We start from the raw sequence: 141,219 nt of genomic DNA, 5'->3' as shown, positions 1-141,219 counted from the left end.
GTCCTCTAGAGGGAGAGGCCTTGAAACGAGCCGGCCCTGTTTTAGTTAGTTTCGGCCACACCTGAGGCATGCGCAGGTTCTCGGGCCAGGGATCAAACCCGCACCACAGATGCAACCTGAGCCACGGCAGTGACACCACCAAATCCTTAACTCGCTGTGCCACCGGGGGACCTCCCTAGCCCTGGGTTTATTATCAGATATTTCCTTTAGGGCCACAGTCCTTGGAATTGTCCTGACCTGCCTTTTTTTTTTTTCTTTCTTGGTCTTTTTGCCATTTCTTGAGCCGCTCCTGCGGCATATGGAGGTTCCCAGGCTAGGGGTTGAATCGGAGCTATAGCCCCCGGCCTATGCCAGAGCCACAGCAACGCGGGATCCGAGCCGCGTCTGCAACCTACACCACAGCTCATGGCAACGCCGGATCCTTAACCCACTGAGCAAGGCCAGGTGCCGGGGTCCCGCCCCGGCAGTCAGTGGGGTGTCCCGAAGAGGAGGGGCGGCAGGTGCAGGAAGAAGAATGGAGACGCAGAGGCTCTCGAGTAGTGCTCAAGCAGTCTCGAATTTATTGGTGGACAACAGCGAATTATACAGGGGAAAAGGCTAAAACGGACATAAACAATGGAAGATCAATATCTCAAAAATTTCCAAAAAACAGAGATAAACTTTTAAGATTAAAAAGCACATGATTTGGGTAAAGTACAGTCTAAAAGCATCAAATAGAATTGAACACCATAAAAGAGCAATCAAGCAGGAACTAGGAATCACGTAAGCCACACGTGACCTTTGTAAAAGTTACAAACATATTGTTTTCCTAGAACAATCATCTGATTATAAACCTAACAACTATTTTAACTATATTATCAGTAGATTTGTATACTTACAATACTTAATTCAACAAATCAATAATTATCAATAACTACCTATAACTCCTAAAACTTACTTATTTACTTACTAAAAACTTAAAACAGTTTTAGCTAAATAATGCATACCAATATTATCTCAGATCTTGTGAAAAACAGAAGCCAAATCAGAGACCCATTTGAATGTAGACAGTGAGGAGCTATTGTCCCGGAGGTACGTTGGAGGTTTGGCAGGCAAAGATAATAAAAGTTAATAAATTCCTTTCTTGAGGTAAAAGACAGGGAGTTAGGTCCAGTAAACAAAAGAGCAGAAACTTAAAGGTATGTTTCCTCAGGCATAACGTCCTCTAGTTTCAGGGGTCTGGCAAGCCTGTTTTGCAGCTCTTTCTTCAGAGTCCCCTGGACTTTGCCATCAGGTGGATTCCCTTCTTGAAACGCGGGCTCCCAGCAGCCAGGGATCCAACCCTCAACCTCGTGGTTCCTAGTCAGATTCGTCAATCACTGAGCCGCGATGGGAACTCCTGGCCTGCTCTTAAGAGCTAGGTGTATGTGACTTTAGAGGTGCGAGTCTCCAGTTTCCCCCGTTCTTAGGCTTTGCTGGAGGGCTCTGTATCAGGAAATCTTAGAGTTGTCCTCCAATGCAATTGATACCCACTAAATCTCTGTTGCTACCTGGGCGTGACCCTGCATCAGTGTCAAAGACCAGGATAGCAAGTGACTTTAGGAATTGTCGTGGGGGTGTTCCCGTCGCAGCTCAGCGGTTAGCAAATCCTACCATGAACCTCGCTCAGTGAGTGAAGGATCTGGCGTTGCCGTGAGCTGTGGTGTAGGTCACAGATGTGGCTCGGATCCGGCGTTGCTGTGGCTGTGGTGTAGGCCGGCAGCTACAGCTCTAATTCAACTCCTAGCCCGGGAACCTCCATATGCTGTGGGTGCGGCCCTAAAAAGACAAAAAATAAAATAAAATAAAAGCTGTCATGACTAGTCTTGGAACAAATTTTATCATGAATCAAGTTACCTAGGAGTTCCCGTTGTGGTGCAGTGGAGACAAATCCAACTAGCATCCATGAAGATGCCGGTTCGATCCTTGGCCTCACTCAGTGGGTCAAGGATCCGGCATTGCCGTGAGCTGTAGTGTAGGTCACAGACACGGCTCAAGACCCTGCAGGAAGATTCTTAACCCACTGCCACAGCAGGAACTCCTTCAGGTTTTTAAAATAGACTACATTTTGGAGCAATTTGGGGTTCATAGCAAAATTGAGAGGAAGGTACAGAGATTTCCCATGTACCTCCCATCCCCCACCAAAGCGATGGATTGGTTGTACTTACTGATCCTGGATCCACACATCATTGTTACCCAAGGTCCCTAGTTCACGTTAGGATTTACGCCTGTGTTGTACATTCTTTGACGTTATAACGGTAAGAGTCGACCCCTGTTTAATGATTGGAATGCACAATTTTTTTAATATCAAATAAAAATTTTAAAACATAAAAAAAAAAAAGAATCGACCCCTGTAGTGTCAGTAGTTTCACGGCCCTAGAATTCCTGTGTTCCTCCTATTCGTTCCTTCCTCCCTGCTGGCCCCTGGTGAGCACTGGTCTTTTCACTTGTCTCCATAGTTGTGCCTTTTCCAGAATGTCTTACTGTTGGAATCCGTCTATAGCCTTTTCAGATTGCCTTCTTTTTTTTTTTTTTTTTTCCTTTTAAGGGCCATACTCACAGCAGGTGGAAGTTCCCAGGCTGGGGGTCGAATCAGAGCTGTAGCTGTGGCCTCCACCACAGCCACAGCAACGCGGGATCCTTTAACCCACGGAGCGTGGCCAGGGTTTGAACCTGCATCCCCGTAGACACTAGTTGGATTTGTTTCCACGGCGCCGCAGCAGGAACTCCCAGACTGGCTTCTGTCGCGCTGTGATACGCATTAAGCTTCCTTCATGTCTTTGCATGGCCTGATAGCTCGTTTCCAATCTTAGCACAGTGTACTATTCCATTGTCTGGATTGTTAAAAACAAGACGTCACACCCTAAGTGGGGTTGCTTTTGCTAAGTTCGGTCACAACATTGAGGCTCATTTTCAGCTTTGGCTCTCCCAGAAATGGAATCTGAGACCAGTCAATTAGGAATCTCCTGATCAGCTCTGGTCCGTAATCTGCCTGATCCCACGCCCCTGCCCACCCCCTAAAGGAAAGTAACCTTGCAGTAACCAAGCGCTTTTTTTGCCCAGTAGAACTTCCTGCTTCCCGCTTCCTGCATCTTTAAGTCTTTCATTTGGTACCGCTCCTCAGACCTCCTTTCCACCTGCTAGATTAAATGCTGCCTGATCTGAATCGATTTTTGCTCAAAGCCTTACATTTTTAATATGCCTTCATTTTCCTTTTAACAGGATGCATGCAATTTACCCGTTCACCTGTTGAAGGGCATCTCCGTCGCTTCCAGGTTTAGAGATTTACGAATAAAGCTGCTATAAACATCCACCGGCAGGGCTTTGTGGAGTCAGAAGTTTCACCTCCCTTGGGTACATAACCAGCGAGCACAATGGCTACGTTGTGTGGTAGGGGTATGCTTCCTCTCGCAAGAAGCCACCAGACTGTCTTCCGAAGTGGCCAAACCGTTTGCCTTCCCCGGAGCGGTGAGCGGGGGGGCTGGTGCTCGTTGTCCCCACCACCGCTGGTTGGCAGGGCCCCAGATGCTGGTCATGTTAATACGTGTGTCATGCTGTCTCACTGTTTCCAGTTGTGTTGACAAAAAATTATGCAGTCGATCTGAGAAAAAAAAATGGACCATTTTATCGAAGGCAAAGTTGAGGCGTATGACTTGGGAGGAAATCTCTGAGAACAGTTGCGCCCTTTAGAGATCGAGGCACAGCTATATGCGAGTTCTTTGAGGCTGAGGGCTGTACACGAAGTGATGTATTATTGGCCGCTTACAGACTCCAGAGCTGAGCATCACGGCGGTGGATGCTCGTGTGACCGGTTACAAGACCAAGAAGGAACCTTGTCTCTTCCGGAGTTGCCTTGTTGATGCCAGCGTTGCTCTTCTTGGTTGAGCAGGTGTTTCTGCTGATGGGGGAGGTTTGGTGGCTGCGTAATGCAGGTGCACAATGCACCGTGGTGTGGAACAGGAGGGCCGGGCGGGGTCCAACCCTGAAGAGAATGACATAGCCCTTGGGGATGTGACAAAAACTGGTTAGAACCAACCAGGTCCAGGAGGGTGGATGGCTTGACTTCCAGTGGGCCTTGAACTTCATTGTAGGCTCATGGTGATGCATTACTCTGCTAAATACGGGCCCACAGGCTCCATGACGGTTCCGAGGCTACCACGAAAGGCCGATAAGTGGGCAATGGTCCGGTTCCTGGAAACCAGAGTTCCCATTGTGGCTCAGCGGTGATGAACCCAACTAGTATCCATCAGGATGTGGGTTCGATCCCTGGCCTCGGTCAGCAGGTTAAGGATCCAGAGCAGCAGTGTAGGTTTCAGACGCAGCTCCCACTTGGCATTGCTGTGGCTGTGGTGTAGGCTGGCAGCTGCAGCTCTGATCAGACCCCTAGCCCGGGAACCTCCATATACGCCGCAGGTGTGGCTCTAAAAAGACAAAAAGCAAACAAACTATTCCTGGAAACCCCTGCCCCTTCCCAGGAATAGTTGGAATGATCCTCCTACTCATAAGCCTATGAAATTGCCCAGCTCCTAAAAACTCACCACCTCATATTTGGGGGCCTCTCACTTTCTGAGATGGCACACATTCTATCTCTCTCAATAAATCTACTTCTGGAGTTCCCATCATGGCTCAGTGGTCACGAGCCCAACTGGCATCCATGAGGGTGTGGGTTCGATCCCTGGCCTCTCTCAGTGGGTTAAGGATCGTGCGTTGCCATGAGCTGTGGTCACCGATGAGGCTCGGATCCTGAGTTCCTGTGTCTGTGGTGTAGGCCGGCAGCTGTAGCTCCAATTTGACCCCTAGTCTGGGAACTTCTATATGTCCTGGGTGCAGTCCTAAAAAGCAAAACAAAAGAAACAAAAAACAAAACAAAACAAAAAACCAAACTACTTCTTACCTATCACTTTGCCTCTCGCTGAATTCCTTCTGCGCTGAGACATAAAGAACCTGAACTTCAGTGAGTCTGGGACCGGGTGTGCGATTTCAATTTAGAAAAACAGGGAGTTCCCGTGGCGGTGCAGCGGAAATGAATCCGACTAGTATCCATGAGGATGCAGGTTTGATCCCTGACCTTGCACTTGGCCAGAGATCCAGTGTTGCCACGAGCTGTGGTGTAGGTCGAAGATGCAGCTCAGATCCTGCGTGGCTGTGGCCGTGGCTGTGGCCGGCAACTGTAGCTCTGATTCAACGCGTAGCCCCGGAACTTCCATATGCCTCGGGTGTACCCCCTAAAAAGCAAAAACCAAAACAAAAAAACAGCGGGTTTGAGCCCCAATCTGAGTCTCGGCTGGGTTAGAGTCCCAGCACATGGGTTCGAGTCCCAGTCTGAGGGATACAGTTTTAGAAGGAGGGAGGGTGCCAAAGGACAGAGAACATTTTTTTGTGTTTAAATTTTTCTTGCCTTGGAGTCCCCTTTGGGGCGCAGCGGAAACGAATCTGACTAGCATCCACGAGGATGCAGGTTCGATCCCTGGCCTCGCTTAGGGGGTTAAGGATCCGGTGTTGCCATGAGCCGTGGTGTAGGTCGCAGATGTGCCTCGGATCTGGTGTGGCTATGGTTGTGGCATAGGGTGGCAGCTGTAGCTCTGATTGGACCCCTAGCCTGGGAACCTCCATATGCTGAGGGTGTGGCCCTAAAAAACCAAAAAGACGAAAATAAATAAATACATTTTTCTTGTCTTGCCATAAAGTATGCATTTTATGTCACCGTCGCTTTTCCCGGATGACACAAGATGTGGAGTGCCCTTTCCTGTGCTCATTTGCCATCATGTCTTCACTGGTAAGACGTCTGCTGCATTCTTTGTTCTTTGCATATTTTCGATAACAGTCTTTTAGCAGGTGTATCTTTTGCAAATATTTCCTCCCAGCCCATGGCTTATGGTCTCACTCTCTCCGGTGTGGTTTCTTTTTGTTGGTCCATAATATACTAAATTTTAATTCCCAGGAAGTACTTTTTTATTAAGCTGGTGAACCCAGAAGCTGTGTTTCCTAGTGGCTTTCAAATTTGAGCCTAGTTTCACCTTGGTGTGCAAGAGGTCTGAATATGCCATCAGCACTTACCTGGTGCCTCTGGTTGTGACTGTTGGTTTTCGGAATGGCTGTTACATGTGGAAGATTTGATGGTTTTTTTTTTTATCATGAGTCGTTCTGCCCTAATTCTGTGTGAACTGAGATGGATAATTTAAAGGAGAAGCTGCCTGCCGTTTTAAAGCCATCAAATCCAAGAGAGGCTCTTTTGGGCATTTTTTTTCTGACTTCATTTCCATTCATGGCTCTTCCTTTTTCCTTTTCTTCCTTAAAATGTTATCAACTATTTTCAATTCTTCCATCTTCTTTGTTTATATTCTAAGCCTGTGTGACTTTTATTTTATTTTTTAAATTGGCTGGTTTCTATTTGACATTTTAAAAGGGATCTTTGGGGATAATTGTCGTGTGAACTGAAAAGCAATCTTTTTGATGACTCATCTCCTAGACACCATGTGGGGAAAAGCAGGGCTTTTTTTTTTTTTCTTTACTTATTTTATGTGGTTATAACCATTCAAAAAAAAAGAGAGGAGCACAGCAAATGTTTTCAGGTGGCGTGCTGGGTAAGTAGACTGTCAGCTAGATGCTGCAGTCAGAGTCAGAGGCCACCGTGCTGGGGCATCTGGGGTGACTCTCCTCCTGCAGGTGGCCACACCCAAACCTACCCTGTGTAGGAAATGAGTTGTTTTGCACCCAGAACTTACTTTTTTTTTTCTTCTTGGCTGCGCCTTCGGCGAGTGGAAGTTCCTGGGCCAGGGATCGAACCCGAGCATGCCACAGCAGCCACCCAGACCGCTGCAGTGACAGTGCCGGATGCCTAACCTGCTGTGCCACGAGGGAACTGAACTGTTATTAAATCTGCAGTTGGCTCCGCGCCCACCAATCTCCCCTTGGTAGACGTGGAGCCAAAAGACACAACCAAGCCAAGCAGTGGGAGAAGGAAGGATTTATTACTCAGTAAGGAGAACACAGGGGCTCTTTCCCAAAGCAGTGTCTCCCCAACAACAAAACTGGGGCAGCTGTAAGCTAAGTGTGCATATGCATATTCATGAAAGGGCTTCAGCGGTGCAGAATTCAGTACAGAATTGGGGCAAAGGTTGACAGAGTCCAAGGGTCAGGAAAAGGTCAACATTGGAGTTCTTGTGGCTCAGCAGAAATGAACCTGACTAGTATCCATGAGGACGCGGGTTCAATCCCTGGTCTCCCTCAGGGGGTGAAGGATCCGGCGTTGCCGTGAGCTGTGGTGTAGGTTGCACACTTGGCTCGGATCTGGCGTGGCTGGTGTAGGCCGGCAGCTACAGTTCTGATTCGACTCCTAGCTTGGGAACTCCCATATGCCGCAGGTGTGGCCCTAAAAAGCCAAAAAGAAAGAAAAGGCCCGCGTCATCATTCCTGAGGTTCTGACCCGTCTGGGTTTCAGCATGTGGTTACCGTCCTCACCTGGATGGGGCCTGAATTCCTGCACAAGTGAAAAACGTGGAGTTCCCGCTGTGGCGCAGCAGCTTAAGGACCTGGCGGGCTGGGAAACTTCCATAGGCCGAGGGTTTGGGGGAGGGCAAAAAAAAAGGCATGTATCAGATTAAGTATATCCTTGATTCTCTCGGTTCCGTAAAGATCACTGGTTACTGAGACCTGTTCAAGGACAAGCCCTGTGGCCAGGCTCAGGTCACAGAATGGCTTCGGCCAAAAAGGACTTCTCGGGAGTTCCCCTCGTGGCTCAGTGGTTAATGAACCCAACTAGCAAGGCTGTGGGTTCGATCCCTGGCCTCGCTCAGTGGGTGAAGGATCTGGCATTGCCATGAGCTGTGGTGTAGGTCTCAGACACGGCTCTGCCGTAGGTCAGTGGCTGTGGTTCCAATTCGACCCCGAGCCCGGGAAACTCCATATGCTGTGGGTACGGCCCTAAAAAGACCAACAAACAAACAAACAAAAAGGACTTCTCTTTTGTCCAGAAAGCCATGCCTGGTTCTCTTTCTTCAGGGACCCCCCTGCCCCATCTGCTTACCCTTTGCAAGTATTATAAGCCAGATATCATTATTACAGCGACTTATACATGAGAAGACACACGTATAAGAAGCCGTGGGAAGAGGCACACAGGTCAGGTGAAATAGATGGCCGAGCCAGGAGGTGAAGGAGCCGACTTACACTCCAGAGTCTCCTTGAGAACCTGGACAATTGACAGCTGCGTTCCAGCTGTGCCACCCCGCGGCTGTCACAGCAGGATGCCAGGATTGTCACAGCTGAGACAATAGGGAGGCAGCTTGTTTTTGAGTTATTGGGGGAGTGTGGGAAACAGAATCAGGAATCCGCCCCCCCAGGTGTCTGTGTCCTGAACACCTGCGAACTTGTTCCATGGGAAGGGGAATGCGGGTCGCTGGTCAGCTGACCTGGTGATGGGGAGATTACCCTGGATTTTCTAGGTGGGCCCAGTAGAACCACAAAGGTCCTTATAAAGTGGGGAGGTCCTTACAGAGGCCCTTATAAAGAGCGTCAGAGGCAGAAATACCATGTGAGAAGGACTCAATGCAGCTGAAGGCTTTGGAGGTGGAGGCAGAGGCCATGAGCTGAGGAATGTGGGCAGCTTCTAGAAACTGGAACAGGAGAGTCAAGGAAATGGATTGTCCCTGAGGGTGCCCAGAAGCAAGGCAGCCCTTGATTTTAGCCCAGCGAGACCCGCTGTGGACTGTGGCCTCTTGACATATAAGGTAATAGATTTATGTTGTTCTAAGCCATGCCACGTTTGTGGCAGTTTGCTACAGCAGCAATAGAAAATTAATACAGGGAGAGATGAATTTTTGAAAATCCTATCTGATGAACTACTCAGCTGCTTCTTTCATAATGGTTGACAACTGATCAAAGATGAGGGGTGTCGTTTTCACTAAATATCTTAGTTTGGAAAATGTGCTGGTTTCCGGAGTTCCCGTCGTGGCGCAGTGGAAACGAATCCGACTGGGAACCATGAGGTTTCGGGTTTGATCCCTGGCCTTGCTCAGTGGGTTAAGGATCCAGCATTGCCGTGAACTGTGGTGTAGGTCGCAGACGCTGCTCGGATCCTGCGTTGCCGCGGCTCTGGCGTAGGCTGGTAGCTGTAGCTCTGATTAGACCCCTAGCCTGGGAATCTCCATATGCTGCAAGTGCGGCCCTAAAAAGCAAAAAAAAAAAAAAAAGAAAGAAAAAGAAAATGTGCTGATTCCTGATTTCCTATCAGATGAAGGCTAAAGTTTCAGCCTGGCATCCTGCTACTTGTGTGTCCTGATCCCACTGAGCCTGAGGCTGCAAAGCCTCCTCGGCTCCTCTAGTCCCAAAACAGAACCCTCGTCTCCACACGCGAATGTTATTTTTGCCCCGTGAGTACATTTTCCTTACTCTGGCACCTTGGTCTTTGTTCATAATGTATTTTTGGAATGTCCTGTCTTTGCCTTCTTTCTACTCAAATCCTATTTATTGGATTCCTATTGTGTCTCAGTGGGTTAAAAACCTGACATAGTGTCTGTAAGGTTTCGGGTTCGATCCCTGGCCTCGCTCAGTGGGTTAAGGATCCTGCATTGACGTGAGCTGTGGTGTAGGTCACAGACCTGGCTCGGATCTGGCGTGGCTGTGGCTGTGGGGTAGGTGGGCAGCTGTAGCTCCAATTCAACCCCTAACCCGGGAACTTCCATATGCCACAGGTTCCGCCCTAAAAAGAAAAAAAGACGAGTCCTATTTCTCTTTCAGGGCCTGGCACAAGCCCTGCCTTCTTTTTTCTTTTTCTTTCTTTTTTTTTTTTTGTCTTTCGTCTTTTTAGGGCCGCACCTGCGGCATATTGGACTTAATCGGAGCTGTTGCTATCGGCCTGAGCCACAGCCACAGCCATGCTAGATCCGAGCCGCGTCTGCGACCTACACCACAGCTCAAGGTGATGCCAGATCCTTAATCCACTGAGCAGGGCCAGGGATTGAACCCGCAACCTCATGGTTCCTAATTGGATTCGTTTCTGCTGCCGAAACTCCCAAGCCCTAGCTTCTTATGAAGCCCTTTTATGTCCCTGACCACAAACAAGACCCTGGTTTTATTGACGCTCCTACTACGGGCATCACGTCTTGTCTTGTGTTGATTCCTTTTTCCCTGTGCACATCTCCTGTTCCCACAATGAGATTAACTCCGAGGGGAAAGGACCATTGTTTTATGTGTCTGCTCTGCGTTAACGAGCCTGTCATCGTGTTACCCTCAGCAGTTCCATAGCAAATGTATGGTATTTTCCCAGCCAATTCTCTGACACCAGCTGCATGTCACACAGTCCCACCTGTCCTGACACCGACCCTCCAGGGTCAGCATCAGACTCACAGGCCTTGGGGCTCTGCCCCCAGACGCCCCCATGCCAGACCCAGGGGCAAGTCCAGGCCACCCGTCCTTCTGATGCGCCCAGTTGTGAAGTCGGGGGTGGGTGATCCCCACAACCCCACCCTCAGGTTTAATCGCTTGCTGGAATGACTCACAGGAAAACAGTTTTGGGGTCCCCATTGTGGCTCAGTGGGTTGAGAACCTAACTAGTATCCATGAAGATGTGGGTTTGATCCCTGGCCTCAGTCAGTGGGTTAAGGTTCCAGTGTTGCCGTGAGCTGTGTTGTAGGTTGCAGGTGTGGCTCAGATCCCAGGTTGCCATGGCTGTGATGTAGGCCGGCAGCTCCAGCTCCGATTTGACCCCTAGCCAACACATTCCCCATATGCTGCAGGTGCAGCCCTGAAAAAAAGAAAGAAAAACAGGACGTTCCCATTGTGGCGCAGAGGAAAAGAATCTCACTAGTGTCCATGGGGATACGGGTTTGATCCCTGGCCTTGCTCAGTGGGTCAGGGATCTGGCGTTGCTGTGAGTTGAGGTGTAGGTCACAGACAAGGCTCAGATCTGGCGTTGTGGCTGTGGCTGTGGCCAGCAGTTGTAGCTCTGATTGGACCCCTAGCCTGAGAACCTCCATATGCCGTGGGAGCAGCCCTAGAAAAGGCAAAAAAAAAAAAGGATCTGGTGTTGTCACTCCTACATGACTCTGGTCATGTCTGTGGCATGGGTTCCATCCCCGGCCCCAGGAACTCATGCCTACCACGGGTGCAGCCAAAATAAAATTTTTTTAAATTAAGTAAGTAAGTAAATTCCATATTAGTGAAATTTAACCTCAAAAGGAAGAGAATTAGACCATTCAGGTAAAAAGGACAGGTTCCTAGGAGATTCCTAGGAGGACACTGAAACGCACTTAAGAGGAAATAGGAAGAAGGACCTACTGTAGGAGTTCCCTGGTGGCTCAGCAGGTTAAGGATCTGGCATTGTCACTGCTGCAGCACAGGTTCATTCCCTGGCCCGGGAATTTCCACATGCCATGGGTACGGCCAAAAACAAACAAACAAAAACAAAAAAGAAAGAGAAAGGAACTGCTTATAGCACAGGGAACTATACTCAGTATCTTCTAACTATAGTGGAAAAAAAAATCTGAAAAAATAATATACACACACATATATATATATATAAAATCACTTTGCTGTACACCTGAAACAAACAGCATTATAAATCCAACTACGCTTCGTTTTTTTAAAATCAAAAGATAAGTTTAAAATAAAATTAAAAAATAAGAAATAGGAAATCCGAAAAGACCTATAACAAATAAAGAAACTTAATTAGCCTTTAAAAATCTTCTCACAAAAAACCCTCAGGACCAAATGGCTTCATTGGTGAATTTCATCAAATATTTAAAGAACTGGAGTTCCCATCACGGTGCAGCGGAAATGAATCTGACTAGGAACCATGAGGTTTCGGGTTTGATCCCTGGCCTCGCTCAGTGGGTTAAGGATCCGTCATTGCCTTGAGCCGTGGTGTAGGCTGGCAACTGTAGCTCTGATTCAACCCCTAGTCTGGGAACCTCCATATGCCATGGGTGCAGCCCCCTAAAAAAATAAAATAAAAAAACTAAGATTTATCTTTCACACATTCTTTCAGACAATAGAGAAGGAGGGAAGTTCCTGTCGTGGCGCAGTGGTTAACGAATCCGACTAGGAACCAAGAGGTTGCGGGTTCGATCCCTGGCCTTGCTCAGTGGGTCAGGGATCTGGTGTTGCCATGAGCTGTGGTGTAGGTCGCAGACGAGGCTCAGATCCCGTGTTGTTGTGGCTCTGGTGTAGGCCAGTGGCTACAGCTCCGATTCGACCACTAGCCTGGGAACCCCCATATGCCTCGGGAGCGGCTCAGGGCTCAAGAAAAGGCAAAAAGACAAAAAAAAAAAAGAAAGAAAGAAAGAAAGAAAGAAAGAAAGAAAGAAAGAAAGAAAGAAAGAAAGAAAGAAAGAAAATAGAGAAGGAGGGACATGCTTTCCAATTCAATCAGCCAGTGTGACTCTGATACCAAAGTCAAAGATATCACAGAAAACCAGTTAAATATCCCTTGTGAACATAAAGCCAAAATACCAGCAGACTGAGTCCAGCTGAAACAAACATAAAAAAGGTTATACACCATGACCCAGAGGGATTTATCCCAGGAATGCAGGATTCGTTTCGTCAATCAAAATAGAATGCAGGGGAGTTGTGCTGTGGCACAAGGGGATTGGACGTCTCTGGAGCCCTAGGACACGAGTTCAATCCTGGGCTCGGCACGGTGGGTTCATGATCCTGTGTTGCCACAGGTGCGGTGTAGGTCACAACGGTGGCCTGATCCCTGATCTGACCCCTGGCCCGGGAACTCCACAGCCCTCAGGGCGGCCAAAAAAGAAATAATCACCAAAAATAATTCAGGAGGCTGCAAATAAGAAAAGAGTTTACTTGGGGGGTCCTAAGAATTGCAGTTCAGGAGACACAGGTTGGGGAAACCCACGTGCTCCAGGGAAGGGAATCAGGGGCTTATGAAGACAGAAAGCCACCCGGTTGTTCAAAGGTGGCTGGCGAGGGTTGTGACCGACTCTGACGCAAGTCAGAAATATTTGCCCTTAAGGCATCACGAGCTGTTTGAGGGTAGGGGTCCGATAAGAACCTGGAGTTTCTGGCAGGGGTTCTGGATGACTCCATCAGGTCAGAGGTCAGTTTCCAACCAGGCCAAGATGTGCAGAAGACACACTGCATCTTGGCCTCCGGCCGGCTGGCTCCACCCCAGAAAGCTCTCTCGGCACGCGCCCCCCTCACCGCCGGCTCTGATTTTCCTCTCCCAGCTCGACATCCCCAGATCAGTTCCTATAATTGTGTCCTTTTCCGGCACCAGTAATTCTCCCACTGCTCTGGTTGTCCTCCAGGTCGAGTCGGTTCTGACACTGACTACCCAGAGTTAGCGCAGACCCTGTCCGTGGACGGCTCAGGATTTCGTTCCTGAGGGCATCGGAGACGCTTGTGGATGTGCGTTGCTTTATCAGGACGCAGGGAGCACGTCCCATTGTGAGGGCTGGTTTACTGAAGCTCCGGTGGAATTTGGGATATTTATTACCAGGTAGGAGAGTGGTTTAGGAAGATCTCAGAAGCCTTTAGGAAGGAGTAAATTGTTTAAATATCCCACGTGCGGGAGTTCCCACCATGACACAGTGGTTAACAAACCCAGTTGGTATCCATGAGGATGCAGGTTCGATCCCTGGCCTTGCTCAGGGGGTTAAGGATCCGGCATTGCCGTGAGCTGTGGTGGAGGTCGCAGACTCGGCTCAGATCTGGCATTGCTGTGGCTGTGGTGCAGGCTACTAGCAGCTACAACTCCGATTCAACCCCTAGTCTGGGAACCACCATATGCTGTGGGTGCGGCTCTAAAAAGCAAAATAAATAAATAAATAAATTTCCCAGGTGCCTCTGAAATTAAAGCACAGGGCTGAAGTTAGTTCCCTCGTGGCCTAGCAGGTCAGGGATCCCACATTATCACTGCAGTGGCTTGGGGGTCGCTGCTGTGGTGTGGGTTCCATCTCTGGGCGGGGAACACCTGCATACAGGGCATAGCCCCCCAGAAAGTGTTATGCAATATGATCGATCAAATCATTGGCATTAGAGTGGATTCAGTCTCCCCTCTGGAGGTGGAGCCGAAGTTCTGTCTAATAATCACATGCTTGGTTCCTCTGGCAACCAGCCCCCATCCCGAGCTCATTAGCATCATCTCATTAGCATAGACTCATCTCATTAGCATAGACTCAGTCTAGTGCAAAGGGGTGAATTATGAATAGCGACAGACACTCCTCCACTTGGGAAATAACAAGGATTTTAGGAGCTCTGTGCCAGGAATCTGGGACAAAGACTAGATCTGCATGTATTTTTTATTATCCTGCGGGAATGCATCATATTAATAGAAAAAAAGGACAAAACTACATGAGCACTCACGTCTCCAGAAAAGCAAAATCCAACGGTATTCATGATTTAAGACAAACAAAAAATAAACACCTTTCAGTATAGTAGGAATAGAGAAGTTTTTCAATGTAACCGGAGCATCACATGCTTAGTGGTGATGAAAATGAATGCTCTTTCCTTTAGATCAGGAACAAGACAAAGGCAAAAAAAAAAGGTCATCCAGATTTATAAAAAATAAAACTGTCAATCAAGATGACAGTCTCGTCTTGCATGTCAGTAATCCCAGGAGTTATTCTAAACACACACACACGTATAAGAACAAATGCATTCAGCAGGGTCTCAACACACAAGATCAATATACAGAAATCAATTTCACTCCTATATGAGTACTGACCATCTGCAAATAAATACGATTCCGTTCCTCAGAGCATCAAAAGGAATAAAGTATTTAGTCATAACTTTCACCAAAAAATACAATTCTTGTTTGCTGAAAACTACAAAGCATTGCTGAGAGAAATTAAAGCTCTAAATAAATGAAGTCCCACGGTCCTGGGTTGGAAGACTCAGTATTGTCAAGACGGCAGTTCTCACCCCATGGATTACAAACTCGGTGCACTCTGTGTCAAAATCCCAGCAGGAGGAGTTCCCCTCGTGCGCAGTGGAAACGAATGCGACCAGGAACCATGAGGTTGCAGGTTCAATCCCTGGCCTTGCTCAGTGGGTTAAGGATCCGGCAATGCTGTGAGCTGTGGTGTAGGTCACAGACGCAGCTCGGATCTGGTGTGGCTGTGGCTATGGTGCAGACCGGCAGTTGTAGCTCCGATTTGCTCCCTAGCCTGGGAACCTCCATGTGCCGCAAGTGAGGCCCCAAAGAGCAAAAAAAGAAAAGCGCTTATTATATACTTTGGATACCTTCTTGCCTTCCATACATTGCTCTACACAAGCGCTCATCTGTCCTTTTGGTTAAATCTTTTTAAATTTTTTAATTTTTAAAAATTTTTGGCTGCAGCGCGCAGTGGCTTGATATGGGATCTCGGTTCCCAGACCAGAGATCGCACCTGGGCTGCTGCAGTGGAAGCACTGAATCCTCACCACTAGGCCACCAGGGAACTCCCTGTCCTTTTAGTTAGAGTATTTATGGGTAATAGCATTCAGGGCGCCGAGAGATCCGTTCTCAGAAGGGCTGAATGAACCCTGCGCCCTCAGTTACGCTGGGCCAGCAGGTATTTCCCTAAGAATGCAGATGGGACTTGTTTTCAAGATCTTGGGTCTCTCCTGCCTTTGTTGATATCTCCAGGTTTATTTTCCTTTCTTTGGCCAGGCCTGTAGGCACGCATCAATTCCTGATCTAAACCGAGAGTGACCTGGGGAAAACTTGGGCATCGTCTCTGGCTCAGGTCACTAGTAATAAAGGGCACCTGCTCAGGTTTCTAGAACGAGCATGACGCCCGCAGGATGGGGGCAGCAGAAGCTGATTCTGACTAGGCCAGATCTGAGCGCCGTACACTGACGTCGTGTTTCATCCTCGCCGAATCACACACGCCTTACCCCATCGGCAAGGGGCAAGTCCTGGCCCTTTTGTCACATGAAGACACAAACACTCACCCAAGTGTAGAGCCCGTCGGCAAAACTGCAATCAAGACTCAGGTCAGCTCCGTCAAGTTTGGGTGTGGGCTCTGTCCTCTCCCTCGAATTCTGTGTGGCTCAGGCTCTGATGCCTTCTGTTGGTCTGTGCTTTTGAGCGGAAATAATTTTCCTGCAGCCTCACCTGCAGCAGAAGGCTTGACGTTCATGTAACCTGACTGGCAAAGCCCTTTCCAGTAGTTCTGACGAGCCTCCCACGGACTCAGTACAGAAGTTGGGAGACAGGTGTCAGTGTCCACTTTATTGTGGCTCAGATCTAAACTCAGAGGGACGGGGGCTTGCCCAGGAGGGCAGGGTGGCGGCACAGTCAGCTCAGAACAGGCTTCTTCTTCTTTTTTTAATTAAAATATTGTTTTTAACTGAACATTGATTTACAGTGTTGTGTTAATTTCTGCTGTACATGTGATTCAGCTCTTCACGTACACACACTCTTTTTATGAGACGGACGCGCTACCTACTGTGCTAACAAGGCACCTGTACACTCTTTTTAAAAATGTTCTTTTCCATTCTGGACGATCCCAGGACACTGCACCAGTTCTCTGTGCTACATAGTAGGACCTTGTTCATTGTCACCTCCTCACGTCCGCTAACCCCAACCTCCCGCTCCATCCCTCCCTCCCTCTCCCCTCCGGCCCCTGGCAACCACGAGCTTGTTCTCTAGGTCTGTGAGTCTGTAGAGAGGTTCATTAGTGTCATATTTTAGAGTCTGCCTATAATTGACCTCACATTTGTCCTCTTTCTTACTTCACTTAGTATAATAATCTCTAGTTGCATCCATGTTGCTGAAAATGACATTATCTTGTTCTTTTTTATGGCTGAGTAGTAGTCCATTGTCTATATGTACCACATCTTTTTTTTCCTTTTTTTTTTTTAATCTTTTCACCTTTTTCTAGGGCCGCTTCTGCAGCATATGGAGGTTCCCAGGCTAGGGGTCCAATTGGAGCTGTAGCTGCTGGCCTACGCTAGAGCCACAGCAACGTGGGATCCGAGCCGCATCTGCAACCTACACCACAGCTCACGGCAATGCCAGATCCTTAACCCACTAAGCAAGGGCAGGGACCGAACCCGCAACCTCATGGTTCCTCGTCGGATTCGTTAACCACTGCGCCACGACGGGAACTCCTGTAGCACATCTTCTTTCTCCATTTCATCTGTCTATGAACATTTCGGTTGTTTGCATGTCTTGGCTGTGAATAGTGCTGCTATGAACATAAGGATGCCTGTATCTTTTTAAATTATAGTTTTGTCTAAATATATGCCCAGGAGTGGGATTGCTGGATCATGTACTAACGCTGTCCTTAGTTTTCTTTCTTTTCCTCTTCTGCTTTTTTCAGGGGCATATGGAATTTCCTGGGCCAGGAATTGAATCCAAGCCTCAGCTGTGACCTGCACCACAGCTGCAGCACCACCAAATCCTTCACCCTCTGCACCACAGTGGGAACTCCTTCCCTTCGTTTTCCGAGGAACCTCCACACTGTCTCCCGCAGCGGCTGAACCACTGACATTCCCACCAGAGGTGCAGGAGGGCGCCCTTCTCCCCACTTTCTGGCCAGTGTTGATTTGTGGACTTTTTACTAATGGCCGGTTGGACCAGCGTGAGGTGGTATCTCACTGTAGTTTTTGTTTTCTCTCTTTTTTTTCTTTTTAGGGCCACACCTGGAGCATATGGAAGTTCCCAGGCTAGAGGTCGAATCGGAGCTGTAGCCAACAGCCTACACCACAGCCACAGCCACGCCAGATCCGACTCATATCTGCGACCTGCTCCAAAGCTTGTGGCAACACGGGATCCTTAATCCACTGAGCAAGGCCCAGTGGATTGAACCCCCATCCTCCTGGGTAATAGTTGGGTTCCTAACCTGCCGAGCCACAACGGGAGCTCCCCCTCATTGTAGATTGGATTTGCCTTCAGAATAGGCTTCTCTCCCGGTCCTTGCCCTGCTGCCTCTGGCCTGAGCCTTTGCCCAGGTGCTCAGCGAATCCTAGTCGGATGAACTAGGACTCTCCCAGGGGAATATAGAGCCCATGGCCCTTCTTCCCTCGACCCTGTCTAAGGGAATTTCGTTCCCGAGCGCATCAGAGAAGCTCGAGGACGCGTGGCCTAATCAGGGTGCGGGGAGCACGTCCCGTTGTGAGGGCTGGTTTACTGAAGGTCTGGTGGAATTTGGGATATTTATCACCAGGTAGGGGAGTGGTTTAGGGAGATCTCAGAAGCCTTTAGGAGGGAGTAAATTGTTTGCATATCCCAAGTGCCTCTGAAATTAAAGCACAGGGCCAAGCTGCCAGGTGGGTCCCAGCACGAGCTGACTCCGGCTCATTTGCCTTTGTCTCCGAATCATGCTCCTCCGTGCCGTTTTCTTTCCGCTTGTCTCTCCGCGTTACCGGAAACGGCAAGGTGGCCACAGCAAAGTCGATTTAAACCCACTTGAGCCTGGGACTATTAACACTTACACTTAGAAATGGGGAAATGGCAGAGCCTGCTGCAGGGTCTCTTTGCACTTTTTTTTTTTTTTTGGTCTTTTTGGAGGTGCACCTGTTGCATATGGAGGTTCCCAGGCTAGGGGTCCAATCGGAGCTGTAAGCCGCCGGCCTACACCACAGCCACAGCAATGTGGGATCCAAGCCATGTCTGCGACCTACACCATAGCTCATGGCAATGCCAGATCCTTAACCCACTGAGCGAGGCCAGGGATCAAACCCAAAACCTCATGGATACTAGTCGGGTTCTGAACCCATCATTGCACTCTTTTCACTCATCCCCAGAGGTGAAGAGATGAAACATGGCCTGGGGGGTGGGCTGCAGAGTGAATTTCATTCTATGCAAAGAAAAATGAGATTAAAAATATTTCGGAGTTCCCGTTGTGGCTTAGCTGTAACCAACCCGACAAGTAACCATGAGGATTCCGGTTCGGTTCCTGACCTCACTCACTGGGTCAAGGATCCGGTGTTGCCATGAGCTGACGCAGATGTAGGTTGGATCCTGAGTTGCTGTGGCTGTGGTGTAGGCCGGCAGCTGCAGCTCTAATTCAGCCCCTAGCCTGGAGACTTTTCCACATCCTGCAGGTGTGGCCCTAAAAAGCAAAAATAAAAAAATTTAAAAATCTTCAGGCAGGAGTTCACCCAGGTGGTGCAAAGGGTTAGGGGTCTGGTGTTGTCGCTGCAGCGGCTTGGGTCCCTCCCTGGCCCGGGAGCTTCCACATTCTCTCCGTGGCACCTCAGCCAGGCACGTCCATCAGGCAGGGTCCCCCTTGGAGCCCCTCGGACTTTTCTGCTTGAGAGTTGGCGCCCTGGGGTGTCCGTGAAATGCAGGTTGAAGGATGCAATTTTGAGGGTTGGGTTGTGCAAAAACGTACTGATTGCATAAATTCATTAAGTTTCACTCTAAAAACTTTGTGATTTCCTGAAAATAGATCACTTTTCAAGAACTTCTCAGCTCTCCATGATTGCTGGGTGACCTACTCCCCAGACATGTGAAGCATCTGTCCCCAGGTGGGTGAAAGGCAGGACCTTGCCGTCCTGACTCTTCTTATCGAAGATGCTAAGACGAACTCTGCCCTTGGACATGGCCTCTGCCTGGCTTTTCACTCCGTAGGGTTGGGGTGGGGCTATTGAAGTAGAGGGTGGGTGCTCGACGTGCAGAGGCGGCGCTGGGTGGCGGGAGGATGTCGGTGCAGAGCACGCTCAGATCCAGCAGCACCGGCTCCACGGCTGCTTCTCCTGCAGGAGACATTCTGCCCTTAACCCCCTGTGCCCTGGCAGGGAGGCTGCCTTTCCGGGGGCCTCTGCTGCTGGGAGCAGGGGTGGCCGGGAGCCCAGGAGCCAGCAGGAGGCTCTGCTCCTGTTCTGGCTCTGGGACTCTTCGCTGCTGCTGGGGACCGCCGACCTCCCGTTCAGCATCATTTCACAGTGACGCACAGCCCTCCGTGATCGCCAGGGCTCTTCACAGCCTACGGCCAAATGACCTCATGTCCGACTACACAGGATCTTTGACGTCATCCGATTCGGCCTCTCCTTTTCTGCAGCTGAAAACACAGCGGTGCCCATGGTTAGATCAGCACAGGGGCTGCCCAGCTGGGTCCTGGGTCACCGAAGGGGGCAAGCGTGCAGGAGGAGAGCAGGGGCTAAGGAAACTGCACCCATGGGTCTAGGTAGGTCAAAGGCAGAGGAGGGGGTTCCTGCTGTGGTGCAGCCTGCCTGGTGGCATTGAGGGTCATCCCTGGCCCAGCACAGAGGGTTAAGGATCTGGTGTTGCCGAAGCTGTGGCTTGAGTCTCGACTGTGGCTCTCTGGACAGAAACTCCATGTTCTGCAGGGTGGCCAAAAATGAAAAAAACAAAATAAAAAAACCCAAAAGGCAGAGGAAGCCGGTGTTGGAGGGTGCAAGGAGGCTTCAGAAAACTGGTGATTGGGGTCCCCCGATGGCCCAGAAATTAAGGATTCAGCATTGTCACTGCTGTGGCGCAGGTTCCATCCCTGGCCCAGGAACTTCTGAATGCCGTGGGCGCAGCAAAAAAAAAAAAAAAAGAAGAAGAAAGAAAACCTGGAATTTCAACCTCGGTGCCTTAAGGGCTTTTGAGGACTTATTTTTTATTTATTTATTTTTCTATATGGAAGTATAGTTGGTGTACAATATTATACGTTATAAATATAAATGTATAGTATTGTGATTCACACATTTTAAATGTTGTGCTCCTTTTATAGTCACCATAAAAATATTGGATATATTCCCTGTGTCATAGGCTACATCCTTGTAGCTTATTTATTTCATACGTAGTAGTTTTCACCTTTTAACCCCCTGCCCCTATTTTGCCCTCCCCCTTCCCTCTCCCCACTGGTTAGTTTGTTCTCAATATCTGTGAGTCTCTTTCTTTTTTGTTATGTTCACTAGTTTGTCATATTTTTTGGATTCCACATGAAAGTGATATCATACAGTATTTATTTTTCTCTCTCTGATTTTTTTTTTCTGTCTTTTTGCCTTTTCTAGGGCCACTTCCCGCGGCATATAGAGGTTCCCAGGCAAGGGGTCTAATTGGAGCTGTAGCCACCAGCCTACGCCAGAGCCACAGCAACGCGGGATCCGAGCCGCGTCTGCGACCTACACCACAGCTCACAGCAACGCCAGATCCTTAACCCACTGATCAAGGCCAGGGATCGAACCTGCAACCTTATGGTTCTTAGTTGGATTCGTTAACCATTGTGCCACGACGGCAACTCCTCTCTCTCTCTGAATTTCAATTAGCCCAGTACCATCCAAGTGTACCTATGTTGTTGCAAATGGCAAAATTTCGTTCCTTTTTTTTTTTCTTTTCTTTTTAGGGCTGCACCCTCGGCATATGGAGGTTCCCAGGCTAGGGGTCTAATCAGAGCTGTGGCTGCTGGCCAACACCACGGCCACAGCAACACAGGATCTGAGCCATGTCTGGGACCTACGCCACAGCTCATGGCAACGCTGGATCCTTCACCCACTGAGTGAGGCCAGGGATCGAACCCGCAACCTCATGGTTCCTAGTCAGATTCGTTTCTGCTGCGCCACCAAGGGAACTCCTTTTTTTTTGTTTGTTTTTTTGGCTGCACCTACAGCATATGGAAGTTCCCAGGCCAGGGATCAAATCTGAGCCACAGCTGCGACTTACACCGCAGCTGCAGCAACACCAGGTCTTTAACCCACTGCACCAGGCCGGAATCCATCTGACACCTCCGCAGAGGCAAGCTGGATCATGAACCCACTTCTTATCCTTTTTTTTGTAAATGGCTAAGTAGTATTCCAGTGTGTGTGTGTGTGTGTGTGTGTGTGTGTGTGTGTATCACATCTTCTAATCTGTTCATCTGTTGGTGGACACTTAGGTTGCTTCTCGGCAATTGTAAATAACACCGCTATGAACACTGGGGTGAGTGTATCTTCTTGAATTTGGGTTTTTATTTTTTCAGATGGATACTCAGGGGTGGAATTGCTGGGTCATATGGCAGTTCCATTTTTTGGTTTTTCTGAAGTCGCCACAGTGGCTGCACCAATTTATATCCCCACCAACAGTGTACAAGGCTCCCTTTTCTCCGCGTTGCATCCTTGGCAACATTTGTGATTGGTGTTCTTTTTGACGGTAGCCATTCTGACAGGTGTGAAGCGATGTCTCACTGTGGTTTTGATGTGCGTTTTCCTCATGATTCGCAGTGTTGAGCATCTTTGCATGTGCCTGTTGGCCTTCTGAAAGGACATTCTATTTTAAATGAGTTCATTTGACGAAGCCTTCCACCACCTTTCATTCAGTAGCATTCAGGGAATGGGACAAGGGAAAGTGTGTTTTTTCCAGGAAAGTGTTTTTTTTTTTTCCAGGAGAGGAAGTAGGCAGGATCTAGGGGGTGGTTTTGCCTAGACTTGGTTGGGGGGCTTCTGGTGGGGGGAACATCCAGGGAATACTGTTCTGAATTGATTTCAGGATCAGATACTATGCCCTTGGTACCGCTTGAATATATTGTGTGTGTATATATATTATATATATAATTTTTAGGACCGCAGGTCTGGCATATGCAGCATCCTCATGGATACTAGTCAGGTTCATTTTCGATGAGCCTCAACAGAAACTCCAAATCTACTTATTTTCTTGAAATTTTTTTTTTTTTTTTGTCTTTTTTAGGGCCACACCCAAGGTATATGGAGGTTCCCAGGCTAGGGACTGAATCAGAGCTGTACTTGCCGGCCTATACTACAGCCACAGCAACGTCAGATCCGAGCCACGTCTGTGACCTACACCACAGCTCAGGGCAACGCCAGATCCTTTACCCACTGAGTGAGGCTAGGGATTGAACCTGCACCCTCATGGATACTAGTCAGATTCGTTTCCGCTGAGCCATGATGGGAACTCCCACATTTTTATTTAAGAAAGTCAAATTTTTGCACAACATTACAAATGTACTAAATGCCACCGAACGGTACACTTTAAAATTGTCAGCGCTGGGATCCCATTCCTGCTGTGGCGCAGTGGAAACAAATCCGACTAGTATCCATGAGGATGCGGGTTCGATCCCTGGCCTCGCTCAGTGGGTCAAGGATCTGGCGTTGCCCTGAGCAGTGGTATAGGTCATAGACAAGGCTTGGCTCCCATGTTGATATTGCTGTGGTGTAGCCCAGCAGCTGTAGCTCCGATCTGACCCCGAGCCTGGGAACTTCCATATGCCTCCACGAGGCCCTAAAAAGCAAAAATAAATATATAAATAAATAAAATTAAAATAAATAAATAAAAGACATCATCATATTAAAAAATAAAATTGTCAATGCTATGTGAATTTCATCTCAACAATTTTTTAAAAAAAAATAGAGGAATATTTTTCTAGACAAAGGAAGATTAAAGAGTAGTCAAGTGAAATTTATAAACTTAGAAGAGGCACTAGTTTGAAGATAAGTAGATTTGGAGTTCCCATTGTGGCTCAGCAGAAACAAACCAGACTAGGATCCATAAGGCCGCGAGTTCGATCCGTAAGGCTGCGGGTTCGATCCCTGGCCTTGCTCAGTAGATTAAGGATCCAGTGTTGCCATGAGCTGTGGTGTAGTTTGCATAAATGGCTAGGATCTGGCGTGGCTGTGGCGTAGGCCAGCAGCTGCAGCTCCGATTCGACCCCTAGCCTAGGAATGTCCGTATGCCCCGGGTGCAGCCTTAAAAAGACCAAAAAATAATAATAGTAAAAAGAAAAGAAGTAGGAGTTCCCATCATGGCATAGCGGAAACAAACTCTAGTAGGAATCATGAGCTTGCGGGTTTGATCCTTGGCCTTGCTCACTGGGTTAAGGATCCAGCATTGCTGTGGCTGTGGTGTAGACTGGCAGCTGTAGCTCCAATTCAACCCCTAGCCTGGGAGCTTCCATGTGCCACAAGTATGGCCCTATAAAGCAAAAAAAAAAAAAAAAGACATTCTTGGGAAAATTTAAACATTTGGATCTGGATTAAATATTAGATGATGAGGCAGATTATTAGATGATATTATAGACTTGTTAATTTTAAGATTTATGATTTGATTATATATGAAATTGTCCTTATAAATTGGTTACATATGAAATGTTTATATGTAAAATTACCTCTAAAGTTTGAGGCTTTATGCTGATATATCTGTATTTTTTTGGCCACACCGTGGCAGGTGGATGTTCCTGGGTTGGAGATCAAACCCACTGAGCCGGGGCCTGCCCCCCAAGGGGCTCCCTGGCCGTGGCCATGGCTGCTGGACGGAGCCTCTGGGGTCCTCTGTCTCTACCATTTCCCAGGTTATGACTTTCCGCTCCTCTTGCCCTGTAGCAGCTCCCCACTGGGACCACGTGGGCCAACTAGAAGGGCCCTGCCCTCAAGCGCTGGGTGACAAGACTCCTCGGCGGCTGCTTCCTGGCTGGAGAGAGTGTGCAGGTGTGTGGGCGAAATCCTACGTGGATTAATTACAATGGGGGAGAGCATTTCTCCTGGATGAATTACCAGCTTCCAGAGAGGAAACCACCTTGGCAGGACCCGAACCTCTTTTTTTTTTGGTGGGGAGGGGAACACTCTCTAAGCCTGGAGGTTTGTTGGGGAAAAGCCATCCTGTCGTGATTGGCTTCATCTCAGGAAGCCTCAGGGGTACTCCCTGCCTCACTCGAGGTGTGGAGTTCATTCTTAAGGCCAGGAGGGAAGTGCCTTCATGGGGGGGCGTCTGCAGGGGAACACCCTAGAATGGTGTCCCCCCATGCAGAATGGGGAACCTCATATGGCTTTCTTTCTTTTTTTCTTTTTTTTCTTTTTGTATATCTAGGGCCTCACTGGTGGCATATGGAGGTTCCCAGGCTAGGGGTCGAATCGGAGCTGTAGCTGCCAGTCTACACCACAGCCACAGCAATTCAGGATCCGAGTCGCATCTGCGACCTATACCACAGCTCTCGGCACCACTGGATCTCCAACCCTACTGATCAAGGCCAGGGATCGAACCTGCGTCCTCATGGATGCTAGTCAGGTTCATTAACCACTGAGCCACGGCGGGAACTCCCACAGCTTTCTTTCTTTTTTTTTTGCAAAGTCCATAGCCCTCCTTCTGCAGGATACCTTCCCCCAGAAGGAGCAGGAAAGGGGCAGGCAAGACAGAAGCCACAGAACTGTGTAACCTCACCTTGGAGGTGACATCCTATTACTTGTGGGTGTCCTCTTTGTTAGAAACAGACCCTTCGGTGCAGCTCACTCTCCAGCGGAGTAGATTACAGACAGACACGGAGGTGAGGGGGCCTCCCAGGGCTATCGTGGAGGCCGCCGGCCAGCTCAGCAGTGGGGACCCGTGCGTGTCGGGGGAGTGTGACTTGGGTTCTGCGGGAGCTGATAACACCTGTTAACGGGTTTCTAGGTCGGGAGCGTCCTCTTTCGGGCTGTCTGCAAGAGACAAGCCCCCTCGGTGGCCCATTAGTATCGTTGACTTTATCGTACTGGACGCTTTGCAAGCAACTTGCTTCTGTCTGTGATAGAGCGTCAAGGTAAAATCCAGAAATTCCAGATCTGTGTAACAGCAGGTCGCAGCACGTATAAGGAACCGCCAGCTCCGCAAAGTCAGCGTGAAAAGTTGTTTGCCAGCGGCTGTAGGTTTGCGGGGGGGTGGCCTCCACCCCAAAGATGGGCGGGGCTCTGCCCGAAGGATGGACGGGGTGACATGTTATCCTCCAGCACAGCTAGGCCAGGCCCGGGTTAATGCAGCTGCGGGATCCTCCTTAGCCTGGAGGGATCAGGGACCACCACTGCTGGGAACGATGGCCTGGCCAGGCTCATCTCTGGCTGGAGGGGCCAACCCACTGAGGGGGCCAGGCCACTGCGCAGAGAGCTGGGCAGAGAGCTGGCCACTGAGCAGGAATCAGGCCACTCTCTTCTCTTTTTATTTTTCATTAGCGAATTTTATTTATAGTGGTACAACCCTCTTTCCCCTCCCCCTTTTCTTTTTGCCTTTTCTAGGGCCACTCCCGCAGCATATGGAGGTTCCCAGGCTAGGGGTCCAATCGGAGCTGTAGCCACCAGCCTACGCCAGAGCCACAGCAACGCGGGATCCGAGCGGTGTCTGCAACCCACACCACAGCTCATGGCAACACCGGATTGTTAACCCATTGAGCAAGGGCAGGGATTGAACCTGTAACCTCATGGTTCCTAGTCAGATTTGTTAACCTTTGAGCCACGACGGAAACTCCCCCCTTCCCTTTTTTGAACAGGACATATTTTAAAGCAGCTTAGAGGTTCCCTAGTGGCTCAGCAGGTTAAGGATCTGGTGTTTTCACTGCTGAGGCTCTGGCTACTGCTGTGGCGTGAGTTCAGTCCCTGGCCTGGGAACCTGGGAACTTCTGCATGCTGCAGGTGTGGCAAAAAAGAAAGGAGAGAAAGAAAAGAAGTAAGGAAGGAAGGGAAAGAAAAGAAATGAAAGAAAGACAACTATAAATGTAATAAAATTCTGATGAGTTCCCATCGTGGCGCAGTGGTTAACAAATCTGACTAGGAACCATGAGGTTGCGGGTTCAATCCCTGGCCTTGCTCAGTGGGTTAAGGATCCAGCATTGCCATGAGCTGTGGTGTAGGTTGCAGATGCGGCTCGGATCTCGAGTTGCTGTGGCTCTGGTGTAGGTCGGAGGCTACAGCTCCGATTGGACCCCTAGCCTGGGAGCGGCCCCAGAAAAAGGCAAAAAGACAATAAATAAATAAATAAAACTCATTGAGTAATTTAAAAAAAGAAATGAAAGAAAGAAATTGGCAGATTACAGACCTCGCAGCCACGTGAAGTTCTCAGACTCCTCCTCCCCCCTCATCCCACCCCTCAGAAAAACAAAAAAACTAAACTTTTCTTATCTTGAATGCTGACTGTTCATGTGGGCTTGCTGTGGAGGGGCATTCTCTGTGTGTGTGTGTGTGTGTGTGTGTGTGTGTGTGTGTGTGTGTGTGTGTGGATGAGGCTGGGAGGGTGCCTTGACGGAGCTGGAAAGGACAGATTCACATTTCATTCCAGGAGGGTCTCCCTGTAAGAGATGCTGCTGCGGATACAGGGCACTGACCGAGCCCCGTCCAGTTTTACAGCCAGGCAGCCTCCTTGGTCCCTTGTGGGGGGACAGTGGAGAGGGAGCCTTACAGAGAGGACCAGCTCTTCCTGTCCCCACACCCCCAGTGTGACGAATGGGAGGTAGGACCTTCGGGAGGTAATTATGGTTAGATGAGGCTCTGCGATGGAGTCCCCATGAGGGGACTAGAGCTTTCCTAAGAAGACACATCAGGGGGCTTGCTGGCTCTCTCCTCGTGAAGGTGTGTTACTATACACAAGCTCGTGTGCCCAGCGTAACCGAAATATTGGAGTTTGGAGCAGAGAAAGGCTTGTTTCAGGGCCTTGCAAGAATGGCTAGCCCATGCTCTAAAAACCCCTAGCTCCCCCTGATGCTTTGTGTCGAGAGGTTTCTATGGCAAAATTTGGGATGAGGGCTGCAGTCTGTGACTTTCTTCTGATTGGTTGGTGATGAGGTAACAGGGCGGGGCTCCAGGAATCCTGTGCTCAGCCTGAAGCTGCCGTCTTCCACCAGGCGGGGACTTTAGTTCCTGCAGAAGAACTCAAGCTCCAGGACCCAGGACCCTGCCCCATGGCTGCACTGTTGCTTCCTTCCCCCCTCCCTCCCTTCGCTGCATGCAGAACTTCCCGGGGCCTGGGATGGCACCTGCACCGCAGCAGCAGCCTCAGCCACAGCAGTGACAGCACCAGCTCCTTAACCTCTGAGCCACCAGGGAACTCAACTGTTGTTTCTTGACTCCTCCTCCTAATTTCCGCCTTCCCTCCCTTCCATGATTAGTGAGTGTTTGCATCTGTCCTCAGGGAAGTTCAAGGAGGCTGAGTAAAGCCTATTTCTTACAAATAAGAAGGGATGGGGGCACGGGAAAGACGTGTACCCCGGGGGCCCTGCAGGGTCCTGCTCCTTCCAGACAAAGCAAGAAGGCAGCTAGGAAGGGAGCTCTCACCAGACCCCAGCCATGCTGGTGCCTTCATCTCAGACTTCCAGCCTCCAGGTCTGTGTAAAATAAATTCGTTGCTTAAGTCCCCCAGTCTATGGCATTTTGTTATGGTGGCTGAACAGAGAGCCTTTCAGACAACCCCTCAGAAAACTTCTGCCATGCCTGGTGGCAGCTGAGTTTCAGTCAGGAGCCATAGCTGCTGGCCTACACCACAGCCACAGCAACACTGGGTCCTCAACCCACTGAGCTAACCTGCATCCTCAAGGATACTAGTCAGGTTCTTTTCCACTGAGCCACAACGGGAACTCCCAGAGAGGACCCTCTTGCATGGATGAAAAATGCACCCTTCTTGGAGTTCCCATCTTGGCTCAGTGGTTAACGAATCCGATTAGGAACCATGAGGTTGCGGGTTCGATCGCTGGCCTTGCTCAGTGGGTTAAGGATCCGGCGTTGCCGTGAGCTGTGGTGTAGGTCGCAGACCGTGGCTCGGATCCCTAGTTGCTATGGCTCTGGCGTAGGCCGGTGGCTACAGCTCTGATTAGACCCATAGCCTGGGAACTTCCATATGCTGCAGGTGCGGCCCTAGAAGAGACAAAAGAAATAAAAGATAAGAAAATGCACCCTTCTTAGAGGTTGCTTGTTGTATTTTTCTTCTATTTTTTCTTTTCAGGGCCGCACCCATGGCACATGGAAGTTCTCCGGCTGGGAGTCAAATCGGAGCTCCAGCTGCTGGCCACAGCCACAGCCACGCCAAATCCGAGCCATGTCTGCGGCACAGCTCACGGCAACGCCGGCTCCTTAACCCACTGAGTGAGGCCAGGAATTGAACCCACGTCCTCATGGATACTGGTTGGGTTCTTAAGCTGCTGAGCCGCAATGGCAACTCCAGAGGTTGCTTTTTGTTCAGCAGAGGTTGGGGTGAAGGGTCAGTAACTGACTGGGTCATAGTCCCTGACCCTTGGTGGCCGCCCGTGATGGAGAGGAAGGGGCAGAGGTCGCTTCTGGGCGAGGCCGAATAGGCAGCCTTGGGGAGTGGCTGGTTGTGTTCTTCCAGTGGCTCACTGCAAGTTCTGTCCCTCCTGAGCCCTTGAGGGCCTCTTGCAGCCTCAGCTGGGGTGAAGAGCCACCCATCTCGGACTGAAGGGGTCTTCCCCAGCCTGGGGGCTGCCCTTGGCCCTGATTCCTGTGGCTTCAGCAAGGGTCCCCAGAGAGTGGTCTGTATCCATGCCCCCTGGGGACCCCGGCTCAGGATGGAACCAGGCTCCCTTGCCCCACCGGTCACCCCAGGGCCTCAGAGGCCAGGCAGCCCCCCCAGCCTGCTCCGCCCTGGGGGATGTCCAGCCACACCAGAGCCGCACATCCCCCAGAGAGGTTCCCTCTGTTGCTCCCCTCTTCTTGCCTTGCCCACCCCCAATTCTGCTTATTTTCCTCCACTGCTTGCCTCTGCGCAGGGGCGGAGGAGGGAACAAAAAAAGGAAACGGATTCGCTCTCATTGTGTCCACAAAATGCACACTTTCTTTGTGCGACTGAAACGTCTGGGAGTCTGAGCTTTGAAAGCTTGTCTTAAATAGTCTAATTGCCCCATCTCAATCCTGGCTTGGCGTCTTGTGTTTGGCTTTTCGTGGATTGGAATCTGGAGAGGCAGTGGCAGGGGTGGGGTGGCGTGGGGGCGGGGGTTGCTTAACCGACGGATATTTTTAGTCAAAGTTTGCTTTTCTGGGTCGAGTCTATTCTCTCTCGTCACCGCCTCCCAACCTGTGGCATCAGATCCTGTCTCTTCCCATTGCCTCTAGGACATGGTACGAGGCCACCCTGTGCTAAATTAGCTACAGGAGCAACAGCACAAACTGGACAGTGTCCCTGGAGAACAGGCTACGGGACCACCCATCCCTGTTCCCACGGAAGAGGATGCGTGTTTATTGAGCTCCCATTTGTGCCAGAGACAAGGGGCCAGAGGCTTTGTGTGTCAGCTGCTCTCAAAACGGCATTATTTCATTCTTTTTCTTTTTGGCCTCGCCAACGGCCTGTGGAAGTTCCCTGGTTAGGGACTGAACCCACACCACAGCAGCAATCCAAGTTGCTGCAGTGCCAGTGCCAGATCCTTTACCCTCTGAGCTACATGGGAGCTCTTATTCATTGTTATGGCTGAGTTATATTCCATTGTGTATAATGTATTTTACATACCATGTCATCTTAAGCCAATTATCTATTTTTTCCATGTCTCCTAAATGGTGTTAAGCTGCCTTCTTTTTTTTTTTCTTTTTTTTTTTTAGGGGAGCACCCGTGGCATATGGAGGTTCCCAGGCTAGGGATCCAATCGGAGCTGCAGCCACCGGCCTACGCCAGAGCCACAGCAACATGGGATCCGAGCTGAATCTGCAGCCTACACCACAGCTCACGGTAACGCCAGATCCTTAATCCACTGAGTGAGGCCAGGGATCGAACCTGCATCCACATGGATGCTCGCTGGGTTTGCTCACTGCTGACCCTTGACGGGAACTCCTCGAGCTGCCTTCTTGACACAGCTCTGCTGAGTTCCTGGTTAACATTCATCCCCAGGCTTCCCCTTCGCAGAGAAGGGCACTGCACCCACCCCGTTGCTCAGCCCGCAAGCCTGCGAGTCACATTTGACTCTTTCTCTCCTGCCCTTAAGATCTCAACCCTGAGCAGGTCCCATGGGCTCTTCCCGCTCGACAGACCCCCAACCCAATTCCTCCTCTACCTCCTCTACCTCCTCGGGCCTCCCTGCCTCCTCTCCTCCACCAGCAGCCTGAGAGATCCACCTAAAAGGAATCCTAGCAGCTTGCTTGCTGCAACTCCAGCTGCCCCTGAAAAACCCCACCTGTGATCCGGCCCCCTGGCTCCCCATGGCCCTCACATCCAGGCTCCTGCATTTGCTGTTCTGACTGCTTGGAACCAGCTGCCCCTTTTTGCACGGTGTCTCCTCACCCCCGTCTCCCCAGAGAGGTCTTGCTCTCCCCCCGCCCCGCCCCTGCTGCCCATCGCCCCCTGTCCCTAGCACAGACCCTGGTCTCCGGCTCCCCCACGGCGGCCTCATGGGGTAGGAACTGGCGGTCAGCTCGCCTCTTTGGGAGGGCAGAGGGGAGATGTGGGCTGAGCTTGGACCAGGGCGCATCCTGGGGCTTCAGGAAGGTCTCACCTTGACCCAGGTCTGTCCCAAGCCAAATGTGAGGACTTTGGCTGGGACCCACCTATGTCCTCTGCCCCCTCTGCTCACTACAGAGCAGCAGCCACAAACCCAAACCCCAGCGAGCCTGGAGGCTCCACAATCCCACCCTAATTATAAGGCGGGAGTGTGCATCAGCCCTGCCTTTAATATCTCTAATTACAGCTGAGGCTCCGCGCGCTCCCCCCTTCATCTGCTTCGTGCAGACACACAGTCCCGCGCCCCCCTGCTTCTAACTTTAACCCTTTTGCTTCTTGGCCAAGGTGGGGGGCAGTTTTTTGAGTGGGTGCCTGAATTGTGCCCCCCTTCCTGGATTTACACGTGGAAGCCCTTCCTCCGGCATCTCAGGATGTGCCTATTTGAAGACAGATTTTTTTTTTTTTGGTTGTGCCTACAGCATGCACAAGTTCCTGGGCCAGGGATGGAACCTGAGATATAGCGGCAACCTGAGCCCTTGTGGTGACAACACCAGATCCATAACCACCCAAGTTAAGGAAAGCCTCACCTTTCTTTTAAGGTTCTGTGTGTGAGGGCTACTGTGCAATATTTGTTGTTTTCTGACTTTGAATCTGAGGCCCACCTGCGAGCTGTGGCAACGTGGGATCCTTTAACCCACTGCATCAGGCCCACACCCCCAAACCCACACCTCTGCAGTGACCTGAGCTGCTGCAGAGATTCTGAACCCACTGCGCCACGGTGGGAACCCCCCAGAGGCCATTTGTACGAGGATGCCAGGGTGTCAGTTGGTGGCCATCAGGGCAGGAGCAGCCAAGCTTGGCCTGTGTCTCCCTGAGTGTGGACGTCCTGGAGAACCTGGGATGAGAGCAGAAGAGCAGAGCATGTGTGGAGCTGATGGGTGGCGTCAGGGCCAAGGTGCTCTGGGCTCCGAGTCTCGCTCTTGCCCCCCCCGCCGCCCCCCCCCCCCGCCGGCTCCGTGTCACAGTTACACCTGCCGGCCACCCCCATGGTTGGGGACCTTCTGGAGGTCACGGCCAGGTTGTGAGGCCCTCAATGCACTGTGGGCCAGAGGAGAAGCAAGGTGAGTCTTCCCAATAGACGGTGCCAACGGGGCCACCCTCTGGAGGAACGGTGGGTGCCGGAGTCTTTCCCTGGGGGAGGAGGGGTGGGATGGCTGTGAAGACAAGTCACCAGGAAGATGACCCTCAGGACAGATTGGAATCTACAGCCCTGGGAAAGGGTGTGACCTGAGCCCGGAGGGGTTGGGTGTGAGCAGGTCCCCAGGGCCTGGAGCTGTCCAGGATTTCTGCCCTGCGGCGCCCCGTCAAAGCTGAGCTGGGTGGCCCATTACCAGCACGTTGGCCTTTCTCTGAGGGCTTGACTCCCTCACGTGCTGCTCCGGGATCCCATTCGGCCACTGCACCCCTAACTCAGGCCAGCCCCCTTCCGGTCTCCTTGACTGTCCTGCTGAAGGGTCTCCGTTTCCAGACCATTTGTAACCAAGGTAACCCGCAGACAGAGCCCAAGCGGCCTCCTGTCTTGGACGGAGACCGTTTACACTGGATTTCCACCTGGTCCCCATCTTTCTCTTTGGTTCCCGTGTCGGGGCTCCTGAGACTGGCCCCCACCCTTGGTGATTCACGGGAGCTCGCAGGACTCTGCATAGACTTGTGTCCATGACTGAGGTTGATGACAGCAAAAGGACCCACAACAGGCTCAGTGAGGAGATAAGATACAGGCGGGTCTGGGGGATCTGGGCACTGGGTTTGAGGCTCCCCGGCTCCCGTGAGGGGCGGAGAGCGTGCTCCTTCCCCAGTGGAAATGCAGTGACATGTGTGCCATGTGTCTGCCCAGGACGCCCAGGGTCGACTTAGCCCGCCGGGCTTCACTGGGGGCTGGTCACGTGGGCACCTGTGCTGAGCAACAGCTGGAGTTCCAGAGCCTCCAGTGCAGGGACGCTCGTTGTAAACCACACCGTTTGCCTAGCGGGGGAGGCTCAGAACCGGTCTTGTCAGCCAGAAAGGGAGGGTTCAAGTCTCCAGATGCTGGCTCAGAACCAACTTTTATTTCAGAGTAAAATAAATGAGGTTTTCATTTATTTTATTTTATTTTTTCTTTTTAGGTCCTCATCCATGGCGTATGGTGGTTCCCAGGCTAGGGGTCCAATAGGAGCTGTGGCTGCCGGCTTACAGCACAGCCACGGCAATGTGGGGTCCAGGCTGTGTCTGTGACATACGCCACGGCTCATGCCAGATCCTTAACCCACTGAGCAAGGCCAGGGATCAAACCCGAGTCCTCACAGATATTAGTCAGGTTCGTTACCGCTGAGCCACAGCAGGAACTCTGGGGTTTTTATTTACTCAAATACTTTGGTTTTTTTTAAATTTGTTTGTTTGTTTTTGATTTCCCGCTGTGGCGCATCAGAAAAGAATCTGACTAGCATCCATGAAGATGAGGGTTCCATCCCTGCCCTACTCTCAGTGGGTCAGGGCTCCAGCGTTGCTGTGAGCTGTGGTGTAGGTTACAGACGCGGCTTGGACCCCACATTGTTGTGGCTGTGGTGTAGGCTGGCGGCTACAGCTCCAATTCAACCCTAGCCTGGGAACTTCCATATGATGAGGGCTCGGCCATAAAAAGCAAATAAACAAATAAATAGTATAAAAATCGAAGGACAGTTGATTTACAGTGCCGTGTCACTTTCAGGGCACAGCAAAATGATTCTTACACACACACACACACATATATATATTATATGCATAGTGTCCCCTCACTGGGCTGGTGTTTTCCTGGATGTTCCAAACAAGACCCAATTCGTTATCATCTCAAAAACTGATTAAAAAAGAGAGCCCTCACCTTGGAGAACCGTTGGGATGTGGGATGATGGGATGGCTTTATTAGTATGCTTCAAATTTATCCAAGTAAACCAGCAGTCTAGGGGCACTTAAGATTCTTTTTCATCAGCTGGAGAAGAGAAGATGGGGAGAGACAGAGCTTGTGATCCATATTCTAGGAGGAAATTTTAAGTACCTACAGTAACAGGTTAGAGGCCCTCATGGGGGCTTGGCGGGTCACAGCCAGGCACAGGGGCCGTCTGACCCCGGGAATCCTGGGCCGGTCCCTGTCCTTCGCTATGTAAGCATTTGCCAGTCAGAGTGGCAGCATTTGCTCAGTGTCTGGTCCACAGCACCCTCCGTGCTGTGTCTGCAAATGCACAGGAGCGCAGAGCAACCAGAGGTCCAGCTTGGACACGGAATCTGGGCTCAGATCTGGAGTCTTCCCCTTACTGACTGGGTCCTCGGGGGTAAGTTATGTCATTAAAAAAAAAATCAAGGAGTTCCCGTTGTAGCGCAGTGGTTAACGAATCCAACTAGGAACCATGAGGTTGCGGGTTCGATCCCTGGTACCGCTCAGTGGGATAAGGATCCGACGTTGCCATGAGCTGTGTTGCAGGTCGGAGACGCAGTTTGGATCCTGCATTGCTGTGGCTCTGGTGTAGGCCGGCAGCTATAGCTCCAACTAGACCCCTAGCCTGGGACCCTCCACATGCCGTGGGTGTGGTCCTAGAAAAAGGCAAAACAAAAACAAAAACAAAACTCAAGACCTAATTCACATAAAATTCGCCCCTTTGGGTGAACAATTCAGTAGTTTTTAGTATTTCATGAGATTGTGCAAATATCACTGCTATCCAGCTTGGATATTTTCACCCCCAGACCCCCTCTCCTGCAGTCCCCCCCCACACCTCCTCCCCCAAGCCTGTGGGAATTAATCACTAACCTACTTTCCGTCTCTGTGGATTTGCCTGTTCTGGACTCTTTTTGTAGATGGGATAAGATGATACGTGACTGGCTTGTCTTACTTAGTACAGGGTCCTCCAGGTCCGTCCATGTTGTAGCAGGTGTCAGGCTTCCTTTTTTTCTTTTCTTTCTTTTTCTTTCTCTCTCTCTCTCTCTCTCTTTTTTTTTTTTTTTTTTGCATTTTAGGGCCACACCCGAGGCATGTGGAGGTTCCCAGGCTAGGGGTCGAATCAGAGCTGTAGCTGCCGGCGTACGCCACGGCCACGGCCACGCAGGATCTGAGCCGCATCTGTGACCTAAACCACAGCTCATGGAAACACTGGATCCTTAACCCACTGAGCAAGGCCAGGGATTGAACCTGCGTCCTCGTGGATGCTAGTCAGATTCGTTTCCTCTGAGACATGACGGAAACTCCAGTCTTCATTTTAGAAATGAGGAAACTGAAGCTCCGAGAGTAATTTGCCCAAAGTCATAGTCAGGACGGGAGGCAGGATCGGAGCACAGGCCCCTCTTGCTCCAGACTCACACAGTGAATATGGCAGCCGTGTCTGCAAATACACAAGAGCACAGAGCACCCAGCGAGCCCAGGCTTGGACATGGAAGCTGGGTCCAGATCTGGAGTCTCCCCTCTGATCTAGGGTTCAACGCCCGCCCCCATCCTGCAGACACTACTGCCCTCAGGCACAGGCGGGCATCCTGGCGACCTCCCTGTGCTGCCTGTTTCCACACAGGTGGGGAGGGGGCCAGGCCCCACCCCGCCCTGGGGGTCGTGTGCAGAAGCACCCAGGGAAAGCCAGGAATAGCTCAGGGAGGCTGACCTTGGGGGGGCGATACCCAGAGGATTCGCACAAAGGAACCAGGTTTGGGGCAGGAACTCTTTAGATGGTGTGGGAGTGACTATTTCATGGGCGCAGGAGGCCTGCAAAGTAAAAGTGGGGTGCAGAAGGCAGAGTGAGAATGGCCATGTGCCAGGCTGGGCTTAGAAATTGGGGTCCCTAGAGCCAGCCCCCCTGCTTTTCCCTGCCCTGATCCTGTATATATCCATCCATTCAAAACTTTGTGGAGTTCCCTGGCGGCCTGGCAGTGGGGGACTTGGCATTGTCACTGCTGTGGCTCAGGTTACTGCTGCAGCTTGGGTTGGATCCCTAGCCTAGGGGATTTCTGCACCCCTTAGCCATGAGTCCCCCGCAGAAAATTCTCTACTGGAGGTAGCTTGTGTCAGATACTGTTCAGGACATTTGGGGGAACACAGGTGAATGAAAGAGATGAAAACCCTTGTCCAAGTTGGGGGGAAGTGTATCTTCGCCTTCCTCCACTGCCTCTTCCTCAAACCTCTCCAGGGACCTAGAAGGGGGCACGGCTGTCCCACCCCATGCTGGGGCGCGGGAGGCCAGGCAGAGAGGGACGGATGTCCCGAAGAGGGAGCCACAGACGGGGCGGGGCGTTGGGAGGTCATTGCCTCTCGGGAGGGGAAGATCCCACATGGGACTGGATGTCAGGAGATCTTGCTAAAAAGAGACAGGTTCCCAGGTGGTCTGAGACGGAAGCCCTCCTGCCCGACCCCGAGACTTGAAATCCTGCCTCAGTCTTGCCTGAATGGAAACCGCGGAGGGGAGTCTTTGGGCAGCTGCTTTTTCGAGATGCATCAGGGATGCTGGGAGCAGAAGGAGGAAACCGAGCCCCTGGGTGGCTTCCCAGGTCGATGGACACCTCAGCTCTCACCGGGAGGCAGCTTTCCTCCCGGGGTTGGAGGCTGAAGTCTCTGGAGAAGGCTCGCTCCTGCCTGCCCCCAGGACCAGGTTTGGAACACAGTGAGGGACGTGGGCTCCGAGAGCTGCCCGCCTGGAGTTTGGAGGCTGGATCTGCCATGAGCCCTTGAGCCAGATGTTTCCCCTCTCTGCACCTCTGTTTCCCCATCTGTGCAGTGGGGCTATGAGCGTACGAGGAGGGGGAGCACTCAGCTTTGCAGCGCCTGGCAATGGTGGCTCTCAAAGAAGGTATGTTAGTGTTCCTCCCTCCCTCCCTCCCTTCGTTCCTTTCTTTTTAGGGCTGCACCCGTGCCATGTGGAGGCTCCCAGGCTAGGGGTCGAGTCGGAGCTGCAGCTGCCAGCCTACACCACAGCCACAGCAACACCAGATCCGAGCTGCATCTGTGACCTATACCGCAGCTCACAGCAACACCGGATCCTTAACCCACAGGGTATCAGCAGGGCTGTCCTCTCTCGGGTGGCTCTGGGGAGAGCCCATCTCCCTGCCCTCTTCAGCTTCCAGGGGCCCCCTGCCTTCCTTGGCTTATGGCCTCTTCTTCCATCTTCAGAGCCAGCAATGGCTGGATGAGTCTTTTTCATGCTGCCTCCCTCTTCCATATTTAAGGACTTTTTTGTTTGTTTGTTCGTCTTTTTCTTTTTTTAGGGCTGCCCCCGCGGCATATGGAGTTTCCCAGGCTAGGGGTCGAACTGGAGCTGCAGCCGCCGGCCTACGCCAGAGCCACAGCAACGCAGGATCCAAGCCGCGTCTGCAACCTACACCACAGCTCACAGCAATACCGGATCCTCAACCCACTGAGCAAGGCCAGGGATTGAACCTGCAACCTCATGGTTCCTAGTCAGATTCGTTAAGCACTGCGCCATGACGGGAACTCCTTAAGGACCCTTATAATTACATTAAGCCAACCCAGATAATCCAGGATGCTCTCCTATGTTAAGGTCAGCCAGGAGTTCCCGCTGTGTTGCAGTGGGTTAAGGATCTGGCATTGCTGCAGCTGTGGCATTGGTCAAAGCTGTGGCTCAGATTTGATCCCTGGCTGGAGAATTTCTGCGTGCCGTGGGTGCAGCCAAAAACGGAGGAAAAAAAAAAAAAAAGATCAGTGGATTTACACCTTAATTCCACTTGCACCCTGAATCCCCTTTTGCCACGTAACGTGACATAGTCCCAGATCTGGGGAATCAGGACGTGGTGATCTTTGGGAGACCATGATTCTCTCACCCCCCCGGTGGCTGCTCTCATACCCCTGTGGTGACCAGGGATGCAACTGGAGAAACTGTCCAGAAACAAAGCAGGTCATTTTTTTTTTTTAAGTTGCCCTGCCAGAGCAAACTGAAATCAAATAGTCATGTAAACGCAGTGACTTTGTATTTAGAATCCCGGGGACATTTCTGGGCATGTGGTGTATGCTCAATAAATGGAATCTTAGGATCATGTTAAACCAAGAGCTCGCCTTCGTGTCCAGCGCTGGGGTGGGGCCCTTGGGAGGATCCTGGGTCTGGTCTGTCCCCAGCTCCCCTGCCCGTCCATACAGGCGCACGCACAGGCACAGGCACAGACCCGGCTGCTAACTTCGTCGCGGAACAGGCGAGTCCAATAGCCGTGCTCCTGGCTCCCACAAGCTGTGCGACAGAATGGCCTCCTGGCGTAAATAAAAATAAACCCCAGATGTTGCTTTTCAATCAGAGGATTAGCCGAAGTGTTGGGAAACAGAAAGCATGAAAGACGCATTGAAGCAGCGGCTCTTCCCACTTGTCGGCCGCCCTGCACGGCTCGCGGCTGCGTGTGGCTGCTGTTCCCGCCCGGCGGCGAGGCTGCGGGTGATTTGCCCACAGTCGGTAAATGCTGTCATGACATTCTTAGTGCTCCACGCTCCGGCAAAAGACAATGGCCTATTGCCTCTTAATGTGCCGTCTGCTGCGGCCGTGGGGGCACATCAAGCGGGGACTTCAGTCGCTTAACTGTACGTTGCTTTCTCTCTTCCCACCCCAGACCCCCCACCCCAGAAGCGTCCTTGAAGCCTCGAGCAGGTGGGGGTGTGGTCAAAGCTGTGATGCCCTGGGAGACTCCAGGAGAGCCAGCGAGGGGGCAGGGAGGCCCCCAGGGAGCCCCGGGGACCACCGTTGTGTTGCCCTTCCTGGGGGCAGCGTTGTGTCTTTGCTGGGGGTGGGAGGGGCTGGCCTCAGGCAGGCTGGACTTGCAGGTCGGATGGGGCTGGGGGGTTCCCTGCTCTGCCCTTGGGTGACATGCGCAGGGGGACCCAGATGGCAGCCCTCCAGCGGGTTCTACTGATCTTGCACAACGTTCTAAAAATATCGTCGACATTTTATTTTATTTTATTTTTTTGTCTTTTGTTGTTGTTGTTGTTGTTGCTATTTCTTGGGCCGCACCCGCGGCATATGGAGGTTCCCAGGCTAGGGGTCGAATCGGAGCTGTAGCCACCGGCCTACGCCAGAGCCACAGCAACGCGGGATCCGAGCCGTGTCTGCAACCTACACCACAGCTCACGGCAACGCCGGATCGTTAACCCACTGAGCAAGGGCAGGGACCGACCCCGCAACCTCATGGTTCCTAGTCGGATTCGTTAACCACTGCGCCACAATGGGAACTCCACGTCGACATTTTAAAATGTTGTGACCGCATATGAGAAGCCCGGGTTTTGGACTCCCTTGAAATAAGCGGGCCCACAACCTCACCAAACCCAACCCAACCAAATGTGCCCAGGGCCCACCTGGGGGACTCAGAATAAGGATGCTGCTTTGTTATATTCTGCAGGTGATTTCGCTGGGAATCAGGGCTGAGAGCCACTGGCCTCCAGGGCAGGGTCTTGGTCTCAGAAGTAGATTCTGAGACAAGGATTCAAGTGCCAGTAGTTTGTTTTGGTCCACACCCATAGCATGCGGAAGTTCCTGGGCCTGGGAGTGAACCTGAGCCACAGCAGCGACAACGCCAAATCCTTAACCATTAGGCCACCAGGAAACTCCACTAGTAGTTTATTTGGGAAGCGGCCCCAGGAAGGTGGATGGAGGAGGGCCGGAGGGATGGACGACAAGAGCCGGGGGCCACTGCGGGCAGTTGGAGCTCAGGGAACTCTGGGAAAAGATATGGAACATGCCAGAGGGTCCCCCCGGGGGAGGGGAGGGGTGTCTCTTTATTCCTCGAGGGCTGTTTTGGGGGCGTGAGTTCCCTGACACTGTTGTCTTGCCCCTGGATGTTCAGCTGTATCCCCACAGCCAGGAAAAAAGCCTCAAAAAAGCCTCGGGCAGCGCTGCATGTATTCTCAGTGATCTGCCCCTGGGCGTCGCGAGGTGAGCTCCTGGTGGGGGGGACAGGGCGAGACACCAGCACCTCTGCCACAGGCGGGTGGTAACTAGGACAGCCACAACCACCTGCTGTGAGGTGCTGGGCAGTCGGCTCTCACTGACATGCACGCGTAGGCTCAGTGCCGTAAGCCCCCTGTGAGGCAGGCTGTAAACCGATTTACAGCCCGGGACACCGAGGCATGGGGAGGTGGTACCCGATGTTGCATGACTGGGAATTCACAAGTTTCCTCTGAAAATCTGCAGCAGGGTGAGCAAGCAGGCTGGTGTACACTGAGCCTTGCTGCACACAAAGGGCCAACAGAGGGTGAACGGGCTCTGAAAGGAAGGGGCAGCTGTGGTCCAGCTCGGTGTCTTCCACTGTCTGCCCCAAACCCCTCGGCTTGGCTTGAGCCTGCACCAGCCAGGGGCGCGTCCCCCTGCCGGTCTCAGAGCCCACGCGCAAGGGGGCAGTGCCCGGAGGGGTGGGGACTACTACTCTTTCCCACCTTCGGAATTCTGGCTTCCAGCCGAGAGAAGGCCACCTCCCCAGATAAGCCACGCCACACATGGCTGAGCTTTTTGGGGAGACCCCCATCTTCTCCCCTCCCCTTTGGCCCAAAATGTCAACCAGCTGCCAATGTGACCCCCCACCCCCCACCCCCCGCAACTCACTTGAAAGATGCACATAAAGAGAGGGGCCACTTCAGGCCTGGGCGTAGATGCGGCTTTCGCCCTGACAGCCAAGCCTTCAGTTACTGCCTGAGTGTGTGACAGACGCAGGGGCCCGGCAGAGGCCCCCTCCCTCCCATATCTCCTGGGCCAGCCTGCCGTGGTGCCCAAATTTCCCGTCACCATTTGTCACTCTTCAGCATGGGGACCTGGCCAGCACGTCCTTGTTCAATGCAAATTCGCTCCCTCGCTGGAGTAACACATTAATCCGCCAACACCAATTCATCATCGTTTTTCCCATTAGCGGAGAGCAAGGCGATGAGGTAATGAAACATGGGACAGGTGAATTTTGATCGAGAAGGAGCAGGAAAAGCAGAACGTGAGTCACTGCTGGGGAGAAATGGACAGGAGAGGGGGGAGGTGAGCCGGGTGAGCAGCAGAGGGACTGGGTGGGGGGGGCCTCGGTGGACGGGACAAGGGCTGGGCGGCCCAGAATAAAGGTTTTCTCCTGGAGTTCCCGCTGTGGCTCAGTGGGTTGAGAACCTCACCTCATATCCATGAGGATGTGAGTTCGATCCCTGGGCTTACTTGAGGGGTCAAGGACCTGGCGTTGCCGAGAGCTGCAGAGTAGGGTGGAGATGTGGCTCGGATCTGGTGTTGCTGTGGCAGTGGTGTAGGCTGGCAGCTGTAGCTCTGATGTGACCTCTAGCCTGGGAACTTCCATATGCTGCAGGTGCAGCCCTAAAAAGACAAAAAAGAGGTTTTCTCCTCTGGAACGTTCTTGTGTCATCCATATCACTTCACACATGGCCAGAGGCCTGGAGCTCTTCCCAGCTGGGCCTCCCATGTCTGTGCCTGGCCAGGCGTGTCCAGTAAGGGCTCTTCCTGCCTGAGCTGCCCGCTCACATCCAGGCCTGGCTCTGGGAGCTGCTCACAGGGACCTCCGCACCCTCCCCTGCAATAGTAGACACCTCTCCAGAGTCAAGAAGCGGATGGGGGCTGGGGTTGGGGAGGAGGGGGGGTGCATTCTTTACAGAGTTGGAAGGGGCCCAAGTGAACCTGGGGCCACTCTCATTTCATAGCAGAGAAACCAGGGCCAGGGAGTCCCCCTGACTTGTACGTGTTCCTGGCTGGTTCATAGAGGGTCTGAGATGAGACCCCTCAGAGCGCGCTCCTGCTTCTCGGCTGCTTCTCGGTGGACAAGCCTGTGTCTGTCACAGGCCAACTTTGAACTCAGTAAGCGAAGGGGAGCAGCTGCAGTTTCTGTCCAGAGAGAGCCAGCGGATGGGCGAGGGCTGCAAAGCGACATCACTGTGGGTGCGAAAGGGGCCGGTACAGAAGCCCACTGCGGCAGCAGAGGCAGCGGTAGTGGCCAGAGGGAGGGCCCTGGCCCCGGGCAGAAGCGGGAGTCTCCTCCCAGCGCCGACCTCCTTTGTGCTCGGCAGGAGCCCGAGCCGCCCGAGGCCCACAGAGCTGGTGGCACCCGGATGCTTCGGAAAGCGGCGCCCGAGAAGTTGGAAGGTTGGAGGGAGACGCAGGGCCCCCGCCCCTCGGTCCCCGGAGCCCCGCCCCGGGCCGGGAGAGCGCACTGCTGGGACGTGGCCACGAGGTGGCGCCAGCGCGCCGAGGAAGCGCCGCGGCCGCTCCTCGGCCGCCCCAGCCGCTGCTCCGCCGCCTCCTCCGAGGAAACAATGCGGCGCCTCCGGGCGTAACGCGGTGCGGGCCGGACGCCGGACACCTGGGCGCGGGCAGCCGAGCGAGCGGGCGGCAGGGCGGGCGCCGGGCTCTCTCGCCCGGAGTCATGGGCGCGGCGTGGCGCGGGGTGGAGGATCGGCGTGGCCCGGAGGCGCGGGGGGCCGGGGCGCGGGCCCGGGGCCGCCTCTAGCCGGCACCGAGGGCGCGGGCCCGGGGATGAGGGCGCCCGCGGCGGGGAGCCCGTCTGCGCGCCGCGGCGCCGTCCCGCCCAGCGAGCGAGCCCGAGCAGGCAGACGCGCGGCCGGCGGTCTGGGGGCGCGCCGTCTCCCGGCCCCCAAGATGTGAAGCGGGGAGGGCGGAGACGCAGAGACGGCCCGGCAGGGCGCCCTCGCTGCCCTCCGGCAGCCGCGCCGCTCCCCTTCCCCTGCCCGCCGAGGCCGCGCCGACCCCGACCTCGCTCCGATCCGGCTCCGGCCCGCAGCGGGTTCGCGGCCCGGACGCGGCGGGAGCAGGGCCCGGGACGGTGCGTCTGGCCTCGCCCGCGGCTCCTCGCCCAGACAAGTTTGAACAATGATCACAGTCAACCCCGATGGGAAGATAATGGTCAGAAGATGCCTGGTCACCCTGAGACCTTTTCGGTAAAGTTCTCTCCCGGTTGGCGCCGGGAGGTCTTTTTCTCCGAAGGGGCGCGGGTAGGGGCGAGTGCGGTCAGTCCCGGCCGGGGTGCCTGTCCCGGGAGCAGAGGGGGCGGTTCGTGCCTGAGCCCTTGGCGGCGGCCAGCGGGGCAGGGGAAGGGATGGAGCTGGGGCTCCGGGTCGCCTGGGGAGGGTGTGTGATCCCGGGACGTGGACCGAGTTTGGTCTAGGTTGGAGAAGACTCGGGGTGCGAAGGTGGGAATGGGGGCAGACAGCAGCCGCGTTGTGGTCCTGGGACCGGGAAGTCGCAGCAGCAGCCAGGGCGCCCCTTCCCTGCCCCTCGGGGTCCTTCGCCCCTCACCCCACCCGCCGATGGCCCCACTCCCGCGGCAAAGTTAGCCTCAGCGCGGGGCGGCACCCCACCCGGCGGGCGCGTGGAGCCCCGAGTCGGCCCGCCCACCCCCTGCCTGTGCCTTGACCTCTACCCCAGCCTCCTGCCGGCACCCTTCTCTCTTGGCGGGGTGCGGGCCTATCGCCAAAGGGAGGGCCCCCGAAATTGGGGCAGGGGCCCTCTCTGCTGGGAATTCGATCTGCTCTCGCGGGCCTCGGAGAGGCTGGGGCAGGGGCGGCGCTGTGGGTGCAAGGGCGGAGAGAGCAGCGGAGGCAGGAGGGGCGCGAAGACAGACCCTCACCCCCACCCCCACCCCAACCCCAACCCCAGCTGTCAAGGCCGGCAGGGCTGTGGCCTCTTGGGGATGGCTGGGCTCTGCTGGTCCCACCCCCGGGCAGCTCTCACTCCTCCCCAACACTGTCATAGCCCGGCCTGTAGCTGGGGTTGGGGAGGGGGCGCTAAGGGAGGGGTGCCCAGCAGGGTGGGATTGCCTCCTCGCCCAGGGGCTGGTCAGCCGAGAGGGAGTAGCCAGCCAGAGAAGGTGGGGGGGGGGGACTCACTCTGGACCTGGCCACAGGTGGGGTCCCAGCGCTATAGTTGAAGAGACAGCCTCTAGGATGGCAGGGGTTGTGCTCGACCACCACTGTCTGGAGGATGGGGGGGGACAGAAGGGCTAGGGTTCCCCCAGGGTAGAGCCTTGGGCAGGTGACTGGGTGTCAGGACAACCTCCCCCCCCCCCACAACATTCCCCTGGAAAGCAGGTTGGAAGCTATTGTCTCTGGAAAGGGCCTTGTTCCTCCTGGGAAATCCTGAAATTCCTGGCCCACCCAGACGGGCGAGAGGGTCCTCGGCCAGTGTCTCTTACCCAGTGTTGACCCCTCCCTTAAGGCCATGGGAAGCTCAGACGCTGACCCCAGCTCGGCTGGGCATTTCGCTGCACGATTGGAGGTGGTGGCTGAGAGCCAGGACCATGGACAGCGCCAGGTCCATAGCAGGTCCTCCCTCTGGATCCTGCGGGGGAGGGGTGGGGGGGCTCTTTAAGGCTCTTGCCTGAAGGCAGAATTCAGAGGTGGGGTTGCATAGGCTCCCCTCCCTGACAGGTTATGTAATTTCCCCTCAGGCCATCCCTGGGCCGCCCAGAGACCACAGCCAGCAGTGAGGTCGCCAAGTCCCCTTCCGATGGGGGTCCGTAGAGCCTGCAGCTTTATCTCTCTACTTGTCAATCCTCAAGGGCAAACTAGGAGCCCTTTCCTTGCTGGCTTTCCCAGAGCCTCTGGCTGGGCCGTATTCCTTGGTTGCTTCTCGAATGTTGTCTGAGTGGATACATGGTTGGACGAAACCATTTTAACTTGAAGCTACGATAAATGGCCCCGGGATTGGGGGTCTGGCAGAGAGGCAGATGAGGTATTTGGGGGCTTCAGGTCCTGGGCTGAAGGCCTAGGTTCCTTTCTCGCAGGAGGTCTTTGGACGCTGGCTGCCCAGGTCCCCGGTTCTGAATACAGAGCTGGGGAAGGGAAGCAAGGGTGGGGACAAGACGTTCGAAGCGCTCCATCCTTGTCCCCAGGCTGGGAGGACAAACTGCTGCTTCCTCCCAAGATCTTCCTGGGGGAGGGACCACGCTCCTGCTCCACTGTCCCTCTGGCTGCTGGCCTGAGGCCAGCTTGACTTCGTCTCGGGGATCCAGGGAGGGGTCCTGGGAGCTGAGGGAGCAGTGTTCCCCTGTGGCATCTTGCCTGTCGTCTCCTGGGGGAAGCTTCCAGGGCCATCTCTGCTTTGGGGTTCTGCCCCCTTCGCTCTGCCATACCCTCTAACAGCTGCCTTTAAACACAGAGTGGGGATTTGGCTGTGCTTTTATTTTCTTCCGCAATTATGTGTTTTCTTTAATGGACCAAATTTTAATTAAATACGGCTCTGCCAGTTTCAAATAATGAAGATTAAAATGCATAAAGCAAGTCTTGCGTAGAGATACAAACACATATGGGGTTAGTGGATGGAGGTGGGTGGGTGGGGGGCGGGAGGGCTGAGGTCTCTGGCATGGCTGGTGGGGCTCCCCCTGGTGCATCTGGCTACACAGGAGATGAGAGTCCTCGCCCAGACCTGGGAGCGGGGGGTGGCTCCCCTTTCCGCCCTGCCAGCTCATCAAGTCCTCTGATAGAGTCAAGGTCCCAGCCTCCACCTCTGGCTACCCCAAGGCTGTGCTGGCTCAGAATCGAGAATGAAAGAGGCAGGGCCCCAGGGCCAGACTTGGGGGTGGCTTCCCTGCTGGCCCCCTGAGGCCACCTTAAGTGCCTGGCACTTGGCAAGTCATCAAACCCTAGGGGGTGAAGGAATAAGCAGTCATGCTTTGGCCACCTCCCCTGACCCCATGACAGCACACACCCATGTGACACCTCGTGTGTAGGCTCACTCTGACCTGTTCATGGTGCAGTCCTTCGTGTGCCTGCCTGAAGAGGTGCGTTAGGTACAGAGGTGTCCACATGGCCCTGCCCCCCCCCCCAGGTCTTACTATCTGGTAGTGACAGTGGCACTCCCCCACCCCCACCCTGAACATGACAAGGATATGTTTCAGCAAACTCGGGCACTGGTTGTAGCAGCAGGGCCTGTGTATTCAAGGGCTGCAGGGCCCGGGTGATTGATGGGATCCAGGTGGGTTTCATCTGGACCAATTCCTTGCCCTCTGGCTGGCATTGGGTCCCGCCGTTTCCATCTATACCAGTGGATCTCACACCTGAGCACGTATCAGGTTTACCTGGAGAGCTTGTTAAAACACACTGCTTGGAGATCCTGTCTTGGTGCAGCGGAAACGAATCCGACTAGGAACCATGATGTTGTCGGTTTGATCCCTGGCTTCGCTCAGTGGGTTAAGGATCCGGCATTGCTGTGAGCTGTGGCGTAGGTCGCAGACGCGGCTTGGATCCTGCGTTGTTGTGGCTGTGGTGTAGTCTGGTGGCTACAGCTCTGATTTGATCCCTAGCCTGGGAACCTCCATATGCTGCAGGTGTGGCCCTAAAAAGAAAACAAAAAACAAAAAACAAAAAGAACAAAAAACTCACACTGCTTGCCCCACTCCCAGAGTGTGTGATTCTGTAAGCCTGGGACTGGGGCCTAAGAATTAGCATTTTTAATAGTTCCAAGGTGATGCTGATGCTGCTGGTCTGGGGACCACGCTCTGAGGACTCTGCTGTCAGTCTGTCTGAAGGCCAGAGCTTGCCCGGCCTTATACCCACGTGTGCATCATTGTCTTGCATGGTTTCGCATGTGGCTCATGGCCCCTTTCTTGCAGCTCTCTTTGTCCAGTGGTGATGGGAGAGTTCCTGGTCCAGGGGCTCAGCCTGGATCTTGTCTCCATCCACCCCTCCATCCCTGCCTCACTCATCCGTAGGGAGCCCTTGCAGGTTAGGGATGCTGACCTATTCCTGACTCCCCCTGTTGCTCTCCGCAGGCTTTTTGTCCTGGGCATCGGCTTCTTCTCCCTCTGCTTCCTGATGACGTCTCTGGGAGGCCAGTTCTCAGCCCGGCGCCCTGGGGACTCCCCCTTTACCATTCGCACTGAAGGTAATTTGGCGGGAAAGGGGGGGTGGGAAAGGGGTGCAGGAGTTGGGGGTCAGAGGAGAGGGAAGGCTTTGAGCCCAACCCTGCGAGAGGCTTTCTGGCGTCCGTGCCAGGCCGCCTCACTGGTGGATGTGTGGATGGAGGGGGCCTTACACACTGCTTTGGCTTTTGTCTTGGCTGTGGTCCTCAGGCTTCTTCTGACCTAGATTCTTAGGCCAGGAAGGTCCTGGGATCCGGGTCTCCTAGGCATCAGAAGAGGCTGCCTATGTGCTTCTCTGGTGGGGAGGTTTGTGCGCCTCCGAATTTCTTTTTGAGACACATACATTCTGCAGCTTCAGCCCAGGCTGTAGCCGCAGCACTGGGGAGGAGACAGACCAGGCCGTGGGCTCACGTGTCTTATCTCCAGGCTCTCTGCTCTTTCATCCTGGCCCACACGACGCTTAGGAGGCCGTGGAGTGGAGGTTCAGGGCTGTGGGGACCAGACAGACCTAATTTGTATCCTGGTGCATTATCTACCTGCTGTGTGCCACTGGTCAAGTCCCTAACTCACCTGGAGAGATAGGAAGTAGTGACCGTTTCAGGGCTGGATGACTGAGCTCCCATGGCCTGGGGCGGGGATGGGGCGATGGCCCGGGAGACCCCCTCCCGGATGTGGGTCCTGCCCCCTCTGCCTCCCCAAGGGAGGATGGAGAACAGTACAGAGAGTCCTGCTCAGTGTGTCGCAGGCCAGGGAGTCTCCTGGTAACCATGGCGAGGAAGGAACACAGTGGGAGACTGGGGCAGAGGGGCTTTCTGGGACAGCGCAGTTTCAGGGGCAGCTCGGGAGAGGTGTCTGCTTGAAGTCCACATCTCAAACTCCCAGGGCTCCTCTGTCTGGCCCCCCTTTTCCCAACGATGGATTAAAGCCTTAGTAGGATGGGCTGTCGTTGAGGGTGCTGCTCTGAGGGGCACTTACGCTGCCATCTGGTGTCTCCTCATTAGATTCATGCCTTTGGTTTAACACGCACTCCTTTAAACTTGCAAAAGCGCCCAGCAGGAATTTCACATGGATTAGTCATTCGAGCCTGCATGTAAATGAATTTATCCCATCCTTGACTCACAGAGGTTCTCTCTGAGTCTCCGATTCCTCTGCTAAGTGGGGATAAGGAGACCCCCTTCCCCAGGACTGTCACGAGGAGGCGGGAAGATAACACACGAAGGGTCTCAAGCAGCATCTGGCCAACAGCGCGAGCTCTGCGAATATTCCTGGATGTGCTGAGTCTGAGAGGGGGGCACTGCCCCCCGGGATGTTTAGAGGCCTGCACCAGGATCTCTAGCCGGCGAATCCTGGGGGTTGCAGTGGAGGAGCGAATGGGGAAGTTGTGCCCTTGAGGGGGCAGCTTCAGGAGGGATGGGGGAGGTGGAGTGCGGGGGATGGGTGCAGGGCGATGCCACCCCTGGAAGCGGGGGCGTGTCCATCCGGGTGGACTGCTGCAGGGGGCTTGAGCAAGCTGGACCTCCAGAAACGTCAGGGCTCCAGAAGCTGGGAATCAAGGGCTGGGGGAGAAGGGGGTGTGTGGATGGACTCTGGTTTTGTCTAGATATCTTCCTGTGCAGGTGGGGGCCCCGTCCTGGTAGGGCTGAGCCCAGTGCCCTGAGAGGACCAGGGGCTTCCGTGCTCTGTGCGGTCTCTTTTGCCTGGCAGAGGGAGACGGGGTCCAACTCCAGCCTAGATCTTGTGTCTAAGGGGTGGCAGAGCCATAGAGGGAAGAGGACTTGCCCAGGGCCCTGAGGTTAGACTAGAGACGCGTGTGTTTGTGTGTGTGCGCGCGCTCGCGCATGCACGCGCATCCGCTCGCCCAGCAGCCCCGACTGAGAGAGACACCGCCTGCTCCATCCCCAAAGTGCCTCTAGGCCTCCGTCCACTCATCGCTTCCCCAAGCAGCCTGATTTCCAAGAACAGAGGAGCGTTGCCTGGTTTTCGGACTTTATCGAAGCAGGCTCACAGGGCGGGTGTTCTGCGTGTGCCTTTTTTCTCTCGATCTTCTGTTTGTGAGATTCATCCGCCTCAGGGTGTGTGGGTGCAGACGGGCACTGCTGGGCAGTGTCCATTGTGTGAACACGTCGCAGTATATTTATCCCTCCATCCTGGGCGGACATTCGGCTGTTTCTGGTTTGGGGCTTTTGTGAATTGTGCTGGATACACGTAGGCATTTCTCCGCGCGCACCTGGAGATGGCGTTGCCAGGTCTCCGGTGTGCTGTGATATCAGCTCTCAGAGCAAGTGTGTCCAGGTCTTTTCACATCTGCCAGACCTCTGGGCTGGAAGCTGAGGCCCTGGAATATGGAAGTAAAGCCCTTGGAAGTTCCCGTTGTGGCTCAAGGGGTTAAGAACCCCGTGCAGTGTCCCTGAGGATGTGGGTTGGATCGATTCCTGGCCTTGTTCAGTGGGTTACGGATCCAGCGTTGGCACAGCTTCGGCATAGGCTGCAGATGTGGCTCGGATCCAGTGTTGCTGTGGCTGTGGTATGGGCCTGCAGCTGCAGCTCTGATTTGACCCCTAGCCTGGGAACCTCCATATGCTGCAGATGCGGCTGTAAAAAGAAATGCAAAGAAAAGAAAAAGCCGGGTGGAGGAGCTGGACAGGGAGGGAGGCCTCTGAGAACCCCAGGGAACTGACCCCAGTTTGGTTCACATTGGGTCTCACTGTCCCCCCCCCATTTCTTTTTTTTCCCTTCATTTAACGTTTTTTTTAAATTGAATTATATTTGATTTGCAGTATTGTCGTAATTTCTGCTGTAGAGCAAAATGATTCAATTATACATATACACATATCCATTCTTTTCTGGATTTTTTCCCCCCGAGTAGGTTGTCATGGAGCACTGAGTAGTGTTCCCTGTGCTATACAGCAGGTCCCAGCACTCCCCACCTCAAATTTTTTCATGCCCTTGGACTAAGTTGATTTGCTTAGACCCAAAGCAGGGGCTTGGAAGAGCCACTGTGGGTTTAAAATCCTGATCCTTCAAGAAATACCCCTCAAATGACACCCCCACCCCAGGCCTGGGGCAGCCCTGCAGAAGCCAGCATTTCTACCTAGGATGGGGCTGGAAGTGGGGTGCAGTTGTGAGGGGGTCTGGGCAGGAACACTGAATGCCAAGCACTAGTCCCCGAGGGGAGCTCCCACTGGGGAGGATGCTGAAGGTCATGGTGGGGGTTGGGTTGGTTTTTTTGGGGGAGGACTCCTTGCAGCCCCAAGGCAGAGCTAGGAGAAGGAAACCCACTAAGAATTAGGGGGGAACATTAGAAAAAAAATTGAGAATGAAAAGTCTTTCATTGACCAATAAAACCATCTGAACACAAATGGGGAAATAACCTCTCCTCGCTTGTCAAGCCTGGGAGGGGAGTGGGGTCCCCCGTGGACGTGGCTGGGGTGGGGGGGCAGGGAGAAGGGTCTTCTCTAGAAGGAGGAGAACCTTCCACAGCCTCTTACGGATGGTGGGCCCCCTGGGGAGGTTCTGAGTTTCGTGATGAAGTTCTCTGGTTTGGGGATGCAAATGCGGCAGGTGTCTCATTCTCTCTTCTGCACACTCGTCTTGGGAGTCAGGGCGGAGGGGGCGGAGGGGGCGGAGGGCAGAGTCCTGACCAAGAAGCGAAGCCAGGAGGACTGTAGTCTAGGTCATTCCCTGGTGCTGCTGTTGGGCCCGGCTCAGGCCTGGAGGGAGGATTTTTGGGGGGCGGGCTCCCTGCCCAGGCCTCCGTCCCCACCCTGTCTGGCCTCCCTGCCTCCTGCCTCCGCCCCCCTCTCCTGTCCTAAGAGGGACTTGCTTCCCTCCTAGCGCTGGGGGTCTTCAAGTCGTGTCTGAGGCCTCCTTTCCAACGTTGCCACAGATTCTGGGGCGCCTGTGCGGCTGATTCCGGCTCTGTCTTGCCTTAAAGACCGAGGCCAGCCTTGAAGAGGTCGGAGGCTGTCTCTGGGGAGAGGCCTGCAGGCTGGAGGTCCTCGTTTGGGCCGCATGAGTTGGCCCTGAGGTTCCCCCGTGACCTCTCAGCCCCCCACCAGGATGGAACCTGGGGAACATCAGAGAAATACCTCCTTCCTCTGTGTTTGCCTCCGAGGGGGCTCTTCTTCTCAGAGGCTGGTGAGGGATGAGTGGGCCAGTGCCTGCCCTTGTCACCCATGCTGCCCAGTGCGCAGAGCTGCCTCGGGCTCGGGAGGATTCCGGGGTGGCCATGTGCAGAGAGACAGGTGCGCTCATTTCCAGCTGCACAGACGTGATCCCGCGAGTGCCACAAAGTCTGTTCTCTCTGCCAAGGTCACGGCTCCTTCAGGCTCCTGGAAGCAATGGGAGAGGGTGGGGGTGGGGACACGGGGTGGGGACAGGGGGTGGTGGGGGGAGGGGGACAAGGGCGGACAGTGGAGGGAAACAGCGCACTGGGGAGGGGGTGGGGCCAGGTGGTGAAGAAATGCCCATCGCCCACGACGACGCCAGGGCCCTGGTGCATCCTCATTCACATGGAAATGGAGGGGACTGGGCTGCCTCCTGACATGTGTCCTTGGGGCCTCACATTAAATACATCTCAATTTAGCCAAGCAGAGAGCAGCCATGAGGTGACTTGGGGCAAGCCGGCGTCGGGAGCCTGCTGTGCTGATGGTCCCACTGGCGGTGGCCTCCAGGCAGCGCCTCAGGTGGGAGGGTCTGCCTGCGACAGGACAGGCCGTGCATGGGCTGCTCCCCCGCACCCTCTTGTCCAGGGCAGAAAATGTGCTTAGTGCCCTGGGCTCCTCGGGAGGTGATGGGGGTGCGGGTGTCTCCTGAGGTCCTGCACCATCTGACTCGGTGACATGGTGGGAGCCGCCCCTGAGCCCCAGGTGCTGGGGGGTGTCTCGTGGCCTTCCTCCAGTCTGATGGAGGGGGACTTAGACCCACTGAGAGGGGTCTGTCTCCGTAGCCCCAGGCTGTAAGCCCCTGGTCTTCTGGGGTCACTCTTTCTGTTGACATTATTTTTGCGGTTTTTTTTTTTTTGTCTTTTTAGGGCCATACCTGCAGCATATGGAGGTTCCCAGGCTAGGGGTCCAATCGGAGCTGCAGCTGCCGGCCTACACCACAGCCATAGCAATGCGGGATCCAAGCTGCATTTGTGACCTGCACCACAGCTCACGGCCACGTGGGATCCTTAACCCACTGAACAAGGCCTGGGATCGAACCTGCGTTCTCATGGATGCTCGTTGGGTTCGTTACCACTGAGCTGTGATGGGAACTCCATTTTTTTGGTTGCCTCTTGACATTTTTTTTGGACCATACCCTCGGCATGTGGAAGTTCCCAGGCCAGGAATTGAACCTGCGCCACGGCAGTGATCCGAGTCATTGCAATGACAGTGCCAGATCCTTAACCTGCTGCACCACAAAGGACCTCTGGTGACATTTTTAAAGAATTGGCTTAACCCGTCGGAAGGGCCGTCCAGACCCCAGCCATCTCCAGGTGCCCTGGGGGCCTGTGTTTCCCGGGTCACGCCTTGTCCCATCTCCTGTTTCTGTTGAACTGTCCTGCTCTGGGCTCCCCCTCCTGCCTCCTCTGTGTCAGCCCCCCAGGCCCCCTGCCCCGGGGCGGGGGCTCCGCTCAGCACAGCAAGCAGATGGCACGTCCCTCTCACACCCCTGCCTTTCAGAGCCCTCCAAAGGTCATCCCCCATGGCTGCAGCGGTGCTTCCCTGACTCTGCCTGGCTGTCCCCTGCCTGGCCGTCCTGCCCTGTTCCCGGGGCCTTGTCCTCTCTGTCACCCCCCAGGCTGAGCTGGGAAAGTCCAGCTTCCCTACGTTAATATGCACAGTCATTTAGCGCGCTCTGTCTCGAGGCTCGGGCTCCGAGCATCTAGACCTGGCTCAGGCCCATCCAGGGATTTAGCCTGGTCTCTGTGGTTACTGGCTCCACCAGTTATTTTGCAGCCTGTGAAATGGGACTAGGGGTGTGTGTGTGGCGGGGGGCTTTGGCAGTGAGGTCCCGGGAAGAGTGTGGGCAGTGAGCTCGGAGGGGTGAAGGAGGCTTGGGACGAGCCCGAGCAGTGTGACAGGGCAGGTGCCAGGCCTGTGGCATTGTGGGGAACGCAGCGTCAGCCCCGGGGGCGGGGGGACAGTGCCGCGTCTCAGCATCGCTGGCGCACAGTGTGGTCCAGTCGGGCCTGGGTGCACGGCTGGGGGCTTCGGTTAACAGGCTCTGGCAGGGGAGTCTAGCCGTGGTCTCACTCTCCTTTCTCCTCTTTTGCTTCGTCTCCTCCCATGCCCACAGCATGTGAAGGTTCCCAGGCCAGGGCTCAAACCGAGGCGCTGGATCCTTAGCCCACTGCACCCCCAGGGAACTCCTCACTCTGTTTCATTCATCTCACTCCTTTGGGGAAGGGGCCACCCTGAGTTAGCAGCAACCCCAGGACATCCATCAGGTGACCTGCAACACTGGGGGTGGGGGGGTCCCTCTGGAGCTGTGCAAAGCGGCGGCCAGGTCAAAGCATCTGATGTGTGCCCATTTTTCCAGCAGAACTGATGGGAACGCCCCCCTTGTTTTATTCTGTGCTCCGAGCCCTGGTTGAAAGCCAGGTGTTGTGCTTGGATGATGGGCTTGGGTAGGGGTCTCAAGGTGAGAGTGATTTTGAGTCCACGGTTGCCCCCAACTCTGTGGAGCTGAAAGAGGGAGGGAACCCCAGATATCTTGCTTGATTGACTCGCTGGGGCTGCGAGCGAGTGGGAGGGGCCGAGTGGCAGGAGCGATCTCAGTTTGCTTCATTTCACACTATGGTGAAATTTCCTGCTTCCAACTGAAAAATCCGCCAGTTTCTGGGAGGGGAAAGTGGGAGGGCCAAGAGCCCTTCCAGCTCCTCGGAGGGGAGGGGCTGGCATCAGTGTTTCCTTCCTTCTTTCTGATGCCCATTTTCTCCAACCCCGCGTCTCTCCTCTTCCTCCGCTCTCCCTGCCCTTGCACCACCCCCCCCCCCCCGGGGGGGCATTCTTGCCCCACTTTTCCTCCCTGGCTCCCAGGAGCCTGCAGCCCCTCCCTGCTCTGGATTTGCCCCCTGACCCAGAGTGAGCCCCACTCCCAGCCCCCAACTCTCTCTGACCTCGGGCTGCTTCGACTGGCAGGGGACCCCAGCCAGGAGATGACTTGGTGTGACAAAGTGGCGGCAGCCACTGAAACAGGCCTGGAGCCAGGGGATCTGGGGGACGAGCAGAGCAGAAATGTCACAGGCGGTTGTGTTCACGTGCAGCCTCGGTGAGCCCCCCTCCTTGGCTGAGCCCCAAGCACAGGGCAGAGGAGACCAGCCCCCTCATTCCCTCTGCCCCCCGTTTCTCCCCCTGCGTCTCTCTCTCTGGTTCCGAATGGCCTGCTGTCTTCTTTCCCTGCCCCTCCTGGCACCTTGACATTGGGCTGCGGTCAGGGCCTGATTATTGCCTTGAGTTGGGGCCACTGAAGCTGAGAGTGTTCCCATGATCCCCTTTGGTACAGGGGTTGGTGGCAGAGGCAGGTGAGAGCCCAGGTGTTCGCCTCCAGCCCCTCTGACCGCCCCCCCCCCGGGCCCCCGACCTTTCTCCCCTGAGAAGCGGGTTCTGTTGGCGCTCACACCCTCAGCTCTCACGATTCCCGCTCACATGCCAGAGCCGGCTCTGGCGCGCCACGGCAGGAGGAAAGTGCCAGAACCTGGCCATCCCTCAAGCAGTGGCTGGTGCCCCCTCGCCCCCCAGGGGCAGAACCCTGAGGCCGGTTCTACACCTGCTGGTTTCCCCAGGTCAATGGCGCCCCCTCTCTGGTTCTTTCCCCTTCCCCGTGTCACCCCGCACTCCCCAGCCCGGCTTCCTTTCGCCTCCCAAATAACCGCTTGCCCTCAAACCCTTACCTTGGGATCTGCTTCTGGGGAACCCCACCTAAGACGCCCCCTGCCCCCTGGCAGCCTGGGGTCCCCACAGACTCAGCTCATTTGTTAAGAGTGACTCAGAGCCTGGTCCCCTGGGGTTTGCAGGAAGCCGGGCTGGGGATTGCAGTGCCTGGAACCCAGTACCTCTGGATGGTTTGGAGGGACTGCTTGAAACCATCACAAGATTTAATTAAACAGGAAGACAGGGCTGCTCTCCCACACTGGCACCTGCACTGCGAATGATTAGAAAGGAGTCATGGAAGCCTCAGGCTGGTTAATGGGACCTTGGTTGAAGCGCCTCATTTTCATTTAATTCTATTCTTCACAAGGTCTCCCGGCCCCTCAGCCCTGGAGGTGATCTTCAGGAGCCCAAACACCGGCTTGAGAGTCAGGACAAAGTCACAGGGGTTTTCTAGAGTGGGGTCTGGGGCTGTCAGGGGGGAAGGCGTGCAGCCGGGGCTCTGAACCCCTTGCACCTGGGCTCGGAGCCTCTCCTGTCCAAGCCACGTGGGGAGCAAGCAGAGGGCAGGGTCTGGGCCCCTGCCCCAGGGCTTTGACTCAGCAGGTCTAGACTGGCGCCGGGAATCCAGACTTGAACAGCCTGGCCAGGAGGTTCAGCTGTGAGTGGATGGCTGACCAGACTTTGAGGACCCCTGCTCCACAAGTTCTGTCTGGAGCTTGGTGTTGGGGGTCGGGGAGGTTCCTGTCCCACTAGTGGGCCTTCCCTGCCGTCTCGCAGACCTGGAATTATGTCTGAAGCCTGATTTTGCAGGTGACAAGACCCGAGGCCCAGAGAGGTTCAAAGATTATCCCAAGGTCACACAGCGGGAAGGGAGCAGGGTTGGCCCGGGGCTCTCTGGATTCCTGTCCTGCAGGGGTGAGGGGTGGGGCTGGCTCCCCTCCTGACCCCTCCTCTTCCTGGGAAGATGGGCGTGGGGCTGAGGTCTGAGCCTCTCAGGCTCAGAGAACCAGGCCGTGGGTCTCAGGTGGCCTCCGGGCTGTTTGGGCTGCTTCTGACTGCACCCACGTTCTGCCTGCAGTGTTGGGGGGGCCGGAGTCCCGGGGTGTCCTCCGCAAGATGAGTGACCTGCTGGAGCTGATGGTGAAGCGCATGGACACGCTGGCCAGGCTGGAGAACAGCAGCGAGCTGCAACGGGCTGCTGGGGACGGGCGCTTCGCCGTGGACAGGTGAGGGGGACCCGGGAGAGAGCGGGGCTCCTGGAGTCGGGGAGGAGGGGTACCCCGCCCTGTGCTGGGCCGGAGGGGCGGCCTCAAAGTGCACTTTATCCACACATGTGCACAGTCGATGCGTAGTGTGTGGTTTTTACACATCGTCCCTAAGTGGCTCCCCATTGCACCTGCCTTTCTCACGCGCTGTGATGCTGTTGAGTGCCATCTGTGCTGATGGGCACCTGTTGAGATGCACATGGACGTGATGGCCGCAGGGGTGGTCTGTCCTCCTGCCACAGGGACCTGGGTCATCTCGGCAGGCACTTTCTGCTTTATTCATTCTAAATAGTCCACTACCGGGGCCAGAATGTGCAGAGTTCTCCAAGAGTTGGCTCTGCGTGCCTCTGGATGTCCCCAGGAACCCAGGTGGTGGGTCTCAGCTGTGGGGCTCTCCTGGCCCCCAGGAAGTGAGGGAGTGGGCATGAAGTTGGGCCTGTCCCAGCTGGGAGTCCTGGCCCCCAGTCTGGGCTGTGGAGGGAGGCGGCTCGGACCCCAACCACCCCAGGGAGACAAGCGGCCCTCACCCTTTTAGATATTGGCGTTTGCGGTGAGATGGAGTTGCTCCGTGTGTTCGAACTGCTGAAAAATTAGTGTGAAACCCACACTCTTACCCAATCTGGGAAAAGCTCTCACTGGGCCAGCGTGATTTGCTGAAAGCGTGCCACTGCCAAAAACTATGTTTGAAATCCACACTTTTGGACAACTTGCGGAAGAGCAGACCTTAGCCAGCGTGTGTGATGTGAAGCCAGAGCTCAGGTGTTTCTGAAGTTGGGTGTTGAGCAAACCAAAGAGAGGGTCAGTGCTGCGTCCTGGGCATTGAGGGGCCCTGGCCGGCCTGAGGAAGGGGCCTATGTTTGAGGGGCCCCACGAGGTGGGATGTGAAGCACAGCGCCCCCCCCCTCCTTGGTCTGGTGGGGGAATCCTTTGCCCCTCAGGCTGCCTGTGCTGGACTGCCAGCCACGAGTCCCACGTCCAACAGGCCTTCGGGTGGAATGTTCTGGATGCCCAGTTGGGTCAGCCGATGTCGGCATCCCTATCTACCGAAAGCTCACCTTACTGCGTTCCCTCTGTGGTCTCGTCGGTGCCATAACCACCTTACGGGAGGTTAATCCCCGTTGCTTAGAGGAGGAAACCGAGGCCCAGAGATGTTCAGGAACTTGCTCAAAGTTGCACAGCTGTCAGCTAGGTCCAGAGCCCCCCTTCTCACCACTGTGCTCTTGACAGCCAGTCATTAAATACATGGCTACATGGAAGTTCATTTTTGTCCTTTTTTTTTTTTTTTTTTTAGGGCCGCACCCACAGCTTATGGTGGTTCCCAGGCTAGGGGTCCAATCGGCGCTGTAGCCGCCGGCCTACACCACAGCCCCAGCAATGCCAAATCCGAGCCATGTTTGCAACCTACACCACAGCTCACGGCAACGCCGGATCCTTCACCCACTGATCGAGGCCAGGGATCGAACTTGCATCCTCATGGATACAAGCCAGGTTCATTTCAGCTGAGCCAAGACGGGAACTCCATTTTTTTGTAAATCCCTTTTCAAGACTTTTCATATCAATTAATTCACAACTTGGGGAAAAAATCCTTTAGTATCTACCTTTCCAAAACAAAAAATCAGAGCCAAGACTGATTGTTTGCTCTGAATTTTTGTTTTGGAGAATGTAGGCACTAATTTTAATTTGAACTCCTGGAGCCTGAAGTTAAATGCAGCAGTGGCCGTGGGAGGGCCACCACTGTGCCTGGGTCCTGGGGGAGCTCTTTCTTGTGGGACGTTGGGGCCCCTGGGTGGGCCGCAAGGCTGTGTGGTGGGGCCCCGGTTACGTGTTCTCATACCCTCCAGGGACTAAGCATCTGAGAGAAGGAGCGAAAGATCTATCTGCTCAAGAAATCTGTCTTGGCAGCTACAGGCGCCGGGGATGCAGTGATGAGTCTTGACCTCATTCCCTGGGGGAAGGCAGACAGTGACTGAGAAAAAGAAAGAAATGCAATACTGGCAGATACTGGCTCTGAAGGATGAGGGAGCGGGTGTTGGGGAAGGGGCAGTTCAAACAGGGTGGTCCAGCAAGCCCTTCCGAGGGGGTGATGTGTGAGCTGCATTCTAAATGGCAGGGAGGAGCCAGCCACGTGAGGAGCTGGGAGGAGAGAATTGGAGGGAGGGAGAGCAGCAGGTGCAAAGGCCCTGGGGTGGGAGTGAGCTGGGAGTGTTGGGGAAAAGGAACCAATGTGAAGGCCAGCCAGGCAGAGCCCAGTGGGGACCGGGAGAGGTCAGCAGGCAGGTGGCGAGGGGCTTTGTCTGCTATGGTAAGTGGAGTTGGAACATATGGTGGTCGCTGTGGGAAGTCTCTGGCTTAGCAGAGGAGGTGGAGGGGGCAAGAGGGGAACCCAGAGGGGCAGAGACAGGGAGATGGAGGCACGGCTGCTGGGCTCCCCTGGACTCCCCCCGAGGCCATTTCTACCCCTTGGGCACGGGTCTTCCTCTCCTTGCTGCTGTATTCCCTCTGCTGTATTCAGCCCCTTGCCCCGCCCCCACCCCTTCCACTTTCCCGGCTGCCCCCAGCTATGTGCCCACCAGTCTGGGCCACAGATCCAGCCTCTGTCCGCAGGGCTGTTTCCCTGGGTGAGGACAGAGGCCAAGCAGTGGGCAGCAGAGCTGTGGGCAGCAGGTGAGCCTCAGCTCCCGACCAGCCTTCTCAGGCTGGGAATTCTCCTGCTGGCACATGCAGTGTCTCTCTGCCTCCTCCTGGCCCTGGCCTTCCCTCCCTCGCCTGCTCTGCCCTTCATCTCCTCTGGAGGAGAGAGGGGAGCGTGCACCACCTCCCAGCTCCATCCCAGGAAATAGCAACAATCCATCATGACCAGCGGAGCCCATCAAACCCCACAGGCAGAGCCATAAATTTCAGGGACACTGTTGCTTCTGGTTTTGGGGAGAGAAACGGTGGGTGTGTCCAGGGCACGCTGAGGCCTTGCGATCGCTTCCCTCCTGCACAAACACCGCAGCCCCCTCCCCACCCTCTCCCCACTAAGGTTGTCCAGCCTGGAGCTGGCAGCCCAGGATCCTGCAGGCACTGCCATGTTTCCAGCATATTCTTGCTTCCCTGCCCTTGGTTTTCTCACTTTGAAATGATCTGTGGCTTAAAAAGAGCAACCTCCACTGCCTTCCTTCTGACCTTCCAGAAGCTTCTGGGCTGTCTCCTACGCATGGCTGGTATGTCCGCAGGGAAAGCAAATGTGCCTTTTTTTTTTTAGTCTAGGAAAACATAATTAGGGATTATTTCCAGATTTGTTGCACACGGCGTCATATTATCTATCCTAAAACCAAAGAGTGGGGATCTCCTAAGGCTTCTGTGCAGTAGCAAAGCCAGCCGGAATTGGAGCCCGTCTGCATTCGAGCCAATCTGTATTCACTGAGTGCTTATCGTGTGCGGAGTCTGGGCTCTGTCAGGAGTGGGTGGGGAAGACCCAGGAGACAGGTCAGAGCTCTGTCCTCAAAGAATGTCCCACCCTCTTAGGGAAAAGAACCAACACCCTATTCCTGTGCAGAAGAGACAGCAGAAAGGAAGGCACATCAGAATCCTTGTCTGAGGGCAAAGGTTTTTTCCAACTTTTTTAAGCTTTATTTAAAAACTCAAAAATGCTTCCAGGAGTCCCCGCTGTGGTTCAGCAGGTTAAGAACCCGACTAGTATCCATGAGGACTCAGGTTCGATCCCTGGTCTTGCTCAGTGGGTTAAGGATCCAGCATTGCAGCAAGCTACAGCATAGGTTGCAGATGCGGCTCGGATCCCGAGTTGCTGTGGCTCTGGCGTAGGCCGGTAGCTGCAGCTCCAATTGGACCCCTAGCCTGGGAACTTCCACATGCCATGGGTGCAGCCCTAAAAAGCAAAAAACAAAACAAAACCAAAACGTTTGTAAAGGCGTTCCCTGGTGGCTCAGCAGGTTAAGGATCCGGCGTTGTCACTCCTGTGCTTTGGGTCACTGCTGTGGCACAGATTTGATCCCTGGCCTGGGAACTTCTGCATGCCATGGGCACAGCCAAAAAAAAAAAAAAAAAAAAGCCTCCCTGTGCTGGTGGAGTCATGCTGGGAGAGCAGTCCTCCCTGGGGTCTCTTTGTGAACTTGGGGAGCAGGGCAGGAGATACGCCACCTGTTCAGATGACTTTGAGCTCAATTTAAAAAGAACTGCCCACTTCTGTCAGGCCCTGTGCTGGGCTCAGCCCCTGGATTTACCCTTCTTACTTTTTCTTTTTTCTTTTTTATGGCACACCTGTGGCATATGGAAATTCTCAAGCTAGGAGCCAAATTGGAGCTGTGGCTGCAGGCGTACGCCATAGCTTGGGGCAACACCGGATCCCTAACCCCCTGAGCGAGGCCAGTGATCGAACCTACATCCTCACAGACACTATGTCAGGTTCTCAACCTGCTGAGCCACAACCGGAGCTCCTGTCCCTTCCTAACAGGGCAGATCTGGGCATTGTCGGGCTCCTGGGCTGGGGATGGGCTGGACTGGTGGGGTGGGGTTGGCAGCTGCATAAATTCAATGCAGGTGAATTCAAATTCAATATCAAGTGTGACATCCATGTGACAGGGTTCAACATCCCCAACAAAGACAGAGCTTCTCAACATCCAATGATATGCCGTCTGCAAGACAGGCCTAAAACCAAACAACTCAGAAATGAAAAGAAACATATCTAGAACACAGCAACGGGGAAGAAAGTTTGAATGACAATATTTATACCAAACAAAGCAGAATTTGAGGCAGAAGAACATTTAACAGAACAAAGAATTCAACCTCACGAATAATAAAAATCCCACCCTCAAGAAACAGTTTAACCTAACAGACTGGCAAATATGACTTCATTGCTAAGTCTCTGATTATTGAGGGCACAGGCAAATGCACACAGTACTTTTAAGATACTTAAAAGACAGCAGGACAGGCCTTCTCATTCTGGCTCAGCAGGTTAAAAACCCGACACAGTCTCTGTGAGGATGTGGTTTGATCCTTGGCCTCGCTCCATGGGTTAAGGATCAGGCATTGCCACGAGCTGCAGTGTAGGTCACAGACACGGCTAGGATCTGGCATTGCTGTGGCTGTGGTGTAAGCCGGCAGCCGCAGGTCCGATTCTCGACCCCTAGCCTGGGAACCTCCATATACCGCAGGCATGGTAGTTAAAAAAAAAAAAAAAAAGGCAATAGGATAATAGGAAGAGAGTCAATACAGTATGGACATGCATGAGGGAATAAAGTGTGACACTCTCTCTCCATATATATATATATATATATAAAACTACAACTATATAACCATATATATATTTGGCCATGCCTGCTTCATGCGGAAGTTCCCAGACCAGGGATCAAATCTGCACCATAGCAGTGACAATGCAGATCTTTAACCCACTGAATCTCCAGGGAACTCCTAAAAATGTATTTAACACCCCCCCCCTTATTTTTTGTCTTTTCTAGGGCTGAACCCATGGCATATGGAGGTTCCCAGGCTAGGGGTCCAATTGGAGCTGCAGCTGCTGGCCTACACCACAACCACAGCAACACGGGATCTGAGGCTCGTCTGCAACCTACACTGCAGCTCACGGCAACGCCAGATCCTTCACCCACTGATCGAGGCCAGGGATCGAACCAGCAACCTCATGCATGGTTCCTAGTCGGATTCATTAACCACTGAGCCACGACAGGAACTCCTAAAAAACCTTTAATGAATGACAGGGCATTCATCATGCAGTCTCAGTGAAAGAGGCAAGATACAAGACGTACACAGCAGAATCTCAAATAAAATAAACCTATGAGATGTGAAAAAAGAAATTCTCCAGGAGAAGCCTGGGCCCTGGGGTGGGGGTGGGGCTTTGCCGCTCTCACGGGGCACCAGGCCCTTCCCCAAGTGACAAAACCACAGGTGGTCCAACTCCAGCTCTGTCCCTGTCAATGGTGGGGCCACCTCTACTTTGCTGCTGTGAATATGTGTGTGTGTGTGTGTGTGTTTCGTGGTGCAGGAGGGAGGAGCCCACTCTGCTCCCACTGGGGAGGGGCAGCCAGGTCCCTGGGCATCTGTTGGGAGCATCAGGGCCTCTGGGTGAGACGGGGGAGGGGCTGAAGCAGAGGAGCAGAGCAGTGGAAATGCAGGGAAGGCTGGGCATGGGGGTGGGGGTCTCCTGTGGCCCGCGTGGTGTGTGTGAGAGCTGAACGGACAGACAGACAGATGGACCGACCTAGAGGGAACACACCTCCTGTCTGCGGCGCTCGTGTTTCTGGCGTGGTGTTTGCGTCTTGGTACATCTGTCTGTGGGGCCCCTCTGAGCGGGAGTCTCTGTGTTTTAAAAGGAAAGCGATCCATTTCATGATAAAATAACAACTCCCAGCAAGCACGCTGGCCAGCTGCGCAGAAATCAATACCTCATTAATTGAATGCAACCCTCATAAATCACGGGAGGAACTCAACATTAAACCTCCTTCCCCAGGCTTCCTGGCGAGCTCCCTCTGGGGGCAAGGGGAGTGAGGACTGGAATCGGTGATGGGCTCATGGGGCTGGGAGAAGAAGCCTCGAGGTGGCCTTTCGGGGACCTGGCCTGATGGGAGGTGATGCCTGGAGCCAGTGTCCCTGGGGAGGGGGCAGCCTCTAGCTGTCAACTGGAGCCAGAGTTCGCTGTTTGGCCCTGGCTGCTGGCCACTGGCCCCCGCCCCTGGGGGTGGATGGAGCAGAAGAAGATCCTGGGGCCAGTGTGTGGCCTGTGGTCTTGGTTGCTGCTTCAGGAGGCCTTGGCCAAAGCTCAGAGGCTGGCTGGCTCCAGGAAGCCGCTTGTGCCTGAGCGGGAGGGACTGGTGGCTCGTCTGAGTGTGAACGATGCTCAGACAGGGCTTCGAGGATTTAGAGACCTATGAATACTTAGAATACCCCAGGGTGGGTCTTTGGGGGTGAGGAGTGGGGTGGGCAGGTGACCAGGGGTCTGGCTTGGCCCTCTTTTATTTAGCAAGTTAGAAGGGATCAGTTGCGGGGAATGCCTGGTACTTTGTGTGTGTGCAGAAAATGCCCACAGGCCCAGGGCTCAGCCTTCAAGCTTAGTATTTACTGACTGTGCAAATGTGGCGGGAAGGAGCAGGCTGGCACAGGACACCGTGTCTGTGTCTCTGCTCCGTCCCCAGTCTGCAGTGCAACCTTGGGAAATCATTTTATCCTCTCCGGGCCAGGTTCAGAGCTGACTAAAGCAGCAGTAGTAATAATTAATGATGATAATAATAAGAGCGGCCACCCCCTAGTGGGTACATATTATGAACTTGACCTTGGCCAGTGGCCCAATGAGAGAGCAGCCTCTTCTGGCCCGTGATTGACAGATCTGAGGGATCTGGGCTCAGACAGGAAAAGCACTGCCCGAGTCTTCTAGTCTGGCTTGTCTACACTGCCTGGTGGTGCTGAGAGCCCGACGGCCAGGTGACTGCCATGCTTGTGGCGGGGGGTGGGGGTTGGGGGGGATCTTTACCCAGCTGGAAGGGGTAGTGGGACCCTTCAGGCTGGCTTGATAGTACAGAATGTCCCCGGCTTTTCTGTCCCTGCCTGGCACTTACAGATTACGTGTTGGGGCCGGAGAACCTCATTCCTCTTACTGGGGTGCCTGTGGGACCCCTCCCAGCCTGGCTTCCTCTGCTCTAAGAGTAGGAGCTCCTGCTGAGGCAGGTTTGGCCCAGGCACTTACAGAGTCCTGCACCTGGAGGACAGCACCAGGCTGATGCGGTCACATTTGGGGAGGGGGACAGGGTTTAACCTATAGCAAAATTATGACCACATTGGCATAAAGATATATTAACATTGCCTGTTAAAGCATCTTCTTTGACCTGCAACGTTTTTTTCCTGATGTTTGAGGAATTGAAACAGTGGGCCCTGGCATAGCATCTCCTGGGGCCTGATGGAAAAGCCAGCCCTGCCGCCACCCCGACCCCACCGTGACAACACCGTCAGCTCAGGCAGCTGCGCCCCGTCTCCCCCGTCAATGCCCCCTTTTCTTTTCCCCCGGAAGCATTTCCCAGGTCATAGATTTGCTGCTGTTTGAAGTCACACGACATCTACTGTTATTGTCATTTTGAAAAAAGCTTCCCAGGGAGAGAAGCCTAATCATATATTATTTGAAAATAGAAAGTGCTGTGCAAATGCTAAGTCCAGTATAATAATAGCAATGCAAGTAATTCTGCTTTGAACACGTTGAACTTGTTAAACCAGACAGATGCCATCTGTACTATTTTAAAGCCCGGGCTGGTGATATGTTTTATGCAAAAAAAAAAAAAATGCTTATCATATGAAAATTGCTGACCCTTTCAAAAGTAAAGTGCTTTGCTCTGGAGTTAGACTTAGGAGGCTTCCTCTTGGGGATGGAGTGACCACTGAAGGTAGGTGGCAAAAGCATCTCAAGCATGTATTGAACGCCTAATATATATGGATCACTTGACAGCCTAATCCTTATCATTAATCACTCCGCAAGGTCGTTGAGGTTATTCAGATTTGACATGAGCTGACTGACCCCAGGGTTCAGAGAGGTTAGGTAACTTGCCCGAGGTCACACAGCTCTCCAGTGGAGTCAGGATTTGAATCCAGGACCTCTGACTCCAAGATCCATTCTCATTCCAATAACACGGAAAGTCATGGACCTAGGCGTATGCGGGTCTTGGTTCTTCATCTCCCATGAAAATAGCAGCAGAATGAAGGTGAGCCTTCTGCAAGAGGAGGACGGGTTAGAGAGAAGACGTTCCTGACAGCAGGAAGGCAGGAGAACCTGGGCTTTCTTTTTGTAATGGATGAAAAACCATTTGCCCTCAATTCTGCAGGTGGTGCTTGTATTAGGCTCCTACGGCTGCTGTAAAATATAACCACAAACCAGGTGCCTTAAAACAACAGGAATTTATCTTCTCTCGATTCTGGAGGCTGGAGGGCCTCAATCCAGGTATCCGTAAGTCCTCCTTCCTTCTGGAGACTCTAGGGGACGAGCCTTCCCTGCGTTTCCCAGGGTCTGGTGGCTTCAGGTGCCCCTGGCTTGCGGGCACGCCGCTCCAGTCCCTGCCTCCATCGTCACATGGTCTTCTAAGGACACGGGCAACTGAACCCAGGGCCACCCTCCTTCTGTATGAGCTCATCCTGATGTCATCTGCAGTGACCCTATTTCCAAATAAGGTCCCATGCTGAGCTTCCAGGTAGATGTGAATTTTGGGGGGACACTGTCCAGCCTGACACAGTGATGGAGCCCTGGGCATGTGGCCTGTGCTGGGCAGGGCCAGGCTGTACCACCGAGAGCACATCCCTGTCCTTGGGGACTCCGGACTCCTGTGGGTCTGCCTCTTGCAACCACACCACAGGCGTGGGGGGGCTCAGAGGGGTGACCCGATGCCCCCAGGATGGATAGAGTAGAGCCTGGAAGGAGAGGTGCCTTCAGGAAGGCGTGAAGTGAGGTGAGATCCCTTCCAAGTCTCCAGGGACCCGGCTGGACCTCTGGCTGGTCCCTGACAGGGGTTGCTTGAAGTCGAGGGGTACCCAGTCCTTCTCAGCCTGGAAGCACCTCCCGTGGGCCCCGGCCGCCCCGGCTCTGGGCCAGCGCTGACTCAGCGACCAATCAGGTCCAGCCTTCCGCACTGTGGCTGCCTCAATCATCACCTAAATACGCCTTCCAGGGAGTTCCCGTGTGGCTCAGTGTGTTAATGATCCAGCACTGTCACTGCAGTGGCTCAGGTCGCTGCTCTGGCGTGGGTTAGCTCCCTGGCCCAGGAACTTCTGCAGGCGGGGCGTGTGGCCAGTTGGTCATCAGTCGTTCCCCCTGGGGAGAGCAGGGGCCATCCAGTGCCTGTAGGTCATGGGGAAAGCGGTTCCATGGCCCTCACTCGGAACTTCTTAGAGTCCAGTGGATGCCAAGGTTGTCTCGTTCCCTCTCTGCTCTAACCCATGAGCCGTCGCCCCCAAAAGGGTGGAAATCGGTTCGTATAATTTTAGCCGCTACAGTGGTTGTGGCCCTCCGTCGGCTGTAAACAGGTGAGCTGAATATCCATGGTGTTGACTTTGGGGGGAGGGAGGGGCGAGGAGGGGAAGCAGTGTCTAAAAAGGCTCCTACAAGGGGTGATGGTGAGAGAAGGTTGGGAAACACGATCTGGCCCAAATCGCTTTTGCTGCAGCCTCAGCTCCCCCACAGTCACGATCGCCAACCCCGTGTGCCCGCCACGCAGGTGCTGCCGTTCTGAGCGCCTTGCGTCTCGTTTCATCCTCACTCTGCTATGAGGGAGGTGCTGTTTTTTTTTTTGTCCTTGTTGTCTTTTTAGGGCCGAAGCCACGGCATATGGAGGTTCCCAGGCTAGGAGTGGAATTGGAGCTGTAGCCACCGGCCTACACCACAGCTCACAGCAACGCTGGATCCTTAACCCGCTGAGCAAGGCCAGGGATCGAACCTGCAACCTCATGGTTCCTAGTCGGGTTTGTTAACCACTGACCCACGATGGGAATGCCGAGGGAGGTGCTATCATCTCCTCCATTTTAAGAGATGAGAACTGGAGGCACAGAGAGGCCACGTGCCTTGCCCAGGTCACACAGCTCATAAGAGGCAGGGCTTTGGCTCATCTCCTCATACGTTACCGCGGGTTGGAGACAAGCTGACCATTCTCTTTCCAACAGCATTCCTTGACTATCTAAAGACCTAGGAGACAGCTGATGCTCCTTCCTGCTTGGGGACTTTCTGGGCACAAGCATCGGCTTCTATGTATGTGCTCATTTTTATTCGTAATTTTAGAGAAGGTGGTTGAGGGTTGAACTGTGTCCTCCAGAGGGATGTGTTGACCTTCTAACCCCCTGTGTCTGTGACCATGACCTTATTTGGAAATAGAGTTTCGGCAGATGTAATCAAATTAAGATGAGGTCACTGATCGGGGTGGGTGTCCTATAAGAGGAGGAAATTTGGGAGTTCCCTGGTGGCTCATCTGGTTAAAGATCTGGAATTGTCATTGCTGTGGCATGGGTTCATTCCCTGCCTGGGAACGTCCATGTGCCATGGGCATGGCCAGGAAAAAAAAAAAAAAGGGTGACGTAGGAGGAATGGTAGGAGTGGTGAACCTACCAGCCCAGGAAGGCTAAGGATGGCTGTTCCCCCCCCCCAGAAGCTGTGACAGGTGCTCCCTTGGAGCCTCCAGGAGGAACCAAGCCTGCTGACACCTTGATTTCAAACTCCTGGTATCCAGAAGCGTGAGAGACTAAGCTTGTGTTGTTTTAAGCCACCCAGTCTGTGGTCCTCAGTTACAGCAGCGGCAGGAAGTGAATAAAAGGCAAAGCTAGAGAGTTTCCGTCGTGGCTCAGTGGAAACGAATCTGACTCATATCCACGAGGATGTGGGTTTGATCCCTGGTCTTGCTCAGTGGGTTAAAGATCTGGCATTGCTGCGAGATGTGTAATTTGCGGACACAGCTCGGATCCCGTGTGGCTGAGGCTGTGGCTGTGGGCCGGCAGCTGTGGCTCTCAGTAGACCCCTAGCCTGGGAACTTCCATATGCAGTAGGTGCAGCTCTAAAAAGCAAAAAAAAAAAAAAAAAAAAAAAAGCAAAGAAAAAAAAGAAAAGAAAAAAGAAAAAGGCAAAGCCATTTTCCATGGTGTTTGGAGAAGGTTGACTGGATGGCATGTGCACGTGTGGATGCACGTGTATGGGGGGAGGGCTCGTCTCCCCGTTCCTGTCACCTCTGCCTTTTGTCCCCACCCTCTCTGCCGTCTTCCACGCTGGTCCCCTGTCTCTGTGGACGGGGCCACGCCCTTCCTCTCCTTACAGAAAGGGAAGGTGGGAGGGAGGGTGGCCCGGGGTGGGGGGGCAGCAGGTGGCCAAGGAGGGGCGCCCCGGGTCTTCTTTGTTGGGAAGGGGGGTTTCCAGACCCAAGAGGGGCCCAAGTTGGAAAAAATCGCTCTTCACATCCCTCTCATGACCTGCGGCCATAAAGACCCGGTCCTTGTAAAGGGATAAATGGAGCTTAAGCTGGGCCTGCGAAGCCGGGGGAGGAGGTGCAGATCCAACGAGGAGGAATTCTCACGTTCAGAACAAGCCAGCAGCTTCCTGGAGACGAGCCCCCAGAGCCGCCTTTGCTCGGAGCCCCACGTGCCCGCGGCATCGTATCCGTCTCAATAGGAGTTTTTGCAATGAGCTAAAGCCTGTGTGTGATGGCAAGGAAACTTCCCTGAGAGGGAGGAGCCATCAAGGCCAGGAAGTAAATTCTCCCCAAACCAGGGCAGCAGGAGCAGCGACGGCGGGGCGGAGGGCTGGGGTGTTTGTGGTGGTAAACTCGTTAAAGATCCCGGAAGGCTTCCTTCTTGAACACCCAGCAATCATTTACTCAAGCTTTAAGAATTGGCAAGTCCCTGGGCTGCTTTGGGGTGAAATTTATTTTGGCAAGATACAGCCCCTCGGGGAGAAAATAGAGACACGGGCTCAGAGCCGCCGTCTGTGCCCAGGAAAAGGGCCTCTGTCACCCGGGCCTCAGTGGACAGATTCTGTCTGGGTTGTGGAATGGGATTCCTCTGCCGGGTCAGCCTCAGGCCATGCCCTTCACACATGTGTGCAGGCACGCCTGGCACCTGCAGATGTGGGTTTTCCCAGATGTGTGTCCCACGTGTGCCTTGCTGGTGAGTGAACCCCTCCAGGCCGGCCTGGGGCGGCAGCAGCTCCATTTCCTGGCCTGACTTTATCTGTCGCTGCATTTCTGTTCACTGCAGGGTGGTATTTGGGTGTTGGGAGCCCTGTGGTCCTGCTACCTGGGCTGGCAGGCTACCCCCCACCCCCCCACCCCCCCCCCACCCCGGCCCAGAAAGGCCATCACGGCAGCTCACCCTGGCTTCTCCCACTTAGGTTCCCCCCCGGGGCCGGCCTCATGGAGCGGATCCAGGCCATCGCCCAGAACGTCTCGGACATCGCCATGAAGGTTGACCAGATCCTGCGCCACAGCCTGCTTCTGCACAGCAAGGGTGGGAGCTGGGGGCGCCCCTCCACCCCCAGGAGGCCAAAGTACAGGGTGGGACATCCGGGGTGGGGCTCGATTTCTTCAGGCTCTCAGCGGGGTGCTCAGGGTTCACCCGAGCCTGACCTGTCCTGAGGACAGAGGTCCCTGGAGCCCCACGTGGCCCCCCCCTCCACTCCTCTTTATTTTTTGTCTTTTTAGGGCCATACCCACAGCACATGGAGGTTCCCAGGCTAGGGGTTGAATCAGAGCTGCCGCTGCCGGCCTACACCATAGCCACAGCAACGCCCCATCTGAGCCATGTCTGCGACCCACACCACAGCTCACGGCAATGCCGGATCCTTAACCCACTGAGCAGGGCCAGGGATTGAACCCACGGTCCTCAGGGATACTAGTCAGGTTCTTAACCTGCTGAGCCACACGGGAACTCCCTCCATTCTTCTCGAAGGGAGGCGGAGCAGGCTGGGAGACCCTACTCTGCCCCCCTGAAGCAGTCAGGGGTACATTCGGGAGGGTGTTTGGGGTCTGCCCATCCAGGCAGGTGATCCACAGCCATTCAGGCCAGCCCCTCGCTGGTTCAAAATCCCCTAAGGAGGGCAGGAGTGGTGGCAGAGGGGGCAACCCAGGCCCAGGGAGCACTGGCTTTTCAGTGGAGATAACTCAGGCCGAGGGCCGTGTGTGCTCCTGTGCCGCCCCCTCCCACCCAGGGCAGCCCGCCCCTCACACGTTCTCGGCTGGGCTCCCCCTGGACCCGGGTCTACAGCAAGTTGTCCTTCTCTCCCTGCAGTGTCTGAAGGCCGACGGGACCAGTGTGAGGCGCCCAGTGACCCCAAGTTCCCTGACTGCTCAGGGAAGGTGGAGGTGAGGCCCGGGACTGAGGCTGGAGGCGGGGTGACCGGGGGAGGGGGCATCTCCTGAACCCTTGGGGGCTGTGCCCCAGGCCAGCTCTGGGGTGCTCTTGGCAGGGACAGCCACCAGCAAGGCCTCTCTGCCCGGCTGCCGGACCCTGACCCTGGCATGAGCTGGCAGGGGCCACCCTCAGGGCAACCACTTTATTGGGTCACCTGCCTGGCCCACCGACCCAAATTCCCTAGGATGAGTCATATTGCAGGGTTCTTAGGACTTTCTTACAGTGTACATGTGCCATCAGCAGCAGCCTGATTCCCCACAGCTTCAGACAGGAGTGGACTTCTTGCTCCCCCATCTCCCCGCCCCTCCCCCTACCTCTGGCTGCAGGAAGTCTGTCCATCTGTCCGTCTGGCCAGGGAGCCAGTGCACAAACCTGAAAGCCAGCCCCTCCCTCGTTCTGAGCACCCTTTCCTTGGGGACCACGTGGGTGTCATTGCCGATGGGTCCTGCCCTTGCCCCCTGGGAGATGCTCCCTGACCTTGGCTTCAGCTGAGCCCTGCCCTTGGATATGGGGTGGGGAAAGAAGGAAGAGGGTGAACCAGCCAGGCCCTGAGCTGCTGCGCGGTCACTGTTTGCCCTGGAGCTTCGCCCCCATGTGTCCTCTCACTGGCCTCGTTCCCTCAGGGCCTGGGGGAGGGTGGTCCCGCCTGGCCTTCCCTGAGATTCTCCGCGGCCAGGACACTGGGCTGGGCCCTGGTCCAGTCTCTCTTCTCTGCTTCTGGCCCTGCTGCATCTTTAGAGTGGACCCCAGAGGCCTGTCCTAGGGGGACCTTGGGATCCCCAGGGACACAGCATGCAGGGGACTCACTGAGGGCACATGGGGAGCTGGCGCTGGCTCCCTGGCCCAAGCTGACCCTGTCCACAGTGGATGCGTGCGCGCTGGACCTCGGACCCCTGCTACGCCTTCTTTGGGGTCGACGGCACCGAATGCTCCTTCCTCATCTACCTCAGTGAGGTCGAGTGGTTTTGCCCCCCGCTGCCCTGGAGGAACCAGACGGCCGCCCTGAGGGCATCCAAGCCCCTCCCCAAAGTCCAGGTAGGCGTGGGAGGTGGGTGAGCCGGCAGGGGGCTGGGGGACAGGTCGCGCTTGGGAAACAGCAGGGGGAACCCCACGTCCCCCGAAAGGTGAAGCCAGCCAGCTGTGCCTGGTGGGAGGGCAGTCCCAGCCTGCCAGCCTGCCAGCCTGCTGCTGCCCGTCCCAGCTCCTGGGGGATGCTGCAACGCTGAGCCTGCTTGAGGGGCAGGCTGGGGCCCTAGAGGCGCCCCATTAATGGACTGGAATAATAGTAATAATAGCTGTCACTCAGCGAGGGCTTCCCGTGTGCTGGTCACTGTATTTGTGCTTAACTCTCCCGGCAGCTCTTACGCAATTGTCCTTAATGGGTGGCGGCTCTGAGGTCAGAAGAGCTGCGTTAACTTCTTCAGGCACATGGTTACTCGGCTCCGCTGGGGACGGCCTGGCTTCCCTGCCCTTGGAGCCCCAGCTGCGACCACACCTCACCGCCTCCTTGTTGCAGCTGGGGCCCTGGGTCAGAGCCGAGGTCTCCCAAAGGACGGCCGGTGGCTGATTAGCGCTGGGCTGGGACAGACCAGTGTGGCCAGGGAGTACGTGTTGGGGAGCGGTGAGAGCAGGGCCCCCCACCTGTGGAGGCTGGGGGGCCTCCTAGAAAGTGTGGGAGAAGCTAGACCAGGCCCAGCCTCATGGGGAAGGTGCCAGCTCCTGTGCCCAGGGCAGCGGGTGATGGTGGCGTGGCTGCTGGCGGGAGGGTTAGAGAACTGTCTGCCCCCCGCCTCCAGGCAGTGTTCCGGAGCAATCTGTCTCACCTCCTGGAGCTGATGGGCAGCGGGAAAGAGTCTCTAATCTTTATGAAGAAACGTACCAAGCGTCTCACGGTCCAGTGGGCACTGGCTGCCCAGCGCCTGGCGCGGAAGCTGGGGGACGTCCAGAGGGACCAGAAGCAGGTACGTTGTCCTCTCTGTGCATTCGAGGAGCACAGGAAGGGAGCTCAGGGCCTCCGGCTTCTAAGTAGACGCTAAGTGTGTCCTTTGCAAAGTTTTATTGAATTTATTTGAGGAGTTCCCGCTGTGGCGCAGCGGGATCAGTGGTGTCTCTGCAACGCCAGGACCTAGGTTCGATCCCTAGCCCAGTACAGTGGGTTAAAGGATCCTGCTGCCATAGCTGCGGCGTAAGTCGCAACTGTGGCTCAGATCTGATCCCTGGCCCGGGAACTCCAAATGCTGAGGGGCGGCCAAAAAAAAAAAAAAAAAAGAATTTATTTGCATTCGAGCCGGGAGCTGGGAAGGCAGAGTCAGGATGTGGTTTCAAGTTGGGGGCAGAATGACACCCCCCTCCCCCTTAGGAGTCCTGCGTTCTGTAGACACCTTGTTCCCATCAGGCGAAAAAATTACAGCATTTGCCTAGAACGTTGGGGACAATGTAGTCTTTTGGGGGAGTTTCCTTTGCTCACTGGTTCGTCCATCCGTCTGTCCATCTATCCACCCATCTGTGCAATAAATATTTCCCTGCCTCTCTCATCACCCTGTTTATTTCTTGCAGTCCTTATCATTTCATGAAATTGTCTCTCGTCTGCGTTTCCTGTCCGCCTCTTCCATCTGGACCTTAAGTGCCTAGAGGACAGGGTGTGATTGTCATTTACCCGCGTCCAGCGAGGTCCCTGTGCCTCTTGGTCCCTCCTCTGTGCTCTGGTGCCAGAAGGCGCTTTCTGGGGCACAGCCTGGAGGCAGGTCTTCTGCTGGCCGGGTCTCCCTGGCGGGGGGGGGCGGTGGCAGGGCCATGGGCTGCTGCTCCTCCGGGCTGACCCTCTGTGCCCCCCCCCACCCGCCCCCAGATCCTCGTCCACATTGGCTTCCTGACGGAGGAGTCTGGGGATGTGTTCAGCCCGCGGGTGCTGAAGGGCGGGCCTCTGGGAGAGATGGTGCAGTGGGCAGACATCCTGGCTGCTCTCTATGTCCTGGGACACGGTCTGCGGATCACAGTCTCCCTGAAGGAGCTGCAGAGGTGAGTGCTGGGCGGGGGGGGAGGAGAGGAAGGGGCGCCCTCCCCCGGGAGCCCTGTCTCCACTGTGCTGCTGTGGCACACCTGCTCAGCCTGCCTCATCCTCAATGCTGATGCCTAGTCATTTTGAGGATGCACCAAGGGGGCGTATTTGTGTCATGCTGTTCAAACAGGGCCCCGTTCTCTCTTCTCCATCTCAGGGACGATGGGGGCCCTAGAGTTGTGCTGAGGGGCTGACAGATACTGGCTTGTGCAACTGAGCCACGTCATTTAGGTGGGGTCCCCTCCACCTGCCGTCCTGGTGGGGCTTGCTGTAGCCTAGGGGTCCTCTTCTGGAACTGGGCTCCTTCCTGGGCCAATCTGGGAGGCGGTGTTGGGGGCCAGGAGGACCTGGGAGGTGGTGAGGTGGGGCAGCGATGCCCCCCCCCTCCCGTGCTTGCCTTTCTAGCGTCCCTCTGACGCTCTTGGAGGTGGGAGACTGGTGATTAGAGGAGGTGGGGCTGTGTGCGTGCAATTATGATTAGGTTTATTCTAACCACTAAATCCATGGGATGTCAACATACAGAAGATTTTTATTCTTTTATTAATTAGTATTTATGAGGTGGTATTTGATACATATAAAAATATACGTACCATATGTGTCATGAAGCACAAGAAGGGATTCCGCCTTCCAGCTTTAGAATGAGAACATTATTGGGGCTCTGTGTTGGCCTGGGGATCCCTCTGCCCCCCCTCCCACCTGCCCCCGGAGGAACCTGGAACTTGGATTTTGTGTTTATCATTCCTTTGCTTTAAAAAAAATTTAGTTTTTTAAAAAATACAAATCCGTGTATCAATGAGCACTATATGGCTTAGTTTGCTTTGGTTGGGTTTGAGTTTGTAAAAGTGGTGTCTGTTCTCTGTAGCCTTCAAGACCGGCTTTCTTCACCCATGATTAGGTTTTAAAGATCCCTCCGTGTGGTTGCCTGTAGCTCCACTGCCTTCATGTTCTCTGCTGTATAATATTCCTTTGTGTGAATGTACCGTCACTATTTCTCAATTTTCCCTATTTATGGGCCGTTTTTCCTGATTTTACAAGTTATTTTGCATGATGCCACGGTGGACATTTTTGTGCATGTCACTTGGTAGAGTCAGAGTTTCCCTCGGGTAGAGACGGAGGTTTTTCATTTTTTTGTCTTTTTAGGGGTGCACCCATGGCATACGGAAGTTCCCAGGCAGGGGGTCGAATCCATGCAGAATCTGAGCCACGTCTATGACCTTCTTCGCAGTTCGAGGCAACGCCGGACCCTTTCACCCACTGAGTGAGGCCCGGGGGCAAAGTGCATCCTCATGGATACCAGCGGGTTTGTTACTGCCGAGCCACAATGGGAACGCCAAGGTTTTTTGTTTTTGTTTTGTTTTGTTTCATTTTAGGAAGAGGTTTTAATTTTTCATGCAATCAAATGAATCAAATTTTTTTTTAATGGCTTGGGACTTTGTGCCTGGTAAATTTCTATTCCTTTTCTTGGCACTGGGATGAGATTTTCTGACTTTGTACCCGGGCGTAACTAAGGAAGGCCCCTGAGTTGTTTGTCTGCAAACTGACTTTTCCTCCTCAGCCCATTAACTTGCTTTCAGGTAGTTTTTAAGCTAAAATGGGATTCCTGGCCAGAGTCCTCCCACTCTCTTGTTGGTCTGCTGGTTCTAGGTGTTTCTGTCTTTTCCCGATCATTTTTCCTGACCACAAATGCTGACGCTCTATAGCACGGGGGTGTCGCAGAGGAGAGGATGCTGATGGGGACAGAGCCATCGACAATCCTAGGTCAACAGGGCCCTGGGCTTGGGCAGCTATTCCATCTTTGCAGTTTCCCCCTGGAACCTGACGTCTGCCAGTGTGACTCAGGCGGCACTTCTCGTGACCTCCATTGGAGAGCGAGCAGGGGGAGAAGGGGGCTGAGACTGGGTTGTGCGGTGAGGCTGCTAAAGGGCCTGTTTGTTTGAAGGTTTTCATCCCTGTGGCTTGGAACTCACCCCGCTGGAGTCATCCTTTTATGTTGCTGTGCTCGTCTCCAGTAGGCTTCGTGTTCTCAGGAATGGCACATGTAAGCGTGGCTATGGAAGAGGGTCTACTTTGAAGGGAAAGAAGGGCACAGGGACAGACAAAGGGGCTGCATGGTTGTGGCAGCAGTGGGATGCACCTCCCAGGTGGGGAGCCGCAGCTTCTGGGGGAGGAGGTGCCACCTGACATAGCATCTCTGCCCCACCTGCGTGGGAAGAAACTAGGCTGGGAGCTGTCCCCGGGTGCTGGTGCTGAACCGTCAGCTGAGCTACCCAGCGCTGGGAGAGGGCAGCAGCAGGTCCCTCACGCTGGCTCTTGCCTTGTGGCATTTTGTTGCCAGACAAGCTGTTCCCATTGTGCGGGCTGCTCCAGAGCTGGGTGTGCCCTCCCGCTGCCCACCAGCACACATGACTGCTCACTGCCCTGGGCACACCCCTGCTCCCTCTGCATGGAGCTCAGGAGATGCATCCACACTGTCTGTGGAGTAGAACACCGCAGAGGCTGCTAGCATTTGCAAGTAATGAAAAGAAGCATCTCCCTCTGGCCTCAAAGCTTCCTACGGGCAAGTCAGGTGGGGCGGGGAGAGGAGGGAGGATGAGATACAGGACCTGAGGTGTGGGAAGCCAGAGGTCTTAGGCAACTAAGGTGGCACAGCCGTTGGCAGTGGGAAGCCAGACCTGCCTCAGCAGAGAAGCAGGCAAGGGTCTGGGGGCCCTTTCCTCTGGACCACCAGAGACCCCAAGATGCTGTGGGAAGAATCCTGGGGGCGGGGACTGTCCAGAGCCTTCATGCCACATGCAAGTCCCCTGGCAGCATGGAGACTCCTTGTATCCACGCCACTGACACCTGGCTCCCCCTCGAGGTTAGATGCGTTCACGTTTATCAAACAGCTCGATCCCTCCGTTCTGACTGTGTATCTTCTGGGGACAGGGAGGTGAGAACTTCCTTTCTTTACTGCTCCCTCAGGGAGTGAGAAGGCTCCCATGCATTTGTGACGGCCCCGCATCACACTTAGAGAACCGCCCTTGTCCTTCTCGGAGAGAACAGGTGTTTGACAAGTCTTCCCGAGAGCCAGGAACTTAACTCAGTTGTTCTGCTTTAGCCCATGCTCAGGTGTCTCCTCCTTCAACCTTGACCCCGAGTCTTTCCCTGCCCAGAGAGCTTCCTCCTCCACTGGCTACTTGTCGGGCCTGGCTGGAGCTGAGCCTGTGGCCAGCGAGGCTGCCATTGCCCATCACAGGGCTAGAGCCATGATAACAGGGGTCCTGGCACTCAGGCGCCGTGAAAGCGCGGCCCTGGTGAAAAGCACCAGGATCTGAAATATGCTCCTGCTGCCATTTCTTCCACTACAAACATGCCCCCACATGCATGCACGCATGCTCCTGTGCACAAGCACCCTTGCACAGCCTTGTAAATGTGCACACCCCACACATGCCCACTCACGCACGTCCCTGCAAGCAGGTGCCTGCCTCCACACACAGGCAAATGCACACTCTTGCACGTGAACATGCATGTACCTCTGACATGCAGCCCGTGGCACTCTTGTGCACACATATGCTCACAGGCACACCCCCATGCACACGTGTGCACACCCCCCATACAGAACCCGTATCGTCCCACCAGTGCATCACTTCCTGCCAAGCTTGTGTGGATCTGAAATTCCCAGAAGCAGGACTTGCTGTTTGTTAAACAGGCAGGCCCGGGGCTGTGCTCAGATGGCTCTGCCCTTGGTTCCCCGGGGCGGGGGAGGGGTGTGCAGGTGTGAGCGGAAGCTCTTGCTCCGACTGGGCACAATTGTGTAAACAGCTCAGCCACCTCAGGGAACAGTCTCGGGAAGGCTCTTTCTAAATCCGTTACCAGGTACAATGGAAAACAACAAAAAGAATAAAAATGATGAAAAAAGAAAACCACCTTCCCCAGGAGACATAATACAGTTATGTCTACAAAATTAACAGCATCTGCTCTGTTGGAATTCGTTTAGGTGGGAATTCTTAACCCTGGTAGGAGCTCAACTGCCTTAGAAACACACTGACCTTTGGGCGCCACTCTCGGCATCTCTGATTTAAAAGGCCTGGGGGGGCGGGTATCAAGATTTCAAGCCCCCCCCCCCCGCCCCCCGCCCCAGGTGATTGATGACCTGCCGAGCAGGGAGGGTGGGGAAGTAGGCGGGTTGAGGCTGTGACTCCCACCCCCGCCCCCGTGCCCCCAGCGTGGGTAGCAGGATAACTGGGGGTTGGGACACTGTACTCTGTGCAGGAGCGGGGTCAGGGCCTGCGGTGGGGCTCACGCCCTAGAGGACTTAGAAAAAGATGCCTGCATTTGCACGCTCAGAAACACCGATGTTAGAGAGTTCCCGTCGTGGCTTAGCAGTAACAAACCCAACTATATCCATGAGGTTGTGGGTTTGATCCCAGGCCTCGCTCAGTGGGTTAAGGATCTGGCATTGCCGTGAGCTGTGGTATCATCACAGATGTGGCTTGGATCCTGCATTGCTGTGGCTGTGGTGTGGGCCGGCAGCTGCAGCCTACACTGGCCTGGGAACCTCCGTATGCCTAGAGGCGGCCACAGAAGAGAAAAACGAAATAAAACTCAAACTCATTCTCTGCCGGGACCACCCCGACGATGCCTGTTTGCAGGCTCTTCCCTGAGTGGAGACGGAAACGAAGCTGTGATTTAGTTTGCTAGAGTTGCTATAACTTAGTACCGTAGCCTGGGGGGGTTTAAACAACAGAAGTGTATGTACATATATTTCTTGGCTGTGCCTTTGGCCTGCAGAAGTGCCTGAGCCTGGGATTGAACCTGTGCCAAAGTGGCGTCCTGAGCTGCAGCAGTGACAATGCTGGATCCTTAACCCAGTGAGTCTCCCGGAAACTCCAAACAGAATTGTTTTGTCTCCTAGTGCTGGACGGGACCAAGACGCTGCCTGTGCACTTGCAGCTTATTCACAGATGTTCACGGCAGGTGTCTCGGCCACTGACTCGACAACGAGGCTGGACACACGAGCCGCTTTTCTCTGCTCCTCGTCTTGTGGTTTCATTAACCAGCTCACTGGCGTGATGTGCGGGTTTGGAGTAGAGCACAGAATCCTCATCTGGCTTTGCTGCTGCAAGATGTGTCCAGGGCGAGAGCGGGGGCGTTCGAGAACAATGGGCTCTGTGATAAGCCGGCAGCGCGGGGGACGGCTGACCGACCCGCCCGGGGCCTTTCGCGCGTGGAGGGAAGGAGAGAGGAAGCCTCCACGCCTTTCGCGCGTGGAGGGAAGGAGAGAGGAAACAGCATCTCAGGTGTCTCCTCGGGTGCCCGGGTCCACGGTGGGCATTTTAAAGCCAAGCTGTTCCCTTCCCACCTGCCCAGAGCCGGCTGTGCTCATCTGTCTTATTCGCATGATCCCAAGCATCATTAATAGCACATGGCACGAGGAAAAATTACCGAACTCTTCCTCCCTCCGAGAGTGAAATTGGGTTTAGTAGAAAATTAGTTGACTGAACTGGCAAATGATGAAAGCTCGAGAGGAGAATGTTCAAGTAAGGGAGACGAGGAGGGGAAACTCTTGGCTGGCCCTGGTGGAAGTTGGCCTTCCAGCCTTTTCGTTTGTGCAAGGGAAATACCGGGCAGGGGCCCCGGGGAATGAGGACGGCAGGGACCACGCCCTTGTCCCTTGTGCTCTGCCCGGCTTGACCAAGGCATGTCCAGTAAACCCTCTGAGGAGCCAGTCCAGGCAGACCTCCGGGTTTGGACCCAATACGATCTCGCTGTGACTGCCCCACACGGGCCCGAGTCAGGCTGAACGAGCCAGCTCAAGGCAGCTGGGGGGCCCGGGGTGCTGCCGTTCTCTGCGCAGGAGGGGAGAGGAGAGGAGAACATTGGGCTTGGGGGCCACACGAGGAAGACCTTGAATGTGAGTTTAGACACGTTGAATGAGAGGTGCCCACGTGGAGACAGCGGAGGTGTGGGCCCCGGGGCTCAGAGTGGCGATGGTGTCTCAGTGGTGACGGTAAGCCAGACATAGACTTGAACAAAAGTGCCAAGTGCTAGGGCAAAAGGCTTGAGGGTGGAGCCTCAGGCAAGGCAATGTTTAAAGGCTTCTTGGGCAAAGAGGTGCTGGCGGAGGGACAGAGAAGGCGTGGGCACCCGCAGAGAAGATGCTTCTAGAAGGAGGGGGCGGCCAGGGGTGTCACAGGCTCATCCAAAGACCAAAGGAGACTGAAGGATGTGCCAAGCATTGCGCCACGTGGAAGTCCTTGCTGATCCTAGGAGGAGCCAGCCATCTGGGTTGAGTTGTGGGGACAAAAGCCGGAGGTGTGTGGGTCGTGGGATGAGGGGTGGTGAGGAACCAGCCGTGAGTTGGGCTGTTCTTCGAGGAGCTCGGCTGTGAGAGGGAGGAGGGGGGAGGGGGGAGGGACTGGGGGACGGTGGAATTCTCAACAGTGCGTGAGGGTCCTGGGGCTGCTGAAATGCAGCTCCGAAAACTGGAGCCCCGTCTCCCGGTTCTGGAGGCCAGCTGTCTGAAATCAGTGTATCTCAGCGTTGGAGTTCCCATCGTGGTGCAACGGAAATGAATCTGACGAGGAACCATGAAGTTGCGGGTTCAATCCCTGGCCTCACTCCCTGGGTTAAGCATCCGGTGTGGCCGTGAGCTGTGGTGTAGGTTGCAGACGAGGTTCTGATCCAGCGTTGCTGTGGCCGTGCTGTAGGCCAACAGCTGTAGCTCCAATTTGACCCCTAGCCTGGGAACCTCCATGTGCCACAGGTGTGACCAAAAAGAAAAAAAAAAAAAGGTGTCTCAGGGTTGATGCTGCCGAGGCTGCTGGGAGAATCTTCCATGCTCGCTCCTGGATTCCTGGAGCCTCAGCCCATCCCTGGGCGCGGGGATGCCGACTCCTCCTGGTGTCTTCACATCGTCTTTCTCTGGTGGGTCTGTTTCTGAGTCCAGATTTCTCCTCCTCAGGAGGACCCTGTCCTATTGGACCGGCACCTGCCTTCATGGCCTCATCTTAACTTGACCACCTGCAAAGACCATTTCCAAAGGAGTCACATCCCAGATGCCGGGGGTTAGGACCCGGGCATCTTTGGGGGACACACAATGCACCCCGTAACAGAAGGAACACTTGTTTATTTCTCAAGATGGGAGAGCCGTCCGCATGTTTAAATGCAGGTACGAAGGTGCCAGGCATGGGAGCAGCTGAAGATACGGAAGGCAGACCATAACGTGCTCGGCGGGCCCCAGAGGGTGGCCCCAGGAGGAAGGGGAGAGGGCAGGATGTGGTGGGGGTGCTGAGGGCAGGATGTGGTGGGGCAGGCGGCTGGGGCAGTCCCATCTGTGCTTTTCCCAGTATCTGTGATGTAGGAGGGTCGAGCATCTGCTGGGAGAGAGGCGGAGGGGGCGGGAGGTGTAGGCGAGTGGACATGGCCGCGAAGGCTGCCCTGGATTTATAATGTGTTACCCCTTCAAAAAAACAAAAAGAAAAAAGATTTGAACCATATATGGCGAACTCTTATGACTTGACAAGGCTGGGAAGTGGGAGCACAGGTGTATTCACTGTATCATTGTATTATTTCCTATAACTTTCTGAATGCTTGAAATGTTGTGTTGTTAGATTAGAACAAGGGAAGGAAGAGCTGCATCCGGCGTCTGGGTGGCACTTAGCAGACTCCCGTACCTGGTGGTTCTCCCCCCGCCCCCGCCCCATTCCCAGGAGAGGCAAACGACTAATTTACACTAAACACCGCATCCCTCTCTCTCCCTTTTCCGTCTTCCTCCTTGGGTCCAGGGAGGCATCTGTGTAGCAGAAGCACATTCATTACAGCCGCTCGTCTCGGAAGGTGGGGACCTCTGCTGCTGGGGGCCCAGAGCCTCACCGGTCCCTGCCCTTCATCTGTGCCCCTCCCACTCCAGGCTGCTCTGAGCCACCAAGCGTGGGAGGCTGGCAGAGTCAGGGAAAGGGAGGTTAAGTGAAAGGAGTGGGAATCTGTGTCTTGCACATCAAGGCCCCTGACTGAGTCTTGACATTGGCCCATAAACGTGACCTCGCGGATGCAGTGGCGGGGTGCGGTCGACTCTTCCAGCTCTAGCCTGGTCCGTGTTGGGGCGGGGAGGTTGCAAAGGCCGAGCCATTTCAAAGCAATCGTGGGATCTCAGGGAAGGTCCATGCAACCCCAGGAGGGTGGGGGAGCCTGGGGGTGTCAGAGGAGAAATAAAGAGGCAGGCTGGCTACTGAAGGCTTTGCGGGGAAGGGCAAGGAGGTGGGATTTGTCTCAGGGGGTGGGGGCAGGGAGGGGCGCATCAGCACACCTTCAAATCCCAGGAGCCAGTGGCTTCTTGTAAAGGGAGGCGGGGTCCTGAGCGAGAGGAGGTCTTGTCCAGTGGTGGCTGGAGAGGAGAAGGGCAGTGAGACCAGCTTCCTGGAGACAGATGTGCCCCCCCCACCCACCGCCCCCACCACTCCACTGTGCGCCGGGCTCAGAACAGGCTCGGTGCTGGCCTGGGACTCTGATTCCCAGTGAAGCAGAAACGCAGGAGGTACAAACCTCCCCTCTGGTCCCTGTAGTACTCTCTGAAATCAGATAAGGGCTCTCGTGAGGGCGTTCCCTCGTGGCACAGTGGAAACGAATCTAAGAACCACGAGGACCCAGGTTCGATCCCTGGCCTCGCTCAGTGGGTTAAGGATCCAGCGTTGCCGTGAGCTGTGGTGTAGGTCACAGATGAGGCTTGGATCTGGCGTTGCTGTGGCTGTGGTGTAGGTCGGCAGTGGTAGCTCCGATTTGACCCCTGGCCTAGGAACCTCCATCTGCCGTGGGTGTGGCCCTCAAAAGACCAAAAAAAAAAAAAAAGAAAGAAAGAAAGAAAGAAAGAAAAGGGCTCTCGTGAAATAGAACTTTTCCGGGGCGTCGGATTCTCCTTCCTACAGGCCAGTCGGAGCACACCCAGCCTCCCGTTCACGGCCAGCCCTCCTTTAACCCAAATGCCCCTGGGCGTGTCCTCATGGCACCGAGAGCAGAATCGTACCCGTCTTTGTCCTCCAAGGCCCTGTACCTGAGGGGTCTCTGCAAAGGTTTGTGGAACTGGATAGAACAGCGGGAGCCCCTCGGGTGTGAGAATCCCCCCCAGAAACCGAAACACCAACATCCCCATGGAAGCCCCCACTCCACCCCCCCAACCCCCCAGCGAAGGGGCGGCACCTCTGGGCCCCGCCTGGGCATCAGGAGCCCTAACACACCCTGGTGCTTCTCACCCGCACCCGGGCTGAGAGCCATCCTCCTTAAGGCACGGACGGGAGCAGCCTTGGTTCGTGCTCAGCATTTGCAGGCACTTGTTATATAAACGGGGGCCTGGCTGCAAGGAAGAAGCAGGGAACAGCCAAAGGCACGTGTTCCTGTCCCTCCTCCCCCCGTGGCAGCACCGCAGCCCCCGGGGAGCTGCAGAAACCGGTCTGTGGTTCCATCCGGCCCGCCTGGGAGCCCTATTCTCAGCCCCCGTTTGCTGACTGGGAGGCTAACGCTGTGGAAGAAAGCGGTGGCCCCGTGCGGGCCGCCCGGTTCCCTTTCAGAACCCTCCAGCCTCGGCCTTCTTGGGGCTTTGGCCAAGGAGTGGCCCGACGCTGCTCTGATCTGCTTTTCCTTTGAATCCCCCTTTCCTCTGAGTCCTTACTCCTCTGGGGAGCTGGCTGTTCTCTTTCGCTGTGATCCCCGACCCTCCTCTGTCTTTGGAAGCTGAGGGTGGGCCCATCATGATGGCATCTTAAGGCTCTTTGTGTTGAGGGCGGGAAGGTCAGCCGGGCTGGGAAAAGGCAGAAAACCCTGCGGGGGACGGGGGCGGGGATTGAATTCTCTCCTTGTTAGGATTCTAACCTGCCTTCCACAGCAGCTCGTGAGATGCCCAGTTATCTCTCTGGGTCTTCTTTAGGTTTGGGGTGCTCTGAGGAAGGGGTAGTAGCCCGTTCCAGGGATGGGCCGTGGGAGAGAGACAGGCTAGCGCTCAGGAGATGGGCACCAGTCAGGGTCCAAGGCTGCCCAGATGAGACCAAGGTCCTGGGCCGCCCAGCCAGCTGCGCCCAGGGATGAGATGGATGGAGGGAAGCTCTGGGTGCGCTCAGCACCTGCAGCCCAAGTCTCCGAGCACTTTGTAAGAATCCTTCTTAATCAGGTCCTTCCCACACAGAGAAGACAGAGAGGCTAGTTTGCTCCAGGATCTGAGCACTACCTGGAGAGGTGATTTCCAGCCGCAGACCAAAGGCACAGGGGGAGAGGAAACCGGAGAATGTTTAGCCTGAAGGGACCTAGATTTGTCTGGGCCTCACGCACTGGGAGTGGAGGTGGACACCAGCACGCTTCCCCGCCTGGGTGAGGCCACCCAGCAAGCTCACGCTGGAGCGCACGCCCAGGGAGGCTCTGCGCTGTGCAGAATTCAGCATTTTGAGCCCCAGCAGAGGCTTTGTGGGTTTTTTTTTTCTTTTTTTCCTTTTCGTCTTTATGGCTGCACCTGAGGCATATGGAAGTTCCCAGGAATCGGAGCTACAGCTGCCAGCCTCTGCTACAGCGACAGCAACCCCAGATCTGAGCCACATCTGCGACCTACGCTGCAGCTTGCCGCACCACCGAGTCCTTAACCCATGGAGCAAGGCCAGGGATCGGACCCCACATCCTCACAGACACTGTGTCAGCTTCTTAACCTGCTGAGCCACAGTGGGAACTCCTGGGTTTTGGTGATGGTTTTTTGGTTTGTTTGTTTGTTTTTTTTGTCTCTTTAGGGCCACACCTGAGGCATGTGGAGGTTCCCAGGCTAGGGGTCTAATTGGAGCTGTAGCCACCGGCCTTCGCCAGAGCCACAGCAACACAGGATCTGAGCTGCGTCTGTGACCTACACCACAGCTCACGGCAACGTTGGATCCTTAACCACTGATCGAGGCCAGGGATCGAACCTTCAACTTCATGGTTCCTAGTTGGATTCGTTAACCACTGAGCCACGACAGGAACCCCTGGTGTTTGTTTTTTTCTGTTGGGGATAGAATGTACTTTCCCCTCCCCTCCTCGTCCCATCTACCCATCCAACCTTTCGATCTTTCAGCAAAGAGTGACTCAGATAGCCCTGCTCTGGCTATTTGCCGAGATCCTACGTTGTGGGTCAGGGGGTCCTGAAGAAGATGGGGACACGTGTCCCTCTGGGAGGCAGAATGCTGGGCGTGTCCTTGTGGGGAGGCCCTGTGGGTGTGTACTCTTTGGTTGTGGCTTTTTTTTTTTTTTTCTTTTTTTAGGGCTGCACCTGCAGCATATGGAAGTTCCCAGGTTAGGAGCCTAATCAGAGCTACAGCTGCTGGCCTGCTAATGCCAAATCTTAGCTGCATCTGCGACCTACACTGCAGCCTGGGGACATTTGGCAATTCTTTCCAACCACGCAGTTTGGCCATTGCACAGACACGTTGGGGTGGGCCGGGGCGGTTACGTCCCGTCAGGCTGAGATACTGCCCATCAGCTTTTCACACCAGTGCTGAGGGGGTGCGGGTGGGGAGGCTCCGGGAGCCCCTCCCCACACAGCCCTGTCCTGAGAGTCTGGAGAGAAGGGACCTGGACACTGGAATTTAGGAACACCTCTGGCCAGGGGCCTCTTGAGGAGTCAGCACGGAGGGCGGAATGGTACAGCCCAGCCTCCCTGGGCACCTTGGGCTCAAGGGTGTCAGGAGACAGAGTTTTTCACTGCATGTGTCCCTGCTCCAACCAGCCACGTAGCGTAAAATTGCCCATGAAAGTGAACTTAAATTGCAAGTGACAAAACCCCAGCTCCGTCTCCCCTCAGCCGACCCCCTCTGCTCTCCTCGGGATGAGCGCAGGGTCCTTGTGACAAAAGCGTAAAGAGGAAGCAGCAGACACTTAGCCCCAGGGGAGTCGCCTTAAATTGGAAATCTTTGTTTTCTAGGGCCAGGGTGGGGGGACCCTGCGGCTTCTTGTAACTCCTCCCGGGAAGGGGACCTGCTGTCTCCGGGCGGCTTTGTCTCTCTTCCGCTCCCTCCTGCCGCGGTGTCTTTCTGGGACCCGCGCGGCCACTGGTGTCCAGCGAGGCTCCTCACTCACCCACCCCCTCGCCCCTCAGACGCTTTTCTGCACCATATCTGCCACCTTTAAACCACTTCTCCCAGGGCCTCCCCGGTTCCTTGCCTTGTTTACTCATTCCTGAGGGCCAAGATAATCCTTACTGGGTCAGATCCTGTCCCAGCTCTGGACTTCGTCAAAGGTCACCTGGCCCTGCCCTGGGGGCCCAGTGGTGAGGAGGTGACTCCGGACAGTCAGAGGGACGGTGGGAGGGGCGGGAAATGCGATGCCAGGACTGAGGGCTTGAGGGAGAAGGGCGTTTCCCTCTGCCCAGGCATGCCCGGAAGGCTTCCTGGAGGAAGCGGCAAGATTTGAGTTAAGGATCAGAAGGCGAGAAGTCTCTGGAAAGGATCAGATGCTGACCAAGTTTACGTTGCGGAAAGTTCTCTCTAGAAAACAGACAGGGAAGACTGCTGGGGGACAGAAGAGAGAGGACGGGTCATCTCAAGACTCTGGCTGGAAAATGACTGGGGCCTTAAGGGAGGGGGGTGATGGGGGCGGGGGAGGGGGCTGCTAGACTTGGAAATTCAGAAGGTGGACCTTTCGCGCCCCTTGCCTCACTCCATCCTACCAGGAACTCTGTGACGAGGCGTTTTTATTTGTCTTTGGCTAATGAGAAAAATGAAATTCCTAGAGATTCATGATTCCTCCAGGGTTCGTAAGGAAACTGGGACTGGTTCTGCTGGAGCCCAGGGCTCCCATTTCAGGATGTCACGGGGGTCCAACGACCCACCGCTGTCCTGTCTGATGCCTGGTGAGTCTGGGGAGGAAGGATACCTGAGCAGGCGGTGGGGGGGGGGCCTCCCTTCCTTCCTGGCTGTGTGATCCTGGGTAAATTACTAAACCTCTCTGTTTCCTAAACTCTGAAGAGGGGAGCAGGATGGGAATGGATCGGATCTGATAGGGTGGCTGCCCAGATGAAAGGAATGGATGCATTAATAAGTTGGAAGCGTGTGGAATGGTGCCTGTGTAGGATGGTAGCCATGACAGTACAGATGTTGGCACAGGCTCGAAAACATCCATGTGGAGTCATTCTCCCGGGAGCTGGCTGTGACTTGCTCCTCTGGTCTTTCAGTGGCCCTGCTGATAGGCTGGGGCCAGGGATGTGGTCCGGGTTGGGGTAACCAAAGGAAGCGCCCTCCACCTCCACCCCACTTTGCTGGTATGCCCCCCCCCCCCTCCCCGGGCCCAGAGGGAAAACGTGTTGCCTGGAAACCAGCCAGAGAGGCGGCGTGGGAAAGTCGAGCATGTTACTGGCACAGGTAGCAGCCACTAGACCCACCTACGGTTTATATTTTCAGAATTGTCTTAATTTTTCCAAACCCAGATTCCACGAGGGAGGAGCAGCCACCCCCTTCCTTGCTTCTGCAAGAAGAAGCATCCCTTTGTCTTTTCTATTTGTGGTTCTCAATTGAGTGCGGCAAGTGGAGAAGGGGACCAGGGGCTGCCCTAAACTCAGAGCTTCTCTAGCCCAGGACAAAAATGATGCTCAACTGGAGGAGGTTTATTTTGGTGGGGGGGTGGTAAGAGAAAGCCCGTGCTTGAAAGAAAACGGACCCTGCAGAGCAGCGTGCGACACCTGCTCAACACTTAAAACACTGCCCAGTAATTCATGAAGTCTCCAGGCTGTGGGAGCTGTTTCCTGGGGTCTGGGCTTATTCTCCTTTGCTTTCTGAGTATTTCACCCAAAAACCCTGAAGAAGCAAGCCCTGCCTTAAAAGCCCTGGTTTTGAGACTCCCGTGTGGCCATCCCATTGGAAAAAGGGAGTTGAATCGGGGGGTTGGATGGGTGGGGATGGCGGGGGGTGTGTGGCACTTAGCCATTTTTAAGTTTAGAGATAAGAAATGAAGAGACTGTGATTATAAGATTTTTCCACGCCCCTCTCCCCATTTAGCAGCAAAGGTTCTAACACTGGAGAGCCAGTGTGGGGGGAGCTGGGGGAGGCTGGGGTGCACTGGCTGGTGGGGTGCAGGCACAGAGAAAGTCCCTTCTCTCTTGCTGCCCTTCTCTGCAGTCACAGGCCAACCCCTGATGCCTTGATCCCTGTCACCCCAAGCTGCCTTCCGACATTTGTCCATCATGTCATCAGGTTATTATAAGCCGCTGAAAAGGCACCAGTGAGGGCATTTGCTGGGGACAGTGGGTGCAGAGCCTCATTGGTGTCTTGCTGAGCGCGAGCAAGAGAATGCAAAGACGTCCAGGAGTTCCCGTCGTGGCTCATTGGAAACGAATCTGACTAGCATCCATGAGGATGCAGGTTCGATCCCTGGCCTTGCTCAGTGGGTTAAGGATCCGGCATTGCCGTGAGCTGTGGTGCAGGTCGAAGACGAGGCTCAGATCTGGTGTTGCTGTGGCTGTGGTGTAGGCCGGCAGCTACAGCTCCGTTTGGACCCCTATTCTGGGAACTTCCATATGCCACGGTGTAGCCCTAAAAAAAATCGACAAAAAAAAAAAAAAAGAGAGAGAGAGAGAGTGAATGCAAAGATGTCCAGGTGGTACTTATCCACCTGGCTTGAGTTGTCTCAAGGAGCCCAAGACGTGACCCATCTTGGCTCTTTGCCACGTGGATCCCTGAAGGGGCTCACTGGGGGGTCTCGTGGATGCCTCCTAGCATCTGGACTAAGACTCCAAGAATCAGGGAAGCAGGGGAGGTGGGGGCTGACTCTCCTCTCCTCCATACCGGGCTCAGCCGCTCAGTACAGACTCACTGAGGCATTGATCTGAAAGCCTCATCATCTCTCAAGGGGGTGTGTCAGCAGGCTTAGCAGGGGCTCCTGGATGGTGGGCTGGGGCATCCAGGACAAAGTTCGCACTGGCACTGTGGATGCCGGGCAGGGGGCTTTGAGCCTGTCTCCAGGGAGGTGGGCTGGGCGGAGGAGGAGGCCAAGTCCTTCAGGCTCCAGTGAGACGAGCCAGAGGCTCAGCACTGGGGCACGAGAGGCAGCCCCGTCTCAGATGAAAGCCTGCAAGTACGAGAGCCAGTGAGCAGGGCCCACCTGTGGGTCAGGGCTGGGCATCTCTGTGGGCTAGGAGCCCGTCGGCAGAGCAGGACCTTATCTTCTGGGGCACACAGTGGGGACCCTTCAGCTCCAAATAAACCCTGCGCCTGCTCTGAGGACACCGCAGACGTTTAGCATTTAGTGAACCTTGGAGAAGGGCACCCTCCTTGGGCGGACACAGCCCTGAAGGGCCGAGCAGGTGGACAGAAGGCTCCCCTTCCTTCTGGCAGGTAGCAGCTTGGCAAGCCAGCCTGGCCCGGGTCTCCACTTGTCCCTCATTTGGGGTCTCTTGTGCAGTGGAGAACCTCCACAACCGTACACGGCCGCCCCGTTTACGTCCTCTCCAAGTGCCCCCCAGGATTTGCGCCCTGACCTCACTTTTCTTTACAGTGCTGTCCCCCTTGCTTATCCAGCCTGTAGGAACCAGGTGGGCCCCAGGTCCCCTCAGTGCAAGGCCACTTGGGAAGGTAGCATCTGCTGTCTGGGGGTGTTCCTCTCCGCGCTCAGACTCTGAAGGGCTCTTCTCTCAGTAACTTAGGGGTGCCGCCAGGCCGGGGGAACTGCCCGCTCACCATGCCCCTGCCTTTCGACCTCGTCTACACCGACTACCATGGCCTGCAGCAGATGAAGCAGCACATGGGACTGTCCTTCAAGAAATACCGGTGAGAGGGCCACAGGGGGTGGGGGGAGGGTGGGGTTGCAGCCCCCGAAATATGCACAGTGCCCCCGGGCTCTGGCTGGCTGGCTGCCGCTGCCCGCTGGGCCCCAAGGTGGGGGATGAGGGATGCGGTGGAGAGAAGGCTCCCCCCCCTCCACTGCCAGCTTCCTTCCCAGACAGCTCTGCCTCCTGGCTAAGGCTGACTCGATGACAATTAATAAGCCACAGCCGGGTGCTCCAGGGCCCCCCTGCTGCAGGCTGGCGGGGTGGGGTGGGGGGGTTGAGGTCAGAGCCGACCTGGAGGGAGGGGCAGAGGAACGGCCAGCGGGAGAGGTGGGCAGGTAACCCTGCAGGTGTGACCCCTGCGTGTGGGGACCCAGCAGCCCCCTCCCCACTCCCTCCTCCACCCCACCCCACCCCCTCAGGCTACAGGAAGGCCATTGCCTTCGCCACCCCGGCTCCTTTCTCTCTGCAAGAAACGGGCTTAATTCAGCACGGAGAGCCCCGCTATTTATTGCTTTTGTCCCATTGACTCCCCCGTGATTTTATTAGCAAAAAAGAAGGGACAGGCTGCTTTATTGCTTTTATTATTAATGCGCATTTTCCACACGCGCTCCTGGCCTCCTCTTCCCACCCCTGCCTCTTCTCCCGGGAAGGAGTGCCCATCTCAGCGCTCTGTGACAATTCTGGGTCACCAGGAAGGACTCTGGGTGCCTCCTTGCAGGGGCGTCGGAGTCTCAGTGGTTTTCTTCAGGTGCCCCCTCCCGGGGTGGCCCAGGTGGAGGGGGTGGTTCTGGACTTTGGCCCTTTGAAAGTGGCCTGAGGGGAGGACAGCCCCTCTCCCCACCCCCCACCCCTGCCGGGAGGGCCCCCCCCCCCTGAAGTGGCCAGATTTGCAGAGGAGACCCTGAGGCATGATGGGGCCAGGGCCATTCCTGGCTGGTCCCCAGAGCTGCTCTTCTGCATCTGAGCCCAGATAGATCAGGCACATCTGGGGGTGTCAGGCTCCTGGGCAGAGGGGCTTTGCATTCCCTGGGGCAGTGGGCTGGACCCCACTCCAGGCAGGGCCTCCCCTTCTAGGCTCCCTCCTAAGCAGCTGTGAAAACCAAGTTTCCGAGTTAGCGGTCCATGGTTCAGGTGTATCCATGAGACCCTGAGACAGCTGGTGGGCGGTTGTTAGTCCCACCTGGCAGATGGAGAGGCTGACCCAGGGAGGTCAAGGCACTTCCCTGTGACCCCACAGCCAGCTAGTGTCAAGCCCTGACCACACAGACGCTACGCTGCTCAGCCACCTTTCGGTTACAGCCCAGGGAGACCCAGGGAGGTTGGTGACCTTGGCCCCTGGGGTGTGTGGGGGAGGCAGGTGCCGCATCCGGGTCATTGACACCTTCGGGACGGAACCTGCGTACAACCACGAGGAGTACGCCACGCTGCACGGCTACCGGACCAACTGGGGCTACTGGAACCTCAACCCCAAACAGTTCATGACCATGTTCCGTGAGTGTCTGGCTTGGGGGGGTGGGGTGGGGGTGGGCCGGTGGGGCCCCGCAGAGGTGGCCCCGCAGGGGAGGCAGGTCCCACTCCTTCCTCTCCTTCCTTCCGGGGTCTGTGCGGGGAGGAGGACCTGCCACCATCAGCCTTGGAGCGTAAATCCTCCCCCCGTCTCTGTAAAGGTGTGAGCCGCAGTGGAAGCCCCTGGTGGTGTGCGGGGAGGGGGCAGCCTGGCCTGGCGGGAAGCGTGGTGACCTTTCCAACATCAGGAGGTCATAGGCTTTGTCCTCCTGGAGCACAGGTTGCTCTAAAAAGTGGCTGAGCACAGGCTTCCAGAGCCAAGAGACCTTCCAGAAAGAAAGACATTCCAAGTGGAATGAGAGTGGTGAGGGCAGCATCGGCAGGCTTTCTAAGCAGAGGGAACAGGCGTTGCGAAGATGGGGCTGGGCAGAACCAGAAGGTTCTGGAAATGTGAGGCTCCACCCCTGGGGATGATGGGGAATAAGGCTGTGGGTGGGGGGCTGGGGCCCCTGTGGGTGATGGGCTTCAGCCAAGAGGTGCCATTCGGGGCCATAGCTTTTGCGATTTTTCATGAGATTCTAAAATATAAACACACTGACCTCCCCTCTTACAAGCGGGTGCCGAAAATAATGTAACCTTTCCTTGACAACGCGGGGTCAAGGCTCGCTCTCTCTGGTGGGGGGCCTGCCCTGCGGGGACAGCGGAGGCGTGCAGAGCCGTGTCCCCTGCCAAGTGGCCCCTTCTCCTGTCACTTCTGATGTGGTACCTTTTCTCCTAGCTGGGAGCCTGGCAGCTGTCACTTTGAATCCTTGTCAGTCCGTCTGCCTCTAGCCGCCACTCGCACATGTAATTGGCGGCTCTTTGAAGGCTGCGGGTCAGAAGGCCAGATAAGCACCCTTGTAAGGATCGTCTCTAAATGAGGAGCAGGAGTTCCCGTCGTGGCGCAGTGGTTAGCAAATCCGACTAGGAACCACGTGGTTACGGGTTCGATCCCTGGCCTCGCTCCGTGGGTTAAGGATCCGGCGTTGCCGTGACCTGTGGTGTAGGTCGCAGATGCGGCTTGGATCCCGCGTTGCTGTGGCTGTGGTGTAGGCCGGTGGCTATACCTCCGATGAGACCCCTAGCCTGGGAACCTCCATGTGCTGCAGGCATGGCCCTAAAAAGACAAAAAAAGAAAATAAAAATTAATTAATTAATTAATTAAGAGCAAACTCAGTTCTGGGCAGGGTCCCCAGGAACTTGCTTATAAGAAAAGTAGCTGATCTTTCCTCACCTGTCAAACAAATGCCTGCCTCCCTTTTGGGTGCTTGCCATCTTTGTCTTCCTCTTTCGGGTTCTAAGCTATGTTAGAGGCAGATGAGATTTCTTTCTTTCTTTCTTTTTTTTTCCATGTTGGTGTTTGTTTGTTTGTTTGTTTGTTGGTTTGTTTGGCCAAGCCCATGGCATGTGGAAGTTACCGGGCCAGGGATCGAACTCAAGCCACAGCAGCCACCTAAGCCGCTGCAGGGACAATGCCGCCAGATCCTTAACCCACTGCACCACAAGAGAACTCCTGAGATTTCTGAATAATAGCTAAGTGATGGCTTGATTGGATCCCAGAAAGTTGGGTAGGTGGGAAGGCTCCTGGGAGCCCCGTCGAGGAAACTGAGGCCCAGAGCTGTGGAATGTCACGTTTGAGATCACGTGGTTCGGTGGGGACCAGCCTCCCTCCCCAGGGCCCATTGCAAGGTTGCATGAGGCTTCTCCAGAAGAGGGACTGTCCTACTAGGTCCTCTGGTGGCATTGCGCCCCAGCAGAGTGATTGGAGTGGGGTGGGTCCTGAGGAGATTTCTGGAGGGAAAGGAAACTTGAAGAGGGGTCAGTGGTGGTGACACGGCAGGCTATGTAAACAGCAGATGTGGTAGCAGAGAGGAAAAACTATGGGAGCAGAGGGGTGGGGTCTTTTAGCAAAGATTCCTGAGTTTACATGGGATACAGTGATTCAAGGTTCACTGTAAGTCTTCCGCTGAGGAATGTCATGGAGAAAAAGTTTTTTGAGATACATTCTTTTGGCAGACTGCAGATGGCCAAAGGGGCAGTGGTAGAGGAGGGGGTAAGCAGGCTATGGGCCAAGAGCCTCCTGCAATAATCTACACTGAGAAAATGAGGACTTGCCCTGGGATCAAACCTGGCAAACTCCTACTCGTCCTACAAAACCCCACATCAAATGTCCCTTCTTTTTACCATCGCTTTCACCGATCACCTTATCTACTCCAGGTAGAATGTTTTTATAACTCTTACATTTAATCCTATTAAAACATGTTATTGAAATAGGAGAGTTATTTGCTTATACCTTTATTTCCACTGATAGATTATGTATCACTCAAAAAAGGAGCCACTGACTGAATTTATCTTTATACCCTTGGAGCCTATCAGGGTCCTCAGAAAATGTTAATTGGGAGTTCCCATTTTGGCGCAGAGGAAAAAAATCTGACTCGTATCCATGACGATGCGGTTTCGATCCCCAGCCTTGCTCAGTGGGTCGGGGATCCATCATGGCCATGAGCTGTGGTGTAGGTTGCAGATGCGGCTTGGATCCCGAGTTGCTGCTGTGGTGTAGGCCAGCAGCTGTAGCTCTGATTTATCCTGTAGCCTGGGAACCTCCATGTGCCACAGGTGCGGCCCTGGAAAAAAAAGTTAATTGACCGAATAAATTAAAGAAAGAACAAAAAACAGAGAGGCTTGCCTGTCTTGATGACATACCCCGTTCAGGAAGAGACACCTGAGTATTCCTTTTTCCTCATCGGGCCAGTTGATTTCCCCAAGAGCTAACTGGGAGGCTGGCGGCCTCCCCCACCTGGCCCCTCCTCCAGGAGCTCACACTTAATGGTCCCTGTCATTTTAATTGGCTGCAGTACTTCCCTGCCTTACCCACTGGTTTAGCTAATGTTTCTAAACCTGTCCCTTTTGCTGGAGTTGGTGGAATGAGGGATTCTTCAGTTCTGAGAGTGGGGAGGGAATGGTGAGAGCGGGAGAGAGGCCTGGCTGCAGCCTCGCTGAAGCCAGAGGGTCGGGACAGAGGACAGGGTGGAGCAGAGCAGAGAAACGGGGTCGGTGAGGGTCTGATCTGCCCTCCTGGGGCCTCTGCCCGACTGGGCAGAGCCTCCTGAGACAGGGGAGCTGCCTGAGCCCTGACCATTGCGGAAACAACTCCAGGCCTCCAGGGCCCCCCTTATGCCTCTGAAGCCCTAGGGGAGAGGTGGCTTTGCAGGCAGCCAAGGCCTAGCCTTGGAGTGATGGGATTTTCAGACTCAAGAATCCGTGACCTTTCTGGGGCACTTGGATAGAACCCCCCCCCCCCACAAGGTGCACCAGATATGATTACAAATTTTGTCAGTGTTAGGGGGATTGGACAGAAATACTACGTTAAACTTACACTTTTGATTAAAGTATACATCCCAGGAGTTCCCGTCATGGCTCAGTAGTTAATGAACCCAACTAGCATCCATGAGGATGCGGGTTCGATCCCTGCCCTCACTCAGTGGGTTAAGGATCTGGGGTTACCGAGAGCTGTGGTGTAGGTCATAGACTCGGCTTGGGTCCTGCATTGCTGTGGCTATGGTGTAGGGTGGCAGCTACAGCTCTGATTCGACCCCTAGCCTGGGAACCTCCATATGCCGCCAGTGTGGCCCTAAAAGACAAAAAAAAAAAAAGACAAAAAATTTAAGAAGTATCTGTCCCAGTTTCGGAGATGCTAAAACGGAAACAACGTGCATCTGAAACAAATAAACAGGGTGGGTGGCATCAGTGCAGCAGGGCAACCAAGGCTGGTGTGGCTGTGGCCAGTCCTCTCCCCACAGCCCCTCCCACCTGGGAAGGTAGAGCAGATTTAATTGGTTCCACCAGCCTTCAATTCAGGGTCCTCTGCATGAAAGGGAAGCCCGCATGCCCTGCAAATGGATGGCACTTGTGCTGGGGCAGCCAGGGCTAATCTGTGCCGTTCCTGGGCGTGGCCGAGGGGTGGGAGCCCCAGCTGATCCGCATTTCCTGGCCCTGGTGCGCTGAGTTCTGGGAGGAGTGGGTCAGGGTGCGATCTGCGTATTGACAGAGACCTGGGGGGTCTCCTAGGGGGCCGCAGTGGACCAGCCCCCCAAGGGAGGGCACACAGACCCCAGAGGGGGTTTCTGGGGGGAGAGGAGGCCTATGAGTGGGATTTTCTCATCCAGAAAAAGGGCAGAGGATGCTCCCAGCAGAGGGGAGAGCAGGGGAGAAGCCTGCAGGGTGAAAGGGAAGATAAATTCATGTATTTGTGAGCCAGCCGGCCAGGCGTTCCGGGGCGCCAGGGACACGGACAGCGTTCCTGCCTTCGTGGGGCTTCGATTCTGACAATAATACACGAGCGAATCAATAGTGTGTCTGGTGAGCGAAAGCCGGGACTGAAAAATAAAGCAGGGAAGGAAGAAAGAGGGCCTGGAGTCGGGAAGGACCTGAGCAGGGCCCTGTGAGCCAGGAGTTGCCTGGAGGGAGGGTGGGGAGGTGGGAAGAGATGCCGCGGAAGGGGACCTGGGGGTGGTCCTGTAACTTACTGGGGGGACTTTGACTTATGGGGCCACCGCAGGGTTTGTGCAGAGGAGGGACCCTAGATTTGAAAGGGTCGCGTGGGAGAAAGGACAAGGCGCGGGAACCTGGGAGATGGTCCTGGGCCAGGCGCCCGTGATGGAGCCGATGTGAGAGACCCGACCTGGGGTGACCTGGGGTGACGGGCTGAGGGTGGAAACGCAGGTGTGCAGGCAGAGGGGGGAGCCAGAGCCCCCCGGGTCTGAGCCAAGCGGGACCTGTGCCTCCGTCTCCTCATCTGGAAACCAGCCAGGGGCCACAAGTTCCCTTCTGCTCCCAGGCTTCGAGACGGCCTCTGGGAGAGGGGTTTTGCCCAGAGCCCGGCGCTGATGGGTGGACGCTCTCTCCCCAAAGCCGGACCCCTCAGCTCGCAGCCCCCCTGCCCCTCCCGCCCAGGGCAGGGCTGTGGCTGTCTGGTAACCCCCTCCTCGACCTCGTGGTCTGGCTGCAGCTCACACTCCGGACAACTCCTTCATGGGCTTCGTGTCCGAGGAGCTCAACGAGACGGAGAAGCAGCTCATCAAAGGGGGCAAGGCCGGCAACATGGCCGTGGTCTACGGCAAGGATGCCAGCATCTGGAAGGTGAGCCCCGCGTGGCCCAGCTCCAGCCCTCGGCCCCCCGAGCGCCCAGCCCCCGGGTTCGGCTCCCATCCACCACCCCCAGCCCTGGACGGTAGAACACGGCCCCCTCATGGGTGGGAAAAGGGGCCCCTACCAGCCAGGACATCCTGGCCTGGGGGCTCACAACCGTTCCCCTCCCTGCCCCCGCTCTTTGCAACAAGCTCAGGTGTCCTTTATGGAGGACTGTGACTTCACCCCGCACCTCCCAGGACGGGTCCCTACATGCTCGAACCCAGCCGAGACGTGGGGATTCTGTGGTGGGAGGTGGTGCGGAGGCAGGAAAGGACTAGGGACGGGCCCGGGTCCCCCAGGAAGCACGGCCTGCGTGGGAGGTTGCCCACTCACCTGGGCACTAACCTGTTGTCTCTCCTCTTTCCGCTCTGCCCCCCCTGGCACCGAGGCAGCTCCAGGTGAGGGGACGCATGCTCCCTCCTCCCCGTCTGAGGGTCTCCCCTGGGGGTGCTCCTGGCTCGGGCTTTCTCGGGTTGGTGGCTCCTGTGGAAGGACCAAAGTGGGAGGAGGGCGATGGGGACAGCGGGGCTCAGGCGGGCTCCTCCAGGGCCCCTCCGAGGGAGGCAGCCCTGGAGGTCAGGGTTCAGCTCCTAGGGTGGGTTATGGGTCAAAGGCAGGCAGCGTGAGGTTAAAGGTTAATAATAGGAGTTCCTGTCATGGCTCAGTGGTTAACAAATCCGACTAAGAACCATGAGGTTGTGGGGTCAATCCCTGGCCTCGCTCAGTGGGTGAAGGATCTGGCGTTGCCGTGAGCTGTGGTGTAGGTCACAGATGCAGCTTGGATCCTGCATGGCTGTGGCTGTGGTGTAGGCCGGTAGCTGTAGCTCTGATTGGACCCCTAGCCTGGGAACCTCCATATGCCGTGGGTGCAGCCCTGTAAAGACAAAAGGCAAATAATAATCATAATAATTATGATTATTATTAAGCAAAAAAAGAAAATGTATTGAGATAAGTTAATGATTCTCTCACTACCGATTAGGACTAGGTCCAGCTGTCCCAGGAGAGCCACTAAGAGTAGCCTTCCTGTCCACATACCCTGGAGCTGACAGTCCTGAATTAAACCCCAGGGCCCTTCTCCCCTGGTTGACCCACCCAGGCTTGCCTCCTGGTTTAAGGTGACCATAGACGTGGGAGTTGCGCTGTGGCTCAGCAGGTCAGGAACCTGACACAGGGTCCGTGAGGATGCGGGTTGGATCCTTGGCTCAGTGGGCTAAGGATCCGGCATTGCTACGAGCTCTGGCATAGGTCACAGGTGTGGCTTGGATCGGGTGTCGCTGTGGCTGTGGTGCAGGCAGGAACGTCCGTATGCCGTGGGTGTGGCAGTAAAAAGCAAAAAGCTGACCGCAGACCGTTCAGTCATCCACCTGCCTTCCAGCGGGAGGAGGAGGAAGGCTCAGGGGAGGGCCAGGTGTAGGGACATTTCCTGAACCGTAGGAATCTCTTCCCCATACAGCATGTGGCTAGGGGTCGGTCCCATGGCTGTGCCCAGTCTCAGGGGAGGCTGGAAGGGGCTGTGGTCCAGGCAGCCATGTGCCTAGCTCAGTCCTGGAGTCCTGTGGCTGAAGAAGTGGGAGAAAAGAGAGATAACGGGACATCTCCAGGTCTGTGTGGCAATGACCCTGTGAGTCATGGCGATGCTGATACTGGCTCATCCAGGGCTCTCTGCTGCCAGGTGCTGGCTTATATTTGCTCACTTGGCCATCAGCTATGAGGTTAGAGTGACAAGCTAGTTAAATGGTGGGGCTGGGATTTGAACCCACATCTGACTCCAGAACCCAGACACTGAACTCCGACTCTACTTACCTCCCCAGTTATGACACCTCAGATGGTGGCAGAGAGACGATCTAGGGGCTGGACTCAAGGTCCAAGCCCTGGCTGAGTGCCCACTGCGGGGCACAGGGAGAGGGGACGCGGGTTGTTCTATTATGATGCAGAACGAGCTGGCTGCCAGGATGCCCGGGGCACTGGGCAAGGAGAGAGCAGGACGGTGCCTGCTTGTACCAGAAAACACTGCTAAGAAACTGCCCCAAGAGAATGGGAGGCTAGGAAGTCTGGGAAGAGAACGGTTTTATCTCTAGCCCAGGAGCTTCTGGGGTAGCCCGGAGCAAGGCTGTTCAGCTGTGGACCTCAAAGAAGCTGCTTCCGAAAAAAGACATCTTTGCTGTGGTTTTTGTGACCTAAGGAAGGCAGAGGTGGCCAGATGAAGAAAGGGATGACAGCAGCAGCCTGGCACCATCCAGGGGTCAGGGGACCAGGCTGCAGAGACGCAAAGGAGAGGGATTGTGGGGTTGTCACACCCTCGGGGGCAGCAGCCGGGATCAGGACGGGGGCTTTGGCGAATGTTGTACGGAGGAGGCTGGTCTTAGCCTGGGTCCCCGAGCTGCTGGAGGCTGAGGCTTCGATGTTCCTTAGAGTTTCTCCCAGGGAGCTGGGGTGAGGGGTGGCAGAGAGGTGGCTTGTCCAGGCGCAGGCAAACCCATCCTCGCTGCTCGAGGAAACATTCCAGACGTCAGAAAGCACCCCTGGGGACACCAAGGTGGGCTTTCCAAACAGCAGCTCAGCTCTGGGTTTCTTGGTTGGTGTTTCTTCCTCCTCAAGTTCACTGAGTATAATTGATGGAGAGAAATTGTCTGTGTTTAAGATGTACCACACGGTGGCTTGATAAGCATATATATGGTGAAATGAGTACCACAATCAAGCTAATTAACGCATCTATCCCTCGTGTAGTTATCGTGTGTGTGTGTGCGTGTGTGTGGTGTGAGAACATTTCAGGTCAACTCTCTCAGCAAATTGCAAGTATACGATACAGTTTTATGAACTGCAGTCACCACCCGCAGCCCCTGACACTCTCCATGCTACTGTTTCTGTGTATTTGGCTCTTTTAGAGCCTGCACATGAATGAGGTCATGCAGTATTTTTCTAACTCAGTCTTAAATAATGAGCTTTTATTTATTTATTTATTTTGTCTTTTTGCGGCCGCACCTGTGGCATAGGGAGGTTCCCAGGCGAGGGGTCTAATCGGAGCTGCAGCTGCCGGCCTCCACCACAGCCACAGCCACTCCAGATCCAAGCCGTGTCTGCGACCTACCCCACAGCTCACAGCAATGCCGGATCCCTAACCCACGGAGCAAGGCCAGGGATCGAACCTACATCCTCGTGGATACCAGTTGGATTCCTTTCTGCTGCACCACAGTGGGAACACCTGCTTTTTATTTCTAGCACTTCCATTTGGTTTCCAATATTATTTTCTGTTTTTAGACTATATTTAGCGTATCTACTCTGGCACCTAGATTTTCTCTGAATCCGTTTTTATTGCCTGTTTCTCAGGTATTGATCATATAGCCTTGTCTCCTGATGTACTTGATTTTGTTAAGAAATCAAGGTATTTAAAATTTTAATTTAAAAACCTATTTTGGGGAGTTCCCGTCATGGCTCAATGGTTAACGAACCCGACTAACATCCAGTAGGAATGGGGGTTCAATCCCCGGCCTTGCTCAGTGGGTTAAGGATCCGGCATTGCCATGAGCTGTGGTGTAGGTCACAGACGTGGCTTGGATCTGACGTGGCTGTGGCTGTGGCATAGGCTGGCAACTGCAGCTCCAATTGGGCCCCTAGTCTGGGAACCTCCATATGCCGTGGGTGCGGCCCTAAAAAGACTAAATAAATAAATAAAAATAAACACCTATTTTTGGACATTCCTATGTGGCACAGTGGGTGAAGGATCTGGTGTTTCGGCAGCTGTGGCACAGGTTGCAGACGTGGTGCAGGTTCAGTCCCACCCAGGAACTTCCACATGCCGCGGGTGTGGCCAGAATAAATACATAAATGAAAATTTAGATAAACAATTTTTAGCAGCTTTATTGAGGGAAATTGTTATGCAACACACCAACCAAGTTTAAAATGTATGGCTTTATAGCTCCTGACTTGTGAAATGATCACAACCCAGAGCAAATAGATTCGCCACTCCTGCGATTTCCTCCTTCCCTTTGCCATCCCTTCCCTCTCTCTCCTCTCCTCCTCATCACCAGGCAGTCAGCGATCTGCTTTCCGTCACTATGGATTCATTTTCACTTTCCATAATTTTATGTAAGTGGAATCATATGGTATATGCTCATTTTTGGCCTGGATTTTCACACATAACAATAATTCCTTCCTTTTCATTGCTGAGTAGTATTCCACGGCATGGATGGGCCACACTTCCTTTCTCCATTCACCTGTTCGTGGACATTTGGGTTGTTTCCAGTATTTGGCTATTACAGATAGAGCTACCAGGAACATTTGAGCACACGTCTTTGTATAGACATATGCTTTCATTCCTCTTGGGTAAATACCGAGGAGTAGAACATCTGGGTCACATTTTTGAACCATGGGTAACATTTTAGGAAAAGTGGTTGTACCATTTTGCAACCCCATCAGCACTATACACAAGTTCCAGTTCCTTTACAAATGTGTCACCACTTGGCCTGGTCAGTCTTTGTAATTTTAGCCATTTCAACAGATGTGCGGTGCTCTCTTATTGTGAGTTTAATTTGTAATTCTCTAATGACTAATGACATTCAAGATACTTTTTGTGTGTTTATTTATCTTCTATGTATCTTTTTTGGTGACGTGTCTTCAAAACTTTTGCCCATTTAAAAAAATGGGTTATTTTCTTGTTATTGAATTGTTAGAGTTCTTTGCAACAGCAGAAACGAATCCGACTAGTATCCGTGAGGTTGTGTGTTCGATCCCTGGCCTCATTCAGTGGGTCAGGCATCCAGCGTGGCTGTGAGCTGTAGTGTAGGTCGCAGGCACAGCTTGGATCCTGAGTTGCTGTGGCTGTGGTGTAGGCTGGCAGCTACAGCTCCGATTCAGCCCCTGGCCTGGAAACCTCCATATGCTGTGGGTGTGGCCCTAAAAAGAAAAAAAAGTTCTTTACATATTCTGGATAGAGGTTATTTAACAAATGGATGCTTGCAAATATTTCTTCCAAGGCTGTGGCTTGTCTTTCTCTGAACAGCACATTTCAAAGAGCAAAAGGTTTTCGTTTTAATGAAGTCTAGTGTTTTCTTTTATGGGCTGTGCCTTTGTCTGTGCCAAGACATCTTTGTCGAATCCAGGGTCACAAAGATTTTTCTCCTATGTTCTCTTCTGTGGGTTTTATAGTTTCAGGTTTCACATTCAGATCTATGGTCCATTTTGAGTTAACTTTTATTTATGATATCAGGTATATAGATTTAAGTCTTTTTTCCTTTTTCTGTCTTCTTTTTAAAACACTTACTGCGTATAGTTGATTTACAGTGTTGTACGAATTTCTGCTGTACAGCAAAGTGACCCAGTCATACATATAGATACGTTCCCTTTCTTATCTTCCATCCTGGTCTATCCCATAGACTAGATATAGTTCCCCAGTGCTCTACGGCAGGACCTCATTGCCCATCCATTGTCAGTGTCATAGTTTGCATCTACGCAGCCCAAACTCCCGGTCCCTCCTGTTCCCTCTTCCTCCGCCTTGGCAATCACAAGTCTGTTCTCTATGTCTGTGAGTGTGTTTCTGGTTTATAGATAGGTTCATTTGAGCCATATTTTTCGATCCCACGTATGAGTGATATCATACAATATTTGTCTCTCTCTTTCCGACTTCACTCGGTATGAGAATCTCTAGTTGCATCCATGTTGCTGTAAACGGCATTAGTTTGCTCTTCTTTATAGCTGAGTAGTATTCCATGGTGTACATGCACCACATCTCCTTAATCCATTCATCTGTCTATGGACATTGAGGTTGTTTGCATGTCTTGACTATTGTGAATAGTGCAGCTCTTTTTTTTTTTTAATTTTTTATTTATAGGGATATCGAGTGTTCCATGGCCATTTGTTGAAAAATCTAGACTTCCTCCACTGAAATGTCTTTGCATCTTTGTCAGAAATCAATTGACCCTACATGGATGGGTCTCTTTCTGGACTCTCTGCTCTGTCCTATTGATCTTTCTGTCCATCTTGATGTCAATATCACACTGTCTTGATTACTATAGCTTTTTAATGAGTCTCGAAATCAGGTGATGTAAGTTTCCCTATTGTCGTCTTCATTTTCAAAGGTATTTTGTCTATTCTAGGTCCTCGCATTTCCAAATGAGTTTTAGGATCAGTTTGTCAATTTCAGCCAAAAAAAACCCTGCTGGGATTTCGATTGGAACTTCGCTGGTTCCTTTGTCTTCTTTTTTTCTTTTTTTGAGTTAGGGGTAGTTATAGAAAGTGAACATGAAAAACTGTAGAAAAAGAAGTTTCCGTCGTGGCTCAGCCGGTTAAGAACCCAACACAGTGTCTGTGAGGATGCAGGTTGGATCCCCGGCCTCCTCTCAGTGGGTTAAAGATCCGACATTGCCGTGAGCTGTGGCATAGGTCACAGGTACGGCTCGGATCTGGTGTTGCTGTGGCTGTGGTGTAGGCTGGCAGCTGGAGCTCCTTATCTGACCCCAGCCCAGGAACTTCCATATGCCGTGGGTGTGGCCTTAGGAAAAAAAAAAAAAAAGGCGAAGAAATATGGTAGAAAAAATTCGAGGTCAAGGATGAACGCGCCCTCCTTCCAGAAAGGGTTTGCTGTTCGTCTTGCTTGGCTCATGGCCGTGGAGCCCAGCGGGTCCAGATCACCTTTGTCAGTGGCAGTGATGGAGGCGAATCCAGAAAGGGTTCAGCCCCAGCAAGAGCTGCTCGAGTTCTGGTCCGCCCTTTCTTCTAGGGTGTAATTGCTCAGCGTTCCGACCCAGCATGGGGAGTTTCCATCAGGGCTGTCTCTCATCGGCAGCCCCCGAACTCTGGCTTTCGTCCCCCAGGTCTGCCCAGCCGCCTAGACGCTGCCCCTGCAATTGGCTGGCGCCGCCCCCACCCCCCACCCCCGGAAGGAGGCTGCCCTCAGCCCTGGCCTCCTGCAATCTCTTCCTCCTTCTCCCAGGTCTTGGCCTTGTCGTTCGTTTCTCTTTGCTGGAGCCTCAGGGCCTCCCTAGGTGTTTTTTCACACTTCCCCGGCTTTCCTGGTCCGTCTCATAGGCAGGGCTGGTCTGCGTTTCTGAAACCTTTTCCTTCTGAAAAATTCATACAGTTCGAGTTTCAAAATGTGAATTGTTAATAATTATTCGGATATTCATTGCTAGCATTCTTCAAGAGCTAGGGTGTATAAACCAAACCTGGGCAGGAGCTCCTTGCCGTCTGACCTCATGTTAGCCAGCAGGACACAGGGAACTGTGGCTTCTTTTCCTCTGACTAGCTGGCCTGCTGAGAACTAACCCTCCCCGACAAGAGCCCCACCCACCCTTCTCCGTGATCTGGAACCTACTTCCCCCTCAACTTATCCCTTCTCTTCTGCGAGCCTCAAAAAACTCCAAAAAAAAAAAAAAAATAGAGCCCAGCAGCTGATCGCAAGCTGTGAGGTCCTACCCTGACGGCAGCTCCCAGCTCAGGGCCCTAAGGTCAGATGGGTGCCCAAAGGCTGGGGTGTTATCTGGTTGCCAGGGCTCCCTTCCCTCCATCGCTTCCCCTGCAGGCTGGGCCTGTTCCCAGCCCCCTGAGGGTGGAGGGGAGGCAGAGCCTGAATGTGGGGTTCTTGGGTGTGGAGGAGCGGAGTTGCTGGTTTGGGGGGTCCCCTCGGTGTCCTCCAGAAGGACAAGCATGCTGTCCTCTCCCTGCTGTGCTCCTGGTCCCCAGCTCAGAGCCGACGCGTAGCAGGTGCTCTATGTATGTATGGGCGGAGGGAGAGATGGGTGGCTGGAGGGGATGGCGGGTGGTTGGATGGCTGGATGGATGAGTGGGGGCACGAGCAGGAGGGTGGATGGAAGGACAGGATGCTGGGTGGGTAGAGGAGGGAAACAGGGATGGATAGACGGAGGGTAGATGGATGGCAAGTGGGTGGATGCCTGGAAAGAGGGAGGGGTGGCTGAATGAGGGATGGACAGGTGGGTGATCCGGGCTCCTGACTGCTCCCCAGCTCCCCAGAGGTCTTCGGAGGTCACCAGGGATTCCGGGGAGGCCAAGCAGTTCCACTTGGGTGCAATTACGTATTGGTCCCCACTGGAGACCTTTGGAAAGAAAACAGGTCCATGGCTTAAAAATAGTCCTGAAACCTTTGGTCTAGTCTAAGCTCCACACCTCACAGATAAAGAAGTTGGGGACCAGAGAGAAGAGGAGCCGCCTCAGGCTCCCACAGCAGGTTAAGGACCGACCTGAGACTGGCCCCACGTTTTCTGACTTCCCGGCCAGGGGTGTCTCTTCAGCCAGCTCTGCCTTCCGCGGTCGGAGCAAGGCTCCCACCTCCTCCTCCTCCTGCTCCTCCAGGGGAAGGAGAAGTTCCTGAGCATCCTGAACAAGTACATGGAGATCCACTGGCACCGTGTACTACGAGAGCCAGCGGCCCCCCGAAGTCCCTGCCTTCGTGAAGAACCACGGCCTCTTGCCGCAGCCCGAGTTCCAGCAGCTGCTGCGCAAGGCCAAGGTCAGCCCCGCCCCTCCTCCATCCTCACCCCAGCCCCGCCGGCGATGCCCAAGAGGTCACTGGTACATCCTGCCACCATCACTTGTGGCCCCTTCTCGGTGTGGACATGCCCCAGCCTGCTCTAATGCCCTGAGCCTCGTGTCCTGGTTCCCGGGGGGTGCGGGCAGAGGTGGGGATGCTCACTGAGGCCCCACAGTGAAGGGACCTGGGTGGGACTCAGCGATGGGGAAGAGGAGTTGGTCTGCCTGCCTGTGCCCCCTTAATACCAGTCCAGCCCAGCAGACTCCCAGGTCAGGTGTGGCTTCCAGAGCCCCCGAGGGGGTAGAAGGACAGGCTGGGGGCAAAGGGAGGGGTAGCGTCCTGGTTGGACTTCCATCAGGCTGGTAGTTCTGACTGACTGCTTCTGGAAGCCCTCGAGCTGTGTCCCTGGAGCAGTGGCTGGCACAGTAGACACGACCCTGCTGTTGGGCCCTGAAGTGTCAGCTGAGTCCATAGGGTCGCTAGCCAGCTTCCTGGTCCTCCCAGGTCCTCTCCTGATGTCACCATAGCCCCTTTCCTAAGGCCTCTTGGATATGCATGTGGGGGGAGTGTGCATGTGTTGGGATGGAGAGAAGTTACCTTTGTGCAGTGAGCAACCTGAACAATCATACATGGCAACTCTAGATTCAGAATCATTTATTGATCACCCTCCAGGAGGCCCCTCTGTGAGTACTCCCAGCACAAGTTAGGTGCTGAATGAATGTTTTGGGGGTGAGGTCAGCTGTACGAGGGGATCTGAAGCCTTCTCAACTTGGGGACCCTCAGGCTTCTCTTCCCCACCCTCCACGAATCACAGTCTTCCTAGAGCAGGAAGAGGCCATTGCTATGACCTAGTTAGGCCTCCTCCTTTCACAGTGGCCATGGCGCACCGCTGGTCTGGGCTCTCTAGTGCCCCAGCCGCTTGCTATGAATGGCCCCCCCCTCAGCCTCACCCCAGCTTCCTGGGGATGCCCTGCCTTCCCTGACCATTGTGCCACCTCGGTTCTTCAGCTCTTCATAGGGTTTGGCTTCCCCTATGAGGGCCCTGCACCCCTGGAGGCCATCGCCAATGGCTGTGTCTTCCTGCAGTCCCGCTTCAGCCCGCCCCACAGCTCCCTCAACCACGAGTTCTTCAGAGGCAAACCCACCTCCAGGGAGGTGAGTGGGGAGGGTCCGAGGTGGGACCCCTGCCGTTCTTGGAAGGGGGAGATGGGGCAGAGGGGTGGGGGGCACTTCCCCTTTGCCCAGCCCGGCTTGGCAGACACAGGAGACGCCCCTGGCTCTGTGCCCTGGCTAGGTGTTCTCCCAGCACCCCTACGCGGAGAACTTCATTGGCAAGCCCCACGTGTGGACCGTCGACTACAACAACTCAGAGGAGTTTGAAGCAGCCATCAAGGCCATCCTGAGAACCCAGGTGAGATTCGGGGCCGGTCGGGAGCGTCAGCAGCCCGTGCTGTGGGTCTTTGCTATAATTAGAAAAAAAAAAAAAAAAAAAAGGTCAATTCAGACCTGCAGGCCAGAGTCAGCAAATGAGAATGCGGACCCCACTCACCAACTTGGGTTTGTGTGTGTGTTGAGGGAGTGGGGGTGGGAAAGATACCTTTGTAAAGGGAGCAGCCTGTACAACCTCACGTGGCAGCCCTGGATCCAGAATCCTTTATGGTGCACATGGCACTATTCTCTTTTATGGCTGAGTAGTATTCCATTGTGCGCGGGCATGTGTGTGCGTGTGTGCGTGTGTGTGTATACCACATCTTCGTTATCCATTCGTCTATCAATGGATGCTTAGGTTGTTTCCACGTCTTGGCTATTGTCAATGGTGCTGCTGTGAACTACAGGGGTGCGTGTATCTTTTCGAACTAGAGTTTTGTCTGGGCAGATGCCTGGGAGGGCGAGTGCTGGATCATATGGCAACTCTGCTTTTAGGGGTTTGTTGGAGGAACTTCCACACTGTTTTCCGTCGCGGCTGCACCGGTTGACGTGCTCTGTGGCGCATTATCTCGAACTAGAACGGGTGCGTGGAGAGCACCGGGATCTTGGGGCTTTGCAAGTTCAGATGCGGCACGTTGGGTGGGGCCGAAGCGCTGCTGCCCTTCAGAGAGGTCTGGGTGGTGTTGGTGTCGCCACCTTTCGGTAGCAGTCGGGTAGAGCAGGTGTGTGCATGTTGGGGTGGGGGGTGCCTTGTGGGGGAGGCAGGGCGAGGAGGGGCTTGTACAGCGTATCTCCTTGGCAGTGGGCACCTCTGTGGCTTCGGCTCCCTGTGCTCTCGTGGGTCCCTTCGTTTTGAGACAAGGTCAGACTGTGTGAACTCCCCAAGATCCCTCTGGACCCACTTCTCGCTGTAGCTCAGACACCCAGCTGAGCAAAAATAACCATTCCAGCTGGGTCGCCTTCTCGGCCCAATGCTACGTTCACGGAGGGAACCTGCTGCTCACCGCTGCTGCGGTGACCTTGTGGCAGAATGGGAGAACAGGGAGTTCCCGTCGTGGCGCAGTGGTTAACGAATCTAACTAGGAACCATGAGGTTGTGGGTTCGATCCTTGCCCCTGCTCAATGGGTTAACGATCCGGCGTTGCTGTGAGCTGTGGTGTAGGTCACAGACGCGGCTCAGATCCTGAGTTGCTGTGGCTCTGGTGTAGGCCGGTGGCTACAGCTCCAATTGGACAATTGGACCCCTTGCCTGGGAACCTCCATATGCCACGGGAGTGGCCTAAGAGATGGCAAAAAGACAAAAAAAAAAAAAAAGGGAGAACATGGGACTTGGAGAGCTGTGCCTTGGGAGCGGGGTGGGGGCACTGCCGGGCTTGGGGCTGAGGCCAGCAGGCATACGTAGGTCCCCCACAGGGTCTTAAGGGCTTAGCTTTGGGTCCAGGGCCTGCCTGGTTGGCCTGACTGCGAGGCAGGGTTGTGTTTTTTTAATGCCCTCCTATATTCTGGGTTTCAGTTCCCTCCCACTCAGCCACCCCCTCAGCAAATGGCCCCAGAAAATCTCTGCCTGCTTCCCGCTGCCTTAAAGCATCACAGCCTCATCCTTCCTCCCGTCTGCGTGTGAGTTTCTCTAGTAACAGTGCCGAGCAAACCACTGTGTCACAGCCAGGCTCATCTCTAGTGTAGCAGACGTGGCCAGGTTGACCTGCAAAGTGGCTGAACCCTGGACTCTCCATCAGTGGTGGGAGGAGAGCCCCCACTCCCCTCTTAAGCATCAGCTTAAGCAGACCCTCCTCTGCTGGAAGTTTCTCCAGGCCACGGACGGGTTCTTCCTCGAGCTGACCCGAGGCAGGGATTTGAGCAGAAATAGTTTTTTCTTGAGGGGGGCAGGGGTTCCCAGGAAGGAGGGTCCTGGAGTGACAGCGAGTCAGGGTATGTCATGGAGAAGGTTACCCCTGCCTGTGGGCACCTGGTGCTCCATGCCAGGGGACCCCTGAGGGGCGGGTGGATCTCACCTGGAGAAATGAGGACTCGGGGGTGTTTGCCCTCTAACTCCATCCGGCCCTGGCTGACGCTGCCCCTGGGGATGCTGGCTGTTGACACTTGGGCTGAGCAAGCTGGAGACAGCTCTTAGGTGGGGGGCTCTAGGGGGTTTCTGTACCAAAGAAAGAAGTCAGTGCTGGAGCCTGGCCAGCCCCGGCACTCTACCCTCTACCCTCCACAGGCAGCCGTGGTGAGGGAGGGTGCTGTGGGAAGCTGCCCTGGAGGGGACTCCTACCCTGCACTCGCCTCCCACTCCCTCTCCCCACCCCTGCAAAAGCAATCCTCTGAGGCTTCCCTTGCAGGGTTGGGGGGGGGGTACTGGGAAGGCATCTGTGCACCCCCAGATCTCGGGTCTGGCCCCACCTCCAAGAGCCGTTGGTAAGCTCAGTGAGCAAGATCCCAGCCCCGTCGAAGCATGTTCCCAGCCGCAGACCTGCTCGGGCTGTGTATTGGGGGCTGCACGTGTGTGCGCATGCTCACCTCTCCACGCGGTGGTTCCGGTGGGACATGCGAGAAACTGATCACAGCGGCTGCCCTGGGGAAGGGGCTGGGCATCTGCAGTTGGAGGAAAACCTACTTTGCATTCTCTCTGATTTTTTTTTCCAACATGAACATCTGTTTAATTGTGTTAATTAGTTAATCAAAAATTACAATAGCGAAAGGGTCCAGGAGCTAAGCTTTTGCAAATCTGCCAGGCTGACTTGCAGCTGGACCCCAAACCTACCAGCCCTCCCACCCCTACTCCTGTCTTTCAGAGGCTTTACCTGGCCTCTTATCGCCGACATTTGAAAATGAATTCAACTAGTATCCACAAGAATGGGGGTTCAAGAAGCACAGTGGGTCGGGGGTCTGGTGTTGCGGTGAGCTGTGGTGCAGGTCAAAGACGTGACTCGGATCCCGCGTGGCTGTGGTATAGACCAGCAGCTGCAGCTCTGATTCGACCCCTAGCCTGGCAACTTCCATATGCCGCAGGTGCGGCCCTAAAAAGCAAAAAAAAAAAAGCAGATTCCTGAGTCCATCCCCAGCCTCTGATTTCAAAGGATTGGGTGTGGCCTTGGAGTGTGCTCTTTTTTAAAAAAATTTTATATCTGCACCCACAACACATGGAAGTTCCCCGGGCCGGGGCCAGAATCTGAGTTGCATCTGTGATTCTTTAACCCACTTCTCGGGGCTGGGGATCAAACCGGCACCCCTGCAGTCAGGTTCTTAAACCACTGTGCTACAGTGGGAACTCAGGAGTTTGCATTTTAAACAAGCACCCTGGGGAACTCCGATAATCCTATTTTAGAAAACTGACTTAGGAACAGCTGGCAGGAGCTGAGCGAGGGGAGGAGGACCACTGTCACCAGGCCTTTGACAGGAGGGGGAGGCCGTGAGGGGGACCTGAGGCACCAGCCCCGCTGTCCGCACCCAACCAGCAGCCTAGGAGGCTCCAGGTGGGGACCCCTTTTCAGTCTCTCAGCCTCGGTGGGTTTGCCCTTCAGGCATCTCTCTGGCTGCGGTGAGGCCATTTGAGGAGAAAAGAGGGGAGGGGAGGGGGCGGGCGAGGCAGGGAAGGGGGGAGGAGGAGAGGGAGGGGCGGGCAGGGGCGGGGCGAGGCAGGGAAGGGGGAGGGGAGGGGAGGGGGCGGGGCGAGGCCGGGGAGGGGAGGGGCTGGGGAGGGGGCGGGGCGAGGCAGGGGAGGGGGAGAGGGAGGGGCGGGCGGGGGCGGGGCGAGGCAGGGGAGGGGGAGGGGAGGGGCTGGGGAGGGGGCGGGCGAGGGAGGGGGGCGGGGCGGGCGTGAGGCGGGGAGGGGAGGGGCGGGAGGGGGCGGGGCGAGGCAGGGAAGGGGGAGGGGAGGGGCTGGGGAGGGGGCGGGGCGAGGCAGGGGAAGGGAGAGATGCTGCGCCTGCTCCCTGGCCCCCTCCCGCTCTCATTATCCCAGGCCGGTGATTCTGGCAGGGCCAGAACCTTCCATTCTGTGGAGCCTGATCTTCGTGCACACTAGTAATTAGGTCTAATGGGGGTGATTTCCAGGCTGGCTTCCCCGGTGGGAGATTCTTGGCAGGTGGGATATGGATGCTGCGAGTGTGCCCCTCGCACGGGGCGCCTTTGAATCACCACCTGTCAGGCTCCAAACCACCAGGGGGATGATTTGCTGCTACCAGGAGCAGGGGGGGGGGGGGCTTTGAATCACCCCGTGATGGGCTTCAAACCACCAGGGGGATGATTCTGCTGCTACCAGGAGCAGGCAGAGTGACGTTTGGAGGGGAAATCTCTTCTCCAGGGAGTTTTATTTATAACCAGGGCCTCAAGCTGGTGCTGCAGCGGCTGGCAGCCGGGGCCTTGGTGGTGGTCAGCTGGGGTTGGGACTGGCTGGTTGGTGTGGCTGAGGTGGTGGCTGGATGTGGACCTGGGGGTTCTCTGGGCCTCCGGAACAGCCCTGGGATTAAGAACACCTGCTCCCAGGGCCGGGGGAGTCAGAACCACGGCCAAGGTCAGATGGGTGGGCGTCTTGTCCCGAGAGTCAGTCCTGGTAGCAGCTGCTGCTTCCCTGAGACGCTCCTCAACTTGAGTATCAGGGGATGTGCCCTTGGCCAGAGGACCCAGGACGGGCCTCCAGCCCCTCGTGGTGGGGGCTGAGGAGTCAGGAGCCGGCACAGGCTGGTGGGACCCTGACACCACCCGTCTCTGATGGGAAAGGAGGGCCGACCTGCAGGATCTCCCTCCTGCTCCGAGACTTCCTGATTCTGGAGCTGCTGGCAGGAAAATGTCACTGGCAGGTGGGCTGGGCTGGGCGTGGTGTCAACACACACGCATTGGGGAGTGGGCCGGGGTCGGTGGGGGGGTGTCGACGGCTAAAACAGACCTTTCTCTGAGTCTGGGTTGGACTGCCCACCTGGCTGATGGTTCCTCCAAGGTGGCTGTGTGCTGGGCCACCGAGTGTTGACGTAAACGGGGGGGGGGGGGGGGCAGGTGAGAAGACTGGAGAGGAGCTGGGGGACCCACTCACCTCTTCTCTCGATTCCCCTTGCTCCTCAATCCGTCTGCTCCCATCCGCCCCCGGCGTGGGCTGCTTCACAACTCTGCTATTTAGACTGGCGGTATGTGGCCTCCATCTGGGGGTGCCTGTCTCATGTGGCCCCCAGGTACGTGGTCTGGGCAGGAAGCTTCGCAGCTGTCATCTCATGCCATCAGGCTAGGAGACGCCCTTTGTTTCTGTCCGCATCTTGGGCAGGACGCAGGCAGAGCTGGGGGTGCCTTTTCATTCCAGGACTATTTCCTGAGTGGCCACTGTTTTCCAGACCCTGTGCCAGGCACCAGGGATTCAGTAGTGAACAAGTCATGGTCCCAGAGCCCACAAGTGTCTCATCATCTGAGGGGGACGAAGGACAAATCAGAAATGATGACACAAGAGCTGATTCTGCATCAGGGGAAGTCTGGGGTGGGGGTGAAGGCAAGCGATCCTTTCAAAGGTGGGGGGGGTGGCACTCGGGGTCTACTTCCTGGAGGAGGTGGCGCCTCAGAGGGAGGAGGGATCCAGGGATTGCTGGGGAAGAGCAGGCATCGCAGCTCAGGAGGGGATGGAACCCCGAGCTTTATGGAAAGGAGAGACGTTCAGCGTGGCCAGGAGGGGGCCAGGGAGCACCCCTGGAGGGAGCACTGAGAACGAGGCATCCGTGGAGGGCGCGTTCGGCTCCCTGCACGTCGGACGTGAAAGGCCCCTGGATCTCTCCCCCCAATGCCCAGCAGGCAGAGGCTCCCGCAGCCAGGTCTGGGAGGCCCGAGGCGGCTCCGGCCCCATGTGTCTGCCCGTCTCTCCCACAGGTAGACCCTTACCTGCCCTACGAGTACACGTGTGAGGGGATGCTGGAGCGCATCCACGCCTACATCCAGCACCAGGTAGGTGGGTCCCCCGCTCTCTGCCTCTGGGGCCCCAGCCGGCTTCAGTGAGGACCCCGCCTCTGCCTGCGGCGCCGTGTCCACTCTCCTGCCAGGGTCTTCTCCAGTCTGTTTCCCTCCCTGGGGGGTTGGAGAAGAGCTGGGCCAGCATGACTGCTCCGAGACCCGGCCTGAGGTGCCCCTGCCCAGGGCCCCCAGCGCTAGAGCCTTAGCTCCATAACAGCCCGCAAGCACAGACTTTGTTCATGTTTATTGAACAGTTGTTTAAAAGTTTAACAAGCGAGGGAGTTCCCTCTGTGGCTCAGTGGTAACGAGCCCAACTAGTATCCCTGAGGACTCAGGTTTGATCCCTGGCCTCGTCGTGAGTTGTCGGGTAGATCGCAGACGTGGCTTGGATCTGGCGGCTGTGGCTGTGGTGTAGGCTGGCAGCTGCGGCTCTGATTCCACTCCTAGCCTGGGAACTTCCATAGGCCATGGGTGCAGCCCTAAAAAGACATTAAAAAACCCCCCAAACGCTTGAGTGGGAAGGAGGGAAGCCCGTGTCCCCATAGGGGGCCCAGCAGAGCCCCTCTCTCCAGGCTCCACGTGTGTCTGGGTGATGCCAGGAAAACAGCTTCAGGGCTCGTCAGGGCTGTGGGCCCCCAGGGAGGTTGGTTTGTAACTGAGATGTTCAGAGTGTCTGTGGCCTTGGTCTGTACCTTGCCCCCCACCCCGTGCCCTATGACCACTGGGGGCTGAGAGGATGCTTCTACTCTGTCACTTTACAGATGGGGACACCGAGGCCCCCCCCAGGGAGGGCCAGGCCCTGGGCTCCTATCCCATCCCTAAGAGACATCAGGATGAGACTCAGAAAAGCATGGGCCGGGCCCCGCCTGGCGCTGGAGCTGACCTGTGCAGGGGGAGCCCCGCCGGCCAGCCCGCCCCTGTTCCCACCGTGGGGTGTAGAAGGCACGCAGACAGGCCCTGGTTCAGATCCCGCCTCCGCCGTCCAGCTGTGAGGCCAAGGGCAGGTTCCTTGACCTCTCTGAGCCTCTCTTCCATCAAATAGCTGAGCCATATCAGTACCTGGGGCTGGGAGTGAAGGAGATGCCCGAGGGCTGCCTGCGTTGAGTAAACTCTAAGGGCACGGCCATGCCCCCAGGTGCCAGCCGGCAGCACCTGTGTCCATTTCCCCTTCTCACCCTGTTTCCTTCCTGGCAGGACTTCTGTGCAGCCCCAGGCCCTGCCCTGCCAGGGGCCCGAGCCCCACGGAGCCCCTTCGTCCTGGCCCCCAATGCCACCCACCTTCAGTGGGCCCGCAACGCCAGCCTGGCCCCGGGGGCCTGGCCCCCAGCGCGCTCCCTCCGGGCCTGGCTGGCCGCCGCTGGGAGGGCCTGCACGGACGCCTGCCTGGACCACGGGCTGGTCTGCGAGCCTTCCTTCTTCCCTCTGCTCAACAGCCAGGACGCCTTCCAGAAGTAAGAAGCCCTGGCCCTGCCCAATCCCCTCTAGCTCCTCACTCCCTTAACCACCTTGCCCGGCCCTGCCAGCAGTGGGGGCCGTTGAACGTTCCCGAGAATCAGGAAGGATCCAGAAGGGACCTTCCGGGCAGGGGTTCACCTCACAGCTGCCACACTCTTGGCAAAGCCTCTGCCCTAAACCATTAGGGGAAACCCCCTGCCCAACCTGTCCGGGCATCGTCTAGGTCCAGGCCTCCAAAGCTGCCCAGACTTCCTCCTGGGGGGTCAGCTGGTGGCTCTCGCCCTCCTGGCCACTCTCCTCTCATAGCAGGTGGAAAAGGAGCTGCAGCCCAGGTTTATCCTGGCACCTCCTAGAACAATCCTCTGGGTGTGGAAGGGGAGGGGCAGTGCCCGCCCCGCCCGCTGAGGGACCGCCTCCTATGCCGCCCACCTAGGCTGCAGGTGCCCTGTGACAGCACCGAGTCGGAGATGAACCACCTGTACCCGGCCTTCGCCCAGCCCGGCCAGGAGTGCTTCCTGCAGAAGGAGCCTCTGCTCTTCAGCTGTGCCGGTGCCAGCACCAAGTACCGCCGCCTCTGTCCCTGCCGAGACTTCCGCAAGGGCCAGGTGGCCTTGTGCCAGGACTGTCTGTGAGGGCGCCCACCCAGCTGGCCCTCGCTGCCACAGGAGAAAGCACCAGCAGATTCCGAGCTCCAGCGACCTGCTCCCCCACCAATGCCCTCAGGCCGGAGCCCCCTTCCTGGGCTGGCAAGTGGGCAGGGCAGACAGGTGCATCGGGCTGGGGAGGGGGCATCGCTGCCGAGTGACCAGTGCCCACCCTCAGCCGGCTTCTCGTTCTCAGCCCGAGGGCTCCTGGCACCATGGTGGCCAAGCAGCCATGGGGCTGGTCAGAGGTTGGCCCAGGAGCAGGTGCTCGGGGACCCCTTGCTTTGTGCAAGGCCAGACCTGGACCAGGTAGAGAGAGGGCCCTGGTCCTTCTTGGGCCGAGGGGGAGGCCTCGGGTGTATGACAGAAGGAGCAGATGGCCTGCTGAAAGGTCCAGGGGTGGGGAGAGATGCACGAGGGGTCAGACTTGTCCCTCTGGAGTTGTTTGGGGAGGGGGCTAGGGGAAGGCTAGGTTGGGGGACCCTGCTCATACCTCCTCTTGGCCCCACCCTCCCACTTTTCCAAACCCACCCCCCCCACATACACTTGGGGACCTGATCACAGTTAGGGTTGCAGGGGCCACGTAGACCCTGGGTTGAATCGTTTCCTCTCTTGCTTGTCCAACTCTCTTCACTTAGGGCATTTCCTGAAACCTATCCCAGCATGACTGCAACTCCAGACTGTGGATTTGTCGCCAAAGCCTCAGTCTCCCCCCATCCCCAGCCTCTGAGAACAGGATCTAGAATCCACGCCCCGCCCGACCCCCCAGCATCTTCGGTAGGCTTGGGACGGAGACTTAGCCCCAGAGCACACCTGGCCCAGTTCCTGGCTGCCCAGGCCTGCTACCCCCACGCAGCCCCCACCCCATCAGCGCTGCGTCCACGCCCCTACCTCCAGCTTCCTCGAGCCTCAGATCACGCTGGATGCAGCCGCCTGCCCATCCATCCGTCCGTCCGTCCGTGTGGCATGTCTTCCCTTTGGCCCCAAGCCTGCCTGAAGAGAGAAATCAGGCCTTTAGAAACACTGCCACCCCTCCCCAGTTGGTGATCCCGCTCCCCTCCTGGCAGCCCCACCCCACCCACCTAGGCCCGCCCTCCACCCCAGGGAGGCAGCCCTGAGTCCAGAGAGAAGGCCTAGCCCTGCTGTGGGCCTCGAGGTTGAGGCCTCATTCGGCCGCTCCCAAGTCACCAAGGACCTGACCTGTCGGGGGAAAGCAATAGAGACACTCTTTTCTCTCTCTCTTTTTTTAAAGATTTATTTCTTGAAATAATAAATATTTTATTGGGATGTGAGGTGCAGAGGAGGAGCTGTGCTATTTCTCGTTTTTTTCCTGGAGGAGTGAGGGGGTGTGAACACCCAGGGCGGGGAGTGGCCTTCTGGGGCCCCCAGGTCCACATGGTCACTTTGTCAGCCCAAAGGAAGCCCCTGGGTGCCAGAGACCCGCGGGCCCCTCCCACTGCCCCGGCACTGTGATGCCAGGGCCCTGCTTGCCAGGTGCTTAGGTCTGTTTACCTGGGGTTGACCTCTGCGGGGCTGTGTTCAGTGTGAGGGCTGAGAACATAAATGCAGTTTTTTTTTTTTTTCTTTTTACAGCTGCACCCATGGCACATGGAAGTTCCTGCGCCAGCGGTCAAATGGGAGCTGCAGCTGCCGGCCTACACCACGCGGGATCTGAGCCACGTCTGTGACCTCTGCTGCAGCACGCAGCAATGCTGGATCCTTAAACCACTGAGGGAGGCCAGAGATCGAACCCTCGTGGATACTGCGCCAGGTTCTTAAACCACTGAGCCACAGTGGGAACTCCCATAAGTGCAACTTGAAGAGAGCCTGAGCCTGAGCCTGAAAAGACGTCTCGCTAGGGGAGGAAGATGAAGTTGGTGGAGCAGAAGGACGTGGACTCACCTCCCCCCACAAACACATCAAAAATACATCTACCTATGGAGGAATTCTCACAGCAAACCAACCAAGAGCTGGCCAAGGATCTCTTTTGCAACCTAAGTGGCAGGAAAGATCCCCACGTGACCAGGTAGGATAGAAAGAAAAGGGGAATTGGGGTGGGACCTGCACCCCTGGGATGGGGCTGTGAACAAGGAAAGAGTCTCTTGCCTGGGAACTCCCTTCGCTGTTGGGAGGCCCACGGGGGCAGATGGAGAGCTGGAGCGGCCTGGATATTGCTGGAGAGGAGTGCGCATGTGCTGGCTTGCTGCCAGGCAGGACAGAGAGAGGCCAGCACTGACAGCTGCCATGTCACCATGCTTCTTGCCCCGAAACACGCACCTGCTACTACATGCAGGGGTTGAGGCTTTAGCCGACAGACCTGGGGAGAAGACTCGATTTAGCTACACAAAAACAACCCAAAGGGCCTGAAGTGTGGTCTGGGATGCCATTTATTTATTTATTTATTTTTTAATGGAGTTCCCAGGCTAGGGGTCTAATTGGAGCTACAGCTCCCAGCCTACACCACAGCCACAGCAATGCCTGATCCAAGCTGTATCTGTGACCTATACCACAGCTCATGGCAATGCCGGATCCTTAACCTACTGAGCGAGGTCAGGAATCGAACCTGTGTCCTCATGGATGCTGGTTAGATTCATTTCCACTGCGCCAGATGTGGGATGCCATTGTTAATGCACCCAAGTCAGGGTGCAGGTCCTCCATAGCAGCCACATAATCAGTGTGTATGACCGGTTGTGAGTCTGCCATTGGATCCCTGCTGTTGGCATGCTCACGGCAGGGTATGGCTTTGTAAGTACATACCCTGCAGGGGTGGGGCTAACATCTGAGCCCATTGTCAGCGCTCCCTTGGGCTGGGACAGGTTCAAGGGCAGGTCCTGCAGCAGCAGACTCAGTTGGTGCACACACAGGGTGGCAGAAGGCATCACAGAATTGCACATCTCCTGTGGACACTCCTGGGGAGGCATACACAGGGGTTTCTTCCCCAGTGGCAGTGCTCAAGTCCTGCCTATATCACACTGCATCTTAGAGCTGGAGAGGGTGGCTTCTACTCCAGCATCTCGGGAGCATATCCTGTCCCCAACCGGGCTCTGACAACCACAGAGCAAAGAGGAGGCCCCATTCAGTACTCGATCTGGTCACCACACCACCAAACACACTATCAAAGGGCAATGGCCAGCACACCCTGAGGAAAGATGGAGCAGGTTTGCATACCAAGAACAGCCCTCACACCCAAAATACTGGACTCAGTCTACACAGGGTCACTCAATAAAAACAGCCTTTCAAGACCACAATAGATAACTTTCTCCTAAATTCACAAAAACAGACTTTCAATAAAATAAAAAGCAGAGATTCTACTCCCAATTAATAAAATAACAAAGCAGAGGATCTACTCCCAATGAAAAGAACAGAGAAATCCTCTGAAAGAACCATGAAGCCCTTCTTCACTCTACCAGAACCCAAGTTCAAAAAGGAGGTAATAAAAACGCTAAAGGAATTGAGAAGACTATCAACAGAGATGCAGATCACTGTAACAAGGAACTAGAAACTGTAAAGAAGAACCCATCAAAATCAGACAACTCAATTGCCAAGGTAAAAACTGAGCTTAAGGCAACGCATAGCAAACTAAATAATGCAGAAGAACAAATAAGTCATCTGGACAATAGAATGATGGAAATCACCCAATCAGAACAGCAGATTAAATGAGAGACATGAAAGCAACATAGATCTCTATGGGATACTATAAAGCAGGCCAACCTATGCATAATTGGGGTTCCAGAAGAAGAAAGAGAAAAAAGGACTGAACGTATTTTTGAAGAAATTATGGCTGAAAACTCCCCAAACTTAAAGAAGGAAACGGGTATCCAGATACAGGGAAGTACAGAGGGTCCCAAATAAGATGAAGCCAAACTAAGACATATCATGATTACAATGGGAAAAGTTAAAGAGAGGATTCTAAAGGTAGCAAGATAAAAACCAAAGTCAGTGACAAGGGAACCCCCATGAGGTTATCAGCTGATTTCTCTACGGAAGCATTGCAGGCCAGAAGGGAGTGGCATGATACGTTCAAAGTCCTGAAAGGGGAAAATCTGCAACCTAGCAAGATTATCCTTTAGAATAGATAAACTAAGCATTTCTCAGACAAGCAAAAACTAAAAGAACAGAGCAATACTAAACCTAACCTAAAAGAAATAGTGAAAGATCTTATTGAAATAGAAAAGCATCAAGGGAAAGGCAAATATATGAAAGGACTGAAGATCACTTAAGTAAGCCAGTACCTAGATTTAAAAACAATCAAAAAATTTGTAAAAGCAGTCATAACTACAATTAAGAGCAAAAGGATAAACATGAAGATGCAAAATAGGACATGGAAATCACAAAATGTTGGGGAGGGGAGTAAAAAATATAGATCTTATAGAATGTGTTTGAACCCCCCTATGACTATCAGTCTAAAACAAGTAGAAATGGTTATGGGTTGACATGCTTGCAAACCATCACAAAAACCAAAAACAAAGAAACTCAAACATAACGCAAAAGAGAACCAACAAGCCACTAAAGGAAAAACACAAAGAATAAAGGAACAAAGAGGAAATACCAAGTCAACTGGAAAAAAATTTTTAAATGGAAATAAATACATACTTATCAATAATTACTTTAAATGTCAATGGACTAAATACCCCAATCAAAAGACCTAGAGTAGGAGTTCCTGCTGCAGTGGGTTAGGAATCCTACTGCAGTGGCTTGGGTCCTTCTTAAACTTTTCCAAAAGTTTGAAGAAAAAGGAATACTCCCAAAGACATTCTGTGAAGCTGCTGTCACTCTAAAACCAAAATCAGACAAAGATACTACCAAAAAAGAAAATTATAGGCTAATCATCTTTGATGAATATAGATGCAAAAATTCTCAACAGAAGTTTAGCCAACTGAATCCAACAACACAGAAAAAATATATATCACAACCAAGTGGGATTCATCCCAAGTTCACAAGGATGGTTCAACATACACAAATCAATCAGCATTATACACCACATTAACAGAAGAAAAGACAAAAACCACATGAACATCTCAATAGATGCAGAAAAAGCACTTGACAAAATCCAACATCCATTCATGATAAAAAGTGGGTATAGAGGGAACATATCTCAACAAAATAAAGCCGTTTATGACAAACGCACAGCCAATATAATACTCTATGGAGAAAAGCTGATAAACCTTCCCACTAAAATCTGGAATAAGATGAAGATGCCCACTCTCACCACTTTAATTTAACCTAGTATTGGAAGTCCTAGCTGTAACAGTCAGACAAACAAAAGAAAGAAATTGTATCCAAATTGGAAGAGAAGAGGTAAAACTGTCACTCTATGCAGATGACAGGATACTATGTATAGAAAACCCTAAGGACTCCACACAAAAACTCCTCAAACTGATCAACGAATTCTGTAAAAGTAGTAGGACACAAGATTAACATTCAGAAATTGGTTGAATTTCTGTGTACAAATAATGAAATATTAGGAAAGGAATATAAAAATGCAGTATTTTTAAAAATTGCACCCTAGGAGTTCCTGCTGTGGTGCAGTGGAAATGAATCCAGCTAGCATCCATGAGGATGCAGGTTCAATCCCCGGCCCCACTCAGTGGGTTAAGGATCTGGTGTTGCCATGAGCTGCAGAGTAGGTCGCAGATGTGACTTGCATCCTGCATTGCTGTGGCTGTGGTGTAGGCCAGCAGCTGTAGCTCTGATTTGACCCCTAGCCTGGGAACTTCCATATGCTAAGGGTGTGGCCTTAAAAAAGTTAAATAAATAAGTTGTGCTCCCCCAAATTAAACACCTACAGATAAACCTGACCAAGGAGGTAAAAGACTTATACGCTGAGAACTATAAACATTAATCAAGGAAATTAAAAAGAATTCAAAGGAATGAAAAGATATTCTATGCTCCTGGATTGGAAAAATTAATATCATTAAAATGGCTATACTACCTAAAGCAATCCCTATCAAATTACCCATGACATTTTTCACAGAATTAGAACAAGTCTAAAAATTTATATGGAACCATAAAGCACCCAGAATTGCCAAAGCAATCCTGAGGGGAAAAAAAACACCAAGAAGGAAGCACAACCCTCTCAGACTTCAGACAATATTACAAAGCTACAGTAATCAAGACTCGTACAAAAATAGACATACAGATCAATGGAACAGAATCGAGAATCCAGAAATAAACCCAGATACCTATGGTCAATTAATCTTCAACAAAGGAGGCAAGAATATAAAATGGGAAAAAGGCAGTCTCTTCAGCAAGTGGTGATGGGAAAACGGACAGCTGCATGTAAATCAATAAAATTAGAACACACCCTCACATCACGCACAAAAATAAACTCAAAATGGCTTAAAGATGTAAACATAAGACATGATAGTATAAAACTGCTAGAAGAGGGAGTTCCCGTCGTGGCGCAGTGGTTAACGAATCCGACTAGGAACCATGAGGTTCCTGAGGATCCTGCGTTGCTGTGGCTCTGGCCTAGGCCAGTGGCTACAGCTCCGATTGGACCCCTAGCCTGGGAACCTCCATATGCCACGGGAGTGGCCCAAGAAAAATGGCAAAAAGACAAAAAAAAAAACTGCTAGAAGAGAACATAAGCAAAACATTCTCTGACATCAACCTTACAAATGTTTTCTTAGATCAGTCTCCCAAGGCAATAGAAATCAAAACAAAACAACAACAACAACAACAACAAAAAACCCAGTGGGACCTATTCAAACTGACGAGTTTTTGCACAGCAAAGTAAACTATAAAAACAAACAAACAAAAAACAACAAAAAGACAACCAGTGGAATGGGAGAAAAAATTTGCCAATGATGCAACCAACAAGGGCTTAATCTCCAAAATATAAAAACAACTCATACAACTCAACAAAAAACAACCCAATTGGAAAATGGGCAGAAGACCTGAATAGATGTTTCTCCAAAGAAGACATACAGATGGCCAATAGGCACATGAAAAAATGTTCAACATCACTATTAGAGAAATGCAAATCAGGAGTTCCCGTCGTGGCTCAGTGGTTAACGAATCCAACTAGGAACCATGAGGTTGCGGGTTTGGTCCCTGCCCTTGCTCAGTGGGTTAACGATCCGGCGTTGCCATGAGCTGTGGTGTAGGTCACAGACGCGGCTCGGGTCCCGAGTTGCTGTGGCTCTGGTGTAGGCTGGCAGCTACAGCTCCGATTAGACCCCTAGCCTGGGAACCTCCATATGCCACGAGAGTGGCCCAAAGAAATAGCAAAAAGACAAAAAAAAAAAAAAAAGAGAGAGAAATGCAAATCAAAACTACAATGAGGTACCACCTCACACTGGTCAGAATGGTTATCATTAATAAGTATACAAACAACAAATGCTGGAGAGGGTGTGGGGAAAAGGGAACCTTCCTATGCTGTTGATAGGAATGTAAATTGGTACAACCACTATGGAAAACAGTATGAAGGTTTCTTAGAAAACTAAATATGGAACCACCATATGATCTAGCAATCCCACTCCTGGGAATATATCTGGACAAAAGTTTGAAAAAGATACATGCACCCCTATGCTTATAGCAATACCTTTCACAATAGCCAAGATGTGGAAACAACCTAAATATCCATTGACAGATGAATGCATTAAGAAGACGTACATATATGCAATGGAATACTACTCAGCCATAAAAAAGAATGAAATAATGCCATTTATAGCAACATAGCTGGAACTAGAGATTCTCATACTAAGTCAGAAAGAGACAAATATCATATGATATCACTTATATGTGGAATCTAAAATATGGCACAGATGAACCTATCTACAGAACAGAAACTTATAGACATAGAGAACAGACTTGTGACTGCTGAGGGGGAGGGAGTTTGGGGTTAGTAGATGCAAACTATCATATTTAGAATGGATAAGCAGTGAAGTCCTGCTTTATAGCACAGGGAACTGTATTCAATCAGTTGTTATAGAACATGATAGAAGATAATATGAGAAAAAGAATGTATGTATATGTGTATAACTGGATCACTTTGCTGTACAGCAGAAATTGACAGTTTATTAAAACAAAATTTTAATGGAAATAGGAGTTGCTGTTGTGGCTCAGTAGTAACCAACCCAACTAATATGCCATGAGCATGCAGGTTTGATCCCTGGCCCCACTCAGTGGGTTAAGGATCCAGCATTACTGCAAGCTGTGGTGTAGGTTGCAGATGCAGCTCAGACCCCTTTGCTGTGCAGTGTGGTATAGACTGGCAGCTGTAGCTCCAATTCAATCCCTAGCCTGGGAACCTCCATATGCCACAGGTGTGGCCCTAAAACAATAAAACAATTTTTAATGGAAATAAATACATACTTAACAATAATTTAAATGTCAATGGACTAAATACTCCAATCAAAAGACATAGAGTGGGAGTTCCTGCTGTGGTGCAGTAGGTTAAGTATCCTACTGCAGGAGACTTGGGTCACTGCAGAGGCTTGGGTTCAATCCCTGCCTGGGAACTTCCATGTGCCATGGGTGTGGCCATAAAAAAAAGAGAGAGAGACCTGCAGATTGTATAAAAAAAGCAGAACTGGGGTTGCCATTGTGGCTCAGTGTGTTAAGAACCTGACCAGTATCCATGAGGATGGGGGTTCGATTCCTGGCCTGGCTCAGTGGGTTAAGGACCTAGCGTTGCCACAAGCTGTGACAAAGGTCACAGATGTGGCTTAGATCTGGTGTTGCTGTGGTCTAGGCCAGCAGCTCCAGCTCCCATTCAACCTCTAGTCTGGGAAGTTCCATATACCACAGATGCAGCCCTTAAAAAAAAAGACAGAACACATAACCTATAATATGCTACCTACAAAGTACTCACTTTAGGCTGAAAAACATACACACTGAAAGTGAGGGGGTGGAAAAATATATTTCATGCAAACAGAAATGGCAAGAAAGCAGGGAAAGCAAACTCATATCAGACAAAAATAGACTTTAAAACAAAGTTCATAAAGAAAGACAAAGGACATTGTATAATGATAAAGGGATCAACACAAGAAGATATTACATTCCCTTAACACATATGCACCCAATATAGGAGCACCTAAATATATAAAATACTGACAGACATTAAGGGAGAAATTGTCAGGAATACAATGGTAGTAGGAGACCTTAACACCCCACTGACATCAATGGACAGATCGTCCAGATAGAAAATCAATAAGACAACAGATATCCTAAATGACAAAATGAAACAGTTGGACTTAATTGATATCTACAGGGCACTATATTAAAAAACAAAAACAAAAACCAGAATACACATTCTTTTGAAGTGTGCGTGGAACATTCTCTAAGATAGACTACAAACTAGGACACAAAATAAATCTCAACAAATTTAAGAAGGTGGAAATTATTTCAAGCATCTTTTCTGACCACACTAGCATGAAACTAGAAATCAGTCACAGAAAAGAAAACAAGAACAAATAATGATTACATGAAAATTAAACAACATACTACTAAAAAAACCTCAATGGGTCAATGATGAAATCAAAGAGGAAATCAGAAAATACCTTGAGGAGTTCCCGTTTTGGCTCAGTGGTTAACGAATCTGACTAGGAACCATGAGGTCGTGGGTTCAATCCCTAGCCTTGCTCAGTGGGTTAAGGATCTGGTGTTGCCGTGAGCTGTGGTATAGGTCACAGATGTGGCTCAGATCCCATGTTGCTGTGGCTGTGGGATAGGCCAGCGGCTACAGCTGATTGGACCCCTAGCCTGCGAACCTCCATATGCCGCAGGTGCGGCCCTAGAAAAGATGAAAAGACAAAACAAAAAAAAACAAAAAAACTTTGAAGTTCCCATCGTGGCGCAGTGGTTAACGAATCCGACTAGGAACCATGAGGTTGCGGGTTTGGTCCCTGCCCTTGCTCAGTGGGTTAACGATCCGGCGTTGCCGTGAGCTGTGGTGTAGGTTGCAGATGCGGCTCGGATCCCGCGTTGCTGTGGCTCTGGCGTAGGCCGGTGGCTACAGCTCCGATTGGACCCCTAGCCTGGGAATCTCCACATGCCGCGGGAGCAGCCCAAGAAATGGCAAAAAGACTAAATAAATAAATAAATAAATAAATAAATAAAATAAAATAAAGTAAAATAAATTAAAAATAAAACAAAAAAACTTTGAGACAAAAGACAATGAAAACACAACCTTAAAGGAGTTCCCTGGTGACTTGGTGGGTTAAGGATCCTGCTATGTCACTGCTGTGGCTCTGGTTACTGTTGTGTGGGTTTGACCCCTAACCCAGGAATTTCCACATGCCATAGTTGTGGCCAAAAACAAACAAACAAGCAAAAATCCCACAAGCCTGTAAAAGCTATGGGATGCAACAAGAGAAATTATTTTTCTATTTTTCTGTTTTCTTTTTAGGGCTGCACCTGTGGCACATGGAAGGTCCCAGGCTAGGGGTCAAATTGGAGCAGCAGCTGCCAGCCTATACCACAACCACAGCCATGCAGGATCTGAGCCACATCTGCAACCTATGCCATAGCTTACAGCAATGCCGGATCCTTAACCCACTGAGCAAGGCCAGGGATTGAACCCACATCCTCATGGATACTAGTCAGGTTCTTAACTCACTGAACCCTAACGGGAACTCTTTAAAAATTTTTTTTAAATGTTTTTCTTGCAAAAGCAATTATTGAGGGAAGTTCATCATGATACAGGCCTTCCTTAAGAAACAAGAAAAATCTCAACCTAACCTACCACCTAAAAGAACTAGAAAAAGAACAAATAAACCCAAAGTCAGTAGAAGGAAGGAAATAATAAAGATCAGAGAGGATATAAATGAAATAAAGATTTTTAAAATACAATGGAAAAGTCCAAAAAAACCAAGAGCCGTTTTTGTTTTTGATAGGATAAACTATATGGACAAACCTCTAGCCAGGCTAACCAAGAAGAAAAGAGAGAGGACCCAATTTAAAAAATAAATGAAAGAGGGGAAATAACAAATAATCCTGCAGAAATACAGAAAATTCATATTACTGTGAACAGGTTTTTTTTTCCCTTTTAGGGCTGCACCCACAGCATATGGAGGTTCCCAGGATAGGGGTCTAATAGGAGCTACAGCTGCTGGCCTACACCACAGCCACAGCAATGCCAGATCTGAGCCGCATCTGTGACCTACACCACAGTGCATGGCAATGCCGTATCCTTAACTCACTGAGCAAGCCCAGAGATCGAACCTGCAACCTCATGGTTCTTGTTGGATTTGTTTCCGCTGTGCCACGACAGGAACGCCAACTGTGAACAGTTACATGCAAACAAGTTGGACAACCTAGAAGACATGGACGATTCTAGCAACATACAGCCTGCCAAAATTAAGAAGAAACATAATTTGGGAGGAGTTCCCATCATGGCGCAGAGGAAATGAATCCAACTAGGAACCATGAGGTTGCTGTTTGATCCCTGGCCTCGCTCAGTGGGTTAAGGATCCAGTGTTGCCGTGAGCTGTGGTGTAGGTTGCAGACGCGGCTCGGATCCCGCGTTGCTGTGGCTCTGGCGTAGGCCCGTGGCTACGGCTCCGATTCAACCCCTAGCCTGGCAACCTCCATATGCCGCGGGAGTGGCCCAAGAAATAGCAACAACAACAAAAAAAGACAAAAAAAAAAGGATCATACACCATGATCAAGATGGGTTCATGTTAGGGTTGCAAGAACGATTCAGTATATGCAAATCAAAGTGATACACCACATCAAAAGACAAAACCTGCATGATCTTCCCACCAGGTGCAGAAAAGGCATTTGATAAAATTCAACATCCCCTCATGATAAAAATTCACCAAAGTGAGTGTACAGGGAGCAATGTCTCAACATCATAAAAGCAATGTTACGGCAAACCCACAGCCAACAAAATACTCAATGGCAAAAAGCTGAAAGGCTTTCCACTAAATTCTGGAACAAGACAAGGATGCCCACTCTCACCACTTCTATTCAACATAGTATTGGAAATCCCAGTCACAGCAATCAGACAAGAAAAAGAAATAAAATGTATCTAAATTGGAAAGGAAGAGGTAAAATTGCCATTATATACAGATGACATGATCTTCTCTATAGAAATCCCTTAAAGACTCCACACAAAAACTACTAGAATAAATGAATTCTGCAAGGTAGCAGGATACATGATTAATATACGTAAATCTGGAAGTTCCTTTGTGGCATAGTGGGTTAACTATCTGGCATTGCCACAGTTGTGGCACAGGTTGCAACTGCAGCATGGGTTCAATCCCTGGCCTGGGAACTTCCACATGCTGTAAGTGTGGCAGAAAAATGTTTAAAAAATATACATAAATTTGTTTCACTGTTTTGTTTTGTTTTTTGGCTGCACCCACATCATGTGGAAGTTCCTGGGTCAGGGATTAAAATCCTAGCTGCAGCTGCAGCAACGCCAGATCCTTGACCCAGCGCACCACTCTGGGGATCAATCCTGTGACTCTGCGGTGACCCTAGCCACTGCAGTCAGATTCTTAACCCACGGTGCTACAGTGGGAACTCCTGTCGCATTTCCTTACATTAGCAATGAAATATCAGAAAAAGTAAAAAAACAAAAACTACATCAAAAAAAGTAAGATACCTAGGAATAAATCCAACCAAGGAGATAAAAGACTTATATGCGGAGAACTATAAAACACGGATAAAGGAAACTGAAGAAGATTCAGGGAAATCCCATGCTCCTGGATTGGAAGAATTAATACTGTTAAAATGGCCTTTCTACCCAAAGTAATCTACAGATTTAATGCAATCCCTATCAAATCACCTATGACGTTTTTCACAGAACTAGAACAAAAGATCCCAAAATGTATGCAGAACCACAAAACACCCATAACTGCCAGAGCAATCCTGAGGAAAAAGGACAAACCTGGGGGCATCACCCTCCTAGACCGCAGACAATATCACAAAAATACAGTAAGCAAAACTGTGATTTTGACACAAAAACAGACATGTGGACCAATGGAACAGAATAGAGAGCCCAGAGATAAGCCCGCATACCTGCAAGCAATTACTCTTCCCCAGGGAGTCAAGAAGACACAATGGAGAAAATACAGTCTCTTCAGCAAGTCGGGAAGGCTGTACCCAGCTTCGTGTAAAATCAACGAGGTTAGTGCGCACCCTTCAATCACACAAAAATAAACTCAGAGTGGTTTAAAGGCTTAAACAGAAGGCACTGCACCATAAAACTCCCACAAGAGAACATAGGCAAAAACACTCTCGGACACAAACCCTACCAGCGTTTTCTGAGGTCAGTCTCCCAAGGCAATATAAATAAAAGCAAAAATTAGCAACTGGGACCTAACCAAACTTAAAAGCTTTTGCCCAGCAAAGGAAACCGTAAACAAAATGAAAAGACCACCTACAGACTGGGAGAAAATATTTGCAAACTATGAGACCAACAAGAGTTAATTTCCAAAATGTACAAACCACTCATACAACTCAATATCAAAGAAACAAGCCGATCAAAAAATGGGCAAGTAGGAGTTCCTCCTGTGGCACAACAGGATCGGTGATATCTCTGCAGCACCAGGATGTGGGTTTGATTCCAGCCTGGCACAGTGGGTTAAAGGATCTGGTGTTGCCATAGCTTTGGGGTAGGTGGCAACTGTGTCTTGGATCTGATCCCTGGCTTGGGGACTTCATGTGCCGCTTGATAGCAAAAAAAAGAAAAAGAGAGAAAAGAGAAAGACAGACAGACAGGCAGGCGGGCAGGAGACCTAAATAGACATCTCTCCAAGGAAGACAGATGGCCAACAGACATATGAGAAGATGCTCAGCATCACTAATTATTAGAGAAATGCAAATCCAAACTATGACGAGGTACCACTTCACACAGGTCAGAATAGCCATCATCAAAAAGTCTACAGGGAGTTCTCTGGTGGCACAGTGGGTAAAGGAGCTGGTGTTGTCACTGCAGTGGCCTGGGTTGCTGCTATGGTGCCGATTCGATCCCTGACATGGGAACTTCGACATGGCCAAGAAAAAAAAAGTCTACAAATAACAAATGCTGGAGAGGGTGCATGTGTCAGACCCCCGGCTGAGAGTCTGACACATGGTTTGTCATCTTACATTCTTCTTTGCTTAGCTGTCCTGCCAGGTAGGTACAATTAGACCCCCATTTTGCAGTTGAGAAAACTGGGGCACAGAGAGTTTAAGCAACTTGCCCAAGGTCATCCAGCTTGCAAACAGTGAGGTGGGTATCGAATGACCTCACAGAGCCCAGCATGGTGCCCAAGCCACAGGGTGTGTTCCTAGTTTTATAGTCCTGTGTTTGAGATGCTCCTCCAGCCAGAGGTTCTCAGCTGGGGGCAATTAACTCCCCAGAGGACAACTGGCACCATCTGGAGATGTTTGACTGTCTCCACTCGGGGGGCAGGGGGTGGCCTGCTCCTGGCAATCACTGGGTAGAGGCCCAGGATTAGGGTCGACCTCCTGCAGGGTACAAGCCAGCCCCCACCAACATAACTAACCTGACCCAAAACATCAGCGTGCAGAGGCAGAGAAACTGTTCTAGGCCAGCAGTTCTCACACTCTGGCAGGTGTCAGAACCACCTGACTCTGAGCTTGTTAAACCCCAGGCTGCTGTCACCCCCACCCCACCCTGCCCCACCCCAGAGTCTGATTCACTAGGTCTGGGGTGGGGCTTGGGGATATGAGTTCTCAGCTGATGCCACTGCTGAGGGCCCAGGGCTCACACGTTGCAAACCACCAGTCTAGACCAAGTGAGTACCAGGTGGTGGCTTAGTAATTTTTCATAGATTTTTAGTTCGCAACTCCCTCATGACATGAGCATCTTTTCATGTGCTTACTGGCCATCTGTGTACCTTCTGGCTGAGGTGTCTGTTCAGGTCTTTTGCCCATTTTTTTTAACTGGGTCGTTTTCTTATTGTTGAGTTTTAAGAGTTCTTTATGCAGGAGACTATTTTGAAATCTTAATGATGTGGGTGGGTGGGGGGACTGGGCTGGCAGATGAAGCAGGAGGGGCAGCTTGTAGCAGGAAAAGAAGTCAGGTCCTGGGAGGAAACTGCAGGCAGATAGAAGGCCAGATGCTGTGACGCTGGGGGGCCTTTCCCCCCTAAAACTGAAGCTGGCCATCCCCGGTTCTCCCCGCCCCCACAGCTGAAGTAGGCATGGACCACCCGCCTCATCGCCACCCTGCAAGGCAACGTCAGCCTCCCCACTTACAGGTGAGGAAGCAGGTATGGCGAAGTCCCGCCCCAGGCTTGGCGGGCACCCAGGCTGCTCCCAGACTAATTACACTGAAATCACCGGGAGGGGGGCAGGCATCAGAACTTAAAGAAGGGAGTTCCCGTGGTGGTGCAGTGGAAACAAGTCCAACTGGTATCCATGAGGATGTGGATTTGACCCCTGGCCTCTCTCAGCGGGTTGGGGATCGGGAGTTGCTGTGAGCTGTGGTGTAGGTCGCAGCTGTGGTCCGATTCAACCCCTAGCCTGGGAACCTCCATCTGCCATGAATGCAGCCCTAAAAAGCACCCCCCCCCAAAAAAAAAAGAATTTAAGCAAAACAAAACACTCCTCCAGTGTTTCTACTGTGAAAGCAGCGAGAACCAGGGCTTCGGCATCACGCGCGGACGGGGCCTCTGCTCCCCCCACTCCTCGGCTTTGCTCTCAGAGGCTGGGCTCAGATTCAGGGCGCTGGAGGAGGCTTCGTTTGAAGGCTTGCTGCCCCCCCTTCGCCCCCACTGCAGCCGTCAGGCCAAAGGCAGTTCTCTCTACAGCCCAGGGCCGGGGAAGCTGCCAGGCCGGGGAGTGAGGAGGGGAGAGGCTGGTCCACCTGGGCCTGAGGCCGAGAGCACTCACAGGCCTGGCTGGCTCCAAGGCAGAACCGAATGATCAAGGGCAAGACGGAGAATGCAGGGGCCTGTTGACCAGCTTGCCCAGAACCAGGGACGCGGCAGGATGGCAGAGGGCCCCTGCGGAGGCTGGGAGGCACGCGCGACCCTGGTTTCTTCTGGTCACCAAGGACCCTGGGCCTGGCGATCCACCTTCCCAGCGTCTTGGCACCGCAGCTGCACCCCCTGCCTTTGGCTGCCTCAAAGTGCTGCCAAACCCCCGTGTTACACTTGCCATGCCCTGGGGAGACCAGCCCTGGGGGGACCAGCCCAGGGCATGGCTAAGTCCCAGGATAAAAGGCTCATGATTTACCTCTGGTGTTTCTGCCAGCAAGTTAAGTCTGGTCATGCTGGTTCCTCCAGCATGTTGTCCTAATAACATTTCAAGGGGTCACAACATCCTCAGGGGCTGGTCTCTTTAGGACGGTGCTAGGGAGAGGGTCCCTGGCTCCCCCCCCCCCCGGCTCTGCTTAGGCAGTGCCTGCCCCCAGCTCAGAAGGCAGTGAAAACCCCCCTCCCAGCTCTCCTAAGAGCCGAATCAGGCCCCGGGTGGCATCTGGGCACCTGACCTGCTGCCCTGGCCTTACTGGGTTTGGCATTTGTTTCCTCCTGTGGGAAACGAGGACCGTGGTCCCAGCACACACGGGGGCTGAGGATGACGCGAGCTCGGGCGGGTACCACCGGGATGCGATGCGCGAGATGAGGGTGGCCAAGGCTCAGGGCTGCCTCCGTGTGTGAGGGGCTCACTGCCCCTTCCTGGCAGGTGAGAACGGGGAGGCTGAGGGGGAGCTGCTCCCGGCCTTCTAGCTACAGCTGCTGGGGGTGAGGGACGATGAGATGGAAGGGGTCATGGTTGAAGTGCATGGCGCCACACGCCCCCCCCCCCCAATATGTGTTGAAGCCCTACTGTGCGTGTGAGTTACTGGGAAGAAAGCGTCTTTATAGATGCAGATACGATGACGTCACACCAGATGAGGATGGGCCCCAAGCCCAATGACTGGGGTCCTTTTAAGAAGAGGAAAATGTGGGACACACACACACAGGGTAGCAGGCCACATGCAGACAGAGCAAAGACTAGCGTGATGCTGTCACACCAAGGTTGCCTGCGATGCCAGAGCCGGAAGAGGCAAAGAGAAGATGGTCCCTAGCGCCCTCGAGGGGGCTGGGCGGCCGACACCTTCATCTCAGACTTCTGGCCGCCAGGACGGGATGCTGAGCCAATGCATTCCTGCGCTTTGAAGCCATCCAGTTTAGGGTTATTCATGGCAGCAGCCAGAGGAAACGCACCCAAAAGGGCCCAGATTTCTGCTGCTTTTAAAGATGACGGCAGGAGAGGGAGGGAACCAGCCCAGAGGCTAGAGCCCAGTGCCCCTCGGTCAGCCGCTGAATGGCCCCCGGCCGGCCGACGGCCCCCAGCACACAGCCCAGTCCCTCTTTTCTCATAAAAGCGTGGCACTGGCTCAGTAAAAGCCAGCAGAGGCAAAAAGAACCCTGGTGCCCAGGGAGGTGGGAGGCTGTGGATGGAGCCACTCCTTCCCACAAAAGCCCCCAAACACAGGCTTGCGGGCAGCAGGAGCAGCATCAGGCACTTCCAGTGGGAGGCGGGCGGCCCCTCGAGCCCAATTTCCCAGGTTGATGCTGCTGGATTCAGCTTCAGATCACCTCCCTCTGACTCTGCTAAATATAACCCAGGCTCGACTGCTGCATAAATTTGAACATTGGGCTCAAGAGACGCGTGATTCTGGAGAACTCACGCAGCTCGTTCCTGTGTGTCGGGTGTGAAGCGAGCAGGGCAGAGAGCGTTCGCTCTCCCCATCAACTCTCAGCTACCTCCCGCTGGCCCTGGCTGCCTAGCCCTGACCATTGGCCACCTCTTCCTTCCAGAAGCTTTGCAGGGGTCTTCCCCAGCAGGGTCCCCAGGGCTCAGGTGGGATGGGGCATTTGGCTCTTGGAGTTTCAGGCTGGGGCTAGGCTGGGCGAGGGTCCCTGGGACACAGGTGAGATGCCCCTGGATGCTCAGTATCCTTGCCCCAGTGCCCCCGCCGCCCGGTCCTCCAGAACCCCTCGCCTGTCCACACCATTCGGGGGTCCTGAGAAGGTGGGGATGGAGGGTAGGGTAGAGACTGGGAATTCCCAGCTGTCATCCGCATTTCCCATCTTGCTCCCCTCTTCCCATTATTCGTTCAACAAACATTCGCCCAGCCCAAGTGCTTGGTGCAGTGCTTGGCCCAGAAGATACCCAGTGCTTGTGTCTTGGCACCAGTATCCAGGGCCTGGGCTTATGGGACTCACCGGGCTTCCTGAATCTGATGATGCTTGGTCTTCCTCAATTCTGGAAACTGCTCAGCCAGCACCTCCCCTTGTTTTGCCTCCTCCACAGACAGACCAGCCTCCTCATCCAACTGCGCTGGGGCAGGTGTTCCCTGTTCTACAGTTCATGCAAACTGTGGTTCTTAAGAGGCCGCCCTGCCCCACCTCAATCCCCAGGCCACGCCCCCTGCCTCTGGGGTGGGGTCGCCACCCCAGCCCCTTGATGCAGGGCTTGGCAATGCCTCTCAGCCTCATAGAGTTAAAGCCTGGGCTCAAATGCTGACCACCTGGTGGTTTTCAGCTCCAGCTTCAATGTGGGCCACACCCACCCCGGGGAGGGGGCGCGTTCCCACATCCCGCAGGCTCAGCTGTGCCTTCACCTGGACATTGCTATTTGTGGTCGTTTCCTTTCGGGTGTTTTTTAAAGAAAGCTTTCCAGTTACCTAGGCTGCAAAAGGACCAAGTTAGTCACCTTCCCACAGGCATTTACGTTTAAAGAGTGGCTTTTCTCATGGGACAGAACAAAGAGCCTGGGCCTTGGAATCAGACAGCCCTGGGCTCAAACTCTGTCGGGATGCTCATCACTATGGCAACGTGGGCGGCCTGCCTCTCTGCGTTTTAGGTCCGTCGTGTATTTAAAGGCAGATGATCCATGTTGGTGAGAGGTGCCCAGGGTCGCTGTTACAGCTGTCTGCAAACTTGGTGGCATAAACAACACAGACTGATTCGTTTACAGTTCTGGAGGTTTAAGTCTGAGCATGGGTTTCGAGGCTAAAACCCAGGTGTCAGCAAGGCTGCATTCCTTCTGGAGACTCCAAGGAGGAATCTGAGTCCTTCGCCTTTTCCTCCTTCTAGAGGCTGCTTGTCTCACCTGGCTTGTGGCCCCCTTACATCCTCAAAGCCCACAGTGGCTGCTCATCTCGCTCACATCTCATCACTCGGACCCTGACCCTCCCGCCCTCTCGTGTGATCCCTCTGTGCCCTTGTGTCCAGGACAATCTTCCTCCTACTTCAAAGTCAGCTGATCAACAACCTTAATTCCATCTGCTGCCTTAACTCTCCCGTTCTCCCCCTTGCCATGTGTGTTAGGGTTCTCCAGAGAAACAGGTGTGTGTGTGTGTCTGTGTGTGTGTCTATAGAGGTTATGTCTATATGTATATAGAAAGATTTAAGAAATTGGCTCATGTGATTATGAAAACTGGATAGTACAAAATCTGGGGGGTCTACCTACGGGCTGGGGACCCAGGGAAGAGGAGATGCTGCAGCTCAAGTTGGAAGGCTGCCTGCTGGCAGAATTTTCTCTTTCCCAGGGGAGCTAGGTCTTTTGTTCTGTTCAGGCCTTCAACTGATTGGGTGAGGCCCACCCACATGAGGAAGGGCAATCTGCTTTACTCAAAGTCCACCGATGTACATGTTAATCTCATCCCCAAACCCTCACAGAAGCATCCAGAATAATGTCTGACCAGATACTTGGGCACTGTGGCCCCAGTGACACATAAAATGAATCATCACATGATGTAACACAGCATATTCATAGGTTCTGGGGATTCAGACATGGTCGTTTTGGGGAGGCCGTTATTCTGGTGACCACAGCTACCTCTGTATTAGGGTTTTTCAGAAAAACAGAATCAATAGGACATTATCTATCTGTCTGTCTGTCTATCTATCTATCTATCTATCTATCTAATGGATGCTGGCAACTTTCAGAATCTTGAGCAGCAAGCTGAAGACCCAAGGGGGCTGAGAGTATAATTCCAGTCTGAGTCTAAAGGCCTAAGAACCAGGTGAACCCATAGTGTGAGTTCTGGTCTAGTCAGCAAGCTCAGGACCCAGAAGAGTCAGTGTTTCAGTTTGAGTCCAAAGGCAGGAAAAGACCAATGTCCTAGCTGAAGACAGTCAGGCCTTACTCCTGGAAGGGTCAGCCTTCTGTCCCATTCAGGTCGTCAACTGATTGGACAAGGCCCACCCACATTGGGGAGGCCAGTCTGCTTTACTCGGTCTACTCGTGCAAAGATTAATCTCATCCCAAAACACCCTCAAAGACACACTCTGGATAACATCGGGGTATGTGTAGCCTAATCAAGCTGACATCTAAAATTAACTAACCAGCACACCTCCTTGCAGGGAAGTTTTGAATTCCAATACACACACAGGGGTGCCAGGGCTGGCTCCTACTAGCTCACAGAAATGGTTGTTGGAGTTTGCATCATGGCTCAGCAGAAATGAATCTGACTAGCATCCATGAGGACACAGGTTCAATCCCTGCCCTAGCTCAGTGGGTTAAGGATGCGGCATTGCCACGAGCCGCAGTGTAGGTTGCAGATGTGTGTGGCTCGGATCCCGTGTTGCCATGGCTGTGGCATAGGCCAGTGGCTACACCTCCAGTTCGACCCCTAGCCTGGGAACCTCCATATGCTGCAGGTGTGGCCCTAAAAAGACAAAAGAAAAAAAATGGTTGTTAAATGTTCAGGAGTTTTACAAGGCAGGTGTTAAGGGGTTGGTGTCCTGAACCTGGGGGGAGAAGTGTTTACACCTTGGAAATGGGCATGTGCTACAAATCAGGGCTTTTTGCCTTATTATTTGCCTTTTGTTTTTAGAAAGTGGGTTTTTCCCACGTGTGAGGCACCTTGGTCTTTGTTCAGTTAGTGGTAATTCTCTTTCTTCCCCCCTCTGCTGGAGACAAAAGTCCTCCCCACCCCGGCCGTGCTCTGTGGCCCAGGCAGTGCACTTCCCCCTGCTTTCCTCCTGCAGCTTGGAGTTCTGGCTGCTCCCTCTCCCACCCCAGGCCTAGGCCAGCCCGATGGAGCCGACAAGACAGCCCCTCAGAGCCCCGCTCATCTGCAGGTTTGACAGCCGACACATGGCCGTGGGCTGAGCCAGGCCCTGCCTCCCCCTTGCCTCTGCTCAAGAAAATAATAATAATTAATGAAGAAACTGTTTATTGAGAGCCGTTTCCCACCAAAAGCCTCAGGGTACATTGCACTTAAACGTAATTAAAAGTGGCGTCTCTTCAACTTTGGTTTGAAATGGAAAGCTGGCTCTGCTGCCCTGTGCAGGCGCCCCCACACCTTCCCCTAACTCTGCAGAGGGGGCTGGAAGCGAGGGCGAGGGGCCTGGCCATAGGAGTTAAGGTGTAGCCGGAAAGCATGGGAAGGGTCCAGGGGATGAGGGTGGGTCCCCCGCAGCTAAGAGAGCTGGAAGCAGATGGCTTAGAAGCAGGTGGCCACCCTCCATGAAGGGGCAAGACAAAGCCACTCTTGCCAGGTTTGGACCCCCTGGCCTCTGAGTGCCCACTGAGTCCAAAGTCGAGACTTTCCCTTCTTAGACCCAACACTCTGCGCTGCTGCCCTAAGCCGCCAACTGTGATTTACTCACTCATTCGGCAAGGGTTCCCCGAGAGCCTGCTGTGTGCCGAGGGCTGTTCTGAGGATGCAGCTGGTGCACAAGAAGATGCCTGCTCTCACAGACCTTATACTGCAGCTGGTAGAAGATGGACAATGAACGAAAATGAGAAAATTCCAGCAAGAAGGAGAGGGAGTGGGGAAGGCAGGCAGGTGGCTATGGGTTTCTAAGGAGACGCTTGATGAGAAGGCAAGTTGTCAGGAAGAGGGAGGAAGTGAGCCAAAAGGAAGAGCATCCCAGGCAGAGGGAACAGCCTGTGCAAAGGCTCTGAGGCAGGTGCAAGATGCAGGAAAGAGGCCAGTGTGGGTGGAGCAAAGACAGGGATGGGAGAGTGGTGATCAGACTCCATGCTCTGCACAGAGAGTTCTAAGCTCCAGCTCTGGACCTGGCCCTGGGCTAGACCCTCAAGGTATTGGGGTTGACCCCAAAAAGGAGAGGCACTGAGATGGCAGTAAGAAATGTAGCAGCAGAACCCTGACCCGCCAGGGCTTGTAATGATCAGCCAGGTGGGGACCCTGCCTTAAGGGCATCCCGGGCTGGAACAAGGATGGGCGAGCCTCTCCCTCTGCATCTCCCACCTCTCCCGGCCGCCCCCCCCCGAGGTGGGCCCCGGGAGAGGTGGCTTCCCTGAGATCGACCTCCCACTCAGCCTTCCATCTCTGTCCAACCAGGTCCTCTCCCAGCTTCGCTGGCTGCATCAGCTTTATTCCTTTCCTGTTGAGATGCCCTCAGGAAAACTTCCTGCAGGAGCGCCGGAGTCACTACTGACTCTGGACAATGACCGTGTCCTTCTCTTTCTCCTGGGGAAAGGACGGAACTAACAGGACACATCAGGGCGCCAGGGCCCCTTCCAGAGATCCACAGTCACGTGACCGTGGACCATCTGCAGCTGCCCTGCTCGCTCGCTCTGTCTTAAGATCAAGGATGCTTATCCCTCTGTATCCCAGATAAAGCTAATGAGAGCTGCGTTGGGCTGGCACCAAGGACCCCCAATTCTTGCCAGGAGTGGGAGAAGTAGTACAAGGGATTAGAATGGTGTCCGCGCCTGCTGGAGCTGTCACCTGGCTGTCCCCAAAGGGGGCCATGCTGAGGGCTGCAGACCAAATCTCTCTCTTTCCCCTGGTCAGTAAACAACACCCCAGGGCCCAGGGTGGTGCTGATGCTCTGAGAATCTTCCCTCTGAAATAACCTATATAAGAAAAGAACCTGGGTGTTCCTGTCGTGGCGCAGCAGAAACGAATCTGACCAGCATCCATGAGGACGCAGGTTCGATCCCTGGCCTCGCTCAGTGGGTTAAGGAGCCGTTGCTGTGAGCTGTGGTGTAGGTCGCAGACATGGCTTGGATGTGATGTGGCTGTGGCTGTGGTGTAGGCCCGCAGCTGCAGCTCTGACTGGACCCCCAGCCTGGGAACATTTATATGCCACAGATACGGCCCTAGAAAGACCAAAAAAAAAAAAAAAGTGTGTGTATATATGTGTGTATAAATATATATACATATAAAAAAACTGATTCACTTTGCTGTACACCTGAAACTAATGCAACATTGTAAATCCATTATACTCTAATAAAACTGGGAGAAAAAAGAATCTTACCTTTGGGAGCAGGCTGGAAGCAGGTCGCACCTAGATGGGAGGTGGGCTGGTGCTGGACAGGAAATAAAGAAAAAGTAAAGCTTTTTGGCCTCTTGGTGTCCTGCAATTTCCATTTCATTTTGATAAAAGCAACAAAGTTGGTTCTAGCCCAGACCGTAAGGGGCGTCATCCCCAATGCTGGAAGCTTCTATACGGCTGGCTGGATCTTTGGGGTCCTTGTGTCCATGCACCCACTTGCCGGGCCCACCCACTAATGAAAAAGCTCTACCCGGGCGCCCCGCCTGAGCCCAGCACTGTGTTTTCAGCCTCCAGATGTAGCTTTGCTCCTTCCGTCCCTGGAGGAGGAGGGTTCAGGTGCCTGGTCAATACGCCAGTGGAATTAAAATTATGGAAAACACATGCACTGCGATTCGGGTTTAGGCTGAAAGTATTAATTTTCTGGTCTCAATTATTCAATAGAAATTAATGAAAATGCAAGAGGAGTCTCAGAGGAGCCGCTCTCACTAGCTGGGGTGGGTGTAGACAGAGGAAAGTTGGCTTAAGTGGCGTCTAGGAAGGTGGGGTGAGCCCGAAGGCCAGGGACCCCAGCACCTGTCCTCAACTCCCCCCAGCCTGGGCCCTTCCCGGGGGTGGGGAGCCTCCAGTGCCAACCAAGACTGGACCTGCACCTTCATTGGGAGGGACATGGGGGGGTGTTGGCACCCTCCATGCCAGCTGTTGGGGAGCTCACAGCCCATGGGGAGATGAGCTGCAGCCACCAGTGTTACAGCAACACAGGGGGCGGAGGGGGGCTCAGGCAGCTGGGAGTGGGGTGTTGGCGGGGGTGGGGGGGAGGCTTCCTGGAGGAGGTGGCTCCTGGCAGAATCCCCAAACTCAGAAAACCCCTTTCTGAACAAAGACACACTTTGGGGTCCTGGTGACCATCTGAGGCAGGACAATTTCCTGAGTGGCAGCTATAATTTGTCCTTTCTGTAAAAGAGTCTGATTTCAGAAGGCTGTTTTTTACTTGTTCATCCCAAAAGGCAAGAAAGGGCAGGCCTGGGGTCTAGATGACGGAACTATTGGGGGGTGCGCAGTTCCTGGGCTTTCAGAATGGGGACACTAGCTCCCCGAGGGTGGGGACACCTGTGTCCCAGGCCTATGAGGATCCCCATGGGGTGACAGGCCTTCAGAAGGGATGGCACCCAGATGTAGGGACGGATCCCCAGAGCTCTGGCTTGGGGGCCTGGCAGAGCGGTCCCAGGGCCCAGGTTCACCCCCAGTGACAGGGCTGCCTGCGTGTGGATGGACCGCCAGCTCCTTGGATGAGAAGCATCTTTTTAGGGACCACACAGGCAGGGACAAAGGTGGGGCTTCCTCACCCGCGTGACCTCTCAGGTGGTGGGGAGCAGGGGCACAAAACATGACCTACTCCAAACTTTTAAAGTTTACGGCGGCGCCCTCAGCATATGAATGTTCCTGGGCCAAGGAGTGAACCCGAGCTGCAGCTGGGACTTACACGCTGCAGCTGTAGCAACGCCAGATCCTTTAACCCTCTGAGCCGAGCCCGGGGTCGAACCTACACCTTTGCACTGACCTAAGCCGCTGCAGTTGGATTTTTTTTTTTCTTTTGTCTTTTTGGCTTTTTAGGGCTGCACCCGAGTCATATGGAGGTTCCCAGGCTAGGGGTCAAGTTGGAGCTGTAGCCACTGGCCTACACCACAGCCATAACAATGCTGGATCCAAGCCGTGTCTGCGACCTACACCATAGCTCACGCTGGATCGTTAACGCACTGGGCGAGGCCAGGAATCGAACCTGCATCCTCATGGATGCTAGTCAGGTTCGCTAACTGCTGAGCCACGACGGGAATTCCTGTAGTTGGGTTCTTAACCCAGTGCACCACAGCAGGAACTCCCAACTCAAATTTTTTGCATCTCTCAGAAGCAGGATTTGGAGTGAGATTTGATGGGATTGGAGGAGAGGGAGGGGTGGGATGGACTGGGAGTTTGGGATCCGTAGATGCAAACTATTAAATTTAGAATGGATAAACAAGAGGCCCTATTGTATAGCTCAGAGACCTATATCCAATCTTTTGCAATAGACCATGAAAAAAGAATGTATGTGTGGGTGTGCGTATATGTATATATGACTGGGTTACTTCGCTATACAGCAGAAATCGGCATGGCGTTATAATAATCAACTATATATATATATTTTTTTTAATCTTTAGGGCCACACCCGCAGCATATGGAAGTTCCCAGACTAGGGGTCAAATTGGAGCTTCACCTGCTGGCCTACGCCACAGCCACAGCCACAGCCACAAGAATGCCATATCCGAGCCACATCCACGACCTCCACCACAGCTTGCAGCAGTGCTGGAACCTTAAGCCACTCAGCAAGGTCAGGAATTGAACCCGCATCCTCATAGATACCAGTCGGGTTCTTAATAGGGTGAGCCACAATGGGAACTCCCTAGATCAGCTCTCCTTCCATTTCAAAAAAATTTAAAAGAAGATTTAACTGGATTTAGCAAAGTGTTAGCTATTTCAAGAGCATGAGAAGACAAGCCATAGACTGGGAGAAAATATTTGCAAAAGACACAGCCGATAAAGGACTATTATCCAAAATATGCGAAGAGCTCTTAAAACTCAATAATAAGAAAACGAACAACCCCAGAGAGATTGCTCACTCTCTTGGGCTCTGGTGGTTCCCTCTCATAGAACCCTTGGATTTCAAGATTTCCTTTTAAAGTTTTCCCAGGTTCATAGGCAGATGACTTCCAGGAGCTGGTCCCAGGCTGGGGATGGAGGCCACGTCCACAGGGACGAGGGAAGTGGGAGGGCCGCGGGTGTTGGAGCAGAGAACCTGAGTCCGAGGAAGGAGGGCGCGCTCTGTGCGCTGTGCTGAGCAGGGCGCCTGGGAGCTTGGCTGTACCTGAGGGTCAGGGGACACCAGGGTGACAGCACACTGAGGAAAGCGACAGGCGGAAGAGCCGGGACTTTGAAGAGAGCAGACCCCAAGTTTGAATTCCACAAATGACGGGTCTTCTGTGTGCCTCAGGGTCCCCAGCTGGAAACATGGGTGTTTCCATGGCACCCACGTCCTGGGGTGGTGGAGGGGACACTGGTGTTTTTCTGGTGAACAGGTATCTAAGCCTTGTTTTTGTGGCATCGGCATCCCAGTTTTCCTGGGGGGAGAGTCACCTCTCACCGTTGCTGGCCCTTGGCGGCACAGGACCCAGGGCAGATCTGCAGGGCCCCATCCTTCCCCTTAGGCGGGGGCAGGAGGGAGCTGGGCCCCTGGGCTGAGAACAGCTGGGACTTGCTCGGCCGAGTAAAGTGGGCCTGGCTTCTCTGACGCGTCAGGAAGAAAGTGAACGGCAGGAGCTGAGCTCAGCTGGAGTAGAGACATGAGATGACCCTTCCATCTCTCCTGGGGTCCAGGAGAGCTCCCCAGTTATGCCTGCCTTACTCCTAGGGGTCCGAAAGGGAGGGGGTGCCAGGCCAAAATAAGTCCTGATGTCGTCCCGGCGTCCTTTCCTCTGGAACCCATCTTTGCCAAAAGATGCGCACACACCGGGGAGAGTCCTGTGCCCAGTCGGGTGTGAGAATTCGAACAAGGTAACCGGCTACAGGTAAACAAAGACCCAGAAGAACTGTGCTGTAGAAGCGATTTAAACCCCCTCTCCGGTGGGCTCCTCACTCAGGGGGACGCCCGCACCCGCACCCTGCTTTCGGGTGTGTAGTACGGCTTTGCTTCTGACCTAAATAGACTCTGTGCTCTCCCACACGTGGCTCTAACAATACACTTTAGACCTGTTTTCTTTCTTTCTTTTCTTTTTTTTTGCTTTTTAGAGCCGCACCCGCAGCATATGGAGGTTCCCAGGTTAGGGGTCAAATTGGAGATATAGCCACCGGCCTACACCACAGCCACAGCAGTGCAGGATCCGAGCTGCGTCTGTGACCTACACCACAGCTCACGGCAACACCGGCTCCTTGACCCACTGAGCGAGGCCAGGGATCGAACCCGCAACCTCACGGTTCCTAGTTGGATTTATTTCTGCTGAGCCACGACGGGAACTCCTAGGCCTCTTTTCACAGCCTTTGCCTCCTTGAAACATTCTGGCTTTCAACCGGGGGCAAGAATCAGGGCAGTTCTGTCTTAGCCTCTAGCTGGTTTAGTGGCTGGGACTCCTGGTTTTCACCCAAGCTGCCCAGGTTCAATGCGTGAGCAGAGAATTAAGATCTCTCTCCAAAGCTGTCACTCACTGCTGTCACCTTATCTCCAAGAGTGACAAGGGCAGAAACAGGCTGTATCTTGTAGGAGGCTGGTGCCAGTCTGGTTCCCGCCTTCCCGGCCTGGCTCTCAGGACTCCCCCCCAGGGTCGGAGCTCTCGAGGCAATGCATCTCCAATTCAGCTTAAACCGGTCAGAGCTGGCTGTATGCGTATCAGTGGTGGCGTTCGTATCAGCTGATGGAAATGACCACCAGGAGTCCCCGTTGTGGCTCAGTGGTTAATGAATCCGACTAGGAACCATGAGGTTGCAGGTTCGATCCCTGGCCTCGCTCAATGGGTGGGGGATCTGGTGTTGCCATGAGCTGTGATATAGGTCGCAGATGCGACTCGGATCCCGTGTTGCTGTGGCTCTGGTGTAGGCCAGTGGCTACAGCTCTGATTAGACCCCTAGCCTGGGAACCTCCATATGCCCTGGGGAGCGGCCCTAGAAAAGGCAAAAAGACACACACACACACAAAAGAAATGACCGCCGACGGAAGGTTCCCAGGTGTCGGGCACTGTGGCTACTGAG

The 141,219-nt window shown here is 53.9% G+C and overlaps 1 protein-coding gene and 1 long non-coding RNA gene across 2 annotated transcripts; one reads left to right on the top strand and one right to left on the bottom strand.

Moving 5' to 3' along the window:
• The first annotated feature begins 42,551 nt into the window (after positions 1-42,551).
• On the top strand, positions 42,552-114,591 carry MGAT5B (alpha-1,6-mannosylglycoprotein 6-beta-N-acetylglucosaminyltransferase B). The gene is given in 18 exon segments (XM_047758742.1): positions 42,552-42,914; positions 46,745-46,857; positions 55,772-55,919; positions 68,809-68,924; positions 69,705-69,778; positions 70,692-70,862; positions 71,624-71,788; positions 72,676-72,845; positions 88,494-88,625; positions 89,985-90,118; positions 95,181-95,311; positions 103,667-103,714; positions 103,716-103,823; positions 104,853-104,999; positions 105,139-105,255; positions 111,120-111,194; positions 112,395-112,651; positions 113,089-114,591. Coding segments are annotated over 18 exon segments (2,373 nt in total). The 5' UTR covers positions 42,552-42,846; the 3' UTR covers positions 113,288-114,591.
• Positions 110,311-131,717, bottom strand: LOC125115025 (uncharacterized). Its single transcript, XR_007131962.1, has 4 exons — positions 131,419-131,717; positions 114,191-114,292; positions 111,132-111,679; positions 110,311-110,667 (listed from the first exon to the last, which is right to left on the bottom strand). It is a non-coding gene; the product is annotated as an uncharacterized LOC125115025 (long non-coding RNA).
• Between the last annotated feature and the right edge of the window lie 9,502 nt (positions 131,718-141,219).

This window comes from Phacochoerus africanus, chromosome 14 (assembly GCF_016906955.1).
Source record: "Phacochoerus africanus isolate WHEZ1 chromosome 14, ROS_Pafr_v1, whole genome shotgun sequence".
NCBI lineage: Eukaryota > Metazoa > Chordata > Mammalia > Artiodactyla > Suidae > Phacochoerus > Phacochoerus africanus.
This window is presented reverse-complemented; position numbering and strand designations above follow the sequence as displayed.